Source organism: Salmo salar, chromosome 11, assembly GCF_965601325.2.
Source record: "Salmo salar chromosome 11, fSalSal1, whole genome shotgun sequence".
Lineage (NCBI taxonomy): Eukaryota > Metazoa > Chordata > Actinopteri > Salmoniformes > Salmonidae > Salmo > Salmo salar.
The window spans coordinates 120,718,455-120,860,816 of record NC_138301.1 but is presented as its reverse complement, the minus strand read 5'-3'; the positions used below and the strand labels follow the sequence as shown (position 1 = coordinate 120,860,816).

Sequence of the window (142,362 nt, the reverse complement as noted above, 5' to 3'; positions counted from 1 at the left end):
GTCATTCAGTCATTCTGCCATTCAGTCATTTAAGGCTTGCAAAAAAAAATGCAAGCCTGGCTGACGGACTGCATAGATGTTTCATTGAACTTTTTTCCCCCCCAAGGATTACTAATCAGCATTTTATCACCTTACCAGTTAACTATAAGCCCTATTGTACATGTGTAGAGTAGCTGAGAGCATTGTTGCTATTACTACAGTCTATACACTACAACACATGGACATGTTATTTAACACTAGGCAAGTCAATTAAGAACCAATTCTTATTTATAATGACGGCCTACCAAAAGACAAAAGGAGGATATGACCTGTAGGAGGATATGACCTGTAGGAGGATATGACCTATAGGAGGATATGACCTATAGGAGGATATGACCTATAGGAGGATATGACCTGTAGGAGGATATGACCTGTAGGAGGATATGACCTATAGGATGATCTGACCTATAGGAGGGTCTGACCTATAGGAGGATATGATCTATAGGAGGATATGATCTATAGGAGGATATGACCTATAGGAGGATATGACCTATAGGAGGATCTGACCTATAGGAGGATATGACCTATAGGAGGATATGACCTATAGGAGGATATGACCTGTAGGAGGATATGACCTATAGGAGGATATGACCTATAGGAGGATATGACCTATAGGAGGATATGACCTATAGGAGGATATGACCTATAGGAGGATATGACCTATAGGAGGGTCTGACCTATAGGAGGATATGACCTATAGGAGGGTATGACCTATAGGAGGGTATGACCTATAGGAGGATCTGACCTGTAGGAGGATCTGACCTGTAGGAGGATCTGACCTGTAGGAGGGTCTGACCTGTAGGAGGGTCTGACCTGTAGGAGGATATGACCTATAGGAGGATATTTTTTTAATTATTTCACCTTTATTTAACCAGGTAGGCAAGTTGAGAACAAGTTCTCATTTACAATTGCGACCTGGCCAAGATAAAGCAAAGCAGTTCGACACATACAACAACACAGAGTTACACATGGAGTAAAACAAACATATAGTCAATAATACAGTAGAAAAATAAGTCTATATACAATGTGAGCAAATTAGGTGAGATAAGGGAGGTAAAGTCAATAAATAGGCCATGGTGGCGAAGTAAATACAATATAGCAAGTAAAACACTGGAATGGTAGATTGGTAGTGGAAGAAAGTGCAAAGTAGAAATATAAATAATGGGGTGCAAAGGAGCAAAATAAATAAATACAGTAGGGGAAGATGTAGTTGTTTGGGCTAAATTATAGATGGGTTATGTACAGGTGCAGTGATCTGTAAGCTGCTCTGACAGCTGGTGCTTAAAGCTAGTGAGGGAGATAAGTGTTTCCAGTTTCAGAGATTTTTGTAGTTTGTTCCAGTCATTGGCAGCAGAGAACTGGAAGGAGAGACGGCCAATATGACCTATAGGAGGGTATGACCTATAGGAGGGTATGACCTGTAGAAGGATATGACCTGTAGAAGGATATGACCTATAGGAGGATATGACCTGTAGAAGGATATGACCTATAGGAGGATATGACCTGTAGAAGGATATGACCTATAGGAGGATATGACCTGTAGGAGGATATGACCTATAGGAGGATATGACCTGTAGGAGGATATGACCTATAGGAGGATATGACCTGTAGGAGAGTCTGATCTATAGGAGGATATGACCTATAGGAGGATATGACCTATAGGAGGATATGACCTGTAGGAGGATATGACCTATAGGAGGATATGACCTATAAGAGGATATGACCTATAGGAGGATATGACCTGTAGGAGAGTATGACCTATAGGAGAGTATGACCTATAGGAGGATATGACCTATCGATGACCACATCTTGCTTCGGGCCCCCAAGAGGCTTGGACCTGAGCGGCTCTGTGGCAGTGACTATGTATGAGGAGTTTATATTCTATAGTGAGCCAAACTTTTCACAGGCTGTAGAAACTTCCAGAAGCTACCAGAAGATGGCAGCACTCCCTAACGAAATGCACCACCCTTTAATGGTAGGGGTGTAGGTAGTTGGTAGTGTACTCATCTCCTTAAGGGTCTGTGTGTGTAGTGCACTACTTTTGACCTAGAGACTTATGGGTAGTACACTATATAGGGAATAGGGTGGCATTTGGGATGAATAATAACATGTCGTGTCTACGATCAGTAATGTTTGAGTGGTGTTCTCAGTTTTATTTATCAGACAACCCTCTTATCTGTCTTCATGGAGAGAGAAACGGGGAGACAGAAGGAGAGGTGGAGAGAAACGGGGAGAGAGAGAGAGTGAGTGGAGGTGAGAGTGTGTGGGAGACAGAGGGAGAGGTGGAGGGAGAAATGGAGAGAAACACAGAGAGAGCGAGAGGGGGTGAGAGGGAGAGGTGGAGAAAAACGGAGAGGGAGAGCGAGAGAGAGAGAGAGGGTGAGCGAGAGTGGGAGACGGAGGAAGGGGGGAGGGAGAGGTGGAGAGAGCGAGAGAGGGTGAGCGAGAGTGGGAGACAGAGGAAGGGGGGGAGGGAGAGGTGGAGAGAGCGAGAGACAGTGGGAGACAAAGAGAGAAAAGGAGGTAGATATAGGGAGAAAGGGGCAGCGAGAAAGACAGAATCCCCGTTTATACCCGGTGCTAACATGTCTTTTGTCCTGATGTTGTCTACATTCTGATTGTGCCCATATTTCCAGAAATGTGTCTGATATCCATCCACTGTGTCTGCATTGTGGACAGATTTCCTGGTCCCTTCCTTTATGCAAATTATTTCACAGCTATTCTTTCAAAATAGTATTTATTGTAAGACAAATATTGATGTAATCAGTCAATGACACCACTTGTCAATGATTTTTGAGGGCGAAATAATGATTATTTAAATGGTTTCACTGTCCAGATCGGTCTACACTTGTAAGATATCCAGACACAATGTGTTTCTAGCCCTGTTTATACCTGCCGTTAATAACCTGTTTGGGATAGGGGGCAGTATTTTCACGGCTGGATAAAAAACGTACCCGATTTAATCTGGTTACTACTCCTGCCCAGAAACTAGAATATGCATATAATTAGTAGATTTGGATAGAAAACACTCTAAAGTTTCTAAAACTGTTTGAATGGTGTCTGTGAGTATAACATAACTCATATGGCAGGCCAAAACCTGAGAAGATTCCATACAGGAAGTGCCATCTGACAATTTGTTCTCCTTCTGTGGCATCTCTATCAAAAATACAGCATCTCTGCTGTAACGTGACATTTTCTAAGGCTTCCATTGGCTCTCAGAAGGCGCCAGAAAGTGGAATGACGTCTCTACAGTCTCTGGGCGAAAAACAGCAGGAGTTTTTGTGAGTGGTCAGGCAGGGAACAATGACACTGGAGATGCGCGTCCACGAGACGACTCCATGTTTTTCTTTCAGTCTTTGAATGAATACAACGTCGCCCGGTTGGAATATTATCGCTATTTTACGAGAAAAATAGCATAAAAATTGATTTTAAACAGCGTTTGACATGCTTCGAAGTACGGTAATGGAATATTTTGACATTTTTTGTCACGAAATGCACCCTTCGGATAGTGACTTGAACGCACGAACAAAACGGAGGTATTTGAATATAACAATGAATTATTTGGAACCAAAACAACATTTGTTGTCGAAGTAGAAGTCCTGGGAGTGCATTCTGACGAAGAACAGCAAAGGTAATCCAATTTTTCTTATAGTAAATCTGAGTTTGGTGAGGGCACCCAAACTTGGTGGGTGTCAAATTAGCTAGCCATGATGGCTGGGCTATGTACTCAGAATATTGCAAAATGTGCTTTCGCCGAAAAACTATTTTAAAATCTGACACCGCGATTGCATAAAGGAGTTCTGTATCTATAATTCTTAAAATAATTGTTATGTTTTTTGTCAACGTTTATCGTGAGTAATTTAATAAATTCACCAGAAGTTTGCGGTGGGTATGCTAGTTCTGAACATCACATGGTAATGTAAAAAGCAGTTTTTTTATATAAATATGAACTTGATTGAACAAAACATGCATGTATTGTATAACATAATGTCCTAGGAATGTCATCTGATGAAGATCATCAAAGGTTAGTGCTGCATTTAGCTGTGGTTTTGGTTTTTGTGACATATATGCTTGCTTTGAAAATGGCTGTGTGATTAGTTTTGGCAGGGTACTCTCCTGACATAATCTAATATTTTTCTTTCGCTGTAAAGCCTTTTTGAAATCGGACAATGTGGTTAGATTAACGAGAGTCTTGTCTTTAAAATTGTGTAAAATAGTCATATGTTTGAGAAATTGAAGTTATAGCATTTTTTAGGTATTTGTATATCGCGCCACGCTCTACCATTGGATATTGGTGAGCGGAACGTCTGTCCCTAACAGGTTTTAACATGCGTCCTTCATCCTGATCTGGTCTGTTTGCACTTATAAGTTCTGATCACAGTGTGTCTTTTAATCATTTACCCTGTGGGCACACTTAGAATGTTGACAAGATCAGGACAAAGGCTGCATGTTAGAACCAAATATAAACAGGACTAGAGAGAGGGCGAAAAAGGCAGAGAGAGAAAGGGGGAGACGGAGGGAGAGAGAGGGGGGGAAAAAGAGAGAGAAAAGGAAAGAGAGAGAGGGAGAGAGAGAAAGAGGGGGAGATGGATGGAGAAAGGGGGAGAGAGAGAGAGGGGGAGACAGAGTGAGAAAGGGGGGAAACAGAGGGGGAGACGGACGGAGAAAGGGGGAAAGAGAGAAAGAGGGGGAGATGGAGGGAGAGAGAGATGGACGGAGAAAGTGGGAGTGTAACCAATGTGAAATAGCTAGTTAGTTAGCGGTGTGCACGCTAATAGCTGTTCAAATCGGTGACGTCACTCGCTCCGAGACCTTGAAGTAGTTGTTTCCCTTGCTCTGCAAGGGCCACGCCATTTTGTGGAGCGCTGGGTAACGATGCTTTGTGGAAGGCAGTTGTTAGTGTGTGCAGGGGGTCCGTGGTTTGAGCCCAGGTAAGGGGGCGAGGAGAGAGGAAGGAAGCAACACTGTCTTCTGTCCATCTTCTCTCCTCGCCCCCTTACTTGGGTTTGAACCAGGGACCCTCTGCACACATCAACAACTGCCTCTTACGAAGCACAGTGGAAAAACACAGTATGTTCTGAACACTCGTCGTGGTCTCAGACTGAACATTTAAAAAGCTGTAAATCAAATCAGTGATCAGTGTCTCCACGAACAGAAGAGGTTGTCTGTGTCCCAAATAGTGGATTACTTTTGACCATGGTCCATAGAGCTCTGGTCAAAACAACGGCACTATATAGGGAATAGGGTGCCATAGGGCTCTGGTCTAAAGTAGTGCAGTATATAGGGAATAGGGTGGCATAGGGCTCTGGTCTAAAGTACTGCACTACATAGGCAATAGGGTGCCATAGGGCTCTGGTCTAAAGTAGTGCACTATATAGGGAATAGGGTGCCATAGGGCTCTGGTCTAAAGTACTGCACTACATAGGGAATAGGGTGCCATAGGGCTCTGGTCTAAAGTAGTGCACTACATAGGGAATAGGGTGCCATAGGGCTCTGTCTAAAGTAGTGCACTATATAGGGAATAGGGTGCCATAGGGCTCTGGTCTAAAGTACTGCACTATATATGGAATAGGGTGCCATAGGGCTCTGTCTAAAGTAGTGCACTATATAGGGAATAGGGTGCCATTTGGGACATAGACTTGGTTCACGTTCCCCTGCTTAGACATTGCATGCATCAACCAATGGTTGCATGCCACATCACTGACTGTGTCATCAACTGATGTGTTTAGCTGTACAGGTCTGGCAGGGGTGGAGTTCCCCAGGTAGGTGTGGCCATCCTATTGGAGCAGGGGAGGTCAGGTGGTCAGATATGGCCATCCTATTGGAGCAGGGGAGGTCAGGTGGTCAGGTGTGGCCATCCTATTGGAGCAGGGGAGGTCAAGTGGTCAGGTGTGGCCATCCTATTGGAGCAGGGGAGGTCAGGTGGTCAGGTGTGGCCATCCTATTGGAGCAGGGGAGGTCAGGTGGTCAGGTGTGGCCATCCTATTGGAGCAGGGGAGGTCAGGTGGTCAGGTGTGGCCATCCTATTGGAGCAGGGGAGGTCAGGTGGGCAGGTGTGGCCATCCTATTGGAGCAGGGGAGGTCAGGTGGTCAGGTGTGGCCATCCTATTGGAGCAAGGGAGGTCAGGTGGTCAGGTATGGCCATCCTATTGGAGCAGAGGAGGTCAGGTGGTCAGGTATGGCCATCCTATTGGAGCAGAGGAGGTCAGGTGGTCAGGTATGGCCATCCTATTGGAGCAGGGGAGGTCAGGTGGTCAGGTATGGCCATCCTATTGGAGCAGGGGAGGTCAGGTGGTCAGGTATGGCCATCCTATTGGAGCAGAGGAGGTCAGGTGGTCAGGTATGGCCATCCTATTGGAGCAGAGGAGGTCAGGTGGTCAGGTATGGCCATCCTATTGGAGCAGGGGAGGTCAGGTGGTCAGGTATGGCCATCCTATTGGAGCAGGGGAGGTCAGGTGGTCAGGTATGGCCATCCTATTGGAGCAGGGGAGGTCTGATGTCAGTAAAGTAGAATTCCAAATTCAGATTGTTAATTCTAGATCTAATGCTGGATTAGATAGAAAAACTCCCCCTGCTTTTGATTAAGAATGATGAGGTCAGGGGATTAGAGGGCAAGCAAATGCTTTTATTACATTGGCCCTTGCCCAATCCTGGAATTAATCTGAATACCCAAAAATAATCCTAATCTTTCATTACATGGTGAGATTAAAGAAGGAGAAGCCTGGGTTGAATTTGCCTGTGGTGAGCGAGCACAAGCAAGCACATACACACACCTCTGAGAATCGTCTCTGGGATATTATTTAGTCACAGGGTTTAAAATGTTGCTGGGGAGATATAATGGTATCTCTGAGATAATACATTGTATGTTTACGATTGGAGTTTGCAGTAATGTTCTTTTTTTAAATGTAAGGAACAAGTGTGTTAATTGATCTCTAAATTCTTTCTTTCTGTCTCTCTCTCTCTCCAATTTTGTGAGAACAAAAAAGCATCATGGAGATTGTAGTTCTTTATGAGACCACTGACTGGCAAAGCCCCATTACATAATTCACCCCCTGAGACATGATAACTGCATTTAATTGAAAGTTAGTATTCCTGAGAGCTTGTGTTTTTAGAGTTTTGTGATTCAGCAGGGATTCAGATATCTGGTCATTGATTCAGCAGTGATTCAGATATCTGGCCATTGATTCAGCAGTGATTCAGATATCTGGTCATTGATTCAGCAGTGATTCAGATATCTGGTCATTGATTCAGCAATGATTCAGATATCTGGCCATTGATTCAGCAGTGATTCAGATATCTGGCCATTGATTCAGCAGTGATTCAGATATCTGGCCATTGATTCAGATATCTGGCCATTGATTCAGATATCTGGTCATTGATTCAGCAGTGATTCAGATATCTGGCCATTGATTCAGCGGGGCTATGTACAGTGGTTACCGGTACAGAGTCAATGTGCGGGAGCACCGGTTAGTTGAGGTAATTGAGGTAATGATGTACATGTAGGTAGAGTTATTAAAGTGACTACGCATAGATAATAACAGAGTAGAAAAGGTTGGAGCGGGGTGGCAATGTAAATAGTCTGAGTAGCCATTTGATTAGCTGTTCAAGAGTCTTATGGCTTGGGGGTGGAAGCTGTTTAGAAGCCTCTTGGACCTAGACTCGGCTCTCCGGTACCGCTTGCCGTGCAGTAGCAGAGAGAACAGTCTATGACTAGGGTGGTTGGAGTCTTTGACAATTTTTAGGGCCTTCCTCTGATACCGCCTGGTATAGAGGTCCTGGATGGCAGGAAGATTAGCGACGGTGATGTACTGGGCCGTACGCACTACCCTCTGTAGTGCTTTGCGGTCGGAGGCCGAGCAGTTGCCATACCAGGCAGTGATGCAACCAGTCAGGATACTCTCGATTGTGCAGCTGTAAAACATTTTGAGGATCTGAGGGCCCATGCCAAATCTTTTCAGTCTCCTGAGGGGGGAATAGGTTTTGTTGTGCCCTCTTCACAACTGTCTTGGTGTGCTTGGACCATGTTAGTTTGTTGGTGATGTGGACACCAAGGAACTTGCAGCTCTCAACCTGCTCCAATACAGCCCCGTCGATGAGAATGGGGGCGTGCTCGGTCCTCCTTTTCCTGTAGTCCACGATCATCTCCTTTGTCTTGATCACGTTGAGGGAGAGGTTGTTGTCCTGGCACCACACGGTCAGGTCTCTGACCTCCTCGCTATATGCTGTCTCATCATTGTCGATGATCAGGCCTACCACTGTTGTGTCATCAGCAAACTTAATGATGGTGTTGGAGCTGTGCCTGGCCGTGCAGTTATGAGTGAACAGGGAGTACAGGAGGAGACTAAGCATTCACCCCTGAGGGGCCCCCATGTTGAGGATCAGCGTGGTGGATTGTGTTGTTACCAAACCTGTCAGAAAGTCCAGGATCCAGTTGCAGAGGGAGGTGTTTAGTCCCAGGGTCCTTAGCTTATTGATGAGCTGTGAGGGCCCTATGGTGTTGAACGCTGAACAGTAGTCAATGAATAGCTTTCTCAAATAGGTGTTCCTTTTTATCCAGGTGGGAAAGGGCAGTGTGGAGGGCAATAGAGATTGCATCATCTGTGGATCTGTTGGGGCGGTATGCAAATTGAAGTGGGACTAGGGTTTCTGGGATAATGGTGTTAATGTGAGCCATGACAAGCCTTTCAAAGCGTTTCATGGTGCTACGGGTCAGTAGTCATTCCGGCAGGTTACCTTAGTGTTCTTAGGCACAGGGACTATGGTGGTCTGCTTAAAACATGTTGGTATTACAGACTCAGACAGGGAGAGGTTGAAAATGTCAGTGAAGACACTTGCTAGTTGGTCATCGCATGCTCGGAGTACACGTCCTGGTAATCCGTCTGGCCCTGTGAATGTTGACCTGTTTAAAGTTCTTACATTGGCTGCCGAGAGCGTGATCACACAGTCGTCAGGAACAGCTGATGCTCTCAAGCATGTTTCAGTGTTACTTGCCTCGAAGCGAGCATAGAAGTTATTTAGCTCGTCTGGTAGGCTCGTTTCACTGGGCAGCTCTCGGCTGTGCTTCCCTTTGTAGTCTGTAATAGTTTGCAAGCCCTGCCACATCCGACGAGCGTCAGAGCCGGTGTAGTACGATTTGATCTTAGTGCTGTATTGATGCTTTGCCTGTTTGATGGTTCGTTGGAGGGCATAGCGGGATTTCTTATAAGCTTCCGGGTTAGAGTCCCGCTCCTTGAAAGCGGTAGCTCTACCCTATAGGTCAGTGCGAATGTTGCCTGTAATCCATGGCTTCTGGTTGGGGTATGTACGTACAGTCACTGTGGGGATTACGTCCTCGATGCACTTATTAATAAAAGCCAGTGACTGATGTGGTGTACTCCTCAATGCCATCGGAAGAATCCTGGATCATATTCCAGTCTGTGCTAGCAAAACAGTCCTGTAGTTTAGCATCTGCTTCATCTGAACCCTTTTTTTTTGACCGAGTCGCTGGTACTTCCTGCTTTAGTTTTTGCTTGTAAGCAGGAATCAGGAGGATATAATTATGGTCAGATTTGCCAAATGGAGGGCGAGGGAGAGCTTTGTACGCATCTCTGTGTGTGGTGTAAAGGTGGTGTAGACTTTTTTTCCCCCTCTGGTTGCACATTTAACATGCTGGTAGAAATTAGGTAAAACTGATTTAAGTTTCCCTGCATTAAAGTCCCCGGCCACTAGGAGCTCCGCCTCTGGATGATCGTTTTCCTGTTTTGTCTTTTGGCGGTATAGAGCTCATTTAGTGTGGTTTTTGTGTCAGCAAAAGTCTGCAGTGGTATGTAGACAGCTACGCAAAATACAGATGAAAACTCTAGGTAGATAGTGTGCTCTACATTTTATCATGAGATACTCTACCTTAGGCGAGCAAAACCGCGAGACTTCCTTAGATATCGTGCACCAGCTGTAACCCGCCAGCTGTATGTTCTTCATGTCGTCGTTCAGCCACGACTCGGTGAAACATAAGATGTTACAGTTTTTATTAATGTCCCTTTGGTAAGATATACATGCTTTCAGTTTGTCACATTTATTTTCCAGCGATTGAATGTTAGCTAGCAGGACGGAAGGCAAAGGCAGATTAGCCACTGGTCGCCTGATCCTCACAAGGCACCCTGATCTTTTTTCCGCAAAATCTCTGTTTCCTTCTCCAGCGAATGACGGGGATCTTGGCCTGGTCGGGTGTCTGTTGTGTTTTTTTCCCCGTCCGACTCATTGAAGAAAAACTCTTAGTCTAATCTGAGGTGAGTAATCGGAGTTCTGATGTCCAGAAGCTGTTTTCGGTCATAAGAGACGGTAGCAGCAACATTATGTGCGAGAAAAAAAACGAACAAAAAGAGCCGACGGCAGCCCTCCACTCCATCATCATTATTGTCTAGAAGGGGCTATAGGGTTTGTTGTCTATAAGGGGCTATAGGGTTTGTTGTCTATAAGGGGCTGTAGGGTTTGTTGTCTATAAGGGGCTATAGGGTTTGTTGTCTAGAAGGGGCAGTAGGGTTTGTTGTCTATAAGGGGCTATAGGGTTTGTTGTCTATAAGGGGCTATAGGGTTTGTTGTCTATAAGGGGCTATAGGGTTTGTTGTCTATAAGGGGCTATAGGGTTTGTTGTCTAGACGGGGCTAGTTGTCTAGAAGGGGCTATAGGGTTTGTTGTCTATAAGGGGCTATAGGGTTTGTTGTCTATAAGGGGCAGTAGGGTTTGTTGTCTATAAGGGGCTATAGGGTTTGTTGTCTAGACGGGGCTATAGGGTTTGTTGTCTATAAGGGGCTATAGGGTTTGTTGTCTAGAAGGGGCTGTAGGGTTTGTTGTCTATAAGGGGCTATAGGGTTTGTTGTCTAGAAGGGGCTATAGGGTTTATTGTCTAGAAGGGGCTATAGGGTTTGTTGTCTATAAGGGGCTATAGGGTTTGTTGTCTATAAGGGGCTATAGGGTTTGTTGTCTATAAGGGGCAGTAGGGTTTGTTGTCTATAAGGGGCTATAGGGTTTGTTGTCTATAAGGGGCTATAGGGTTTGTTGTCTATAAGGGGCAGTAGGGTTTGTTGTCTATAAGGGGCTATAGGGTTTGTTGTCTATAAGGGGCTATAGGGTTTGTTGTCTATAAGGGGCTATAGGGTTTGTTGTCTATAAGGGGCTATAGGGTTTGTTGTCTATAAGGGGCAGTAGGGTTTGTTGTCTATAAGGGGCTGTAGGGTTTGTTGTCTATAAGGGGCAGTAGGGTTTGTTGTCTATAAGGGGCTATAGGGTTTGTTGTCTAGAAGGGGCTATAGGGTTTGTTGTCTATAAGGGGCTATAGGGTTTGTTGTCTATAAGGGGCTATAGGGTTTGTTGTCTAGAAGGGGCTATAGGGTTTGTTGTCTATAAGGGGCTATAGGGTTTGTTGTCTAGACGGGGCTATAGGGTTTGTTGTCTATAAGGGGCTATAGGGTTTGTTGTCTAAGGGGCTATAGGGTTTGTTGTCTATAAGGGGCTATAGGGTTTGTTGTCTATAAGGGGCTATAGGGTTTGTTGTCTAGAAGGGGCTATAGGGTTTGTTGTCTATAAGGGGCTATAGGGTTTGTTGTCTATAAGGGGCTATAGGGTTTGTTGTCTAGACGGGGCTATAGGGTTTGTTGTCTATAAGGGGCTATAGGGTTTGTTGTCTATAAGGGGCTATAGGGTTTGTTGTCTATAAGGGGCTATAGGGTTTGTTGTCTATAAGGGGCTATAGGGTTTGTTGTCTATAAGGGGCTATAGGGTTTGTTGTCTATAAGGGGCTATAGGGTTTGTTGTCTATAAGGGGCTATAGGGTTTGTTGTCTAGAAGGGGCTATAGGGTTTGTTGTCTATAAGGGGCTATAGGGTTTGTTGTCTATAAGGGGCTATAGGGTTTGTTGTCTAGACGGGGCTATAGGGTTTGTTGTCTATAAGGGGCTATAGGGTTTGTTGTCTATAAGGGGCTATAGGGTTTGTTGTCTATAAGGGGCTATAGGGTTTGTTGTCTAGAAGGGGCTATAGGGTTTGTTGTCTATAAGGGGCTATAGGGTTTGTTGTCTATAAGGGGCTATAGGGTTTGTTGTCTATAAGGGGCTATAGGGTTTGTTGTCTAGACGGGGCTATAGGGTTTGTTGTCTATAAGGGGCTATAGGGTTTGTTGTCTATAAGGGGCTATAGGGTTTGTTGTCTATAAGGGGCTATAGGGTTTGTTGTCTATAAGGGGCTATAGGGTTTGTTGTCTATAAGGGGCTATAGGGTTTGTTGTCTAGAAGGGGCTATAGGGTTTGTTGTCTAGAAGGGGCTATAGGGTTTGTTGTCTATAAGGGGCTATAGGGTTTGTTGTCTAGACGGGGCTATAGGGTTTGTTGTCTATAAGGGGCTATAGGGTTTGTTGTCTATAAGGGGCTATAGGGTTTGTTGTCTAGAAGGGGCTATAGGGTTTGTTGTCTATAAGGGGCTATAGGGTTTGTTGTCTATAAGGGGCTATAGGGTTTGTTGTCTAGAAGGGGCTATAGGGTTTGTTGTCTATAAGGGGCTATAGGGTTTGTTGTCTAGAAGGGGCAGTAAAGTTTATTGTCTAGAAGGGGCAGTAGGGTTTGTTGTCTAGAAGGGGCTATAGGGTTTGTTGTTTAGAAGGGGCTATAGGGTTTGTTGTCTATAAGGGGCTATAGGGTTTTTTGTCTAGAAGGGGCTATAGGGTTTGTTGTCTAGACGGGGCTATAGGGTTTGTTGTCTAGAAGGGGCTATAGGGTTTGTTGTCTAGAAGGGGCTTTAGGGTTTGTTGTCTATAAGGGGCTATAGGGTTTGTTGTCTAGACGGGGCTAGTTGTCTAGAAGGGGCTATAGGGTTTGTTGTCTATAAGGGGCTATAGGGTTTGTTGTCTAGAAGGGGCTATAGGGTTTGTTGTCTAGAAGGGGCTATAGGGTTTGTTGTCTAGAAGGGGCTATAGGGTTTGTTGTCTAGAAGGGGCTATAGGGTTTGTTGTCTATAAGGGGCTATAGGGTTTGTTGTCTATAAGGGGCTATAGGGTTTGTTGTCTATAAGGGGCTGTAGGGTTTGTTGTCTAGAAGGGGCTGTAGGGTTTGTTGTCTAGAAGGGGCTATAGGGTTTGTTGTCTAGAAGGGGCTATAGGGTTTGTTGTCTATGGGGCTATAGGGTTTGTTGTCTATGGGGCTATAGGGTTTGTTGTCTAGAAGGGGCTATAGGGTTTGTTGTCTAGAAGGGGCTATAGGGTTTGTTGTCTAGAAGGGGCTGTAGGGTTTGTTGTCTAGAAGGGGCTATAGGGTTTGTTGTCTAGAAGGAGCTATAGGGTTTGTTGTCTAGAAGGGGCTGTAGGGTTTGTTGTCTAGAAGGAGCTATAGGGTTTGTTGTCTAGAAGGGGCTATAGGGTTTGTTGTCTATAAGGGGCTATAGGGTTTGTTGTCTAGAAGGGGCTGTAGGGTTTGTTGTCTAGAAGGGGCTATAGGGTTTGTTGTCTAGAAGGGGCTATAGGGTTTGTTGTCTAGAAGGGGCTATAGGGTTTGTTGTCTATGGGGCTATAGGGTTTGTTGTCTAGAAGGGGCTATAGGGTTTGTTGTCTAGAAGGGTCTGTAGGGTTTGTTGTCTAGAAGGGGCTATAGGGTTTGTTGTCTAGAAGGAGCTATAGGGTTTGTTGTCTAGAAGGGGCTGTAGGGTTTGTTGTCTAGAAGGAGCTATAGGGTTTGTTGTCTAGAAGGGGCTATAGGGTTTGTTGTCTATAAGGGGCTATAGGGTTTGTTGTCTAGAAGGGGCTGTAGGGTTTGTTGTCTAGAAGGGGCTATAGGGTTTGTTGTCTAGAAGGGGCTATAGGGTTTGTTGTCTAGAAGGGGCTATAGGGTTTGTTGTCTATGGGGCTATAGGGTTTGTTGTCTAGAAGGGGCTATAGGGTTTGTTGTCTAGAAGGGGCTATAGGGTTTGTTGTCTAGAAGGGGCTGTAGGGTTTGTTGTCTAGAAGGGGCTATAGGGTTTGTTGTCTAGAAGGGGCTATAGGGTTTGTTGTCTAGAAGGGGCTGTAGGGTTTGTTGTCTAGAAGGAGCTATAGTGTTTGTTGTCTAGAAGGGGCTGTAGGGTTTGTTGTCTAGAAGGGGCTGTAGGGTTTGTTGTCTAGAAGGGGCTGTAGGGTTTAGGGTGAGCCTCTGAACTGCAGTAGAGACTTATAGACAGAGGGATAGAGATGGATAGGCGATTGTCTCTGTGTGTGTGTGTGGATTCATGATTCTCTGGCTGTCACTACACAGTTCTTAAAGCTTCAGAGTGTGTGTGTGTGTGTGTGTGTGTGTGTGTGTGTTGAGAGGGGAGGCATATTTCTCCATCTTTTAAAATGTCAAGGACAAACAAGGGATACATGTTTACAGAGTAGGATTTCCCTGTAGTTCAGTACTTTTGACCAGGGCATCAAACTTGAGAGACAGCCTTAGAGTTGAGAATTGTTTCTCTACTTACTGAGAGACAGTTTATATTTGTGGAAAAATGTTGTGTTTTATTTTGAAAAATCAGGCACAGCAGAAGGAAAATGTAACTATGTAGCCCAAGGTAGGATGGACAATAGGTTTAATTGAATGACTATTTAATCATGTTCTCATAACCAACATGTGACATTTCATTCTCAATGTCGATACAAGACAATTTATTTTGTTTCACATTTATTTATACAGGTAAGTCAAATAAGAACAAATTCTTGTTTACAATGATGACCCATCAAACACATCAACACATCAATGCACATCAATTACACTATACACATCTATATTAACATAAATTACACTATAAATATCTATATAAATATCAATTACACTATATTGCCCTACCAAGCAAAAAGGCAGTAACTGCTCATTTGGTTGGAAATTCGTCATTTTTGCTACATAAAAAAACAAAAAAGTCATTTTTTGCTACCTTAAATACATGCTTAATAATGTGGACAAGTATCCTGCCTCGTATTGTGTTTAAGAGAAAATAGGGGTCATGGTAGTAGTAACTTGATAAAGTTACTGTGAAACCCAAGGTAAATAAAAAGCTATTTTTTTCTCAGTTCTACGCTATGAGCAGTTACTGCCTTTTTTTTGCTTGGTAGGGCAGTATACATATCTATATACACATCAATTACACGAAAAAGCAAAACACAATCATATGAAACAAATATATTGCTCAGTAAAAGGCTCTCTAACATCTGCCTGAATTGCCCCTAAATCCACAAACTTTAAAGGACCTTTTGGAGAACATTCCACTTTAAAAAAAAATACTTTATTTAACTAGGGCAAGTCAGTTAAGAACAAATTCTTATTTTCAATGGCGGCCTACCAGGAAACAGTGGGTTAACTGCCTTGTTCAGGGGGCAAAACGACAGATTTTTACCTTGTCAGCTTGATCTTGCAACCTTTCGGCTGCTAGTCCAACGCTCTAACCACTAGGCTACCTGTCACCCCACAAGGTGCTAAATAACTAAAAGCAGATTTACCTAACTGGGTGTTGATTGAATGGATCTCCAGGGTTAGCCATCCCTGAGTCCTGGTCTGGTAACTGGGTGGTGATTTGAATGGATCTCCAGGGTTAGCCATCCCTGAGTCCTGGTCTGGTAACTGGGTGGTGATTTGAATGGATCTCCAGGGTTAGCCATCCCTGAGTCCTGGTCTGGTAACTGGGTGGTGATTTGAATGGATCTCCAGGGTTAGCCATCCCTGAGTCCTGGTCTGGTAACTGGGTGGTGATTTGAATGGATCTCCAGGGTTAGCCATCCCTGAGTCCGGGTCTGGTAACTTAAACGTCTGAAGGTTAACAATGAGGTAAGGTATGGCGGAAGTTTATGCAAGAGGCTCTTTATAGCCAAAAAGAGTGCAATGCATCATTCTACAAGACTTCAAGGGAGGGCCAGCCTACTTTCTGATACAAAATGCATTGACGTGTACTGAACATATCACTTGTAATAAAGCGCAATGCATTATAATAAAACTTTGTCCAAATGTCTTCAATACAGTGGCAGCAGCATTCATATAAACAATATCACCATAGTCATATAGATGACATCAACATAACCAGAATGAATGCTGACTGAATGATTTTGTTTTCTGCTTGGCCTGTTCCTATAGAAAAAGACTATTTTAGTTCTTAATTTCTTAACTAACTCATCAATATGCTTTTTGAAAGATCACTTTTCGTCAATCCAGATGCCCAGATATTTATAAGCGGGGACACGGTCAACGAGGGCACCATCCAAAGTACGTATGAATAAATCCTCAGATACATCCTTATGTGATTTGGGAAATAACAAACTTAGTTTTTACCTGCATTAAGTACTGATTTCAACTCAACAAAGGCTTTCTGCAGGACAATAAATGCAGATTGAATCTCTGACAGAGCCTGTTCAGCTGTGGTGGGAAACAGCATACACCACAGTGTCATCTGAATACAGGTGAAAGTTATTATTTATTTTACAGATAAACCATTATTATTAATGTAAACAGTGAAAAGAACTGGACCAAGAATGGATCCCTGTGGGACACCCTTTGTTATGTACAGAAAACCTGATTCAACACGATCAGTAAATTCACACTGTCCAATCCTTTATATAACATACCAACCAACTACATTACAGCGACCTGGTTCAGACCAATTGATCAAAGCCTCTGAATAAGTAAGGAGTGATCCACAGTGTTGAAGGCTTTAGACAGGTCAATAAAAAAAGGTCCGCACAGTGTTTCTTCCTCTTATCCATACAATTTAAGAACATCATTCAAAAGCAATGAAGTAGCAGAGATGGTGATATGACCTGGTCTGAAACCTTACTGGTGTACATTTAGAATAAATGTCTTAGTTAAAAAGGATCTTAGTTGAATATTTACCAAGGATTCTAAGATTTCAACTAGGCAAGAGAGTTTGTAAATGGGTCGATACTTATTTAGGTCACATGGGTCACCACCTTTGTGAAGGGGGAGTCTATGGGTGTCCATCCAGACCCTGGGGAGGGTACCAGGGGGTGTATATGGGCCTCCTTCCAGACCCTGTGGAGGCCAGCATATGGGCCTCCAGAAATAATTATAAGGTTAGATACAGTTGAAGTCGGAAGTTTACATACACTTAGGTTGGAGTCATTAAAACTCATTTTTCAACCACTCCACAAGTTTCTTGTTAACAAACTATAGTTTTGGCAAGTCGGTTAGGACATCTACTTTGTGCATGACACAAGTCATTTTTCCAACAATTGTTTACAGACAGATTATTTCACTTATAATTCACTGTATCACAATTCCAGCGGGTCAGAAGTTTACATACACTAAGTTGACTGTGCCTTTAAACAGCTTGGAAAATTCCAGAAAATTATGTCAGGCTTTAGAAGCTTCTGATAGGCTAATTGACATAATTTAAGTCAATTGGAGGTGTACCTGTGGATGTATTTCAAGGCCTACCTTCAAACTCAGTGCCTCTTTGCTTGACATCACGGGAAAATCAAAAGAAATTAGCCAAGACCATGGGACCACGCAGCCGTCATACCGCTCAGGAAGGAGACGCGTTCTGTCTCCTAGAGATGAACGTACTTTGGTGCGAAATGTGCGAAAAAATCCCAGAACAACAGCAAAGGACCTTGTGAAGATTCTGGAGGAAACAGGTACAAAAGTATCTATATCCACAGTAAAACAAGTCCTATACTGACATAACTTGAAAGGCCGCTCAGCAAGGAAGAAGCCACTGCTCCAAAACCGCCATAAAAAAGCCAGACTACAGTTTGCAACTGCACATGGGGACAAATATCGTACTTTTTGGAGAAATGTCCTCTGGTCTGATGAAACAAAAACAGAACTGTTTGGCCATAATGACCATCGTTATGTTTGGAGGGAAAAGGGGGAGGCTTGCAAGCAGAAGATCACCATCCCAACCGTGAAGCACGGGGGTGGCAGCATCATGTTGTGGGGGTGCTTTTCTGCAGGAGATACTGGTACACTTCACAAAATAGATGGCATCATGAGGCAGAAAAATTATATGGATATATTGAAGCAACATCTCAAGACATCAGTCAGGAAGTTAAAGCTTGGTTGCAAATGGGTCTTCCAAATGGACAATGACCCCAAGCATACTTCCAAAGTTGTGGCAAAATGGCTTAAGGGCAACAAAGTCAAGGTATTGGAGTGGCCATCACAAAGCCCTTACCTCACTCCAATATAAAATGTGTGGGCAGAAGTGAAAAAGCGTGTGCGAGCAAGGAGGCCTACAAACCTGACTCAGTTTCACCAGCTCTGTCAGGAGGAATGGGCCAAAATTCACCCAACTTATTGTGGGAAGCTTGTGGAAGGCTACCCGACACGTTTGACCCAAGTTAAACAATTTAAAGGCAATGCTACCAAATACAAATTGAGTGTATGTAAACTTCTGACCCACTGGGAATGTGATGAAAGAAATAAAAGCTGAAATAAATTATTCTCTTTATTATTATTCTGACATTTCACATTCTTAAAATAAAGTGGTGATCCTAACTGACCTAAGACAGAGAATCTTTACTAGGATTAAATGTCAGGAATTGTGAAAAACTGAGTTTAAATGTATTTGGCTAAGGTGTATGTAAACTTCCTACTTCAACTGTATATGTGTTAAAGATGCTGCAGTCAGAGGAGTAGAAAGCTGCAGCAAATCAGCCCCAGTGGATTGTTTTACAAATCAGCCCCAGTGGATTGTTTTACAAATCAGCCCCAGTGGATTGTTTTACAAATGAGCCCCAGTGGATTGTTTTACAAATCAGCCCCAGTGGATTGTTTTACAAATCAGCCCCAGTGGATTGTTTTACAAATTAGCCCCAGTGGATTGTTTTACAAATCAGCCCCAGTGGATTGTTTTACAAATCAGCCCCAGTGGATTGTTTTACAAATCAGCCCCAGTGGATTGTTTTACAAATTAGCCCCAGTGGATTGTTTTACAAATCAGCCCCAGTGGATTGTTTTACAAATTAGCCCCAGTGGATTGTTTTACAAATCAGCCCCAGTGGATTGTTTTACAAATTAGCCCCAGTGGATTGTTTTACAAATCAGCCCCAGTGGATTGTTTTACAAATCAGCCCCAGTGGATTGTTTTACAAATCAGCCCCAGTGGATTGTTTTACAAATCAGCCCCAGTGGATTGTTTTACAAGTAGAACGCTATTGAAATGAAAACAAAGATTCACTGATGTTTTAACTAGGCAACTAGAGGCTAGAAGAGGAGCAGACAGTCGATCGACTGATCAGGGTCAATTAAACCGCCATTTATTTCAAAATAAAAAGCCTGCAGAGATAAAATGCTGATTTTTAAAAACATTACCTATCTTATTTATCTCAGTAATTATCTGAGACAAGTCTGACAACTTGCCTAGGCAGGGAAGGAGAGGAACTTCCATTCTTCAATGCATGAAGGCCTAGATTCCAGCTCGTGTTAAGCTCACGTTATTTTCACCTTGAACTTAAAGCATGAGAATAGCATGGTATTCACCCAGTATTTATTTAAGGTGGACCTAAAATAAATGAATGTGTGGTGGAGGTGTGTCTACAAATACACCATATTCTGACCTTGACTTCATTCCCAAATAACGCCACCTTTACGTGTGAGGAAACCATGAATAACGTCTAGTAGCTCTACCGGTTCCAAGTGGAAAAAGGACTTTACTTTACTTACATTGTTTTGTGTGTGATAGAAATGACTCAGTTGAATGGAGAAGAGAATTGTAAATACACATAGAAATAGTTTTTTTTAATATTGATCCCTGGAGACGAATGGAAGCAAACTGAGTCATATCAACATGTATGTATCGCACAGTAAAATAAGATATCAAAACCTGGGTCGTTATTCAGAATTATTAATTGCGGGGCAATTAATAAATTTGCATGGATGAAATTTGGAGGCCCAAGTTATAGGCTTCTGTAGGGCTGAATCTGCCAAGTTGATGTATGCGCTTTAGAGTGTTTTCATTATATACCCGGGCTTTTTCTCAATTTTTTGTTTTACAATTTGTATCATGTTAAATATTAGCTACCATCGGGAGCCAACGTCAGTCAGTAATACCCTCATACAGTGTCTTCAGAAAGTATTCCTACCCCTTGATTTATTCCACATTTTGTTGTGTTACCTGAATTCAAAATGGATAAAATCTAAAATAATTTTACCCCATCTACACACAATACACCATAATGACAAAGTGAAAACCTGTTTTGTGAAATTTATGGAAAATGAAATACAGAAATATCTAATTTACATAAGTATTCACACTCACTCTTGAGTCGATCCACATGTAGAAGCACTTTTGACAGCGACTACAGCTGTGAGTCATTCTGGCTGTGAGTCTCTAAGAGCTTTCCACACCTGGATTGTGCAACATTTACTCATTACTCTTTTAAACATTATTCAAGCTCTGTCAAATTGGTTGTTGATCGTTGCTAGGCAACCATTTTCAGGTCTTGCCATAGATTTTCATGTAGATTTAAGTCAAAACTGTAACTCGGCTACTTGGGAACATTCACTGTCTTGTTGGTAAGCAACTCCAGTGTATATTTGGCCTTGTGTTTTAGGATATTGTCCTGCTGAAAGGTAAATTCATCTTCCAGTGTCTGGTGGAAAGCAGACTGAACCAGGTTTTCATCTAGGATTTTCCCTGTGCTTAGCTCCATTCTGTTTCTATTTTTATCCTGAAAAAGTCCCCAGTTCTTAACGATGACAAGCATACCCATAACATGATGCAGCCACCACTATGCTTGAACATATGGAGATTGGTACTCATCACTGTGTTGTATTGGATTTGCCCCAAGCATAACACTTTGTATTCAGGACAAAAAGTGAATTGCTTTGCCAAATGTTTTGCAGTTGCAAACAGAGAATGCATGTTTTGGAATATTTTTATTCTGTACAGGCTTCCTTCTTTTCACTCAGTCAATTATTTTAGTATTGTGGAGAATTTTTACTCCTGAACTTATTTAGGCATGCCATAACAAAGGGGTTGAATACTTATTGACTCAAGACATTTCAGCTTTTCATTAATATATAAACATTATTCCACTTTGACATTATGGGATATTGTGTGTAGTTCAGTGAACCACAAATCTCAAATTTAATCCATTTTAAATTCAGGCTGTAACATAACAAAAATGTGGACAAAGTCAAGGAGAAGATGCTGTAATCTGCAGTATCAATGTCCTTATCCGGAATCGAGCCATTTAGCCAAGTCTATGTGAGAACCAAAACATCCGGGCTCGTGTCCCAGATATCAAGAAGGTCCATCTTTGACATCAAACATTTCAACCTTGATATTTAACAGTCCAAGCCCTCTATGCCATTTCAAAACAGCGGTGGTATCCATATTTATGGTATTTCAAATAATACCACTGGACGAGCTTACCACAGTGGGCTACCCAATTGGGCTAACAGTAACAGAACTAACAGATTACATGAACTTAATGGTCACAACATTATTACAGACGATACCCCTTGGGAATATGGTTATCTGTAGTAGATGATAAAGCTGTAAAATAATGGGAATGGGATGGAAGAACAACCTGGGGCCCAGGGTTAGGCTGTATTTGAGTCAATGTTTTACAAGAGCCTCCTCGATGTTGGCTGAGAACTCTTGCTCGCCCTGTAAAACTGAGACCACTCCCAGAAGTTGTCAAAATTGTCAATGAACTTCAAATTCATGGAGTAACAGTAGGATTTAAGCCAGTAGTGTAGTCAGAGGAGACGACTAAAGCGATCCGAGATGTATTGTTGGTAATGAGGAAATGAGAACCTGTATGTCTGTCTTGTTTAGCCTCCAGGGGAAGCTCAGTAACCCATGACCAGATTTAGAGGAGATTGTACTTTGTGCTGAGGTGAAGTTGAAAGGACGGAGAGGGAGTGGCAAAAGGACCTTGTTTGGAGGGGCCCGGTGAAGTCAGAGGCTCAGAGCCGTAAAATGATTTGTTAATACGGGAAAGTGGTCCAAGGTAGTATCCTCAGTAGCTATAGCAGAGGAGTCCAATCTCATAGAGCATCCTGGATTATCCCCTCTGTCATTTACAATTGTTGCATCAAAGACACCATGCAGTCTGGAAGTCTCCTTAGCCAGAGTGAAACATTCTTTTAGGACTTTGTTTCTTCTCTAGTAGTTCAATGATCTGGTCTGTTGAAGCAAAAGAGCTGTTTACACTTTTCACAAAATGTATAAACCAGTCAATTCTTCTTCAGGCATTTCGTGTCTTTACTGTCCATCTCTGGGATCTGACTCCAAAACAGAGGAGTCTGACACGCTTATATTCAGGTCAGAAACAGCGGTCGCAGCTACAAGAGCCAACGGCGACGTGAGACAAGCTTTGCTGTTGACAGCCAGGTGACCTAGCTAGTCGTAGTTATCCTGCTAATGTTAGCTCCAGGAGACGGTAAAATCCTGCTAATGTTAGCTCCAGGAGACGGTAAAATCCTGCTAATGTTAGCTCCAGGAGACAGTAAAATCCTGCTAATGTTAGCTCCAGGAGACGGTAAAATCCTGCTAATGTTAGCTCCAGGAGACGGTAAAATCCTGCTAATGTTAGCTCCAGGAGACGGTAAAATCCTGCTAATGTTAGCTCCAGGAGACGGTAAAATCCTGCCAAACACGGGGTGTTAAGAACAGCACTAACACAGTGGTCCCAAAATAACACTTAAAACAAAGGTTTTAAAAGTATAAAAGTGTCTTTCGAAATATAAAACTTATAGCCAAGTGTTTTTAAAAAGTATAAAACACCCAAGCACTGTATCGCCAATCCTACTTCCTGGTTGATGAACAATACATCCTCAATGTTCATTTCCTGGTTGATGAACAATACATCCTCAATGTTCATTTCCTGGTTGATGAACAATACATCCTCAATGTTCATTTCCTGGTTGATGAACAATACATCCTCAATGTTCATTTCCTGGTTGATGAACAATACCTCCTCAATGTTCATTTCCTGGTTGATGAACAATGCATCCTCAATGTTCATTTCCTGGTTGATGAACAATGCATCCTCAATGCTCATTTCCTGGTTGATGAACAATACATCCTCAATGTTCATTTCCTGGTTGATGAACAATACATCCTCAATGTTCATTTCCTGGTTGATGAACAATACATCCTCAATGTTCATTTCCTGGTTGATGAACAATACATCCTCAATGTTCATTTCCTGGTTGATGAACAATACATCCTCAATGTTCATTTCCTGGTTGATGAACAATACATCCTCAATGTTCATTTCCTGGTTGATGAACAATACATCCTCAATGTTCATTTCCTGGTTGATGAACAATACATCCTCAATGCTTATTTGCTCTTATGTATATACACAAAAAACAAAAGAGAGAGAGAGAAACAAACAACATCCAGTCCATATATACAAACAAAAAGAAGGGGGGGGGGGTACCATCCTTCCATCCATCCTACCATTGGTCCAATAAGAGTCTGTTACAACCAGAGTTTTCCTCAGTTCACTAAAGCGTAGGCGAGGCGTCCCTACGCCATGGTCTCTTTCCTCGGGATGCGTTTGGGGTGACAGAGGACGCTGGCCAATCCAGATCGTCCTCGGGGTCGTGACCTTCGCCTGATGGTTTTGTGACAGCGCAGGGAGATACCCAGCTCCTCCATGACAGAGCTAAAAGAGACACACTGCCCACCAAGAGAACTACATTTAGCCACCGCTAATGCTAATTAGGCTACTCCGCTTTAGCATAGTCTCTAACAGACGCTAGGCTAACGGTAGCACTGAGACATATTGGAGTGATAAAATAGACACTTCTGAATGAAACACAATTGCTACGATAGGCTACATCCTCACGTAGTTACAGTGAGTAGCTAGGCGAATTGTACAAGGCTAACCATGGCTCTGGAGTCACTCATAAAGCTCAGGAATAGGGATACCCTAAGGCCTAGCGTTAGCAATGAGGCTAACAACGAACCCATGGATCTGGGCTAGCATTAGCAATAAGGCTAACAATAGCTCCAGAGAGCTGTTTCAGTATTACTAATCAGAGCATGACTCCAGGGCTGTAGGTTAGGGTTAGAAACGAATTATAATATTGATATTAGCAGTAATTGTGAGATAGAAAAAAAAATCTATCATATAACTAGTATTTTCCTTCCAAAATGCAATTACTTTTTTCTGGCCTATTGCCAGAAAAAAGTAATTGCATTTTGGAAGGAAAATAGACATAGACAGTACCTGCCGAATGAATCATAAAGTATTGGTTAATTAGTAAAAACTGTTAACAAAGAAACGCTGGAGGCTTTGGAAATTAATTGACTCAAATATTACATGACTATGGATGCATCCCAAATAGCACTCTCTTCCGTATATACTATATATATAGTCCACTTCTTTTGACCAAAACCCTATAGGCCCTAGTCAACAGGAGTTCACTATAAAGGCAATAGGATGCCATTTGAGACACAGCATATAAAATCACATTCATTTTGATCAAGATTTCCTTGTTTTTGATTGAAATTTTTCTCTGATCTGGAGGACAGAACTTCTCAGTATGATATCTATCTGCAGTACTGTTTCCTTTAAACCTCTTGTATCAACAAGGTTGTCTCACTCTCCATTTCCTCTGTTGCTTGGCATGAGCCGCCCATACTTACTTACCATAATGCTAACGGGGCTGAGGAAGAGGAGGAGGAGGAGGAGGAAGAGGAGGAGGAAGACCCAGCAGGAGATCTATGGGCGGGGTTAAACTCCATCCAACCAATCAAATGATAGCAAACACAGTGTTTAGCCTAGACAGGATATTTATGTTGTCTATATGTCTGTACTATATTACATATTATAGTTTGTGTGGCTGTAATATTGTTGACTGTATATTTGTTTTATTAAATTTGATCTTACCTTGAGGAAGAATAAGGAGGAAGCCTCGTAATTTTAAAAACTTGAACTTTAAATATTTTTTTCACAACTTTTATGCAATTACATTTGATTAGCATCACAATTTTTTAAGGAACTTACCTTATGTGATTATATTTCAACTTTATGTCACACAGTGTAATAATCCTCTACCCTGGTGTAGTTAGCCTGTTCTCTCTCTCTCTGTGTGTGTGTGTGTGTGTGTGTGTGTGTGTGTGTCTCTCTCTCTCGTTAGCCTAACCTCCTCGTTAGCCTAAAAATCTATTTTCAAGAGAGACCTGGTACCATATGTGACTCTATGTGAGTCTAACATACTGCAAGAGATGGATCTCTCCACTGTGGCTCTGTCCTGTGGGGAGTGAAGACCCTTAGTCTCTGAAAATGGTTCTCTATTCATTTAACATTTTAGTCATTTAGCAGATGCTCTTATCCAGAGCAACTTACATTTATCAGACTCTCTTATCCAGAGTCACGTGAGTGTATATTTTTTTTGTACTGGTCCACCTGTGGGAATCGGACCCACAACTCTGGCATTGCAAACTGATTCAAATAACTGACTCATCAAACTTTGATTATTTGAATCAGCTAGGGCAACAACAACAAAAAATGTGGACCCAAGATGGGGGGGGGGGAATAGAGCTGTTTTCTAAACTGGGGTTAACATGGGTGGAGAATACCCACTGTATGATGCCATTCTTACTTATTGCAGCTGCATTGAATTTATCACCAACAGATTTTGAAGCAGATCAGATTGCTATCAGTTTTTAGTCTAAATAAATAAATAATATATATATAATATATATTATATATATATATAATTTATATATATATATATTTAGCTTTGATTTGTCTAACTAAAGCCCAGTTGACACTAGGTGACATTAACCCTTTGGTTCACCCATGGTTCTAAACCAACAAAGCTGACCTCAGCAGATGGAAGCCAGAAAACTATCGGACCAGTACAAGCGGTGGTAATCATGTTGTTGCTAGCTTACCATGTCATTGCTAACTGCTAACTATGCTATTGATAACCATGTTATTGCTAACCGCTAACTATGCTATTGATAACCAGGTTATTGCTAACCGCTAACTATGCTATTGATAACCAGTTTATTGCTAACCGCTAACTATGCTACTGATAACAAGTTTATTGCTAACTGTTAACTATGCTATTGATAACCAGTTTATTGCTAACCGCTAACTATGCTATTGATAACCACTTTATTGCTTATCATGTTCTTGCTAACAGCTAATGATGCTATTGATAACCAGTTTATTGCTAACCGCTAACTATGCTACTGATAACAAGTTTATTGCTAACTGTTAACTATGCTATTGATAACCAGTTTATTGCTAACCGCTAACTATGCTACTGATAACAAGTTTATTGCTAACCGCTAACTATGCTACTGATAACAAGTTTATTGCTAACTGCTAACTATGCTATTGATAACCAGTTTATTGCTAACCGCTAACTATGCTATTGATAACCACTTTATTGCTTATCATGTTCTTGCTAACAGCTAACGATGCTATTGATAACCAGGTTATTGCTTATCATCATGTTATTGCTAACCGTTTTAGAGATCAGTCAAATGTTACTAGCCACAGATACATTGAGTTGAAACAATGTCTAAAGCCCTAAATTGATGTAAGTATGAGTTTGATAGCTGACTCTGATGCAATATATATGTTTTGCATGGTTCCTGACCGACTTCTACTAATTCATCAATAACAAAACTAATAAATAAATACATCTTGCTTTTTTCGTAGATTCTGACCAGCGTCCCAAATGGAACTCTATTCACTACATAGGGCACCTCCTTTGACCCAGGGCCCATGGGGTAGTGCACTATGTAGGGACAGTGTACCATTTGGGATGCGGCTTTTGTACACTCATTCGATTTTTTTTTTTTTTTAGCTATTAAAATGTGTATTTTGTCAATTAGTCGTCAAAACTTTGACAAACGCAAGGCAGTCTGGAGGACGAGGACCACTTCTGCCTCTCATAAACACAAGGCCTCAGTAATGCTGCTTTTACTTATTCTCCTAAAAAAAAAAAAAAAAATCAAATTGAGATTCAGTGTAAACTAGGCTTTTATAGGTGTAAAGATTTAATAAAAACACCCCTCCTCCATTGAATTGATAAGAAACAAAGAATCTGCATGGAAATACACAATAATACTACGGTTTGTTGCTAAGAAACTTACTAAGGGGCCTGAGAGAAACCGACTACAGGACTCTGGGAGAGGCAGTATGAGGTCAGAGGAGAGAGGTTACAAAAGATTGGAGGTTACAAGAGGTTGAAGGTTATCGGAAGTAGCTGGCAGCGGGGGTGGGGAGCGTAGCCGGCTGGAATACTCAAACAGGGGAACTAAAAAAAAAAAACAGGACTTGACTACAGGTCGTAGGTCACGAAGACAGTCAGACAGTTGGGCGGACGTGTGTTACAAACCTAAACTTCTAGCGGTGTGTGTGGCGGAGGCTAGCCTGGGCAGGGCTGGGGGAGGCTACTCTATGTCGTCATCGTCCCCCAGCAGCCGACCGCTCTCCAGGTCAGTGGACAGAGAGGTGGCAGAGGAGGAGGAGGCGCTGTCACGACGCTGGAACTGACGGGACTGAACCCCGTAGAAGAAACAAAAGGCCTGATGGGTTATAGGTGGGTTAGGGCAGGTATGATGGGTTATAGGTGGGTTAGGGCAGGTATGATGGGTTATAGGTGGGTTAGGGTAAGCATGATGGGTTATAGGTGGGTTAGGGTAAGCATAATGGGTTATAGGTGGGTTAGGGCAGGCATGATGGGTTATAGGTGGGTTAGGGCAGGCATGATGGGTTATAGGTGGGTTAGGGCAGGCATGATGGGTTATAGGTGGGTTAGGGCAGGCATGATGGGTTATAGGTGGGTTAGGGCAGGCATGATGGGTTATAGGTGGGTTAGGGCAGGCATGATGGGTTATAGGTGGGTTAGGGCAGGCATGATGGGTTATAGGTGGGTTAGGGCAGGCATGATGGGTTATAGGCGGGTTAGGGCAGGCATGATGGGTTATAGGTGGGTTAGGGCAGGCATGATGGGTTATAGGTGGGTTAGGGCAGGCATGATGGGTTATAGGTGGGTTAGGGTTAGGGTAAGCATGATGGGTTATAGGTGGGTTAGGGTAAGCATGATGGGTTATAGGTGGGTTATAGGTGGGTTAGGGCAGGCATGATGGGTTATAGGTGGGTTAGGGCAGGCATGATGGGTTATAGGTGGGTTAGGGTAAGCATGATGGGTTATAGGTGGGTTAGGGCAGGCATGATGGGTTATAGGTGGGTTAGGGCAGGCATGATGGGTTATAGGTGGGTTAGGGCAGGCATGATGGGTTATAGGTGGGTTAGGGCAGGCATGATGGGTTATAGGTGGGTTAGGGCAGGCATGATGGGTTATAGGTGGGTTAGGGCAGGCATGATGGGTTATAGGTGGGTTAGGGCAGGCATGATGGGTTATAGGTGGGTTGGGGTTAGGGCAGGCATGATGGGTTATAGGTGGGTTAGGGCAGGCATGATGGGTTATAGGTGGGTTAGGGTTAGGGCAGGCATGATGGGTTATAGGTGGGTTAGGGCAAGCATGATGGGTTATAGGTGGGTTAGGGTTAGGGCAGGCATGATGGGTTATAGGTGGGTTAGGGTAAGCATGATGGGTTATAGGTGGGTTAGGGTAAGCATGATGGGTTATAGGTGGGTTAGGGCAGGCATGATGGGTTATAGGTGGGTTAGGGCAGGCATGATGGGTTATAGGTGGGTTAGGGTAAGCATGATGGGTTATAGGTGGGTTAGGGCAGGTATGATGGGTTATAGGTGGGTTAGGGCAGGCATGATGGGTTATAGGTGGGTTAGGGTTAGGGCAGGCATGATGGGTTATAGGTGGGTTAGGGTTAGGGCAGGTATGATGGGTTATAGGTGGGTTAGGGCAGGTATGATGGGTTATAGGTGGGTTAGGGCAGGCATGATGGGTTATAGGTGGGTTAGGGCAGGCATGATGGGTTATAGGTGGGTTAGGGTAAGCATGATGGGTTATAGGTGGGTTAGGGTTAGGGCAGGTATGATGGGTTATAGGTGGGTTAGGGCAGGTATGATGGGTTATAGGTGGGTTAGGGCAGGCATGATGGGTTATAGGTGGGTTAGGGCAGGCATGATGGGTTATAGGTGGGTTAGGGTAAGCATGATGGGTTATAGGTGGGTTAGGGTTAGGGCAGGTATGATGGGTTATAGGTGGGTTAGGGCAGGTATGATGGGTTATAGGTGGGTTAGGGCAGGCATGATGGGTTATAGGTGGGTTAGGGCAGGCATGATGGGTTATAGGTGGGTTAGGGCAGGCATGATGGGTTATAGGTGGGTTAGGGCAGGCATGATGGGTTATAGGTGGGTTGGGGTTAGGGCAGGCATGATGGGTTATAGGTGGGTTAGGGCAGGCATGATGGGTTATAGGTGGGTTAGGGCAGGCATGATGGGTTATAGGTGGGTTAGGGTTAGGGCAGGCATGATGGGTTATAGGTGAGTTAGGGTTAGGGCAGGCATGATGGGTTATAGGTGGGTTAGGGTTAGGGCAGGCATGATGGGTTATAGGTGGGTTAGGGCAGGCATGATGGGTTATAGGTGGGTTAGGGTTAGGGCAGGCATGATGGGTTATAGGTGGGTTAGGGTAGGTATGATGGGTTATAGGTGGGTTAGGGTTAGGGTAAGCATGATGGGTTATAGGTGGGTTAGGGTTAGGGCAGGCATGATGGGTTATAGGTGGGTTAGGGCAGGCATGATGGGTTATAGGTGGGTTAGGGCAAGCATGATGGGTTGTAGGTGGGTTAGGGTTAGGGCAGGCATGATGGGTTATAGGTGGGTTAGGGCAGGCATGATGTGTTATAGGTGGGTTAGGGTTAGGGCAGGCATGATGGGTTATAGGTGGGTTAGGGTTAGGGCAGGCATGATGGGTTATAGGTGAGTTAGGGTTAGGGCAGGCATGATGGGTTATAGGTGGGTTAGGGCAAGCATGATGGGTTATAGGTGGGTTAGGGTTAGGGTAAGCATGATGGGTGATAGGTGGGTTAGGGTTAGGGTAAGCATGATGGATTATAGGTGGGTTAGGGTTAGGACAAGCATGATGGGTTATAGGTGGGTTAGGGTTAGGGTAAGCATGATGGGTTATAGGTGGGTTAGGGTTAGGGTAAGCATGATGGGTTATAGGTGGGTTAGGGTTAGGGTAAGCATGATGGGTGATAAGTGGGTTAGGGTTAGGGCAGGCATGATGGGTTATAGGTGGGTTAGGGTTAGGGTAAGCATGATGGGTGATAAGTGGGTTAGGGTTAGGGTAAGCATGATGGGTTATAGGTGGGTTAGGGTTAGGGTAAGCATGATGGGTTATAGGTGGGTTAGGGTTAGGGTAAGCATGATGGGTTATAGGTGGGTTAGGGTTAGGGTAAGCATGATGGGTTATAGGTGGGTTAGGGTTAGGGTAAGCATGATGGGTTATAGGTGGGTTAGGGTTAGGGTAAGCATGATGGGTTATAGGTGGGTTAGGGTTAGGGTAAGCATGATGGGTTATAGGTGGGTTAGGGTTAGGGTAAGCATGATGGGTTATAGGTGGGTTAGGGTTAGGGTAAGCATGATGGGTTATAGGTGGGTTAGGGTTAGGGTAAGCATGATGGGTTATAGGTGGGTTAGGGTTAGGGTAAGCATGATGGGTAATAAGTGGGTTAGGGTTAGGGTAAGCATGATGGGTTATAGGTGGGTTAGGGTTAGGGCAGGCATGATGGAAATAGAGATGGAAAACAAACAGAAATAACAAAAAGGGGAAATTAGAAAATTAGACATGCACAGTCCCTATGGGACCCTATTCCCTATATAGTGCACTACTTTTAGAATAGGGTGCCATAGGGCTCTGGTCTAAAGTAGTGCACTATATAGGGAATAGGGTGCCATATAAGATGAAGGTTTGCCAAATTCGTAAACTGAAAACAAAGTCTTGATTACTTAATAACTATGTTTGTGTTGATACTGTAATACCAGTGTCTTACAGGGTTGATGTTAAAGCAACGTTCCTCCTTATATTCAATAATGTTACCTGTTGAGAAAACATATCTGCAACAATAACAGTTGTTCGTGTATCTGATATCTTTCGAACCAAAGCACTTCTCCTCCCCTCCACCTCCTCTCCATGCTGCAGTAACACATCCAGTCCTGTTGGAGGCGCTCCTCTCTCCTCCAGATCCATAACTCAGTCAGCAGAGAAATAGTTCCTCTTCACTCACCTCCTCTATGTCAGAGTTCTTCCTGGCCTTGTAGATGAACTCTCCGATGGCTACGAACACAGACAGGACGAGTCCGGCCGCCAGGACGATGAAGATACCACCAATGTTCTCCACGCCCAACGCGCTGGCTTCTTTGTTGTCCTCCTCGGGACAACCGTTCCCTCTCCACCATTTCTCCTTCATCATGTGGAGCTTCCCTTCTTCCTGCAGCTGCAGGATGGCGATGGTCACCTTGTCTCTGTAAGGGGAGCCTGGTGTATGACAGGAGAAGAGAGAAGGAAGTTGAGAGGAGGAGATAAGGCCCTCTATTATTCTGCACAAGGTTGCAGTCTTCAAACAGACGTTTTTTCAGTTCTACATATGGAAGAAGAAGAACAACAAGAAGAAGAACAACAACAACAAGAAGAACAACAACAAGAAGAAGAACAACAACAACAACAACAAGAACAACAACAAGAAGAAGAACAACAACAAGAAGAAGAACAACAGAAAAACAACAAGAAGAAGAACAACAACAAGAAGAAGAACAACAACAACAAGAAGAAGAACAACAACAACAAGAAGAACAACAGAAAAACAACAAGAAGAAGAACAACAACAACAAGAAGAACAACAAGAAGAACAACAACAACAAGAACAACAACAAGAAGAAGAACAAGAAGAAGAACAACAACAAGAAGAACAACAACAAGAAGAAGAAGAAGAAGAAGCAAGAAGCAGACAAGAAGAAGAACAACAAGAAGAAGAACAACAAGAAGAAGAACAACAACAACAAGAAGAAGAACAACAAGAAGAACCGAAGAAGCAACAACAAGAAGAAGAAGAACAACAACAAGAAGAAGAACAACAACAAGAAGAACGAAGAACAAGAACAAGAAGAAGAACAACAAGAAGAAGAACAACAAGAAGAACAACAAGAAGAAGAACAACAAGAACAACAAGAAGAACAACAAGAAGAACAACAACAAGAAGAAGAACAACAACAAGAAGAAGAACAACAAGAAGAAGAACAACAAGAAGAAGAACAAGAAGAAGAACAACAAGAAGAAGAACAAGAAGAAGAACAACAAGAAGAAGAAGAACAAGAAGAAGAACAACAAGAAGAAGAACAACAAGAAGAAGAACAACGAAGAAGAAGAACAACAAGAAGAAGAACAAGAAGAAGAACAACAAGAAGAAGAACAACAACAAGAAGAACAACAAGAAGAAGAAGAAGAACAACAACAAGCAAAAAGAAGAACAACAAGAAGAAGAAGAACAACAACAAGAAGAAGCAACAACAACAAGAAGAACAACAAGAAGAAGAACAACAACGAAGAAGAACAAGAAGAACAACAAGAACAAGAAGAAGAAGAACAACAACAACGAAGAAGAACAACAAGAAGAAGAACAACGAAGAACAACAAGCAACAAGAAGAAGAAGAACAACAACAACAAGAAGAACAACAAGAAGAAGAACAAGAAGAAGAACAACAACAACAAGAACAAGAAGAAGAACAACAACAAGAAGAACGAACAACAAGAAGAACAACAACAACAAGAAGAAGAAGAACAACAAGAAGAAGAACAAGAAGAAGAACAACAACAAGAAGAACAACAACAAGAAGAACAACAACAACAAGAAGAACAACAACAACAAGAAGAAGAACAACAACAAGAAGAACAACAACAAGAAGAAGAAGAACAACAACAAGAAGAAGAACAAGAAGAACAACAACAAGAAGAACAACAACAACAAAAAGAAGAACAACAAGAAGAACAACAACAAGAAGAAGAACAAGAAGAAGAACAACAACAAGAAGAACAACAACAACAACAAAAAGAAGAACAACAAGAAGAACAACAACAAGAAGAAGAACAAGAAGAAGAACAACAACAAGAAGAACAACAACAAGAAGAAGAACAACAACAAGAAGAACAACAACAACAAAAAGAAGAAGAACAACAACAAGAAGAAGAACAAGAAGAAGAACAAGAAGAAGAACAACAACAAGAAGAACAACAACAAGAAGAAGAAGAACAACAACAAGAAGAAGAACAAGAAGAACAACAACAAGAACAACAACAAGAAGAAGAACAACAACAACAACAACAAGAACAACAACAAGAAGAAGAACAACAACAAGAAGAAGAACAAGAAGAAGAACAACAACAAGAACAACAACAACAAGAAGAACAACAGAAAAACAACAAGAAGAAGAACAACAACAAGAAGAAGAACAACAAGAAGAACAACAAGAAGAACAACAACAAGAAGAACAACAAGAAGAAGAACAACAACAACAAGAACAACAAGAAGAACAACAACAAGAAGAAGAACAACAAGAAGAACAACAACAAGAAGAACAACAACAACAAGAACAACAAGAAGAACAACAAGAAGAACAACAAGAAGAACAACAAGAACAAGAAGAAGAACAAGAAGAAGAAGAACAACAAGAAGAAGAACAAGAAGAAGAAGTAGAAGACGACTCTTACCTATGGGAGTGCCCACTCCGTAGCCCTTGGAGTCTATGAGTCCTCCTATCTGCGTGAGGTTACAGTTCCTCTGACTGATGTACTCTATGCTGGTAGACTCCATCAGCATAGCGTAGTCTGTGGTCAGGACCCTGGTGATCCCCTCTCTGTTGTTCTTCACCAGAGCTGTGTTCTTCCTGCTGCTCATAAACGCCCACATCTTCTCATAGGTGGAGATCTTAGATTTCTAATGGACAACAACAACAACAAGCAAGAGGACAATTACATTTGAGTGTCTAGTTTGAGAAACAGACGGCTCACAAGTCCTCAACTGGCAGCTTCATTAAATAGTTAACGCAAAACACCAGTCTCAACGTCAACAGTGAAGAGGCGACTCCGGGGATGCTGGCGTTCTAGGTAGAGTTCCTCTGTCCAGTCTCTGTGTTCTTTTGCCCATCTTAATATTTTCTTCTTATTGGCCAGTCTGAGATATGGCTTTTTCTTTGCAACTCTGCCTAGAAGGCCAGCATCCCCGGAGTCGCCTCTTCACTGTTGACGTTGAGACTGGTGTTTTGCGTTAACTATTTAATGAAGCTGCCAGTTGAGGACTTGTGAGCCGTCTGTTTCTCAAACTAGACACTCTAATGTACTTGTCCTCTTGCTCAGTTGTGCACCGGGGCCTCCCAGTCCTTTCTATTCTGGTTAGAGCCAGTTTGAGCTGTTCTGTGAAGGGAGTAGTTCACAGCGTTGTACGAGATCTTTAGTTTCTTGGCAAATTCTCACATGGAATAGCCTTCATTTCTCAGAACAAGAATAGACTGATGAGTTTCAGAAGAAAGTTCTTTGTTTCTGGCCATTTTGAGCCTGTAATCGAACCCACAAATGCTGATGCTCCAGATACTCAACTAGTCTAAAGAAGGCCAGTTTTATTGCTTCTTTAATCAGAACAGTTTTCAGCTGTGCTAACATAATTGCAAAAGGGTTTTCTAATGATTAATTAGCCTTTTAAAATTATACACTTGGATTAGCTAACACAACATGCCATTGGAACACAGGAGTGATGGTTGCTGATAATGGGCCTCTGTGCGCCTATGTAGATATTCTATTAAAAATCAACCGTTTCCAGCTACAATAGTCATTTACAACATTAACAATGTCTTCACTGTATTTCTGATCAACTTGATGTTATTTTAATGGACAACATTTTTTATGCTTTTCTTTCAAAAACAAGGACATTTCTAAGTGACCCCAAACTGTTGAACGGTAGTGTGAGTCTATACAATGTGTATAAAACATTATTACTATGTATTGTTACCTGATAAAGAAACACTGAAGTTCTTGTGCCAGAAATATTAAATGACATGAAGACACAGATCCATCTGTTGCTTCTGTTCAGTTCATCTTTAGATAATAAACATCAAGCTTGTTGTGTCTGATAGTAACTCCCTCCCTCTCTGTCTGTGTCCTTCCCTCTCTGTCTGTGTCCTTCCCTCTCTGTCTGTGTCCTTCCCTCTCTGTCTGTGTCCTTCCCTCTCGGTCTGTGTCTTTCCCTCTCGGTCTGTGTCCTTCCCTCTCGGTCTGTGTCCTTCCCTCTCGGTCTGTGTCCTTCCCTCTCGGTCTGTGTCTTTCCCTCTCTGTCTGTGTCCATCCCTCTCTGTCTGTGTCCATCCCTCTCGGTCTGTGTCCTTCCCTCTCTGTCTGTGTCCTTCCCTCTCTGTCTGTGTCCCTCCCTCTCTGTCTGTGTCCTTCCCTCTCGGTCTGTGTCCTTCCCTCTCGGTCTGTGTCCTTCCCTCTCGGTCTGTGTCCTTCCCTCTCTGTCTGTGTCCTTCCCTCTCGGTCTGTGTCCTTCCCTCTCTGTCTGGGTCCTTCCCTCTCTGTCTGGGTCCTTCCCTCTCTGTCTGTGTCCTTCCCTTTCGGTCTGTGTCCTTCCCTCTCTGTCTGTGTCCTTCCCTCTCTGTCTGTGTCCTTCCCTCTCTGTCTGTGTCCTTCCCTCTCTGTCTGTGTCCTTCCCTCTCTGTCTGTGTCCTTCCCTCTCTGTCTGTGTCCTTCCCTCTCGGTCTGTGTCCTTCCCTCTCTGTCTGTGTCCTTCCCTCTCTGTCTGTGTCCTTCCCTCTCGGTCTGTGTCCTTCCCTCTCTGTCTGTGTCCTTCCCTCTCTGTCTGTGTCTTTCCCTCTCGGTCTGTGTCCTTCCCTCTCTGTCTGGGTCCTTCCCTCTCTGTCTGTGGCCCTCCCTCTCTGTCTGTGTCCTTCCCTCTCTGTCTGTGTCCTTCCCTCTCTGTCTGTGTCCCTCCCTCTCTGTCTGTGTCCTTCCCTCTCTGTCTGTGTTCTTCCATCTCTGTCTGTGTATGTCCTGTGTTTATATCTGTGTGTGTGTGTGTGTGTTTATGTGTGTGTGTTTGTGCATCTCCCTGTGAGAGGAAACAGGACAGCTGTGTGCTAAATCTCCCGATGTTTCAAATTTGTTGTGTCCTTCCACAGCCCTGTTCCCTCCCATCCATGGAGAAGTAATCAGACGCTGCAATCTGAGGGATAAAGCCCCACCCGGATCAACCACGCTGGGCCACACAACGCACTGCCACGGGGTGGAGAGTTGGAGGAACCTCACAGGTTATCTAACACTCACACACACATTGTACAGTACAATGACGCACACAAGGCTAAGCACAATGTTTTATGGGTCTTGCTATACAGAGTGGACAAAACATTAAGAACACTTGCTCTTTCCATGACATAGACTGACCAGGTGAATCCAGGTGAAAGATATGATCCCTTATTGATGTCACTTGCTAAATCCACTTCAAAATCAGTGTAGATGAAGGGGAGGAGACGGGTTAAAGAAGGATTTTTAAGCCTTGAGACGTATGTGTGCCATTGAGGGTGAATGGGCAAGACAAAAGACTTAAGTGCCTTTAAACAGGGGTATGGTAGAAGGTGCCAGGTGCACCGGGGGGGTGCTACTCAATATTAGGAAGGTGTTCTTAATGTTTTGTATACTCACTGTATACCGGGATAAGGTTGCTAGATCGAATCCCCGAGCTGACAAGGTAAAAATCTGTCGTTCTGCCTCCTGAACAAGGCAGTTAACCCACTGTTCCCCGGTGGGCCGTCATTGTAAATAAGAATTTGTTCTTAACTGACTTGCCTAGTTAAATAAAGATGAAATAAAGGTTAAATAAAATACTAATTAAAATAACTATAATGGCTATGTTGGATGAGGACATCGTGGAATAGGTCAAAGGTACCGAACTGTGAAAAATCATGTTTTTCATCAAATTGGATGATATTTGTATGAAACCAGTTTAAAGTATGAACAATGACTGTAGCTGATACATAGCTTTGATTATAAAGCTATTAGTCCCCTCTCTCCCTGTGTCAAACACTTGGATTCAGTCCAGTACACTTATCGTATGCTGTACATTCCCTGATGGCGAACCTTCTCAGGTGACTCAAGCTTGACTCATTCTACTACAGAAGTGTATCAGTCAACTGTATTCTGTAATTAGCTACAAAAACAATAGAATTTAAAATTGTGTATTTCTGCTGTTTGTCTGATTATCCACCAGTCCATGATTAGCTCTGTTGACCATGAGAGCATTTGGCAGAGAAAAAAAAAAAAACGGGTTGAGACTCAGAATGACACGTGACTCATTGTTTACCTCGTTACCTGGCAACCACCACAATGATCTTTCAAAGAGCTGTCAGTCAAAACGACTTCATGAATATAAACTCTCCGCCCACTCAGCCTGTTCTTTCAGGCTTCCCGATAGTTAATTAAGAGAGATGAGAGAAAAGTGTTACAATTTCTTAAAAAATTGAGCATTTTAATAGCGTACAAATATTATGGGTGATGTTTTGGTTTCATTCAAATTGATATTTTTTTACTTGGGAAATAGGACGACTGTGCGGGACAGATGTTAAATATGAGAACACAGTAGGGTAGAGTTGGGTTAGGGTAGAAACTACAGAGAGATGCAGAGATGGGGCCTTTAATCTAATTTAAACATCAGCTGTCAGAGCAGCATACCGATCACTGTACCTGTACACAGCCCATCTGTAAATAGCACACCCAACTACTTCATCCCCATATTGTTTTTTTTGTTTTGTTTTTTTTGCACCCCAGTATCTCTAATTGCACATTCATCTTCTGCACATCTATCACTCCAGTGTTAATGCTAAATTGTAATTATTTCGCCACTATGGCCTATTTATTGCCTAACCTTACTACATTTGCACACACTGTACATAGATTTTTCTACTGTATTATTGACTGTAAGTTTGTTTTACTCCATGTGTAACTCTGTGTTGTTTTGTGTCGCACTGCTTTGCTTTATCTTGGTCAGGTCGCAGTTGTAAATGAAAACTTGTTCTCAACTGACCTACCTGATTAAATAAAGGTGAAATTAAATAAATAAATGTTAAAAAATCAAAAGGGATCTGGAAATATTATTGGTAAACTAACAGAAGGAGACTGATCACACAGTGTGAATTAATACACTGCTCTATGCGTGTGGTCAGTATATATCACTCTAAATCTCTGGTTAAAACTAAAGTTTCTTCATAAACAGCTAAAGAAATGTAACAAGAGGAAAAATGTCAGCCTCTCTTTCTCACCTTGGAGAAGGTCATGGTGAAGCCCTTCCTGACTACGGGTCTGTTTAGCCAGCGGAGTCTATTGGAGCGTCCACTCTCTCCACACAAACACACTTACAGCACCCCCCCCCTCCGTTACACACACACACACACACACACACACACACACACACACACACACACACACACACACACACACACACACACACACACACACACACACAACACTCACCTTGAAGAAGGTCATGGTAGACCCGTCCCTGACTGATCCGTATTCTATACGGGTCTGTTTAGCCAGGTCGTCAGCGGAGTCGATCGGAGCGTCCATCCTCTCCACGGTGAGGAAGGCAGCCAGGTTGGCCGTGTAAGAGGAGATGATGATCAGGGTGAAGAACCACCAGATACCTCCTACTATACGGGTGGAGTAGGCCTTAGGCATCAACTCTGACCCTGAGTAGAGACAGCAGGCAGGGGGGAGATGGTTATAGGTACAGAGGGAGGGAAGGAGAGGGAGAGAGGGAGGGAGGGAAGGAAAGGGAGAGAGGGAGGGAAGAGAAGGAGAGAGAGGGAGGGAAGGAAAGGGAGAGAGGGAGGGAAGAGAAGGAGAGAGAGGGAGGGAAGGAAAGGGAGAGAGGGAGGGAGGGAAGAGAAGGAGAGAGAGGGAGATGGATAGGGAGGGAAGGACAGAGAGAGAGAGGGAGGGAGATGGATAGGGAGGGAAGGACAGAGAGAGAGAGGGAGGGAAGAAGAGGGAGCGAAAGAGAGAGAGAGAGAGAGGGAAGAAGAGGGAGAGAGGGGGAGGGCGAGAGAGAGGGAGAGAGGGAGAGAGAGGGAAGAGAGAGAGAGAGGGAGAGAGAAGGAGAGAGGGAGAGAGAAGGAGAGAGAGAGGGAGAAAGAGAGAGAGAGAGAGAGAGAGAGAAAGAGAAAAGACAACAAAAGAGAGAGCGACCATATGCAGGGAAGCTAGGTACAAACACACACACACACACACAAATACCAGGGTTGTGCTCAATTCAAAATTTAATTGAGAATGCAATTTGAATGAAAGGAAATGGATTTCAATTCAATGAAATTCAAACGCCTCTTCTATTGTATTTTAGGTGTAGTCTATACAAATATACAGTACATCTTGTACATGAAAACATCAAACATGTTATTATATACATACTGCACATTGGTATCTGGAAGTGTGACCTGTCAGATTCAATAAACTCTATGACTATGGAATTCCTTTTGAATTGCACCAGAGAGGAAGCGGAAAAGAGATGCATTTGCTGGAATAGAAGTTTACTGATCAGTAGGACAGGTAAAATCCTAGCAACTTTTGAGAAAAAAAGACTTTATATTGGAGTTGTCTGGAGATGGCTATGCATATTCATGACATGAGGCTAGCAGCATAGCATCTCTCTCCATTGAATACAGGCGGTTGACTTCAACGTTCAAAGATGTATCCACCAATCCAAAGACAGGATAGGCGGGGAGCTAGACAGTCCGCCATGTCGATTTGTGGACGACTCCCATTGTTAGTGTGGAGAGGCAAGTATCTTGTCAGTATATCCATAATCTTCGATTGCACTGAATTGAATTATATTTCCTGTCACTCGAACATTACATCCTGTGGGGTGTGGCCAATTACATTTTTATTGAATGGGAGTCAATTCCAAAATTCTGAATTAAGCACAACTCACTCTCACACACTCTCTCTCACACACACACACACACACACACACACACACAGCAGCTCGTAAAAAACGTGTTGACTCTCAAACCCACTTCTATAAAGACGTGAGTTTTAATCATATACAGTGAGAGTGAGCTCCAAAAATGTTGGGACAGTGACACGATTTGAAATGATACAATGACTATGAGGTTAAAGTACAGACTGTCAGCTTTAATGTGAGGTTATTCTCATCAAAATTAAAGCACTTTTTTGTACATATATTGGGTCAAATTCTCTTATATGTGTATTATAGTAATCAAAAGTTACAGTTGAAGTCGTAAGTTGACATACACCTTAACCAAATGCATTTAAACTCAGTTTTTCACAATTCCTGACATTTCATCCTAGTAAAAATGCCCTGTCTTTGGTCAGTTAGGATCACCACTTTATTTTAAGAATGTGAAATGTCAGAATAATAGTAGAGAGAATGATTTATTTCAACTTTTATTTCTTACATCACATTCCCAGTGGGTCAGAAGTTTACATACACTCAATTAGTATTTGGTAGCACTGCTTTTAAATTGTTTAACTTGTTTCTAACATTTTGGGTAGCCTTCCACAAGCTTCCCACAATAAGTTGGGTGAATTTTGGCCCATTCCTCCTGATAGAGCTGGTGTAACTGAGTCAGGTTTGTAGGCCTCCTTGCACACGCTTTTTCAGTTCTGCTTGGGGTCATTGACCATTTGGAAGACCCATTTGTGACCAAGCTTTAACTTCCTGACTGATGTCTTGAGATGTTGCTTCAATATATCCACATAATTTTCCTGCCTCATGATGTCATCTATTTTGTGAAGTGCACCAGTCCCTCCTGCAGCAAAGCACCCCTACAACATGATGCTGCCACCCCCGTGCTTCACGGTTGGGATGGTGTTCTTCGGCTTGCAAGCCTTCCCCCCCTTTTCCTGCAAACATAACGATGGTCTTTATGGCCAAACAGTTTCATCAGACCAGAGGACATTTCTCCAAAAAGTACTATCTTTGTCCCCATGTCTAGTTGCAAACCGTAGTCTGGCTTTTTTATGGCGGTTTTGGAGCAGTGGCTTCTTCTTTGCTGAGCGGCCTTTCAGGTTATGTCGATATAGGACTCATTTTACTGTGGATATAGATACTTTTGTACCTGTTTCCTCCAGCATCTTCACAAGGTCCTTTGCTGTTGTTCTGGGATTGATTTGCACTTTTCGCACCAAAGTACGTTCATCTCTAGGAGACAGAACGTGTCTCCTTCCTGAGTGGTATGACGGCTGTGTGGTCCCATGGTGTTTATACTTGCGTACTACTGTTTCTATAGATGAACGTGGTACCTTCAGGCTTTTGGAAATTGCTCCCAAGGATGAACCAGACTTGTGGAGGTCTACAATTGTTTTTCTGAGGTCTTGGTTGATTTCTTTTGATTTTCCCATGTTGTTAAGCAAAGAGGCACTGCGTTTGAAGGTAGGCCTTGAAATACATCCACAGGTACACCTCCAATTGACTCAAATGATGTCAATTAGCCTATCAGAAGCTTCTAAAACCATGACATCATTTTCTGGAATTTTCCAAGCTGTTAAAGGCACAGTCAACTTAGTGTATGTAAACTTCTGACCCACTGGAATTGCGATACAGTGAATTATAAGTGAAATAATCTAACTGTAAACAAGTGTTGAAAAAATGACTCGTGTCATGCACAAAGTAGATGTCCTAACCGACTTGTCAAAACTATAGTTTGTTAAAACAAGACATTTGTGGAGTGGTTGAATAATGAGTTTTAATGACTCCAACCAAAGTGTATGTAAACTTCTGACTTCAACGTTTAGTATTTGGTCCCATATTCCTAGCCTGCAATGACTACATCAAGCTGGTGACTCTATAAACTGGTTGGATGCATCTGCTGTTTGTTTTGGTTGTGTTTCAGATTATTCTGTGTCCAATAGAAATTTATGGTAAATAATGTATTTTGGATAGAATATGTTTCTAAACACTTTTACACTAATGTGGACGCTAACATTATTAATGATCATGAATGAATGATGAGTAAGAACATTTGACGCACACACATCATTCCCCCAAGACATGCTAACCTCTCACCATTACAATAACAGGGGAGATTAGCATTTTATATCATACCACCAAGACATGCTAACCTCTCACCATTACAATAACAGGGGAGGTTAGCATTGTATATCATACCCCCAAGACATGCTAACCTCTCACCATTACAATAACAGGGGAGGTTAGCATTTTATATCATACCACCAAGACATGCTAACCTCTCACCATTACAATAACAGGGGAGGTTAGCATTGTATATCATACCCCCAAGACATGCTAACCTCTCACCATTACAATAACAGGGGAGGTTAGCATTTTATATCATTCCCCCAAGACATGCTAACCTCTCACCATTACAATAACAGGGGAGGTTAGCATTGTATATCATACCCCCAAGACATGCTAACCTCTCACCATTACAATAACAGGGGAGGTTAGCATTGTATATCATACCCCCCAAGACATGCTAACCTCTCACCATTACAATAACAGGGGAGGTTAGCATTTTATATCATACCCCCAAGACATGCTAACCTCTCACCATTACAATAACAGGGGAGGTTAGCATTTTATATCATTCCCCCAAGACATGCTAACCTCTCACCATTACAATAACAGGGGAGGTTAGCATTTTATATCATACCACCAAGACATGCTAACCTCTCACCATTACAATAACAGGGGAGGTTAGCATTTTATATCATAACCCCAAGACATGCTAACCTCTCACCATTACAATAACAGGGGAGGTTAGCATTTTATATCATACCACCAAGACATGCTAACCTCTCACCATTACAATAACAGGGGAGGTTAGCATTTTATATTATACCACCAAGACATGCTAACCTCTCACCATCACAATAACAGGGGAGGTTAGCATTTTATATCATACCCCCAAGACATGCTAACCTCTCACCATTACAATAACAGGGGAGGTTAGCATTTTATATCATAACCCCAAGACATGCTAACCTCTCACCATTACAATAAAAGGAGAGGTTAGCATTTTATATTATACCACCAAGACATGCTAACCTCTCACCATCACAATAACAGGGGAGGTTAGCATTTTATATCATACCCCCAAGACATGCTAACCTCTCACCATTACAATAACAGGGGAGGTTAGCATTTTATATCATAACCCCAAGACATGCTAACCTCTCACCATTAAAATAAAAGGAGAGGTTAGCATTTTTGGGGGGGGAGGGGGGGGGAGGGGTTATGATATTTGTGCATCTGTAGCATCATTATTCACAAATAAAGTGTTTAGAAACATATTCTATTCTTATTTACAATAACTGACTCCAAAATGACACAATACATGATTTACTATTCATTTCTATTGGGCACAAAATAATCTGAAACACAACCAAAACAAACAGCAGATGCATTTAACAGTTTGTAGAGTCACCAGCTTGATGTAGTCGTTGTGTGCTAGGAATATGGAACCAAATACTACACTTTTAACTACTTTAATACACATAAGTGAATTTGACCCATTACTTTTGGCCCCCTAAAATGGGGGGGGGACTATATACAAAAAGTGCTGTTCACCTGATATGGTTGAAAATACCTTCACATTAAAGCTGTCAGTCTGTACTTTAACCTCCATAGTCATTGTAATATTTCAAATCCAAAGTGCTGGAGTACAGAACCAAAAGAACAACAACAAATGTTTCATCGCCCCAATACTGTTGGAGTTTACTGTAGTCTAGTAGTGATGGAAGGTGAACTGAGGAGCTGCAAGGGGTCTGAGTGATATAGACTGAATGTCAACCACTGCACTGTGTGTGTGTGTGTGTGCGTGCGTGCGTGCGTGCGTGCGTGCGTGCGTGCGTGCGTGCGTGCGTGCGTGCGTGCGTGCGTGCGTGTGTGTGTGTGTGTGTGTGTGTGTGAGAAATAGAGAGAGAGAGGGAGAGAAATAGAGAGAGAGAGACAGAGATACTGTCTAAGAATAGTAAACAAACAATTTTGTTAGTCCCCACAAGGTCAAATGCTATTTCTAAGGGTTTAAAGTTAAGGTTAGGAGCTAGGGGTTAGGAGCTAGGGGTTAGGAGCTAGGGGTTAGGAGCTAGGGTTAGGAGCTAGGGGTTAGGAGCTAGGGGTTAGGAGCTAGGGTTTAGGAGCTAGGGTTAGGAGCTAGGGTTTTTTGGGTTAAGGTTAGGGAAAATAGGATGTTGAATGGGACTGAATTGTGTCTCCCCACAAGGTTACTTGTGTGTGTGTGTGTGTGTGTGTGTGTGTGTGTGTGTGTGTGTGTGTGTGTGTGTATGTGTGTGTGTGTGTGTGTGTGTGTGTGTGAGAGACAGAGAGAGATGAGGAGAGGAGGAGGAGAGGGACTCCGAGGGCTGTGATAGATCACATTAATATAAAGCTGTCAAAGAGGGCTGAGCAGCAACGTTTATCTCTGCTTACGGAGGTGTGTGTGTGTGTGTGTGTGTGTGTGTGTGTGTGTGTGTGTGTGTGTGTGTGTGTGTGTGTGTGTGTGTGTGTGTGTGTGTGTGTGGAGCTGAGCTGAGCAGCAACGTTTATCTCTGCTTACGGAGGTGTGTGTGTGTGTGTGTGTGTGTGTGTGTGTGTGTGTGTGTGTGTGTGTGTGTGTGTGTGTGTGTGTGTGTGTGTGTGTGTGTGTGTGTGTGTGTGTGTGTGTGTGTGTGTGTGTGTGTGGAGCTGAGCAGCAACGTTTATCTCTGCTTACGGAGGTGTGTGTGTGTGTGTGTGTGTGTGTGTGTGGAGCTGAGCAGCAACGTTTATCTCTGCTTACGGAGGTGTGTGACTTCTCTTCTACCAACCTCTCTCTGTACAACTCAGTCTATACCTCACTAGTCTAATAACAGGTGCTCTTTGTCATGTTTAGAGAATCATCAGTCTATACCTCACTAGTCTAATAACAGGTGCTCTTTATCATCTGGCTCCACTGTCTTCTAGTTAAGTCATGTGCATGTTGAAGAGACTGTGAGAATAGCAACCATAAAAACTGTAAAAAGTAGATATTGCGCAAGAGAGGTTTATCAATTCCATGACAGTTGTTTCTGTTCCATAGTGAAACCTCACACAGAGACCGAGACAGAGAGAGAGAGAATGATAGAGGTCAGGGAGACAGAGACAGATGGCAAGAGAGATAAATACACAGAGACCACAACAAAACAACAAGGGGAAAACACAACAACAAACCACAAACACAAACAAAAAAGGTTACCATGTCTCTAAAACATTACCTCAGGGTGGTTACCATGTCTCCAAAACATTACCTCAGGGTGGTTACCATGTCTCTAAACCATTACCTCAGGGTTACCATGTCTCCAGAACATTACCTCAGAGTTACCATGTCTCCAGAACATTACCTCAGGGTGGTTACCATGTCTCCAAAACATTACCTCAGGGTTACCATGTCTCCAAAACATTACCTCAGGGTTACCATGTCTCCAGAACATTACCTCAGGGTTACCATGTCTCCAGAACATTACCTCAGGGTGGTTACCATGTCTCCAAAACATTACCTCAGGGTGGTTACCATGTCTCCAGAACATTACCTCAGGGTTACCATGTCTCCAGAACATTACCTCAGGGTGGTTACCATGTCTCTAAAACATTCCCTCAGGATTACCATGTCTCTAAACCATTACCTCAGGGTTACCATGTCTCCAGAACATTACCTCAGGGTTACCATGTCTCTAAACCATCACCTCAGGGTTACCATGTCTCCAGAACATTACCTCAGGGTTACCATGTCTCTAAAACATTACCTCAGGGTTACCATGTCTCCAGAACATGACCTCAGGGTTACCATGTCTCTAAACCATTACCTCAGGGTTACAATGTCTCTAAACCATTACCTCAGGGTTACCATGTCTCTAAAACATTACCTCAGGGTTACCATGTCTCTAAAGCATTACCTCAGGGTTACCATGTCTCTAAAGCATTACCTCAGGGTGGTTACCATGTCTCTAAAACATTACCTCAGAGTTACCATGTCTCTAGAACATTACCTCAGGGTGGTTACCATGTCTCTAAAACATTACCTCAGGGTTACCATGTCTCCAGAACATTACCTCAGGGTTACCATGTCTCTAAAACATTACCTCAGGGTTACCATGTCTCCAGAGCATTACCTCAGGGTGGTTACCATGTCTCTAAAACATTACCTCAGGGTTACCATGTCTCTAAAACATTACCTCAGGGTTACCATGTCTCTAAACCATTACCTCAGGGTGGTTACCATGTCTCTAAAGCATTACCTCAGGGTGGTTACCATGTCTCTAAACCATTACCTCAGGGTTACCATGTCTCTAAAGCATTACCTCAGGGTGGTTACCATGTCTCTAAAACATTACCTCAGAGTTACCATGTCTCTAAAACATTACCTCAGGGTTACCATGTCTCTAAACCATTACCTCAGGGTTACCATGTCTCCAGAACATTACCTCAGGGTTACCATGTCTCCAGAATATTTGTACAATTCTTTAAACATTTAACCCTTTATGGAGCTTTCAGAATAAAAGTCCTGAATAGTGTATTTCAGAGAGGAGTCTGGTGGGGTTTACTGCCATGTATCCAAGGCAGAGGTACTATCACACACCATCCCACAGACCGCTAGAGGCCACCGTAAACTCCACACTTTACACTGGTACACAAAGCTAGGTGGCATACACACGGACGGACACACAGACAGAGAATCAGACATGCATACATTCACAAACACACACACACACACACCTAGCATATACTGTAAAACCTGCTAGAGCCTTGTTGAGGTTAAGGGATTGGGTTGAGGGATGAAACAGGAGGCTGTAATGGAGGTTTGAGGGATAAAGCAGGAGGCTGTAATGAAGGGATGAGGGATGAAACAGGAGGCTGTAATGGAGGGATGAAACAGGAGGCTGTAATGGAGGGTTGAGGGTTGAAACAGGAGGCTGTAATGGAGGGATGAAACAGGAGGCTGTAATGGAGGGTTGAGGGATGAAACAGGAGGCTGTAATGGAGGGTTGAGGGATGAAACAGGAGGCTGTAATGGAGGGTTGAGGGATGAAACAGGAGGCTGTAATGGAGGGTTGAGGGTTGAAACAGGAGGCTGTAATGGAGGGTTGAGGGATGAAACAGGAGGCTGTAATGGAGGGTTGAGGGATGAAACAGGAGGCTGTAATGGAGGGTTGAGGGTTGAAACAGGAGGCTGTAATGGAGGGTTGAGGGTTGAAACAGGAGGCTGTAATGGAGGGTTGAGGGATGAAACAGGAGGCTGTAATGGAGGTTTGAGGGATGAAACAGGAGGCTGTAATGGAGGGATGAGGGATGAAACAGGAGGCTGTAATGGAGGGTTGAGGGATGAAACATGAGGCTGTAATGGAGGGTTGAGGGATGAAACAGGAGGCTGTAATGGAGGGATGAAACAGGAAGCTGTAATGGAGGATTGAGGGATGAAACAGGAGGCTGTAATGGAGGGTTGAGGGATGAAACAGGAGGCTGTAATGGAGGGTTGAGGGATAAAGCAGGAGGCTGTAATGAAGGGATGAGGGATGAAACAGGAGGCTGTAATGGAGGGATGAAACAAGAAGCTGTAATGGAGGATTGAGGGATGAAACAGGAGGCTGTAATGGAGGGGTGCTACAATTCTGCATAGTGCATTTTTAATTCCTGGGATAAATAAATAGAAAAACAATACATAAAAGCACAAGTAAAACATCTTAATGGCTAATAATTATTTATAGATTTAGTTATGTTTAGATTATTTATAGATTTAGTTATATTTAGATTATTTATAGATTTAGTTATGTTTAGATTATTTATAGATTTAGTTATGTTTAGATTATTTATAGATTTAGATGTATAGATTATTTATAGATTTAGATGTATAAATTATTTATAGATTTAGATGTATAGATTTAGTTATATTTATATTTATAGATTTAGTTATGTTTAGATTATGTATTAATTTAGTTATATTTAGATTATTTATAGATTTAGTCATGTTTAGATTATTTATAGATTTAGTTATGTTTAGATTATGTATTAATTTAGTTATGTTTAGATTATGTATAGTTTTAGTTATGTTTAGATTATTTATAGTTTTAGTTATGTTTAGATTATGTATTAATTTAGTTATGTTTAGATTATTTATAGTTTTAGTTATGTTTAGATTATTTATAGATTTAGTTATGTTTAGATTATTTATAGATGTAGTTATGTTTAGATTATTTATAGATTTAGTTATGTTTAGATTATTTATAGATTTAGTTATGTTTAGATTATTTATAGTTTTATAGTTTTAGTTATGTTTAGATTATTTATAGATTTATAGATTTAGTTATGTTTAGATTATTTATAGATGTAGTTATGTTTAGATTATTTATAGATTTAGTTATGTTTAGATTATTTATAGATTTAGTTATGTTTAGATTATTTATAGATTTAGTTATGTTTAGATTATTTATAGATTTATAGATTTAGTTATGTTTAGATTATTTATAGCTTTATAGATTTAGTTATGTTTAGATTATTTATAGCTTTATAGATTTAGTTATGTTTAGATTATTTATAGATTTAGTTATGTTTAGATTATTTATAGTTTTATAGATTTAGTTATGTTTAGATTATTTATAGTTTTATAGATTTTGTTATGTTTAGATTATTTATAGATTTAGTTATGTTTAGATTATTTATAGATTTAGTTATGTTTAGATTATTTATAGATTTAGTTATGTTTAGATTATTTATAGATTTAGTTATGTTTAGATTATTTATAGATTTAGTTATGTTTAGATTATTTATAGATTTTGTTATGTTTAGATTATTTATAGATTTAGTTATGTTTAGATTATTTATAGATTTAGTTATGTTTAGATTATTTATAGATTTAGTTATGTTTAGATTATTTATAGATTTAGTTATGTTTAGATTATTTATAGATTTAGTTATGTTTAGATTATTCATTGACTAAATGATGATGTTATTCAGATGTTGGTTTGGTTGAAAGCAGGGGGGGGGGGGTGTTATATTACTATAGCTGTAGGTGTCACTGAAAGGTTACTAAAGGTCACTGAAAGGTTACTAAAGGTCACTAAAAGGTTACTAAAAGGTTAAGGCTCAGTTCAGGGTTTACAGTATCAGTAGGGTTTTTACTGTAGAAACAGGAGTTTACCGGCCCACAGTACCGACCACAGGACCGGCTCAGTGGCCCCATGACCCAGTATCTATTAACCTAGTGGTCCCAGCAGCCTCTAGGATGGGCGTTAACGTTGACCTGTAACCTAAATACCTTGCTGCATGAGAGCTCCCACTCCAAACCAGAAACTATTGAGTAAGGTGAAATTATTCTCTAGCAACTCTGACGAGGGGTTGCAGGGGTGAGGGTTGTACCACTCATAGGGAGTAAATCTTGGGGGAGGAGGGAGAGGAGAGAGGGGAGGGGGAGAGAAGGGGGAGGGAGAGGGGATAGAGGGGGAGGGAGAGGGGATAGAGGGGGAGAGAAGGGGGAGGGAGAGGAGAGAGGGGAGGGAGGGGGAGAGAAGGGGGAGGGAGAGGGGATAGAGGGGGAGAAAAGGGGGAGGGAGAGGGGAGAGAAGGGGGAGGGAGAGGGTATAGAGGGGGAGAGAAGGGGGAGGGAGAGGAGAGAGGGGAGGGAGGGGGAGAGAAGGGGGAGGGAGAGGGGATAGAGGGGGAGAAAAGGGGGAGGGAGAGGAGAGAGGGGAGGGAGGGAGGGAGGGAGGGGGAGAGAAGGGGGAGGGAGAGGGTATAGAGGGGGAGAGAAGGGGGAGGGAGAGGGGATAGAGGGGGAGGGAGAGGGGATAGAGGGGGAGGGAGAGGGGATAGAGGGGGAGAGAAGGGGGAGGGAGAGGAGAGAGGGGAGGGAGGGGGAGAGAAGGGGGAGGGAGAGGGTATAGAGGGGGAGAGAAGGGGGAGGGAGAGGAGAGAGGGGAGGGAGGGAGGGAGGGAGGGGGAGAGAAGGGGGAGGGAGAGGGCATAGAGGGGGAGAGAAGGGGGAGGGAGAGGGGATAGAGGGGGAGAGAAGGGGGAGAGAGAGAGAGAGAGAGGAGAGAGAGAGAGAGAGAGAGAGAGAGAGAGAGAGAGAGAGAGAGAGAGAGAGAGAGAGAGAGAGAAACACAGCACATAGTGAATACTGTACTTTAGTTACAATCAACAACATGAACCACAGTTAAAGACTGAACTGAAATCAATTAACAATGCTACAATTAAATCGAATAGCCTCGTTCTCCTTTTCAACAACCTCAACACATATCCGGGACCACAAAATGCTAATTAAGGACGCATCCCAAATGGCACCATATTCCCTGGCCGAGATCCCCTCTCTGCCCTGCTCAAAAGTAGTGTACTATATAGGGAATAGGGCCCTGCTCAAAAGCAGTGTGCACTATATCGTCCAAGGAATAGGATGCCATTTGGGATGCGAAACTTAATTAGCATTTTTAACAACCAAAACCAATGTCTGTTCCCCGTGGGATCTCTCCATGCCAACTGCTGGCAGCTGCCCAGACATTTTAAACACCCATCTACTGGAGGATAGGATGGATCACACAGTCCTATCTACTGGAGGATAGGATGGATCACACAGTCCTATCTCCTGGAGGATTGGATGGATCACACAGTCCTATCTACTGGAGGATAGGATGGATCACACAGTCCTATTTACTGGAGGATAGGATGGATCACACAGTCCTATCTACTGGAGGATAGGATGGATCACACAGTCCTATTTACTGGAGGATAGGATGGATCACACAGTCCTATCTACTGGAGGATAGGATGGATCACACAGTCCTATCTACTGGAGGATAGGATGGATCACACAGTCCTATCTACTGGAGGATTGGATGGATCACACAGTCCTATCTACTGGAGGATTGGATCACACAGTCCCATCTACTGGAGGATAGGATGGATCACACAGTCCTATCTACTGGAGGATTGGATGGATCACACAGTCCCATCTACTGGAGGATAGGATGGATCACACAGTCCTATTTACTGGAGGATAGGATGGATCACACAGTCCTGTCTACTGGAGGATAGGATGGATCACACAGTCCTATCTACTGGAGGATAAGGATCACACAGACCTATCTACTGGAGGATTGGATGGATCACACAGTCCTATTTACTGGAGGATTGGATGGATCACAGAGTCCCATCTACTGGAGGATAGGATGGATCACACAGTCCTATCTACTGGAGGATTGAATGGATCACACAGTCCTATCTACTGGAGGATTGGATGGATCACACAGTCCTATCTACTGGAGGATTGGATCACACAGTCCAATTTACTGGAGGATTGGATGGATCACAGAGTCCCATCTACTGGAGGATAGGATGGATCACACAGTCCTATTTACTGGAGGATTGGATGGATCACAGAGTCCCATCTACTGGAGGATAGGATGGATCACACAGTCCCATCTACTGGAGGATTGGATGGATCACACAGTCCTATCTACTGGAGGATAGGATGGATCACACAGTCCCATCTACTGGAGGATTGGATGGATCACACAGTCCTATCTACTGGAGGATTGGATGGATCACACAGTCCCATCTACTGGAGGATGGTGGATCACACAGTCCCATCTACTGGAGGATTGGATGGATCACACAGTCCTATCTACTGGAGGATTGGATGGATCACACAGTCCTATCTACTGGAGGATTGGATGGATCACACAGTCCTATCTACTGGAGGATTGGATGGATCACACAGTCCTATCTACTGGAGGATAGGATGGATCACACAGTCCTATCTACTGGAGGATAGGATGGATCACACAGTCCTATCTACTGGAGGATTGGATGGATCACACAGTCCCATCTACTGGAGGATGGTGGATCACACAGTCCCATCTACTGGAGGATTGGATGGATCACACAGTCCTATCTACTGGAGGATTGGATGGATCACACAGTCCTATCTACTGGAGGATTGGATGGATCACACAGACTGTCGGGCTGTTGAAGTCTGAAAAGCTTTGGTTTTGGGGTTGATCCCTTAACTAGCAATGACAATTGCTGAATCCCTAACTAACCCCTACATGCTAGCAGCACCCTACACCCTAAACCCTACACCCCTAAACCCTTTACCCTGACCCCTTACCTGGCGATGACAAACAGGACACAGCTCACTCCGGTGCAGGCCAGTAGAACATACATCCAGATGTCAGGAGACAGTGGGTTGAGGAAGGAGAACACTCCGGGGTTGGTGCCATTGGGTTTCCTGTACAGGATACTGATTCCCAAGGTCATGAAGGGCTTAGAGAAGTCTATCACCTTCTCTCTCACATATGTGATGGTCAGAGGGGCTACAGCGAGGTCAGCTATCTGAGAGGAGGAGGAAGGGGTGATGGTCAGAGAGGTTATAGCGAGGTCAGCTATCTGAGAGGAGGGGGAAGGGGTGATGGTCAGAGAGGTTATAGCGAGGTCAGCTATCTGAGAGGAGGAGGAAGGGGTGATGGTCAGAGAGGTTACAGCGAGGTCAGCTATCTGAGAGGAGGAGGAAGGGGTGATGGTCAGAGAGGTTACAGCGAGGTCAGCTATCTGAGAGGAGGGGGGAAGGGGTGATGGTCAGAGAGGTTACAGCGAGGTCAGCTATCTGAGAGGAGGGGGGAAGGGGTGATGGTCAGAGAGGTTACAGCGAGGGCAGCTATCTGAGAGGAAGGGGGAGGGGTGATGGTCAGAGAGGTTACAGTGAGGTCAGCTATCTGAGAGGAGGAGGAAGGGGTGATGGTCAGAGAGGTTACAGCGAGGGCAGCTATCTGAGAGGAAGGGAAAGGGGTGATGGTCAGAGAGGTTACAGCGAGGTCAGCTATCTGAGAGGAAGGGGAAGGGGTGATGGTCAGAGAGGTTACAGCGAGGTCAGCTATCTGAGAGGAGGGGGAAAGGGGTGATGGTCAGAGAGGTTATAGCGAGGTCAGCTATCTGAGAGGAAGGGGAAGGGGTGATGGTCAGAGAGGTTATAGCGAGGTCAGCTATCTGAGAGGAGGGGGGAAGGGGTGATGGTCAGAGAGGTTACAGCAGGTCAGCTATCTGAGAGGAAGGGGAAGGGGTGATGGTCAGAGAGGTTACAGCGAGGTCAGCTATCTGAGAGGAAGGGGAAGGGGTGATGGTCAGAGAGGTTATAGCGAGGGCAGCTATCTGAGAGGAAGGGGAAGGGGTGATGGTCAGAGAGGTTATAGCGAGGTCAGCTATCTGAGAGGAGGAGGAAGGGGTGATGGTCAGAGAGGTTACAGCAAGGTCAGCTATCTGAGAGGAGGGGGGAAGGGGTGATGGTCAGAGAGGTTACAGCGAGGTCAGCTATCTGAGAGGAAGGGGAAGGGGTGATGGTCAGAGAGGTTACAGCGAGGTCAGCTATCTGAGAGGAGGGGGTGACATTTATTTTAATTACATTTTAATTTCACCTCAGTTTAGGTTGGCCTTGGAATCAACTACTTCTAGATCTAAGAGTGGGTGACATCACTTCCACGATGGATTCCTCTAGAGTGATGGATTCCTCTAGAGTGATGGATTCTACTAGAGTGATGGATTCCACTAGAGTGATGGATTCTACCAGAGTGATGGATTCTACTAGAGTGATGGATTCCTCTAGAGTGATGGATTCCTCTAGAGTGATGGATTCCTCTAGAGTGATGGATTCTACTAGAGTGATGGATTCCACTAGAGTGATGGATTCTACTAGAGTGATGGATTCCACTAGAGTGATGGATTCCTCTAGAGTGATGGATTCCTCTAGAGTGATGGATTCTACCAGAGTGATGGATTCTACTAGAGTGATGGATTCCACTAGAGTGATGGATTCCACTAGAGTGATGGATTCTACCAGAGTGATGGATTCTACTAGAGTGATGGATTCCTCTAGAGTGATGGATTCTACCAGAGTGATGGATTCCACTAGAGTGATGGATTCTACCAGAGTGATGGATTCCTCTAGAGTGATGGATTCCTCTAGAGTGATGGATTCCTCTAGAGTGATGGATTCTACCAGAGTGATGGATTCTACTAGAGTGATGGATTCCACTAGAGTGATGGATTCCTCTAGAGTGATGGATTCTACTAGAGTGATACATTCCACTAGAGTGATGGATTCCACTAGAGTGATACATTCCACTAGAGTGATGGATTCCACTAGAGTGATGGATTCCTCTAGAGTGATGGATTCTACTAGAGTGATGGATTCTACTAGAGTGATGTATTCTTCTAGAGTGATGGATTCCTCTAGTGATGGATTCCTCTAGAGTGATGGATTCCTCTAGTGATGGATTCCTCTAGAGTGATGGATTCCACTAGAGTGATGGATTCTACCAGAGTGATGGATTGTACTAGAGTGATGGATTCCTCTAGAGTGATGGACTCCACTAGAACGATGGATTCCTCTAGAGCGATGGATTCCACTAGAGTGATGGATTCCACTAGAGTGATGGATTCTACTAGAGTGATGGATTCTACTAGAGCGATGGATTGTACTAGAGTGATGGATTCTACTAGAGTGATGGATTCTACTAGAGTGATGTATTCTTCTAGAGTGATGGATTCCTCTAGTGATGGATTCCTCTAGAGCGATGGATTCCACTAGAGTGATGGATTCTACCAGAGTGATGGATTGTACTAGAGTGATGGATTCCTCTAGAGTGATGGACTCCACTAGACGATGGATTCCTCTAGAGTGATGGATTCCACTAGAGTGATGGATTCCACTAGAACGATGGATTCCTCTAGAGCGATGGATTCCTCTAGAGTGATGGATTCAACTAGAGTGATGGATTCCACTAGAGCGATGATTCTACTAGAGTGATGGATTCCTCTAGAGTGATGGATTCCTCTAGAGTGATGGATTCCACTAGAGTGATGGATTCTACCAGAGTGATGGATTCCTCTAGAGTGATGGATTCCTCTAGAGTGATGGATTCCACTAGAGTGATGGATTCCTCTAGAGTGATGGATTCCACTAGAGTGATGGATTCCACTAGAGTGATGGATTCCACTAGAGTGATGGATTCCACTAGAGTGATGGATTCCACCAGAGCGATGGATTCCTCTAGAGTGATGGATTCCACTAGAGTGATGGATTCAACTAGAGCGATGATTCTACAGCTAACTAACTAGTCATTCATTCCACATGGGCCACACTGGTACAGCATGAATAAGCTCATCGACAACTCACGTGGTCGATGAGCTCTCGGACCATGCCGTTCCATTCCCCCTTATCGTTTTGTGCACCATACTTCCCATCAGACACCAGTTTGACCTCGTAGGTGAACCCCAGGATGTTGGACAGCTCCTTCAGCAGGTCAAGGCAGTAACCCTCAAACCGGTCGTTGCCAGACAGCTCCTTGTCTGACTTCTTAAACATCACATAAGGGTTTTCCTGTAATGAATAATGGCAGCATAGACACTTTTTTTTAAAACAATATTGTTTTTGTAATATCGGCCCCTTTCACCAGTATAGTAATAAAGGTCATCCTTCCTTATTATTTCCTCTACTCTTCCTCCCCTCCTCTCTTCCCTCCCTTCCTCCCCTCTTCCCCCTCTCCCCTCTCTTCCTCCCCCCCTCCTCTCTTCCCTCTCTTCCTCCCCTCTCCCCTCTCTTCCCGCTCTCCTCTTCCCCTTCCGTCTTCCCCCTCTTGCCCCTCCTCTCCCCCTCCCCCTCCCCTCTTCCCTCGCTTCCCCTCCTCCTCCTCCCCTCTTCCCTCGCTTCCCCTCCCCTCCCCTCCCCCCTCTCTTCCCCCTTTCCTCTTCCTCCTCCCCTCTTCCCCCTCTCCTCCCTCGCCCTATTCCCTCTTCTCCCTCCCCTATTCCCTCTCTCCTTCACTCTACCCCCTCTCATCCCCTCTTCTCCCTCTCCCCCCTCTTCCTCCTCTCCTCCCCTCTCCCGCCTCTTCCCCCTCTCCTCTCCTCCCCTCCCCCGCCCTTATTCCCTCTCTCCTCCGCTCTTGCCCCTCTCCTCCCCATCTTCTCTGCCCTCTTCCACCTCTGCCCTCTCTCCTCTTCCTCCTCTCCTCTTCCTCCTCTCCCCCCCTCTCCTCCCCCCTCCTCCCCTCTTCCCCTCTCACCAATATAGTAGTAACGATCAGAGTCCTGTTGGCCATAGAGTCAGTCACGTTGTTGGTTTTATCCCTGCTGGTCTCTGTAAGGTTCAAACCTGTGTAGGAGTTCCACACCGCAATCTGAATAAAAAACATGAAGTAAGAATGTAAGACTCACACTCAGGAAAGGACGTGTCTGCATCCCATCCTATTCCCTATATAGTGCACTACTTTAGACCAGAGCCCTATGGCACCCTATTCCCTATATATAGTGCACTACTTTAGACCAGAGCCCTATGGCTCCCTATTCCATATATAGTGCACTACTTTAGACCAGAGCCGTATGGCACCCTATTCCCTATATAGTGCACTACTTTAGACCAGAGCCGTATGGCACCCTATTCCCATATATAGTGCACTACTTTAGACCAGAGCCGTATGGCACCCTATTCCCTATATAGTGCACTACTTTAGACCAGAGCCCTATGGCACCCTATTCCCTATATATAGTGCACTACTTTAGACCAGAGCCCTATGGCTCCCTATTCCCTATATATAGTGCACTACTTTAGACCAGAGCCCTATGGCACCCTATTCCCTATATAGTGCACTACTTTAGACCAGAGCCGTATGGCACCCTATTCCCTATATAGTGCACTACTTTAGACCAGAGCCGTATGGCACCCTATTCCCTATATAGTGCACTACTTTAGACCAGAGCCGTATGGCACCCTATTCCCTATATAGTGCACTACTTTAGACCAGAGCACTATGGCACCCTATTCCCTATATAGTGCACTACTTTAGACCAGGGTTCATAGGGAATAGGGTGCCATTGGGGACTCAAATAGACCCACGTAGGTTAACCAATTACCAATATCCTATTGGGTTACACCCCAGAGTCCAACTCAAAGCAGCATGGGAAGGGAAGGTCACAAGTAATAAAGGAGAGTCGATCAGATAAGACATTAAAAGGGACGGTTTCCCCGGACACAGATTAACCCTACAGTCCTGGAATAAAAAATGATTTGTGATGGAGATTCTCCATGGTCTAGATTAGAGGTGGGCAACTCCAGTCCTCGAGGACCTGATTGATGTCCTACTTGTTCTCCATCTCTAGCAAACACAGCTGATTAATCAAACTGCATTCTAAACTGAAGATCATGATTATTGGTTATCTATGAACATTTGAACATCTTGGCCCATGTTCTGTTATAATCTCCACCCCGGCACAGCCAGAAGAGAACTGGCCACCCCTCATAGCCTGGTTCCTCTCTAGGTTTCTTCCTAGGTTCTGGCCTTTCTAGGGAGTTTTTCCTAGCCACCGTGCTTCTACACTTGCATTGCTTGCTGTTTGGGGTTTTAGGCTGGGTTTCTGTACAGCACTTTGAGATATCAGCTGATGTAAGAAGGGCTTTATAACAACAAAAATAATAATGTTTTGATTTTATTTGATTATTGGAGTCAGGTGTGTTAGCTGGGGCAAAACTGACACCAGTCAGACCCCTTGAGGACTGGAGTTGTCCACCCCTGGTCTAGGACTAGAACTTAATCTGTATCCTAGCTGCTACTCCCATAATGTTAAACAGTTAGATGTAAGAAGTCCTATAGAGCATAGTTACATAGATTCAGCTCAACTCTCAGCAATAGAGAGATTTAGATGAATCATTGAGCCAGCCAGCCAGCCAGCCAGCCAGCCAGCCAGCCAGCCAGACAGACAGACAGACAGACAGACAGACAGACAGACAGACAGACAGACAGACAGACAGACAGACAGACAGACAGACAGACAGACAGACAGACAGACAGACAGACAGACAGACAGACAGACAGACAGACCAGTGTTAACTACATATATATGCCCTCTCCACTCTGTTGGTGTGAATGACAAACAGATTGATAGCGTGAGTATAATCCACAATAATCCAGATTAACAGTTTCCATATTAACTAACAGTTTCCATATTAACTAACAGTTTCCATATTAACTAACAGTTACCATATTAACTAACAGTTACAATAAACAGTTTCCATATTAACTAACAGTTTCCATATTAACTAACAGTTACCATATTAAAGTTTCCATATTAACTAACAGTTTCCATATTAACTAACAGTTTCCATATTAACTAACAGTTACCATATTAACTAACAGTTTCCATATTAACTAACAGTTTCCATATTAACTAACAGTTACAATAACAGTTACCCTATTAACTAACAGTTACCATATTAACTAACAGTTACCATATTAACTAACAGTTTCCATATTAACTAACAGTCTCCATATTAACTAACAGTTACCATATTAACTAACAGTTACAATAACAGTTACCATATTAACTAACAGTTTCCATCTTAACTAACAGTTTCCATATTAACTAACAGTTTCCATATTAACTAACAGTTTCCATATTAACTAACAGTTACCATATTAACTAACAGTTTCCATATTAACTAACAGTTTCCATATTAACTAACAGTTTCCATATTAACTAACAGTCTCCATATTAACTAACAGTTTCCATATTAACTAACAGTCTCCATATTAACTAACAGTTTCCATATTAACTAACAGTTTCCATATTAACTAACAGTTTCCATATTAACTAACAGTTACAATAACAGTTTCCATATTAACTAACAGTTTCCATATTAACTAACAGTTACCATATTAACTAACAGTTTCCATATTAACTAACAGTTACCATATTAACTAACAGTTTCCATATTAACTAACAGTTACCATATTAACTAACAGTTACAATAACAATTACCATATTAACTAACAGTTACCATATTAACTAACAGTTACAATAACAGTTACCATATTAACTAACAGTTACCATATTAACTAACAGTTACCATAACAGTTACCATATTAACTAACAGTTACCATATTAACTAACAGTTACCATAACAGTTACCATATTAACTAACAGTTACCATATTAACTAACAGTTACAATAACAGTTTCCATATTAACTAACAGTTTCCATATTAACTAACAGTTTCCATATTAACTAACAGTTTCCATATTAACTAACAGTTACCATATTAACTAACCGTTTCCATATTAACTAACAGTCTCCATATTAACTAACAGTTACCATATTAACTAACAGTTTCCATATTAACTAACAGTTTCCATATTAACTAACAGTCTCCATATTAACTAACAGTTACCATATTAACTAACAGTTACCATATTAACTAACAGTTACAATAACAGTTACCATATTAACTAACAGTTACCATATTAACTAACAGTTTCCATATTAACTAACAGTTACAATAACAGTTTCCATATTAACTAACAGTTTCCATATTAACTAACAGTTTCCATATTAACTAACAGTTACCATATTAACTAACAGTTTCCATATTAACTAACAGTTACCATATTAACTAACAGTTACAATAACAATTACCATATTAACTAACAGTTACCATATTAACTAACAGTTTCCATATTAACTAACAGTTTCCATATTAACTAACAGTTACCATATTAACTAACAGTTTCCATATTAACTAACAGTTACAATAACAGTTACCCTATTAACTAACAGTTACCATATTAACTAACAGTTACCATATTAACTAACAGTTACCATATTAACTAACAGTTTCCATATTAACTAACAGTTACCATATTAACTAACAGTTACCATATTAACTAACAGTTGCAATAACAGTTACCATATTAACTAACAGTTACCATATTAACTAACAGTTACCATATTAACTAACAGTTACAATAACAGTTTCCATATTAACTAACAGTTACCATATTAACTAACAGTTTCCATATTAACTAACAGTTTCCATATTAACTAACAGTTACCATATTAACTAACAGTTTCCATATTAACTAACAGTTACAATAACAGTTACCCTATTAACTAACAGTTACCATATTAACTAACAGTTACCATATTAACTAACAGTTACCATATTAACTAACAGTTTCCATATTAACTAACAGTTACCATATTAACTAACAGTTACCATATTAACTAACAGTTGCAATAACAGTTACCATATTAACTAACAGTTACCATATTAACTAACAGTTACCATATTAACTAACAGTTACAATAACAGTTACCATATTAACTAACAGTTACCATATTAACTAACAGTTACCATATTAACTAACAGTTGCAATAACAGTTACCATATTAACTAACAGTTTCCATATTAACTAACAGTTACCATATTAACTAACAGTTACAATAACAGTTTCCATATTAACTAACAGTTTCCATATTAACTAACGGTTACCATATTAACTAACAGTTACAATAACAATTACCATATTAACTAACAGTTACCATATTAACTAACCATTTCCATATTAACTAACAGTTACAATAACAGTTTCCATATTAACTAACAGTTACCATATTAACTAACAGTTACAATAACAGTTTCCATATTAACTAACAGTTACAATAACAGTTTCCATATTAACTAACAGTTTCCATATTAACTAACAGTTTCCATATTAACTAACAGTTACAATAACAGTTTCCATATTAACTAACAGTTTCCATATTAACTAACAGTTACCATATTAACTAACAGTTTCCATATTAACTAACAGTTTCCATATTAACCAACAGTTTCCATATTAACTAACAGTTTCCATATTAACTAACCGTTTCCATATTAACTAACCGTTTCCATATTAACTAACAGTTTCCATATTAACTAACAGTTACCATATTAACTAACAGTTTCCATATTAACTAACAGTTACCATATTAACTAACAGTTTCCATATTAACTAACAGTTACAATAACAGTTTCCATATTAACTAACAGTTTCCATATTAACTAACCGTTTCCATATTAACTAACAGTTACAATAACAGTTTCCATATTAACTAACAGTTTCCATATTAACTAACAGTTACCATATTAACTAACAGTTTCCATATTAACTAACAGTTTCCATATTAACTAACAGTTACCATATTAACTAACAGTTTCCATATTAACTAACAGTTTCCATATTAACTAACAGTTTCCATATTAACTAACAGTTACCATATTAACTAACAGTTTCCATATTAACTAACCGTTTCCATATTAACTAACAGTTTCCATATTAACTAACAGTTTCCATATTAACTAACAGTTACCATATTAACTAACAGTTTCCATATTAACTAACAGTTACCATATTAACTAACAGTTTCCATATTAACTAACAGTTACAATAACAGTTTCCATATTAACTAACAGTTTCCATATTAACTAACAGTTTCCATATTAACAGTTTCGATGTTAACTCCACTAATCTGACAGAGTGGATGTTGAGTGAATTTATTAGACAAATGGTTTAAACAAAGATAGTCTAGTTTCTGCCACAATAGTGACTCAAAGTAATCCAACAAAACCAGACTGTGGTTGGTTGTACTAAAATCTGTGTTTCTCCTCAGAAACACATTGTGTCGTCTCCAACATGTCGCTTTAGGAAATGTTGTTCTTTAGCTAAACGGGGTGTCGTTGTTTAATAAATGTTAAACAAAAAGAAAAAAGATAACAGATATTACCTTTGAATGCACCAATTTGTAAGTCGCTCTGGATAAGAGCGTCTGCTAAATGACGTAAATGTAAATGTAACCCTTTTATCGGCTGTAAGGGTCAGAGGGGTCCTAGGGGGGTCGTAGAGGGGGGTCGTAGAGGGTCAGAGGGGGTGGTCGTAGAGAGGGGTCGTAGAGGGTCAGAGGGGGGGTCGTAGAGGGTCAGGGGGGGGTCGTAGAGGGTCAGAGAGGGGGTCATAGAGGGTCAGAGGGGGGGTCGTAGAGGGTCAGAGTGGGGTTGTAGAGGGTCAGAGTGGGGTCGTAGAGGGTCAGAGAGGGGTTGTAGATGGTCAGAGAGGGGGTCATAGAGGGGGGTTGTAGAGGGTCAGAGAGGGGGTCGTAGAGGTCCAGAAGGGGTCGTAGAGGTCCAGAGGGGGGTTGTAGAGGGTCAGAGTGGGGTTGTAGAGGGTCAGAGTGGGGTCAGAGAGGGTCAGAGAGGGGGTCGTAGAGGGGGGTTGTAGAGGGTCAGAGAGGGGGTCGTAGAGGGTCAGAGAGGGGGGTCGTAGAGGGGGATTGTAGAGGGTCAGAGAGGGGGTCGTAAAGGGTCAGAGAGGGGGGTCGTAGAGGTCCAGAGGGGGGTCGTAGATGGTCAGAGAGGGGGTCGTAGAGGGTCAGAGAGGGGGTCGTAGAGGTCCAGAAGGGGTCGTAGATGGTCAGAGAGGGGGTCGTAGAGGGTCAGAGAGGGGGTCGTAGAGGTCCAGAAGGGGTCGTAGATGGTCAGAGAGGGGGGTCGTAGATGGTCAGAGAGGGGGGTCGTAGAGGGTCAGAGAGGGGGGTCATAGAGGGTCAGAAGGGGTCGTAGAGGTCCAGAGGGGGTCGTAGAGGTCCAGAAGGGGTCCTAGAGGTCCAGAAGGGGTCGTAGAGGTCCAGAGGGGGGTCGTAGAGGTCCAGAGGGGGGTCGCAGAGGGTCAGAGTGGGTCATAGAGGTCCAGAGGGGGGTTGTAGAGGTCCAGAGGGGGGTCGTAGAGGGTCAGAGGGGGGTCGTAGAGGGTCAGAGGGGGGTCGTAGAGGTCCAGAGGGTCGTAGAGGTCCAGAGGGGGGTTGTAGAGGTCCAGAGGGGGGTCGTAGAGGGTCAGAGGGGGGTCGTAGAGGTCATTGTGTAAGACAACCCCTTCTTTCTATAGACTGATTCCATCCAGGTGCTTTTCTGAAGGATGGACTGACTGTCTATTAGATGAAGAAATCACACTCTGAAAGACATCAACTTCGTCCCAAAACACCATTTGAATTTATCTCCCCCCTCAGAGCTGCTCAACAATAATAAATGGCCGCCCTAAAAAAAGATCTCTCTCTCAGCACCATAACATAACCATCACACACCCAGCGGCGCCTTATGTACAGCCTGTCATACTGTATAAAGAGGAAGAGAGCGACAAAGGGAGATGGAGAGAGAGATAGGGAGAGATAGAGATGGGAGAGAGAGAGAGATGGGAGAGAGATGCGGGAGAGAGAGAGATGTGGGAGAGAGAGAGAGAGAGCGAGATGGGGAGAGAGAGAGAGATGGGGAGAGAGAGAGAGAGAGATGGGGAGAGAGAGAGAGAGAGATGGGGAGAGAGAGAGAAAGATGGAGAGAGAGAGAGATGGGTGGAGAGAGAGATGCGGGAGAGAGAGAGATGGGGGAGAGAGATGAGAGAGAGATGGGGAGAGAGAGAGATGGGGGAGAGAGAGAGATGGGGAGAGAAAGAGAGGGAGAGATGGGGAGAGAGAGATGCGGGAGAGAGAGAGAGATGGGGGAGAGAGATGTGGGAGAGAGAGAGAGATGTGGGAGAGAGAGAGAGAGATGGGAGGAGAGAGAGATGGGGGGAGAGAGAGAGATGTGGGAGAGAGAGAGAGAGATGTGGGAGAGAGAGAGAGATGGGGGAGAGAGAGAGATGGGGAGAGAAAGAGAGGGAGAGATGGGGAGAGAGAGATGCGGGAGAGAGAGAGAGATGGGGGAGAGAGATGTGGGAGAGAGAGAGAGAGATGGGAGGAGAGAGAGATGGGGGGAGAGAGAGAGAGATGTGGGAGAGAGAGAGAGAGATGTGGGAGAGAGAGAGAGATGGGGGGGAGAGAGAGAGAGATGTGGGAGAGAGAGAGAGAGATGTGGGAGAGAGAGAGAGATGGGGGGGAGAGAGAATAGGACCAAAGTACGTGTAGGTCAACATCGACATCAAGTTGTGGTAGAGGGAATTCCACTGGTAGTTTTAAAATAACTAGGAAACAGACCAACATTAAGGTATAGAGGACTGTCAGGTGGGAGTAGGGTAATATTTGGGGGCTGATCTTTAGTAGAGTAAAGAGGAGGTATATCACAAGGTTACATACTTATAGGGGGGAGTTGTGGGCACAAACCTTGCTCCACCTTTTAGTGAGGCGACTGGAGCCTTCAACAAAGCCCTTATGAGAAGAGAGGCAGAGAGGAGAAAACAGGCAGTTAACCAGTAGAGACATACTCTCCTTGACGCTCATCTGTACACTGGGGAGCATCTGCTGCCTCCATCAATACGTTTACATGATGGTCATTGATGAGACCCACTGATGAGCCCACACACACACACACACACACACATCCCACCTCAACAATTACTCTCTATGGAACGGTAAAGCTCTGGACAAGGAAAGCCTGGTTGTTATTGGCAGGGCACGTGCGCACCCACCCGACCAACCCACCCCCTGGTCTGTACTCACCCTTGCTGTGCCATCTTCCTTCAGACTGATGATGTCCAAGTCAAAGTCTCTCCTCAGACCATCTGTCTTATTAAGGACTATATGACCTGTCAGACCGTCCCACTGGGCCTGCGGAGGAGAGGAGAGAGGGAGTTGAGAGCGGGAGAGAGATAGAGGTGGAGAGAGAGAGAGGGACAGAGATAGGGGAGAAAGAGAGAGAAAGAGAGAGAGGAGGGGGGGGGGTTTGAGAGAAAAGAGAGAACAATGTCATCCTTCTGTGTATCTGAGCCAACTTTCTCCCTGTACAGGTGCAGGGTTAGGGGAGAGGGAGTCTAATTGACGCTTTGAAAGCCAACTTTCGACTCTGTACAGGTGCAAGGTTGGGGGAGATGAAGTCTAATTGAAGTTGCCAAACTATAACAGTGCCTGACATTCTCCTGTAGAATTCTCTGATACAGAGCAGAATTCAGGATTCCTTCAATAAGACAAACGCTCCAGGTCCTGAGGCAGTAAATCATCTCCAAACCATCACGCTACCACCACTATGCTGGACCGTTGGTATGAGGTTCTTACTGTGGAATGTTTTTCTGTTGTTGTAGTTTTGGAACCTATCTCGTTCAAAAAGTTTTGAATCATCTCCTCAAATAGTCTTGATGATCATCCAGGTTGCAACTTTTTTTGGACGACATTGGTCCCATTATGTCTGGTGGAAACCTAACAGTTTTCTCACAGCCATTAAACTCCATAGCTGTTGCTTAAAAAAGATACCTATACAATGTCTGATTTGTTATTGTTAACTAATCGCTGACCTTCTTCATGAGGCTTTTCAAAAATATATATATTTTTTAAAGCTCCCTGGTCTTTGTAGTTGAATATGTGTTTGAAATGTAAATGATTGAATTGGACCTTACAGATGTACGTATGGGGGACAGGGAAAGTAATAAAAAAATAATTAATTCATACAGTGGAGTGAGTCACTGTGTGTGTTACTACATGATTCCATATGTGTTATTTTATCGTTTTGATGTCTTCACTTTTATTCTACAATGTAGGAAAGATAAAGAAAAACCCTTGAATGAGTAGGTGTGTCCAAACTTCTTCTTAAAAAAAAAAGAGAGGCTTTTGGAGGGCTGGACACATACTATCTATCCCCAACCCACCTATCCACTCGTTCCTCCTCTCTCTACGTTCCAGGCAAATCATCACAAGTGGATTTAAGACTTAAAAGATCAGAGCGCTCCTCGTGCATCAAAGGACTCATTTCTGTTAGTATGCAGGCAGGCAGGGAATAGATTTTATTTTTTTACCCATAAATCCATATTTCTTGGGGGGGTTGAGATGGTAAACTGTTGAGATGGGAGAAGAAACGTAGAATAAAGTAGTTCCTCTTGGCTCGGTCTCAGGCACTTTAGAACGTAGCCTTTAGAGGTGTTTCTGTATTTTAAAATTAACATCTCAAAAGAAAAAGCTTAACAGCACTACAAAGTAGAAATGTGATTCATATTTGGGCCAAGGTTTAGGACTCTCATCTTTGAATAAGCTCACGAAGGTGACAGGGTTTGTATCTTTGTTGTAACCTTGTGAACCCTAATGATTTTTCTATGAATGTTCATGACACACCTAAAGCCTGATTCACACCAATGGGCTAACTGTATACAATTTGGGTTATTTGGAAACCCATTGCTGGGTAAATATTGGACAGAACATATGCTTTTGACAGAACCAAATGGGTTGCGTGTATAACATGGGATTAATTTAACCATCAGTTCGGTTAATTTAACCATCATGCTGGGTTAACTTGTTATGGATAGGGGGCAGTATTTTCACGGCCGGATAAAAAACGTACCCGATTTAATCTGGTTATTACTCCTGCCCAGAAACTAGAATATGCATATAATTAGTAGCTTTGGATAGAAAACACTCCAAAATTTCTAAAACTGTTTGAATGGTGTCTGTGAGTATAACAGAACTCAAATGGCAGGCCAAAACCTGAGAAGATTCTGTACAGGAAGTACCCTGTCTGACCATTACTTGGCCTTCTTTGTCATCTCTATCCAAAACAGAGGATCTCTGCTGTAACGTGACACTTTCTAAGGCTCCCATAGGCTCTCAGAAGGCGCCAGAACGTTGACTGATGACTCTGCAGTTACTGGCTAAAAAACAGTAGCGCATTTGGTAAGTGGTCGATCTGAGAACAATGAGACGTGAAGAGTCCATTTTACTTTTTCAGTCTTTGAACGAAAACAACGACTCCCGGTCTGAATATTATCGCTATTTTATGAGAAAAATCGCATTAAAAATTGATTTTAAACAGCGTTTGACATGCTTCGAAGTACGGTAATGGAATATTTTGAATTTTTTTGTCACTATACGCGTCCGCGCGTCACCCTTCGTTACCCTTCGGATAGTGTCTTGAACGCACGAACAAAACGGCGCTATTTGGATATATCTATGAATTATTTGGAACCAAACCAACATTTGTTGTTGAAGTAGAAGTCCTGGGAGTGCATTCTGACGAAGAACAGCAAAGGTAATCCAATTTTTCTTATAGTAAATCTGAGTTTGGTGAGTACCAAACTTGGTGGGTGTCAAATTAGCTAGCCCGTGATGGCAAGCTATCTACTCAGAATATTGCAAAATGTGCTTTCACCGAAAAGCTATTTTAAAATCGGACACCGCGATTGCATAAAGGAGTTCTGTATCTATAATTCTTAAAATAATTGTTATGTTTTTTGTGAACGTTTATCGTGAGTAATTTAGTAAATTCACCGGAAGTGTTCGGTGGGAATGCTAGTTCTGAACGTCACATGCTAATGTAAAAAGCTGTTTTTTGATATAAATATGTACTTGATTGAACAAAACATGCATGTATTGTATAACATAATGTCCTAGGAGTGTCATCTGATGAAGATCATCAAAGGTTAGTGCTGCATTTAGCTGTGGTTTTGGTTTTTGTGACATTATATGCTAGCTTGAAAAATGGGTGTCTGATTATTTCTGGCTGGGTACTCTGCTGACATAATCTAATGTTTTGCTTTCGTTGTAAAGCCTTTTTGAAATCGGACAGTGTGGTTAGATAAAGAGAGTCTTGTCTTTAAAATGGTGTAAAATAGTAATATGTTTGAAAAAATGGAAGTTTTCGGATTTTCGAGGAGTTTGTATTTCGCGCCATGCCCTATCATTGGATATTGGAGTGGTGTTCCGCTAGCGGAACGTCTAGATGTAAGTTAACCTAGCATCTAATCTAATCCTTAGGTTATTTTCAGGAGGCGTGATTTATTAGGGGGCGTGGCTTTCAGATAGATCATATTGGCCACCCGTGATCGTAAATGTCCTTCCTGTTCATCATATTAAGTTTACATACTTTTTTGGGGTGCTTTTATTTTGCATTTTAGAAAATGTATATGATTTATTACAAATTATAATAAATTGGACCACTTTATTACATAATAAGTTATACAATGACACAAACGCATGGACACACACACATTAGGTTTTAAAACAGCATAGACGTCAAGGTGTTTAGACCACTCAGTCAGCGGGAGAAGAGTTTGATATGAACTTTCCCTTGTTGGAGAAAAACTATGATAACAAACTCAATCATGCAACATATTAGCAGACACTTTTTATCCAAAGCGACTTACAGTCATGCGTGCAAATATTTCCCGGGAATCGAACCCACTATCCTGGCGTCGCAAACGCTCTACCAACTGAGCTAACTTTTTTAAAACAATTTTTTACATCATGTCTACGCCATCATTTCCTATGACCGAAAACAGCTTCCGGACGTCAGAACAGCGATCGCTAACTTCAAAAAGTCGACAGCTCCGGACGTCAGAACAGCGATCGCTAACTTCAATGTTCTGCTTAGTCCGGACCAGGCCCTAATCCCCAGGACTCGAAGGAGGAAGCGGCAGCGAAAGAAAGGCAGGTGAGAGGCGGCATCCTGACGAGTCTACGTCGGCAAGGAAATAGACCGCCATTGCACTCTGTTCTATTGGCAAACGTGTAGTCACAGGAGAACGTCACTGGAGAACAAACAGGATGAGCTCCGTTGACGGTGGGCCTCAGGATCTTGTCACGGTATCTTTGTGCATTCAAATTGCCATCGATAAAATGCAATTGTGTTCATTGCCCATAGCTTATGCCTGCCCATACCATAACTTCACCGCCACCATGGGGAACTCTGTTCACAACGTTGACATTAGCAAACCGCTCGCCCACACGACACCATACATGTCTGCCATCTGCCCGGTACAGTTGAAACCGGGATTCATAAGTGAAGAACATTATCCCTATCAAGTTGATTACAATGCCGAAGTGCAGTCAGTCGAGACCCTGTTATCTTATATTTATTAAGGATCAAGGCAGCAGCTACTCTTCCTGGGGTTTATTATGGATCCCCGTTAGTTCCTGTCAAGGCAGCAGCTACTCTTCCTGGGGTTTATTATGGATCCCCGTTAGTTCCTGTCAAGGCAGCAGCTACTCTTCCTGGGGTTTATTATAGATCCCCATTAGTTCCTGCCAAGGCAGCAGCTACTCTTCCTGGGGTTTATTATGGATCCCCGTTAGTTCCTGCCAAGGCAGCAGCTACTCTTCCTGGGGTTTATTATGTATCCCCGTTAGTTCCTGCCAAGGCAGCAGCTACTCTTCCTGGGGTTTATTATGGATCCCCGTTAGTTCCTGCCAAGGCAGCAGCTACTCTTCCTGGGGTTTATTATGGATCCCCATTAGTTCCTGCCAAGGCAGCAGCTACTCTTCCTGGGGTTTATTATGGATCCCCATTAGTTCCTGCCAAGGCAGCAGCTACTCTTCCTGGGGTTTATTATGGATCCCCGTTAGTTCCTGCCAAGGCAGCAGCTACTCTTCCTGGGGTTTATTATGTATCCCCGTTAGTTCCTGCCAAGGCAGCAGCTACTCTTCCTGGGGTTTATTATGGATCCCCGTTAGTTCCTGCCAAGGCAGCAGCTACTCTTCCTGGGGTTTATTATGGATCCCCATTAGTTCCTGCCAAGGCAGCAGCTACTCTTCCTGGGGTTTATTATGGATCCCCATTAGTTCCTGCCAAGGCAGCAGCTACTCTTCCTGGGGTTTATTATGGATCCCCATTAGTTCCTGCCAAGGCAGCAGCTACTCTTCCTGGGGTCCAGCAACATTAAGGCAGTTATTACAGTTTAAAATATTACATGACACTACATTTCATACCCAATACATTTAGTGTGTTCCCTCAGACCACTACTCCACTATCACATATCTACAATATAACATCCATGTGTGTCTGTGCCTGTGTGTGTGTGTGTGTGTGTGTGTGTGTGTGTGTGTGTGTGTGTGTGTGTGTGTGTGTGTGTGTGTGTGTGTGTGTGTGTGTGTGTGTGTGTGTGTGTGTGTGTGTGTGTGTGTGTCTCTTCACAGTCCCCGCTGTTCCATAAGGTGTATTTTATCTGTTTTTTGAATCTCATTCTCCTGCTGCATCAGTTACTTGATGTGGAATAGAGTTCCATGTAGTCATGGCTCTATGTAGTACTGTGCGCCTCCCATAGTCTGTTCTGGACTTGGGGACAGTGAAGAGACCTCTGATGTCATGTCTTGTGGGGTATGCATGGGTGTCTGAGCTGTGTGCCAGTAGTTTAAACAGACACCTCGGTGCCTTCAGCTTGTCAACACTTCTTACAAAAATAAGTAGCGATGAAGTCAATCTCTCCTCCACTTTGAGCCAGGAGAGATTGACATGCATATCATTAATGTTAGCTGTCTGTGTACATTTAAGGGCCAGCCGTGCTGCCCTGTTCTGAGCCAATTGTAATTTTCCGAGGTCCCTCTTTGTGGCACCTGACCACACAACTGAACAGGGCAGCACGGCTGGCCCTTAAAAGTACACAGAGAGCCCCGAAGCTGTCGCTAGAGAACATGTGACATTAATTAGCCTATTGCGGGCCCTCAAGAGGACATACAGCTGTTTTTTTTAAATGACGTTTCCACTGGAATCATCAGATCATGATATTTTGCTCTTTCATAATGAAGCCTAGTGAAAAAAATTACTGAGAAATGGTGAGTTATGACAATCAGAAATCAGGCATTGCCAAATGGGCATGTTCCTACTTTTTCATGCAGTAGACCAGGTAGGCCTACTTTCTGTGTGTGGTCTGCCTCAGCGTTATCAGGAGTATAGCAGGTAGGCCTACTTTCTGTGTGTGGTCTGCCTCAGCGTTATCAGGAGTAGACCAGGTAGGCCTACTTTCTGTGTGTGGTCTGCCTCAGCGTTATCAGGAGTAGACCAGGTAGGTCTACTTTCTGTGTGTGGTCTGCCTCAGCGTTATCAGGAGTAGACCAGGTAGGCCTACTTCTGTGTGTGGTCTGCCTCAGCGTTATCAGGACAGAGAAACCAGACATACTCGTTTGCTCACATGGAGCACTCCAAACAAAAAAAGACCAATTAATTATTTTTTGTTTGTTTGTTGACAAAAACTCATAATGGTTATGAAATCAAATGTTTACTAACCTCTTTGAAGAGGTTCATGAAGCGCGGTCCAAAGCGCCAGGGTTTGTGTCGGTGACACTGCAGGGAGCTGACAGTCATCTGAGTGGCTCGCTGCGACGCCACGGCAACCATGAACACCGCGTCATACATCAACGCTGCCTCCGTCTGGAACCAGGAACACATGGTTAAAGGAGAGAGGTTAAAACACTACATTCATTATGTAGGAACACACGGAGGAGAGAGGTTATAACACTACATTCATTATGTAGGAACACACGGAGGAGAGAGGTTATAACACTACATTCATTATGTAGGAACACACGGAGGAGAGAGGTTAAAACACTACATTCATTATGTAGGAACACACGGAGGAGAGAGGTTATAACACTACATTCATTATGTAGGAACACACGGAGGAGAGAGGTTATAACACTACATTCATTATGTAGGAACACACGGAGGAGAGAGGTTATAACACTACATTCATTATGTAGGAACACACGGAGGAGAGAGGTTATAACACTACATTCATTATGTAGGAACACACGGAGGAGAGAGGTTAAAACACTACATTCATTATGTAGGAACACACGGAGGAGAGAGGTTAAAACACTACATTCATTATGTAGGAACACACGGAGGAGAGAGGTTATAACACTACATTCATTATGTAGGAACACACGGAGGAGAGAGGTTATAACACTACATTCATTATGTAGGAACACACGGAGGAGAGAGGTTATAACACTACATTCATTATGTAGGAACACACGGAGGAGAGAGGTTATAACACTACATTCATTATGTAGGAACACACGGAGGAGAGAGGTTATAACACTACATTCATTATGTAGGAACACACGGAGGAGAGAGGTTATAACACTACATTCATTATGTAGGAACACACGGAGGAGAGAGGTTATAACACTACATTCATTATGTAGGAACACACGGAGGAGAGAGGTTAAAACACTACATTCATTATGTAGGAACACACGGAGGAGAGAGGTTAAAACACTACATTCATTATGTAGGAACACACGGAGGAGAGAGGTTATAACACTACATTCATTATGTAGGAACACACGGAGGAGAGAGGTTATAACACTACATTCATTATGTAGGAACACACGGAGGAGAGAGGTTATAACACTACATTCATTATGTAGGAACACACGGAGGAGAGAGGTTATAACACTACATTCATTATGTAGGAACACACGGAGGAGAGAGGTTAAAACACTACATTCATTATGTAGGAACACACGGAGGAGAGAGGTTATAACACTACATTCATTATGTAGGAACACACGGAGGAGAGAGGTTATAACACTACATTCATTATGTAGGAACACACGGAGGAGAGAGGTTATAACACTACATTCATTATGTAGGAACACACGGAGGAGAGAGGTTATAACACTACATTCATTATGTAGGAACACACGGAGGAGAGAGGTTATAACACTACATTCATTATGTAGGAACACACGGAGGAGAGAGGTTAAAACACTACATTCATTATGTAGGAACACACGGAGGAGAGAGGTTATAACACTACATTCATTATGTAGGAACACACGGAGGAGAGAGGTTATAACACTACATTCATTATGTAGGAACACACGGAGGAGAGAGGTTAAAACACTACATTCATTATGTAGGAACACACGGAGGAGAGAGGTTATAACACTACATTCATTATGTAGGAACACACGGAGGAGAGAGGTTAAAACACTACATTCATTATGTAGGAACACACGGAGGAGAGAGGTTATAACACTACATTCATTATGTAGGAACACACGGAGGAGAGAGGTTATAACACTACATTGATTATGTAGGAACACACGGAGGAGAGAGGTTATAACACTACATTCATTATGTAGGAACACACGGAGGAGAGAGGTTATAACACTACATTCATTATGTAGGAACACACGGAGGAGAGAGGTTATAACACTACATTCATTATGTAGGAACACACGGTTAAAGGAGAGAGGTTAAAACACTACATTCATTATGTAGGAACACACGGAGGAGAGAGGTTAAAACACTACATTCATTATGTAGGAACACACGGAGGAGAGAGGTTATAACACTACATTCATTATGTAGGAACACACGGAGGAGAGAGGTTAAAACACTACATTCATTATGTAGGAACACACGGAGGAGAGAGGTTATAACACTACATTCATTATGTAGGAACACACGGAGGAGAGAGGTTATAACACTACATTCATTATGTAGGAACACACGGAGGAGAGAGGTTATAACACTACATTCATTATGTAGGAACACACGGAGGAGAGAGGTTATAACACTACATTCATTATGTAGGAACACACGGAGGAGAGAGTTTAAAACACTACATTCATTAGGTAGGAACACACGGAGGAGAGAGGTTATAACACTACATTCATTATGTAGGAACACACGGAGGAGAGAGGTTAAAACACTACATTCATTATGTAGGAACACACAGAGGAGAGAGGTTATAACACTACATTCATTATGTAGGAACACACGGAGGAGAGAGGTTAAAACACTACATTCATTATGTAGGAACACACGGAGGAGAGAGGTTATAACACTACATTCATTATGTAGGAACACACGGAGGAGAGAGGTTATAACACTACATTCAGAGAGGTTAGTTAGGGTTAGTTACATTAATCATTTAGGTTAGTTAGGGTTACAGAACATTCATTATTTAGGTTAGTTAGGGTTAGTTACATTCATTATTTAGGTTAGTTAGGGTTAGTTACATTAATCATTTAGGTTAGTTAGGGTTAGTTTCATTCATTATTTAGGTTAGTTAGGGTTAGTTACATTAATCATTTAGGTTAGTTAGGGTTACAGAACATTCATTATTTAGGTTAGTTAGGGTTAGTTACATTAATCATTTAGGTTAGTTAGGGTTACAGTACATTAATCATTTAGGTTAGTTAGGGTTACAGTACATTAATCATTTAGGTTAGTTAGGGTTAGTTACATTCATTATTTAGGTTAGTTAGGGTTAGTTACATTCATTATTTAGGTTAGTTAGGGTTAGTTACATTCATTATTTAGGTTAGTTAGGGTTAGTTACATTAATTAATTAGGTTAGTTAGGGTTAAAACAGTACATTAATTATTTAGGTTAGTTAGGGTTAGTTTCATTAATCATTTAGGTTAGTTAGGGGCTTTGGCATCTGTTACATTAAATCACAGATAACATTTTTCAAAATCCAAACGTGTGTGTATGTGTGTGCGTGTGTTTGCATGTGTGAGTTCGTACGTGCATGCTTACATACGTTCATTTGTGTGTGTGTATGTGTGTGTGTGTGTGTGTGTGTGTGTGTGTGTGTGTGTATGTGTGTGTGTGTATATGTATGTGTGTGTGTGTGTGTGTGTGTGTGTGTGTGTGTGTGTGTGTGTGTGTGTGTGTGTGTGTGTGTGTGTGTGTGTGTGTGTGTATTCTAACCGTCATAACTCCATCCATTAATCCACTCTCCTGTTTAGGTGGAGCCTGAAGCCTCTCCAGAGACCACTTCTCCATGGTGGAAGCTACATACGGGTCGTCTATATTCAACAGCCTGAAACCTGTCATATTCACGCCACTGTAGCGGTATGGCTCCAGGTCTAACGCAAACAGATCCTAGAGAGGGACGGTTGGGGAGGGAGAGGGGGAGAGCAGGGGAGAGCAGGGAGAGGGGGAGAGGGGGAGAGCAGGGAGAGAGAGAGGGAGAGGGGGAGAGCACGGGAGAGGGGGAGAGGGACGGTTGGGGAGGGAGAGGGGGAGAGCAGGGGAGAGCAGGGAGAGGGGGAGAGGGGGAGAGCAGGGAGAGAGAGAGGGAGAGGGGGAGAGCACGGGAGAGGGGGAGAGGGACGGGTGGGGGGAGAGGGGGAGAGCAGGGAGAGGGGGAGAGCACGGGAGAGGGGGAGAGCAGGGGAGAGAGAGGGAGAGGGGGAGAGCACGGGAGAGGGGGAGAGGGACGGGTGGGGGGAGAGGGGGAGAGCAGGGGAGAGAGAGGGAAAGGGGGAGAGCAGGGAGAGGGGGAGAGCAGAGGAGAGACGGAGAGGGACGGGCAGAGGAGAGACGGAGAGGGACGGATGGGGAGAGACGGAGAGGGACGGATGGAGAGAGACAGGTAGAGGAGAGACGGAGAGGGACGGGCAGAGGAGAGACGGAGAGGGACGGATAGGGAGAGAGAGGGAGAGGGAGACGGGGAGAGCAGGGGAGAGAGAGGGAGACGGGGAGAGCAGGGGAGAGAGAGGGAGACGGGGAGAGCAGGGGAGAGAGAGGGGGAGGGAAAGGGAGATTAAGAATAAAGAGATGATCTGAATGGAAGACGCTGTGTCTGAACACCTATATGTTATTCACATTTATATTCTGTTTTTTTTTTTAACATTTATAAAAGTGCACATTCAGAGCTTCATAATAATAATAATATGTAACATTTGCAATTTAATCTAAAGAAACGTAGTCATGCACGCATACAAATGGTATATAATGTACTTTAACTGGAGATGGTATGCTGCTTTGAACGTTGATAGAAAGTTTGACGAGTGATTCAGGAATTCAGAGCTCACCAATGTAGTGAAGAAGAAATGATGGTATTCTGTCATCATTCCCATCGACGAGAGCTGTGAAGGAAAGAAGACCTAGACAGTAGTAAACAGTTCTCAATAGACTCCCACTAGACAGTTCTCAATAGACTCCCACTGGACAGTTCTCAATAGACTCCCACTAGACAGTTCTCAATAGACTCCCACTAGACAGTTCTCAACAGACTCCCACTGGACAGTTCTCAATAGACTCCCACTGGACAGTTCTCAATAGACTCCCACCGGACAGTTCTCAATAGACTCCCACCGGACAGTTCTCAATAGACTCCCACTGGGTGGCTCTCAATAGACTCCCACTGGGTGGCTCTCAATAGACTCCCACCGGACAGTTCTCAATAGACTCCCACCGGACAGTTCTCAATAGACTCCCACTAGACAGTTCTCAATAGACTCCCACTGGGTGGCTCTTCTCATTATAAAACATCAATACGTTTTTAGGAAACTGCATGAAAACCAAAAAGGCATTTAGCTTCACATATCCAGTGGCGGTTCTAGACCATTTCAACTGGCGGGGCCAAGCTGGGGCCAGTTGTACTGTTAGAGGGGCCAGTTACATTAGACGTTATTGTTGTCATATCGTTTTCTTCACTGCATTAGCAGGTAAAAGACCATGTTCATAATCAACATCGTTGCCACTGTCTAATAACGGATGTAAAAAAAGAACCATAGCAAAAATCAGTTATGTAAAAATGATTTCATACTCCACATTTAGGGGGGCCACAAGGGGGTCCAAAATTGTTGTCACAGGGGCACTGGCCCCCCCTGGCCCCACTCCAGAACCGCCCCTGCACATATCTCCCCTCTGGTGCCCAGTGTGTGTGTGTGTGTGTGTGTGTGTGTGTGTGTGTGTGTGGTGTGTGTGTGTGTGTGTGTGTGTGTGTGTGTGTGTGTGTGTGTGTGTGTGTGTGTGTGTGTGTGTGTGTGTGTGTGTGTGTGTGTCCAATGTGTAGGGATAGCAGCACAATATCGTTAAATATCCACAGAGGAATGCATAATTATTCCCATTAACCATTTCCATAATTACATGACACAACTACATAGTACAACTTAAAGTTTATTCTACTCCCCCTGTAACGTGTAGTGTGTGGTATAATGTACTAAACTGTATCAAATCAAATTTTATTGGTCACATACACATATTTAGCAGATGTTATTGTGGGAGTAGTGAAATGCTTGTGTTCTTAGCTCCAACAGTGCAGTAGCATCTAACAATTCACAACAATACACACAAATCTAAAAGTAAAAGAATGGAATTAAGAATATATATATATTAGGACGAGCCATGTCGGAGTGGGATTGACTAAAATACAGTAGAATAGAATACAGTATTTACATATGAGTTGAGTAAAGCAGTATGTAAACATTATTATAGTGACCAGTGTTCCATTATTAAAGTGACCAGTGTTCCGTTATTAAAGTGACCAGTGTTCCATTATTAAAGTGACCAGTGTTCCATTATTAAAGTGACCAGTGTTCCATTATTAAAGTAACCAGTGTTCCATTATTAAAGTGACCAGTGTTCTATTCTTAAACTGACCAGTGTTCCATAATTAAAGTGACCAGTGTTCCGTTATTAAAGTGACCAGTGTTCCATTATTAAAGTGACCAGTGTTCTATTCTTAAACTGACCAGTGTTCCATTATTAAAGTGACCAGTGTTCCATTAGTAAAGTGACCAGTGTTCCATTAGAAAAGTGACCGGTGTTCCATTATTAAAGTGACCAGTGTTCCATTATTAAAGTGACCAGTGTTCCATTATTAAAGTGACCAGTGTTCCATTATTAAAGTGACCAGTGTTCCATTATTAAACTGACAGGTGTTCTGCCCCTCCCAAAAGATAGAATTTGTAGATAATTGGCCCTCTTTCTGGGACTCACCCACAAACAGGACTAAGCCTGGCCTGTTGAGGAGTGACGGACTCCATCCTAGCTGGAGGGGTGCTCTCATCTTATCTACGAACATAGACAGGGCTCTAACTCCTCTAGCTCCACAATGAAATAGGGTGCAGGCCAGGCAGCAGGCTGTTAGCCAGCCTGCCAGCTTAGTGGAATCTGCCACTAGCACAGTCAGCGTAGTCAGCTCAGCTTTCCCCATTGAGACCGTGTCTGTGCCTCGATCTAGGTTGGGAAAAATTAAAAATGGCGGTGTTCGCTTTAGCAATCTCACCAGTATAAAGACCTCCTCCATTCCTGCCATTATTGAAAGACATTGTGATACCTCACATCTCAAAATTGGGTTACTTAATGTTAGATCCCTCACTTCCAAGGCAGTTATAGTCAATGAACTAATCACTGATCATAATCTTGATGTGATTGGCCTGACTGAAACATGGCTTAAGCCTGATGAATTTACTGTGTTAAATGAGGCCTCACCCCCTGGTTACACTAGTAACCATACCCCCCGTGCATCCGACAAAGGCGGAGGTGTTGCTAACATTTACGATAGCAAATTTCAATTTACCAAAAAAAAAACAATGACATTTTCGTCTTTTGAGCTTCTAGTCATGAAATCTATGCAGCCTACTCAATCACTTTTTATAGCCACTGTTTACAGGCCTCCTGGGCCATATGCAGTGTTCCTCACTGAGTTCTCTGAATTCCTATCGGATCTTGTAGTCATCGCAGATAATATTCAAATTTTTGGTGACTTTAACATTCACATGGAAAAGTCCACAGACCCACTCCAAAAGGCTTTCGGAGCCATCATCGACTCAGTGGGTTTTGTCCAACATGTCTCTGGACCTACTCACTGCCACAGTCATACTCTGGACCTAGTTTTGTCCCATGGAATAAATGTTGTGGATCTTAATGTTTTTCCTCATAATCCTGGATTATCGGACCACCATTTTATTGCGTTTGCAATTGCAACAAATAATCTGCTCAGACCCCAACCAAGGAGCATTAAAAGTCGTGCTATAAATTCTCAGACAACCCAAAGAATCCTTGATGCCCTTCCAGACTCCCTCTGCCTACCCAAGGACGTCAGAGGACAAAAATCAGTTAACCACCTAACCGAGGAACTCAATTTAACCTTGCGCAATACCCTAGATGCAGTTGCACCCCTAAAAATTAAAAACATCTGTCATAAGAAACTAGCTCCCTGGTATACAGAAAATACACGAGCTCTGAAGCAAGCTTCCAGAAAATTGGAACAGAAATGGCGCCACACCAAACTGGAAGTCTTCTGACTAGCTTGGAAAGACAGTACCGTGCAGTATCGAAGAGCCCTCACTGCTGCTCGATCATCCTATTTTTCCAACTTAATTGAGGAAAATAAGAACAATCCGAAATTTATTTTTGATACTGTCGCAAAGCTAACTAAAAAGCAGCATTCGCAAATGGAGGATGGCTTTCACTTCAGCAGTAATACATTTATGAACTTCTTTGAGGAAAAGATCATGATCATTAGAAAGCAAATTACGGACTCCTCTTTAAATCTGGGTATTCCTCCAAAGCTCCATTGTCCTGAGTCTACACAACTCTGCCAGGACCTAGGATCAAGGGAGATACTAAAGTGTTTTAGTACTATATCTCTTGACACAATGATGAAAATAATCATGGCCTCCAAATCCTCAAGCTGCATCCTGGACCCTATTCCAACTAAACTACTGAAAGAGCTGCTTCCTGTGCTTGGCCCTCCTATGTTGAACATAATAAACGGCTCTCTATCCACCGGATGTGTACCAAGCTCACTAAAAGTGGCAGTAATAAAGCCTCTCTTAAAAAAGCCGAATCTTGATCCAGAAATTATAAAAAACTATCGGCCTATATCGAATCTTCCATTCCTCTCAAAACATTTTGAAAAAGCTGTTGCACAGCAACTCACTGCCTTCCTGAAGACAAACAATGTATACGAAACGCTTCAGTCTGGTTTTAGACCCCATCATAGCACTGAGACTGCACTTGTGAAGGTGGTAAATGACCTTTTAATGACATCAGACCGAGGCTCTGCATCTGTCCTCGTGCTCCTAGATCTTAGTGCCGCTTTTGATACCATCGATCACCACATTCTTTTGGAGAGATTGGAAACCCAAATTGGTCTACATGGACAAGTTCTGGCCTGGTTTAGATCTTATCTGTTGGAAAGATATCAGTTTGTCTCTGTGAATGGTTTGTCCACTGACAAATCAATTGTAAATTCCGGTGTTCCTCAAGGTTCTGTTCTAGGACCACTATTGTTTTCACTATATATTTTACCTCTTGGGGATGTCATTCGAAAACATAATGTTAGATTTCACTGCTATGCGGACGACACACAGCTGTACATTTCAATGAAACATGGTGAAGCCCCAAAATTGCCCTCGCTAGAAGCCTGTGTTTCAGACATAAAGAAGTGGATGGCTGCAAACTTTCTACTTTTAAACTCGGACAAAACAGAGATGCTTGTTCTAGGTCCCAAGAAACAAAGAGATCTTCTGTTGAATCTGACAATTAATCTGGATGGTTGTACAGTCGTCTCAAATAAAACTGTGAAGGACCTCGGCGTTACTCTGGACCCTGATCTCTCTTTTGAAGAACATATCAAGACTGTTTCAAGGACAGCTTTTTTCCATCTACGTAACATTGCAAAAATCAGAAACTTTCTGTCCAAAAATGACGCAGAAAAATTAATCCATGCTTTTGTTACTTCTAGGCTGGACTACTGCAATGCTCTACTTTCCGGCTACCCGGATAAAGCACTAAATAAACTTCAGTTAGTGCTAAATACGGCTGCTAGAATCCTGACTAGAACCAAAAAATTTGATCATATTACTCCAGTGCTAGCCTCCCTACACTGGCTTCCTGTTAAGGCAAGGGCTGATTTCAAGGTTTTACTGCTAACCTACAAAGCATTACATACGCTTGCTCCTACCTATTTTTCCGATTTGGTCCTGCCGTACATACCTACACCTACGCTACGGTCACAAGACGCAGGCCTCCTAATTGTCCCTAGAATTTCTAAGCAAACGGCTGGAGGTAGGGCTTTCTCCTATAGAGCTCCATTTTTATGGAATGGTCTGCCTACCCATGTGAGAGACACAGACTCAGTCTCAACCTTTAAGTCTTTACTGAAGACTCATCTCTTCAGTAGGTCCTATGATTAAGTATAGTCTGGCCCAGGAGTGTGAAGGTGAATGGAAAGGCTGGAGCAACAAACCGCCCTTGCTGTCTCTGCCTTGCCGGTTCCCCTCTCTCCACTGGGATTCTCTGCCTCTAACCCTATTACAGGGGCTGAGTCACTGGCGTACTGGTGTTCTTCCATGCCGTCCATGGGAGGGGTGCATCACTTGAGTGGGCTGAGTCACTGACGTGGTCTTCCTGTCTGGGTTGGCGCCCCCCCCCCCCCTTGGGTTGTGCCGTGGTGGAGATCTTTGTGGGCTATACTCGGCCTTGTCTTAGGACGGTAAGTTGGTGGTTGGAGACATCCCTCTAGTGGTGTGGGGGCTGTGCTTTGGCAAAGTGGGTGGGGTTATATCCTGCCTGTTTGGCCCTGTCCGGGGGTTTCATCGGATGGGGCCACAGCGTCTCCTGACCCCTCCTGTCTCAGCCTCCAGTATTTATGCTGCAGTAGTTTACGTGTCGGGGGGCTAGGGTCAGTCTGTTACATCTGGAGTATTTCTCTTGTCTTATCCGGTGTCCTGTGTGAATTTAATTCTCTCTTTCTCTCTTTATTTCTTTCTTTCTCTCGGAGGACCTGAGCCATAGGACCATGCCTCAGGACTACCTGGCATGATGACTCCTTGCTGTCCCCAGTCCACCTGGCCATGCTGCTGCTCCAGTTTCAACTGTTCTGCCTGCGGCTATGGAACCCTGACCTGTTCACCGGACGTGCTTGTTGCACCCTCGACAACTACTATGATTCTTATTATTTGACCATGCTGGTCATTTATGAACATTTAACATCTTGACCATGTTCTGTTATAATATCCACCCGGCACAGCCAGAAGAGGACTGGCCACCCCTCATAGCCTGGTTCCTCTCTAGGTTTCTTCCTAGGTTTTTGGCCTTTCTAGGGAGTTTTTCCTAGGGAGTTTTTCCTAGACACCGTGCTTCTTTCACATGCATTGCTTGCTGTTTGGGGTTTTAGGCTGGGTTTCTGTACAGCACTTTGAGATATCAGCTGATGTACGAAGGGCTATATAAATAAATTTGATTTGATTTGATTTGTTCCATTATTAAAGTGACCAGTGTTCCATAATTAAAGTGACCAGTGTTCCATAATTAAAGTGACCAGTGTTCCATTATTAAAGTAACCAGTGTTCCATTATTAAAGTAACCAGTGTTCCATTATTAAAGTAACCAGTGTTCCATTATTAAGGTGACCAGTGTTCCATTATTAAAGTAACCAGTGTTCCATTATTAAAGTGGCCAGTGTTCCATAATTAAAGTGACCAGTGTTCCGTTATTAAAGTGACCAGTGTTCCATTATTAAACTGACCAGTGTTCCATTATTAAACTGACCAGTGTTCCATTATTAAAGTGACTAGTGATTCCATGTCTATGTATACAGGGCAGCAGCCTCTAAGGTGCAGAGTTGAGTAACCGGGTGGTAGCCGGCAAGTGATGGCTATTTAACAGTCTGATGGCCTTGAGATAGAAGCTGTTTTTCAGTCTCTCGGTCCAGGTTCAGACCCAGGGCCCGAGCTTAATGATGAGCTTGGAGGGTACTAAGGTGTTGAAGGCTGAGCTATAGTCAATAAACAGCATTCTTACATACAGTTGAAGTTGGAAGTTTACATACACCTTAGTCAAATACATTTAAACTCAGTTTTCACAATTCCTGACATTTAATCCTCGTAAAAAATCCCTGCCTTAGATCAGTTAGGTTCACCACTTTATTTTAAGAATGTGAAATGTCAGAATAATAGTAGAGAGAATGATTTATTTCAGCTTTTATTTCTTTCATCACATTCCCAGTGGGTCAGAAGTTAACATACCCTCAAATAGTATTTGGTAGCATTGCCTTTACATTTTGGGTAGCCTTCCACAAGCTTCCCACAATAAGTTGGGTGAATTTTGGCCCATTCCTCCTGACAGAACTGGTGTAACTGAGTCAGGTTTGTAGGCCAAATGTTCTATAGGATTGAGGTCAGGGCCACTCTAATACCTTGACTTTGTTGTCCTTAAGCCATTTTGCCAAAACTTTGGAAGTATGCTTGGGGTCATTGTCCATTTGGAAGACCCATTTGCGACCAAGCTTTAACTTCCTGATGTCTTGAGATGTTGCTTCAATATATCCACATAATTTTCCTGCCTCATGATGCCATCTATTTTGTGAAGTGCACCAGTCCATCCTGCAGAAAAGCACCACCACAACATGATGGTGCCACCCCCATGCTTCACGGTTGGGATGGTGTTCTTCGGCATCCAAGCCTCCCCCTTTTTCCTCCAAACATAACGATGGTCATTATGGCCAAACAGATCTATTTTTGTTTCATCAGACCAGAGGACATTTCTCCAACGATCTTTGTCCCCATGTGCAGTTGCAAACCGTAGTCTGTCTTTTTTATGGCGGTTTTGGAGCAGTGGCTTCTTCCTTGCTGAGCGGCCTTTCAGGTTTTGCCGATATAGGACTCGTTTTACCATGGATATAGATACTTTTGTACCTGTTTCGTCCAACATCTTCACAAGGTCCTTTGCTGTTGTTCTGGGATTGATTTGCACTTTTCGCACCAAAGTACGTTCATCTCTAGGAGACAGAACGCGTCTCCTTCCTGAGCGGTATGACGGCTGCATGGTCCCTTGGTGTTTATACTTGCAAACTCTTGTTTGTACAGATGAACGTGGTACCTTCAGGCGTTTGGAAATTGCTCCCAAGGATGAACCAGACTTGTGGAAGTCTACAATTTTTTGGCTGAGGTCTTGGCTGATTTATTTTGATTTTCCCATGATGTCAAGGAAAGAGGCACTGAGTTTGAAGGTAGGCCTTGAAATACATCCACAGCTACACCTCCAATTGACTCACATGATGTCAATTAGCCTATCAGAAGCTTCTAAAGCCATTACATAATTTTCTGGAATTTTCCAAGCTGTTTAAAGGCACAGTCAACTTAGTGTATGTAAACTTCTGACCCACTGGAATTGTGATACAGTGAATTATAAGTGAAATAATCTGTCTGTAAACAATTAATGGAAAAGTAATGCACAAAGTAGATGTTATAACCGACTTGCCAAAACTATAGTTTGTTAACAAGAAATTTATGGAGTGGTTGAAAAACGAGTTTTAATGACTCCACCCTAAGTGTATGTAAACTTCCGACTTCAACAGTAGGTATTCCTCTTGTCCAGATGGGATAGGGCAGTGTGCAGTGTGATGGCGATTGCATCGTCTGTGGATCTATTGGAGCGTTATGCAAATTGAAGTCGGTCTAGGGTGGCAGGTAAGGTAGAGGTGATATGATCCCTGACTAGCCTCTCATGTCACTTCATGATGACAGAAGTGAGTGCTACGGGGCGATAGTTATTTAGTTCAGTTACCTTTGCATTCTTGGGTACAGGAACAATGGTGAAGCAAGAGGAGACAGCAGACTGGGATAGGGAGAGATTGAATATGTCTGTAAACACTCAAGCAAGCTGGTCAGCGCATGCTCTGAGGATGCGGCTAGGGATGCCGTCTGGGCCAGCATCCTTGCAAGGGTTAACACGTTTAAATGTCTTACTCACGTCGGCCACGGAGGAGGAGAGAGCAGGCCACGTCGGTGGCACTGTGTTATCCTCAAAGCGGTTGAAGAAGGTGTTTAGCTTGTCCGGGAGCATGACGTCGTTGTCCGCGACGTGGCTGGTTTCCCCTTTGTAATCCGTGATTGTCTGTAGACCCTGCCACATATGTATTGTTTCTGAGCCGTTAAATTGCGATTCCACTTTGTCTCTGTACTGTACTGACGTTTTGCCTGTTTGATTGCCTTACGGAGGGAATAACTACACTGTTTGTATTCGACCATATTCCCAGTCACTTTGTTATAGTTAAATGCAGTGGTTCGCGCTTTCAGATTTGCGTGAATGATTTGATTTGATTTGCGGTTTCTGATTTGGGTAGGTTTTAATTGTCAAGGTAGGAACAACATCTGCTATACACTTCCTGATGAACTAAGTATCCATGTCAGTGTATACGTCAATGTTATTCTCAGAGGCTACCCGGAACATATCCCAGTCCGCGTGATCAAAACAATCTTGAAGCATGGATTCCGATTGGTCAGACCAGCGTTGAACAGTCCATACCATGTGTGCTTCTTGTTTGAGTTTCTGCCTATAGGAAGGGATGAGCAAAACGGAGTCATGATCTAATTTGCCGAAGGGAGGGCGGGGGAGGGCCTTGTTGGCATCCTGGAAGTTGGAGTACTACAGTCAATGTGTTGATAGAACTTCGGTAGTGAATTCCTCAAATTTGCTTTGCTAAAATCCCCACCTACAACAAATGCAGCCTCAGGATATATGGTTTCCAGTTTACACGAAGTCCAGTGTAGTTCCTTGTGGACTGTCGTGGTATCGACTTGAGTGGGAATATACACGGCTATGACAATAACCAAAGAGAATTCTCTTGGGAAGTAATACAGTCGGCATTTGATTGTGAGGTATTCTAGGTTGGGTGAACAAAAGGACTTGAATTTCTGTATGTTATCACAATCACACCATGAGTAGTTAATCATGAAACATACACCACCACCTTTCTACTTCCCAGAGAGTTCTTCATTCCTGTCTGCGCGATGTACTGAGAACCCACCTGGCTGTATGGACGAGGACAATATATCCCTAGAGAGCCATGATTCCGTGAAACAGAGTATGTTACAGTCCCTCACGTCTCTCTGGAAAGAGACCCTCGCCCTGAGCTCGTGTACTTTATTGTCCAGGGACTGAACATTATCGAGTAATATACTCAGAAGCGGTGGATGGTGTGCACGCCTCCTGAGTCGGCCTAGAAGTCCACTCCGAATACCTCTTCCACGTCAGCGGAGTCTTGGAGCAGCCTCTGGGATAAGTTAAATTGCCCTGGGGGGTACGAACAAATTATCCAATTCGGTAAAGTCATATTCCTGGTTGAAATGCTGGTGAGTTACCGCCGCTGATATCCAAAAGTTATTTCTGGCTGTCTGTAATAACACAAAAAACTTTCAGGCCTAATAATGTAAGAAATAACACATGCAATGTTGCATGCAAAGTTGCTTAGGAGCTAGAAGCAGAGCTGCCATGTCTGTTGACACCATCTTGTAGTGTATGGTATAATGTACTGAACTGTAGTTCTCTAAAGAGTGTTGGGAAGAGTGGAATCCTCTTATGCTTAGCTAGATTCCAACTACACAACCAGAATCAGCCTGTGCATCAGAGTATGTTTTGAGAACTACAACCAGAATCAGCCTGTGTAGCAGAGTACGTTTGGAGAACTACAAGTAGAATCAGCCTGTGCAACAGAGTACATTTTGTCCCTGAACCTCACTGGGCACAAAGCCTTCTGAGCCCAAAGATAAGTTTGCACTCACAAAGCAGTGTTAGCTATCCCTCTGCAAAGCTGCATTTGCTATCCCTCTGCAAAGCCGCGTTAGCTATCCCTCTGCAAAGCCGCGTTAGCTATCACTCCGCAAAGCCGCGTTAGCTATCACTCCGCAAAGCAGCGTTAGCTATCGCTCCGCAAAGCCGTGTTAGCTATCACTCCGCAAAGCCGCGTTAGCTATTCCTCTGCAAAGCCGCGTCAGCTATTCCTCCGCAAAGCTGCATTAGCTATCCCTCCGCAAAGCCGCGTTAGCTATCCCCCCGCAAAGCCGCGTTAGCTATCCCCCCGCAAAGCCGTGTTAGCTATCCCTCCGCAAAGCTGCGTTAGCTATCACTCCGCAAAGCACTCCACAAAGCTGCGTTAGCTATCACTCCACAAAGCCGCGTTAGCTATCACTCCACAAAAGCCATGGTCCTGTTAGGTTTAGGTTAGGTTTAGGGTCAGGGTTAGAGTTAGGGTCAGGGTTAGAGTTACGGTCAGAGTTGTTAGAGTTACGGTCAGGGTTAAGGGTGGTACCTGTTTGAGTATCTCTGCAGAGGTCCGGTAGGAGCAGTCAAACAAGATATAGAACTCTTTGTCTTTCTTCATCTCCTTCAGAAGAGGTCTGGCGTCAATCTCTCCAGGTGGAAGCTGCCGTATCCTGATCTTCAGGTTCAACTTAGACGGAGCCTTGATCAACTCCTGCATCCGCATCAGACCTGGAACACAACATGTCATACAATATAGTATGGTTAGACCTAGTAGTTCTATACCGGAGAACTCTAAACAGTATCCCTGCCTGAGGATGTACCCAGCTGAGGCTCCATGGTTGCACCCAGCTGGGTATCCCTGTTTGCACCCAGCTGGGTATCCCTGTTTGCACCCAGCTGAGGTTCCATGGTTGTATCCACTACCCAGCTGAGGTTCCCTGTTTGCACCCAGCTGAGGTTCCATGGTTGCACCCAGCTGAGGTTCCATGGTTGCACCCAGCTGAGGTTCCATGGTTGCACCCACTACCCAGCTGAGGTTCCATGGTTGCACCCAGCTGGGTATCCCTGTTTGCACCCAGCTGGGTATCCCTGTTTGCACCCAGCTGAGGTTCCATGGTTGCACCCACTACCCAGCTGAGGTTCCATGGTTGCACCCAGCTGAGGTTCCATGGTTGCACCCAGCTGAGGTTCCATGGTTGCACCCAGCTGAGGTTCCATGGTTGCACCCACTACCCAGCTGAGGTTCCATGGTTGCACCCAGCTGAGGTTCCATTGTTGTACCCAGCTGAGGTTCCATGGTTGCACCCAGCTGAGGTTCCATGGTTGTACCCAGCTGAGGTTCCATGGTTGCACCTAGCTGAGGTTCCATGGTTGTACCCAGCTGAGGTTCCATGGTTGTACCCAGCTGAGGTTCCATGGTTGCACCTAGCTGAGGTTCCATGGTTGTACCCAGCTGAGGTTCCATGGTTGCACCTAGCTGAGGTTCCATGGTTGCACCCAGCTGAGGTTCCATGGTTGCACCCAGCTGAGGTTCCATGGTTGCACCCAGCTGAGGTTCCATGGTTGCACCTAGCTGAGGTTCCATGGTTGTACCCAGCTGAGGTTCCATGGTTGCACCCAGCTGAGGTTCCATGGTTGCACCTAGCTGAGGTTCCATGGTTGTACCCAGCTGAGGTTCCATGGTTGCACCCAGCTGAGGTTCCATGGTTGCACCCAGCTGAGGTTCCATGGTTGCACCCAGCTGAGGTTCCATGGTTGCACCTAGCTGAGGTTCCATGGTTGTACCCAGCTGAGGTTCCATGGTTGCACCCAGCTGAGGTTCCATATTTATATTTTACCCAGGTATTGTTTGTGTCTACATCCCAAATGGCACCCTATTCCCTTTATAGTGCACTACTTTAGACCAGAGCCCTATGGCACCCTATTCCCTATATGGTGCACTACTTTAGACCAGAGCCCTATGGCACCCTATCCCCTATATAGTGCACTACTGTTGACCAGGGACCATAATGCATTGTACTATATGTAGGGAATAGGGTGCCATTTGGGGATGCAACCATTGTGTCTGAATTAAACTTCCCTACATTCAATAAGAACAATGACCACAGATTAATCTTGAGGAATGTTCTTTGTCTCGATCTCTCTCTCTCTGTCTCTCACTTTGTCTCGGTCTCTCTCTCTCGGTCTCTCTCTCTCGGTCTCGGTCTATTTCTCAATTCAATTAATTTCAAAAGGGCTTCATTGGCATGGGAAACATATGTTAACATCACCAAAGCAAGTGAAATAGATAATAAACAAAAGTTAAATAAACTATAACAAATGAACAGTAAACATTACACACAAAAGTTCCAAAGGAATAGAGACATTTCAAATGTCATATTATGTCTATTTACAGTGTTGTAATGATGTACAAATGGTTAAAGTACAAAAGGGAAACTAAATAAACATAAATATGGGTTGTATTTACAATGGTGTTTGTTCTTCACTGGTTGCTCTTTTCTTGTGGCAACAGGTCACAAATCTTGCTGCTGTGATGGCACACTGTGGTATTTCACCAAGTAGATATGGGAGTTTATAAAAATGTGATTTGTTTTTGAATTGGGTCTGTCTAATCTGAGGGAAATATGTGTCTCTAATATGGTCATACATTTGGCAGGAGGTTAGGAAGTGCAGCTCAGTTTCCACATCATTTTGTGGGCAGTGTGCACATAGCCTGTCTTCTCTTGAGAGCCAGGTCTGCCTACGGCGACCTTTCTCAATAGCAAGGTTATGCTCACCGAGTCTGTACATAGTCAAGGATTTTGTTAATTTGGGATCAGTCACAGTGGTCAGGTATTCTGCCACTGTGTAGTCTCTGTTTAGGGCCAAATAGCATTCTAGTCTGCTCTGTTTTTTTGTTAATGCTTTCCAACGTGTCAAGTAATTATCTTTTTGCTTTCTCATGATTATGTTGGGTCTCTCTGTGTGTGTGTGTGTGTGTGTGTGTGTGTGTGTGTGTGTGTGTGTGTGTGTGTGTGTGTGTGTGTGTGTGTGTGTGTGTGTGTGTGTGTGTGTGTGTGTGTGTGTGTGTGTGTGTGTGTGTGTGTGTGTGTGTGTGTGTGTGTGTGTGTGTGTCTCACCAGACCAAAGTCGTGGCACCCATGTTGGCTCAGACTAGAGAACCAAGTGAAAATCTGTTGGACGCCACTTAGAGAACAGATGGTAGAGGCTGGGTGACCTCTGGTACTGACGCACACTCGCGCACACAACAAGCCCCTCATATAAAATGATGCGCCACAGAATTAACAGTTATTTATACAGTACATATGTAACCGATGTGAAATGGGGTGTCAGTTGTTGATGTGTGCAAGGGTCCCTGGTTCGAGCCCAGGTTGGGGCGAAGAGAGGGACGGAACCTACACTGTTACACATATCTCAATGGGATAAACACTGAATGAATAGTTATTTATACAGTAGATACGTACATAAACTCAGCAAAAAAAGAAATGTCCCTTTTTCAGGACCGTGTCTTTCAAAGATAATTCGTAAAAATCCAAATAACTTCACAGATCTTCATTGTAAAGGGTTTAAACACTGTTTCCCATGTTTGTTCAATGAACCATAAACAATTAATGAACATGCACCTGTGGAACGGTCGTTAAGACACTAACAGCTTACAGACGGTAGGCAATTAAGGTCACAGTTATGAAAACTTTGGACACTAAAGAGGCCTTTCTACTGACTCTGAAAAACACCAAAAGAAAGATGCCCAGGGTCCCTGCTCATCTGCGTGAACGTGCCTGAGGCATGCTGCAAGGAGGCATGAGGACTGCAGATGTGGCCACGGCAATAAATTGCAATGTCCGTACTGTGAGACGCCTAAGACAGTGCTACAGGGAGACAGGACGGACAGCTGATCGTCCTCGCAGTGGCAGACCACGTGTAACAACACCTGCACAGGATCGGTACATCTGAACATCACACCTGCGGGACAGGTACAGGATGGCAACAACAACTGCCTGAGTTACACCAGGAACGCACAATCCCTCCATCAGTGCCCAGACTGTCCGCGATAGGCTGAGAGAGGCTGGACTGAGGGCTTGTAGGTCTGTTGTAAGGCAGGTCCTCACCAGATATCACCGGCAACAACGTCGCCTATGGGCACAAACCCACCGTCGTTGGTCCAGGCAGGACTGGCAAAAAGTGCTCTTCACTGACGAGTCGCGGTTTTGTCTCACCAGGGGTGATGGTCGGATTCGCGTTTATCGATGAAGGAATGAGCGTTACACCGAGGCCTGTACTCTGGAGCAGGATTGATTTGGAGGTGGAGGGTCCGTCATGGTCTGGGGCGGTGTGTCGCAGCATCATCGGACTGAGCTTGTTGTCATTGCAGGCAATCTCAACGCTGTGCGTTACAGGGAAGACATCCTCCTCCCTCTTGCAGGCTCATCCTGACATGACGCTCCAGCATGACAATGCCACCAGCCATACTGCTCGTTCTGTGCATGATTTCCTGCAAGACAGGAATGTCAGTGTTCTGCCATGGCCAGCGAAGAGCCCGGATCTCAATCCCATTGAGCACGTCTGGGACCTGTTGGATCGGAGGGTGAGGGCTAGGGCCATTCCCCCCAGAAATGTCCAGGAACTTGCAGGTGCTTTGGGTGGAAGAGTGAGGTAACATCTCACAGCAAGAACTGGCAAATCTGGTGCAGCCCATAAGGAGGAGATGCACTGCAGTACTTAATGCAGCTGGTGGCCACACCAGATACTGACTGTTACTTTTGATTTTGACCCCCCCTTTGTTCAGGGACACATTATTCAATTTCTGTTAGTCACATGTCTGTGGAACTTGTTCAGTTTATGTCTCAGTTGTTGAATCTTATGTTCATACAAATATTTACAAATGTTAAGTTTGCTGAAAATAAACTCAGTTGACAGTGAGAGGACGTTTATTTTTTTGCTGAGTTTATACAGACAGACAGACAGACAGACAGACAGACAGACAGACAGACAGACAGACAGACAGACAGACAGACAGACAGACAGACAGACAGACAGACAGACAGACAGACAGACTCCTACAGTATATATACACAGTACCAGTCAAAAGTTTGGACACACCTACTCATTCAAGGGTTTTTCTTTATTTTCTACATTGTAGAATAATAGTGAAGACATCAAAACTATGAAATAACACATATGGAATCATGTAGTAAACAAACAAAAAAAGTGTTAAACAAATCAATAACTAATTTAGATTCTTCAGAGTAGCCACCCTTTGCATTGATGACATTTCTCCCTTACCAAGATAATCCATCCACCTGACAGGTGTGACATATCAAGAAGCTGATTAAACAGCATGATCATTACACAGATGTACCTTGTGCTGGGGACAATAAAAGGCCACTCTAAAATGTGCAGTTTTGTCACACAACACAATGCCACAATAGTCTCAAGTTTTGAGAGAGGGTGCAATTGGCATTGACTGCAGGAAACAGACAGGCATTGACTGTCAAACAGAGCTGCTGCCAGAGAATTTAATGTAAATTTCTCTACCATAAGCCACCTCCAATGTCATTTTAGAGAATTTGACAGTGCGTCCAACTGGCCTCACAACCACAGAACAACGTGTAACCAGGCCAGCCCAGAACCTCCACATCAGCCTTCTTCCCCTGTGGGATCGTCTGAAACCAGCCACCTGGACAGCTGATGAAACTGAGGAGTATTTCTGTCTGTAATAAAACCCTTTTGTGGGGAATTTTTTTTCTTCGATTGGCTAGGCATTGCTCCCAAGTGGGTGGGAGAATCACTCACTCAATCACTCACTCACTGACTCACTGACAGACTGAAAGGGTGTTATAACCAAGGAGGACTTGAAGCATCTGGTGTGATCCTCATTTCAAAGTTATTTTAAATGTTTTACTCCATTGTCAAGACATGATTCTGGTTGTCTACCTGTTTCGATGCATTACATATGTTGGTTTAGGTTAACTTGTTCATATTATGGAGAGAAGTCTCTCTACCTACAGATTGACCCCCCCCCCCCCCCCCAATAAATAATACAGAAGAATAAACATCATCATCCATCCACCAATGACATTTATGCTACCAGACCCCATCACCCCTGGGTTACACAGAGAGCACAGTGTGTGTGTGTGTGTGTGTGTGTGTGTGTGTGTGTGTGTGTGTGTGTGTGTGTGTGTGTGTGTGTGTGTGTGTGTGTGTGTGTGTGTGTGTGTGTGTGTGTGTGTGTGTATGTATGTGTGTGTGTGTGTGTGTGTGTGTGTGTCACGTCCTGACCAGCAGATGGAGCTGGTGTAGTAGTTTGGGGGTCAGGACGTGGCAGTCTGGTGTGTGTCTTGTGACTCCTGATCAGGAACAGCTGGGAATCGTTGTTCCTGATTGGGAGTCACATATGTAGGAGTTGTTTGTCACTGGGGTTTGTGGGTAATTGTTTCTTGTTTAGTGTGTTTGCACCTGACAGGACTGTTGGCTGTCAGTTTCCTTGTTTTGTTTGTTTGTTATAGTGTTCTTTCTAATTAAATTGAAAGATGAATACTAACTCCGCTGCATTTTGGTCCATTCCTGAAGACAGCCCTTACTGTGTGTGTGTGTGTGTGTGTTCCTACCTGTGCTATCCTCGTAGACCACCGTTAGGCTCTTCCACTTGAAGAAGGTCACTATGTCCAGTATGGCTCTGGAGATGGCAGTGTATTCTGGGTAGAGATTGATGTAAAACGTGTCTCTGTTGTCCACTGATGGGTGTTTCCAGCGCGTCTGGATGTGGGGTACCTTAGAACAATACAATGAAAACATTTTTTTTTATTTACATTTATTCTAATTTCTATTTCCTTTCCCCTACCTCATAATGTTGTAAACATAACGTATAGCAAGATGTTGGTTGGGACAGTCAGTAACAATCAAAAATATCAGTATAATAAGTACATCTGTAAAAACATCAGTATAATAAGTATATGAATGTAAAAACATCAGTATAATAAGTATACGAATGTAAAAACATCAGTATAATAAGTATACAAATGTAAAAACATCAGTATAATAAGTACATCTGTAAAAACATCAGTATAATAAGTATATGAATGTAAAAACATCAGTATAATAAGTATATGAATGTTAAAACATCAGTATAATAAGTATATGAATGTAAAAACATCAGTATAATAAGTACATCTGTAAAAACAACAGTATAATAAGTACATCTGTAAAAACATCAGTATAATAAGTACATCTGTAAAAACATCAGTATAATAAGTATATGAATGTAAAAACATCAGTATAATAAGTATACGAATGTAAAAACATCAGTATAATAAGTACATCTGTAAAAACATCAGTATAATAAGTATATGAATGTAAAAACATCAGTATAATAAGTATACGAATGTAAAAACATCAGTATAATAAGTATACAAATGTAAAAATATCAGTATAATAAGTACATCTGTAAAAACATCAGTATAATAAGTATATGAATGTAAAAACATCAGTATAATAAGTATATGAATGTAAAAACATCAGTATAATAAGTACATCTGTAAAAACAACAGTATAATAAGTACATCTGTAAAAACATCAGTATAATAGGTACATCTGTAAAAACATCAGTATAATAAGTACATCTGTAAAAACATCAGTATAATAAGTACATCTGTAAAAACATCAGTATAATAAGTATATGAATGTAAAAACATCAGTATAATAAGTATACATCTGTAAAAACATTAGTATAATAAGTATACATCTGTAAAAACATCAGTATAATAAGTACATGAATGTAAAAACAACAGTATAATAAGTATACAAATGTAAAAACATCATATTCTCTCCTCTCCTTTATTATCTGATGGTTTGCTATGTTGTCATGTCGTCTTGTCATGTTGTCACCTTATGTCGTCATGTTATGTCATGTTATGTTATGTCATGTTATTGTGTCATGTCATGTTGTCATGTCGTTGTCATGTTATGACGTTGTCATGTTATTGTGTCATGTTATGTCATGTCATGTCATCTATTGTCATCATGTTGTCATGTATGTTATGTAGTCATGTTATGCTTGCATGTTGTCATGTTATTGTGTCATGTCATGGTATGGTGTCATGTTATGGTGTCATAGTGTCATGTCATGGTGTCATGTCATGGTGTCATAGTGTCATGTCATGGTGTCATGTCATGGTGTCATGGTGTCATGTTATGGTGTCATGTCATGGTGTCATGTTATGGTGTCATGGTGTCATGTCATGGTGTCATGTAATGGTGTCATGTAATGGTGTCATGTCATGGTGTCATGTTATGGTGTCATGGTGTCATGTCATGGTGTCATGGTGTCATGTCTTGGTGTCATGGTGTCATGTCATGGTATGGTGTCCTGTTACGGTGTCATGGTGTCATGTCATGGTGTCATGTCATGGTGTCATGTCATGGTGTCATGTAATGGTGTCATGTCATGGTGTCATGTTATGGTGTCATGTAATGGTGTCATGTTATGGTGTCATGTCATGGTGTCATGGTGTCATGTTATGGTGTCATGTCATGGTGTCATGTTATGGTGTCATGGTGTCATGTCATGGTGTCATGCCATGGTGTCATGTTATGGTGTCATGTAATGGTGTCATGTAATGGTGTCATGGTGTCATGTTATGGTGTCATGTCATGTGTCATGGTGTCATGTTATGGTGTCATGTCATGGTGTCATGTTGTGTCATGTCATGGTGTCATGTTATGGTGTCATGTTATGGTGTCATGGTGTCATGTCATGGTGTCATGTCATGGTGTCATGTTATGGTGTCATGTTATGGTGTCATGGGGTCATGGGTCATGTCATGGTGTCATGTCATGGTGTCATGTTATGGTGTCATGTAATGGTGTCATGGTGTCATGTTATGGTGTCATGTAATGGTGTCATGTTATGGTGTCATGGGTCATGTCATGGTGTCATGTCATGGTGTCATGTTATGGTGTCATGTTATGGTGTCATGTTATGGTCATGGGGTCATGTCATGGTGTCATGTCATGGTGTCATGTTATGGTGTCATGTAATGGTGTCATGGTGTCATGTTATGGTGTCATGTCATGGTGTCATGTTATGGTGTCATGGGGTCATGTTATGGTGTCATGTCAGGTGTCATGTCATGGTGTCATGTCATGGTGTCTATGGTGTCATGTCATGGTGTCATGTTATGGTGTCATGTCATGGTGTCATGTTATGGTGTCATGGTGTCATGTCATGGTGTCATGTCATGGTGTCATGTTATGGTGTCATGTAATAGTGTCATGGTGTCATGTGTGTATGGTGTCATGTCATGGTGTCATGGGTCATGGTGTCATGTCATGGTGTCATGTTATGGTGTCATGTTATGGTGTCATGGTGTGGTGTCATGGTGTCATGTCATGGTGTCATGTTATGGTGTCATGTTATGGTGTCATGGGGTCATGGTGTCATGTTATGGTGTCATGTCATGGTGTTATGGTGTCATGTCATGTTGTCATGTTATGGTGTCATGTTATGTGTCATGCCATCCTATGTTACAGTGTGATATTGTCTAACTTCATCTAATGGTGTGTTATGTCATGTTATGGTGTCATGTTATGGTGTCATGTTATGGTGTCATGTTATGGTGTCATGGTGATGTTCTCTCACCTCCAGGGCGTTACAGATGGACTGGACAGTATTGTGATGTAATGTGATGTTCTCTCACCTCCAGGGCGTTACAGATGGACTGGACAGCACTGACTGAGGAGCTGTGGGACGGACCAAACACTGCAGATACACCCAGAGCCAACTGGTCACACACTGGGGAGAGGTGAGGGGAGGAAGAGAGAAGAGGGGGAGGTGAGAGGAGGAGAGGAGAATGAAGAGAGGAGGAGGCGGGATGAGGGGATGAGAGGAGAGGGGAGGAAGAGAGAAGAGGCGGAGGGGAGAGGAGGAGAATGAGGAGAGGAGGAGGCGGGATGAGGGGATGAGAGGAGAGGGGAGGAAGAGAGAAGAGGCGGAGGGGAGAGGAGGAGAATGAAGAGAGGAGGAGGCGGGATGAGGGGATGAGAGGAGAGGGGAGGAAGAGAGAAGAGGCGGAGGGGGAGAGGAGGAGAATGAGGAAAGGGGGAGGGGAGGAGAGGTGAGGGGGTGAGGGGAGGAGGATGAGGGGAGGAGTGGGGTGAGGGGATGAGAGGAGTGGGGTGAGGGGAGGAGAGAGGAGAGGAGAGGGGGGATGAAAAAGAAGGAGGAAAGTGAAAAAAAAGAGAAAATAAAGACAAAGCAGTGGTGATTTTGGGTGCATTTAGAATTGGCAATATTAATCTGATGTTAAACTATTCCATCGCCCCAGGTGGTACCTCTCCTGGAGGCCTCGAAGCTGTCGAAGAGGTTGATTCTCTGGATGTCGTAGGTCAGAGTGGTGTTGGGCATTAAGGTCCGGTTCCTGTTAATGTTGCTCACTGCAAACTTAAAGGCCAACTCCTCTACACTCACCAACTCACTCTCACGAGTCTCAAAGATACCACCTGGAGGGAGGAAATGAAGGAGAGGGGGAGAGAGAGGGAGAGAGGGGAGAGTGTGAGAGAGGGGGAGAGAGGAGAGAGAGGGGAGAGAGGGAGAGGAGAGAGGGGAGAGAGGGGGAGAGAGGGAGAGAGGGGAGAGAGGGGGAGAGAGGGGAGAGAGGGAGAGAGGGGGAGAGAGGAGAGAGAGGGGAGAGAGGGGAGAGAGGGGAGAGAGGGGGAGAGAGGGAGAGAGGGGGAGAGAGGGAGAGAGGGGGAGAGAGGAGAGAGAGGGGAGAGAGGGGGAGAGAGGGGAGAGAGGGGGAGAGAGGGGAGAGACGGGGAGAGAGGGAGAGAGGGGGGAGAGAGGGGGGAGAGAGGGGGGAGAGGGAGAGGGGGAGAGAGGGGAGAGGGGGAGAGAGGGGGAGAGGGGGAGAGAGGGGGAGAGAGGGGAGAGAGAGGGAGAGGGGGAGAGAGGGGAGAGGGGAGAGAGAGGGGGGAGAGGGAGAGGGGGAGAGAGGGGAGAGGGGGAGAGAGGGGGAGAGAGGGGGGGAGAGGGGGGAGAGAGGGGGAGAGAGGGGAGAGAGGGGAACATGGCGGTAGAGGGAAAAAGAGAGATAGTGAACTAGTTCACTCGTAATAAATAAATACATACAAAACAAAGCCATCACTTGAGTTAGAGATTTAAAAAATGAATAACAGAGAGAAGACAAGAAGAAAGAAGAAGGTAAAGAGAGAAAAACAAACTGATGAGAAGGAACGAAGAAATGACCAGGGGATGGAGAAAGTTAATTATGCAATGAAGCCAGAAAGCAATTATTTCGTTATTTGTGAAAAACAAGTTGGAAACAAAACATGCAGGGTATCGCCTTATCTAACGAATAATGGCTTATGTAAAATACATGGCTCTGTCCCAAATTATTCACAATAGTGCACTACCTTCGACCAGAGCCCTATGGGAAAAGTAGTGCACTACCTTCGACCAGAGCCCTATGGGAAAAGTAGTGCACTACCTTCGACCAGAGCCCTATGGGAAAAGTAGTGCACTACCTTCGACCAGAGCCCTATGGGAAAAGTAGTGCACTACCTTCGACCAGAGCCCTATGGGAAAGTAGTGCACTACCTTCAACCAGAGCCCTATGGGAAAAGTAGTGCACTACCTTCGACCAGAGCCCTATGGGAAAAGTAGTGCACTACCTTCGACCAGAGCCCTATGGGAAAAGTAGTGCACTACCTTCGACCAGAGCCCTATGGGAAAAGTAGTGCACTACCTTCAACCAGAGCCCTATGGGAAAAGTAGTGCATAACCTAGGGAATAGGGTGCTTTTTGGGGATACAGATTTGGTTTATGTAAAATGCATGGCTTTGTGCAATGGGTGATTCTTTTTCCATGTTATTATGAATGGTTAGATTCAACAGCAAGCCTGACCCAGTCACAGGAGAAGAAAAAAAATACATTGAGAATGGAATGAGATCACTACTTTATCTACAATACATTATCAAAGCACATTTAACAACCATGATTTAATACAGTGCAACCTTATTCTATCATGTTCCTTAGAAACGGATCCACCTCTATTCACTATATAGAGCATTACTTTACTTTGACCAGGGCCCTATGGAGGGAGAGAGAGGGGGATGGAGGGAGGAAGATATGGAGGGAGAGATGGCTGGGGGAGAGATAGAGGGAGGAAGAGCTGGAGAGAGGGAGAGAGAAGAAGGAAGGAAGGAAGGAAGGAAGGAAGGAAGGAAGGAAGGAAGGAAGGAAGGAAGGAAGGAAGGAAGGAAGGAAGGAAGGAAGGAAGGAAGAGATGGAGGGAGGGAGGGAGGGAGGGATGAGGGAGGAAGGAAGGGAGAGATGAAGGGAGGGAGAGAGGGATGAGGGAGGAAGGAAGGGAGAGATGAAGGGAGGGAGAGAGGGATGAGGGAGGAAGGAAGGGAGAGATGAAGGGAGGGAGAGAGGAAGGGATGGAGAGGGAGATGGAGGGAGGATGGAGGGAGGAAGAGAGAGGGAGGGAGGGAGGGAGGGAGGGAGGGAGGGAGGGAGGGAGGGAGGGAGGGAAGGAAGGAAGGAAGTTAGGAAGGAAGGAAGGAAGGAAGGAAGGAAGGAAGGAAGGAAGGAAGGAAGGAAGGAAGGAAGGAAGGAAGGAAGGAAGGAAGGAAGGGATGGAGGGAGGGAGGGAGGGAGGGACGATGGAGGAAGGAAGGGAGAGATGAAGGGAGGGAGAGAGGGAGGGAGGGAGGGAAGGAGAAAGACATTGAGGGAGAGGTGGAAGGAGGGAGGGAGAGAGAGATGGAAGGAGGGAGAGATGGAAGGAGGGAGGGAGGGACAGATGGAGGCAGGGAAGGAGGGAGAGATGGAAGGAGGGAGGGAGGGAGAGATGGAGGGAAGGAGAGATGGAAGGAGGGAGAGATGGAGAGATGGATAGAATAAAGAGATTTAGCTATAGGCAGGGGTGGGAGAGATGGAGGGAGAGAGAGATGGAAGCAGGGAGAGATGGAGGCAGGGAGAGAGGGAGGCAGGGAGAGATGGTGGGAGGGAGAGATGGAGGGAGGGAGATGAGGGAGGAAGGGAGGAAGGGAGAGGGAGCGAGAGATGGAGGGAGGGAGGGAGAGATAGAACGTTGGAGGGAGGGATGGATGGGGTGCCATAGAGAGATTTAGTTGTAGCCAGGGGTGGGACAGAGAGATAAAGACAGAGGGAGAGATGAAGAGAAAATAAAAGGCAAGAAAGAGCTGAGCTCTCAGGCCAACCCACCCTGTAGACATGTTCAACTAGAGGGAAAGACAGAGTATCACAACCACCTCACGCTGGTTCAGTGCCTACAGTATCACACTCAGATGGAAAATATTACACTGAACTAAACGCAACAATTTCAAAGATTTTACAGTTCATATAAGGAAATCAGCCAATTGAAATGAATTCATTAGGCTCTATAATCTATGGATTTCACAGGCCTGGGAAAAGAGATATGCATCTGTTGGTCACAGATACAATCCATGGGTGTTTTTCAATATGCACACTACCATTCTCCACACACTCACTCACACTCGTTCTCTGAGGACGAGAGCGTGGAGGACGAGAGTGTGGAGGACGCATAAAACATTACATTAGAGAAGCACTCGCACTCCCTGTACTGCGCTAACCCTACTGCACTCCCTCTACTGCGCTAACCCTACTGCACTTCCTGTACTGCGCTAACCCCACTGCACTCCCTCTACTGCGCTAACCCTACTGCACTCCCTCTACTGCGCTAACCCTACTGCACTTCCTGTACTGCGCTAACCCTACTGCACTTCCTGTACTGCGCTAACCCTACTGCACTCCCTCTACTGCGCTAACCCTACTGCACTTCCTGTACTGCGCTAACCTACTGCACTCCCTCTACTGCGCTAATGCGCTACTGCACTTCCTGTACTGCGCTAAACCCTACTGCACTCCCTGTACTGCGCTAACCCTACTGCACTCCCTCTACTGCGCTAACGCTACTGCACTTCATGTACTGCGCTAACCCTACTGCACTTCCTGTACTGCGCTAACCCTACTGCACTTCCTGTACTGCGCTAACCCTACTGCACTCCCTATACTGCGCTAACCCTACTGTACTTCCTGTACTGCGCTAACCCTACTGCACTCCCTGTACTGCGCTAACCCTACTGCACTCCCTCTACTGCGCTAACGCTACTGCACTTCCTGTACTGCGCTAACCCTACTGCACTTCCTGTACTGCGCTAACCCTACTGCACTTCCTGTACTGCGCTAACCCTACTGCACTCCCTATACTGCGCTAACCCTACTGTACTTCCTGTACTGCGCTAACCCTACTGCACTCCCTGTACTGCGCTAAACCCTACTGCGCTAACCCTACTGCACTCCCTGTACTGCGCTAACCCTACTGCGCTAACCCTACTGCACTCCCTGTACTGCGCTAACCCTACTGCACTCCCTGTACTGCGCTAACGCTACTGCACTCCCTGTACTGCGCTAACCCTACTGCACTCCCTGTACTGCGCTAACGCTACTGCACTTCCTGTACTGCGCTAACCATACTGCACTTCCTGTACTGCGCTAACCCTACTGCACTCCCTCTACTGCGCTAACCCTACTGCACTTCCTGTACTGCGCTAACCCTACTGCACTCCCTCTACTGCGCTAAACCCTACTGCACTTCCTGTACTGCGCTAACCCTACTGCGCTAACCCTACTGCACTTCCTGTACTGCACTAACCCTACTGCACTCCCTCTACTGCGCTAACTCTACTGTACTTCCTGTACTGCGCTAACCCTACTGCACTCCCTCTACTGCGCTAAACCCTACTGCACTTCCTGTACTGCGCTAACCCTACTGCACTCCCTCTACTGCGCTAACCCTACTGCACTTCAAGTACTGCGCTAACCCTACTGCACTCCCTCTACTGCGCTAACCCTACTGCGCTAACCCTACTGCACTTCAAGTACTGCGCTAACCCTGCTGCACTCCCTCTACTGTGCTAACCCTACTGCGCTAACTCTACTGCACTCCCTCTACTGCGCTAACCCTACTGCACTCCCTGTACTGCGCTAACCATACTGCACTTCCTGTACTGCGCTAACCCTACTGCACTCCCTCTACTGCGCTAACCCTACTGCGCTAACCCTACTGCACTCCCTCTACTGCGCTAACCCTACTGCACTTCCTGTACTGCGCTAACCCTACTGCACTTCCTGTACTGCGCTAACCCTACTGCACTTCCTGTACTGCGCTAACCCTACTGCACACCCTGTACTGCACTAACCCTACTGCACTCCCCCCTCCCTACTGCACTCCCCCCTCCCTACTGCACTCCCCCCTCCCTACTGCACTCCCCCCCCTCCCTACTGCACTCCCCCCTCCCTACTGCACGTCCCTCCTCCCTACTGCACTCCCCCCTCCCTACTGCCGCCCCCCTCCCTACTGCACTCTCCCCTCCCTACTGCACTCCCCCTACCTACTGCACTCCCCCCTCCCTACTGCACTCCCCCCTCCCTACTGCACTCCCCCCTCCCTACTGCACTCCCCCTCCCTACTGCACTTCCCCCCCTCCCTACCACTCCCCCCTCCCTACTGCACTCCCCCCCTCTCTACTGCACTCCCCCCTCCCTACTGCCGCCCCCCACCCTACTGCACTCCCCCCTACCTACCACTCCCCCCCCCCCCTACTGCACTTCCCCCTACACTGCACCCTATTCACTACACACAGTTGATAATTATATTAATTGAAATGCTAAATCCTTTGCACATGAACGGCCGGTCATTCTAAAATAATTGCAATGTGTATATATTTACGCCTGTATGTCGTTGTTGTCTTCTCTGTTGGAATCGCCGGTCCGTCTGCTGGAGAGTCAATTCATCAGAGACTCTCTGGTTAACTTCCCCAGAAGTCACAATGTCTTTCCTGGTTGTAGCTTTCTCAGCGGCTCTGGACAGTGTCTGTTGTAATGGATACGTCAGGCGTACAGATGGTCGTTGTATAGAATAGATGCATCCTCTGTTGTCGGGTATTCTCGTACTAGACTTACGTAATTTCCAGCTGCAGACTAGTAATTCTACGTCTAGGATTTTCTCTTATTCTGTAGTGATCGATAGTCTCAGAGTTTAACAATTTCCAGCCGTGTAGCCAAAACTACACGCTGTCTGGTCTCCTGGGCCATCTGGAGATGTAGTTCTTAACCATTTCACCATGTAGCGTCAGCTCCTATGTTTTCTAGTCTTCTTAATGTACATTTCGTCAGGAGTGGGTTTTATACACTTCTGAGGAAAGGGCAGTTCCATGACGCTGACTTAACGTCTATGCTCACGTGGGCGTGGCCACTGATTTGGTTAACTTTATATGAAAAACCCATATTTTCTCATTTAGAAGGTTAACATCACATTACATATTTTCACAAATAGTTTCATGTTTAATCACATGCGTTTCAAAATATTTAGATTTAACAGTACAAAAAAAGAAGAAAAAATGCATGAAATGAAATGTATGAAATGTCTGCATTCACTACTGTAAGTCGCTCTGGATAAGAGCATCTGCTAAATGACTAAAATGTAAATTTAAACCCCATAATTAAGTGTACAAAACCAAAGACACAGTAATGAGGGTTACCTGTCCTTCATGAGACCACCAAATAAAACACACTCGTCATGACTGTCCCTTAAGTGTCCACGGACTACTCCCACATTCTCAAAAATAGAAATATTGTTTAATTTAATCAAATTTTTGATGTCCAAGTGTCTCTCTGTGTTCCACAATTTACATTCCAATCTCAAACACTACAGAGCATAGAGGCAGTGTATTTTATGACCGCCATAAAAACAGTCAACTTCCCGCTCTCCCCTCTCTATGAGAGAGAGCTGTATAGCGGACCCACTGTAACCTGGGGCAACAGCTCTGGTGGACATTCCTGCAGTCAGCATGCCAATTGCACGCTCCGTCAAAACTTTTTGACATCTGTGGCATTGTGTTGTGTGACAAAACTGCAGATTTTAGAGTGGCCCTTTTTATTGTCCCCAGAACAAGGTGCACCTGTGTAATGGTCATGCTGTTTAATCAGCTTCTTGATATGCCACACCTGTCAGGTGGATGGATTATCTTGGAAAAGGAGAAATGCTTACAAACAGAGATGTAAAAATATTTGTGCACAAAAATTTAGAGAAATAAGCTTTTTTTTGCATATGGAACATTTCTGGGATCTTTTTTTCAGCTCATAAAACATGGGACAAACACTTTACATGTTGTGTTTATATTTTTGTTCTGATACAGAGTGAGGGGAGAGATGGAGGGAGAGAGGAAGAGATGGGGAGCGAGAGAGGAAGATAGAAAGAGAGGAGGACAAGAGGGAGAGACCCTGTGACCTTCATATCCCTCAACCCCAAAATAAGAACAGACGTGTCAGCTGTCTTGTACAAGAGAAACAGTTGAACATACAAATGGAGAGAGAGAGAGAGACAGAGAGAGGAGAGAGAGAGAGAGACAGAGAGAGAGAAACAGAGAGAGAGAGAGAGAGAGGAGAGAGAGAGAGAGAGACAGAGAGAGAGAAACAGAGAGAGAGAGAGAGAGAGAGAGAGAGAGAGAGAGAAAGAGAGAGAGAGGGCACATCAGGCTAAAGGAGAGATAATTGAATTGAGTGCACCAGTTTTTTGCCCCACATGAGACCATCAATTTCACTCCCTCTCTCTCTGTCTCTATCTCTGTCTGTCTGTCTCCTTTCTTATGAAGCTGAAGAGAACAAAATTAGATCTGGCATCTGCTAGTCAAACCCTAACCTGTCTTTGGAACGTTCCAAAACCCATTCCACACCAGACACACACAGGGAGACCTCGACGTTCCAAACCCATTCCACACCAGACTGACACACAGGGAGACCGACGTTCCAAACCCATTCCACACCAGACTGACACACAGGGAGACCTCGACGTTCCAAACCCATTCCACACCAGACTGACACACAGGGGGATCTCGACGTTCCAAACCCATTCCACACCAGACTGACACACAGGGAGACCTCGACGTTCCAAACCCATTCCACACCAGACTGACACACAGGGAGACCTCGACGTTCCAAACCCATTCCACACCAGACTGACACACAGGGAGACCTCGACGTTCCAAACCCATTCCACACCAGACTGACACACAGGGAGACCTCGACGTTCCAAACCCATTCCACACCAGACTGACACACAGGGAGACCTCGACGTTCCAAACCCATTCCACACCAGACTGACACACAGGGAGACCTCGACGTTCCAAACCCATTCCACACCAGACTGACACACAGGGAGACCTCGACGTTCCAAACCCATTCCACACCAGACTGACACACAGGGAGACCTCGACGTTCCAAACCCATTCCACACCAGACTGACACACAGGGGGACCTCGACGTTCCAAACCCATTCCACACCAGACTGACACACAGGGAGACCTCGACGTTCCAAACCCATTCCACACCAGACACACACAGGGGGACCTCGACGTTCCAAACCCATTCCACACCAGACCGACACAGGGATCTTAACGATAATTGTTGTAATATGTACTTTGCTGAATCACTGTCTCTCTCTCGTTTTACACAACAAAAATGTATACGCATACACCGAAAAGGCTTTTTATAAATTACACACACAAAAGATACACCATGACATTTCAAATTATTAATTTAATAAAAACACACTTTTCAGTGTAGTTTTTAATGACGTACACCCCATAAAAAGACCGGCAGCCAATCGGTGGCCTTCACGTGTAGCTTGTTGTTTATGTTGGCCAATCAAAGTGGCAAAGAGGATCAACGTGTAGCACGTGGAGGGAGAGTTCACTAACGCAATGCAAGATGGAATAAAATTACCGGAATTTAATGAGGATTAGACTACAATGAGTCACCAACAGGAAGGCTATTGTTTTATCTGAATGGGGAGAAAGTGCATCACGTAGCCTCAGGAATTAGCTATATATACTATAGCTGGCTAGCTAGCTTCTCTATTGTTATATGGGATGATAAATGACATTGTGGTTGCTACAAGTTAGCTAACCTTGGCTATAGCTGAGTTCTGGATCCTGCGTCTGCTCGCTCCCATCTCACTGGCCCCTCAGCAGCTGCAGTAATAGAATGCCAGCCTCTCGCGCAGCAATGCTTAGGTTTAAAAATAAAATAAAAAATTCATGATACTATATATTAGCATTTCTCAAACTCTGTCCTTGGGACGTCAAGGGGTGGACATTTTGGGGTTTTCCCCACCAGCACTACACAGCTGATTCAAATAAGCATAGCTTGATGATTAGTTGATTACCCCTTAAGGGCCCAATTTTGGGAAACTGTCTGTCTGTCTGTCTGTCTGTCTGTCTGTCTGTCTGTCTGTCTGTCTGTCTGTCTGTCTTTACACAACACTTTACATTCAGGACAAACATGTCATTTCTTTGTAGTATTACTTTAGTCCCATATTGCAAACAGGATGCATGTTTTGGAATATTTTTATTCTGTACAGGTTTCCTTCTGTTATGTTAGTATTGTGGTGTAACTACAATATGATCCATCCATCCTCTGTTATCTACTATCATAGTCATTAAACTCTAAACGGTTTTAACCTCTAAAAGTTTAAAGGGAGTAGCAGATCAATGTGGAGCTATATACAGGAAGTACCAGATCAATGTGGAGCTATATACAGGAAGTACCAGATCAATGTGGAGCTATATACAGGAAGTACCAGATCAATGTGGAGCTATATACAGGAAGTACCAGTACCAAATCAATGTGGAGCTATATGCAGGAAGTACCAGATCAATGTGGAGCTATATACAGGAAGTACCAGATCAATGTGGAGCTATATACAGGAAGTACCAGATCAATGTGGAGCTATATACAGGAAGTACCAGATCAATGTGGAGCTATATACAGGGAGTACCAGATCAATGTGGACCTATATACAGGAAGTACCAGATCAATGTGGAGCTATATACAGGAAGTACCAGATCAATGTGGAGCTATATACAGGAAGTACCAGATCAATGTGGAGCTATATACAGGAAAGTACCAGATCAATGTGGAGCTATATACAGGTAGTACCAGTACCAGATCAATGTGGAGCTATATACAGGAAGTACCAGATCAATGTGGAGCTATATACAGGAAGTACCAGATCAATGTGGAGCTATATACAGGAAAGTACCAGATCAATGTGGAGCTATATACAGGAAGTACCAGATCAATGTGGAGCTATATACAGGTAGTACCAGTACCAGATCAATGTGGAGCTATATACAGGAAGTACCAGATCAATGTGGAGCTATATACAGGGAGTACCAGTACCAGATCAATGTGGAGCTATATACAGGAAGTACCAGATCAATGTGGAGCTATATACAGGAAAGTACCAGATCAATGTGGAGCTATATACAGGAAGTACCAGATCAATGTGGAGCTATATACAGGAAGTACCAGATCAATGTGGAGCTATATACAGGAAGTACCAGATCAATGTGGAGCTATATACAGGAAGTACCAGATCAATGTGGAGCTATATACAGGAAGTACCAGATCAATGTGGAGCTATATACAGGGAGTACCAGATCAATGTGGAGCTATATACAGGAAGTACCAGATCAATGTGGAGCTATATACAGGAAGTACCAGATCAATGTGGAGCTATATACAGGAAAGTACCAGATCAATGTGGAGCTATATACAGGAAGTACCAGATCAATATGGAGCTATATACAGGGAGTACCAGATCAATGTGCAGCTATATACAGGAAGTACCAGATCAATGTGCAGAGGTACATGGTATTTCAGGTAGATATGTACATGAAGGCAGGGTAAAGTGACTAGGCATCAGGATAGATAATAATAAGGAATTTGAGGTAGATATGTACATGAAGGCAGGGTAAAGTGACTAGGCATCAGGATAGATTACAATAAGGTATTTCAGGTAGATATGTACATGAAGGCAGGGTAAAGTGACTAGGCATCAGGATAGATAATAATAAGGTATTTGAGGTAGATATGTACATGAAGGCAGGGTAAAGTGACTAGGCATCAGGATAGATAATAATAAGGTATTAGAGGTAGATATGTACATGAAGGCAGGGTAAAGTGACTAGGCATCAGGATAGATAATAATAAGGTATTTGAGGTAGATATGTACATGAAGGCAGGGTAAAGTGACTAGGCATCAGGATAGATAATAAGAAGAAAAAAATCAAGAACAGAGTAGCAGCGGGAAATTATGAGTGTAAAAGTAGAACGATTTGACTGTTCTAGAATGTTCCTCAGTGTTCTAGAATGCTCCCCAATCACACTGTTGTAGAATGCTCCTAAGACTCTTCTAGAAATGTTCCTCAATAACTGTTCTAGAATTTTCGTCAATCAGACTTCTAGAATTTTCTACTATCAGACTATTCTAGAATGTTCCAGAATCAGACGCCATTCGGTCTCAGAGGTGAAAATGATTTTACACTGTGATTCACTCTCAACAGGAGCGTACTTCTGAAACTCGGTGACATCTATTAACCACGCTCTGTCTCTACATTCTCCCAAACAAGTCTCCAAGCCATCTGTGTCTGGGGAGAATCACCCATTTATTCACTGTGAAATGCATTCAATTTCAGAGGCACCTATTACCTGTCCCATCCAATCAACAATCACCTCTTAACCCTCTCATTCTGTTCTAATCTACAATGGATTGGTGGATGCATGGGTTTGAGGGAGTTTCCACCATTTCTTAAACCAGTGATTTCCTTTTAAACAAGCACACTTTTGGGATATCTGCTTTCTCCATAGAGATGGAAAGAGGTCGCAATCTTATATCCATTCAATTATGGCCTCTGTGAGCACATGGGCAGCGCCATTGAGGCCATCTCCATTCTGAAGTAGTTAATTATCTTCTTCATGATTGGCTGTTGGAGTCATGTCCAACCGGGTCATCACCAGGAATCAGCCAATGAAATTGGAAGTCCCACCTAGGGCTGTTGCGATGACCGTATTATCACCACACCGGTGGTCACGAGTCATGAAGGCAGCCAAATTACAGTGCTTTAAGACCTTAACCATTGTGCCAGTGCCGAAGCAGTCCACCGCATCAAGCCTGAATGACTTCCAACCTGTTGCATTCACCCCCACGATCATGAAGTGTTTCGAAAGACTGGTTTTGGCCTACTTTAAGTCCTGCCTCCCTCCAACACTGGATCACCACCAGTTTGCCTACCGACCGAACAGGTCTACAGAGGACGCCATCTCCACAGCTTTACAATGCCGTTCATAGACTTTAGCTCAGCATTCAATACGGTCCTTCCCTCTAGGCTGGTCACCAAACTCCATGACCAAGTGATCAGCCTCTCTCTCTCTGTAACTGGACTTTGGACTTCCTAACCAACAGACCCCAGTCTATCAGGTTTAGACAACTTCACCTCCTCAACCCTGAACCTGAACACCGGTGTGCCACAGGGCTGCGTGCTGAGCCCCCTCCTGTACTCCCTCTTCACCTACGACTGCGTTCCTGTACACGGTTCCAACACCATCGTCAAGTTCGCAGACGACACCACGGTGGTAGGTCTGATCAGTGACAATGACGAGTCAGCCTACAGGGAGGAGGTCAAGCACCTGGCTGCGTGGTGCTCTGACATCAATGCAAATGTAATGGAAAATCTAATCAAACACCTTATGAGAGCCCATGAGCTCATGTTGCGCAACATTTATATCGGCTATGCAATTGCTGATGGCCTCTATTAAAAAGAGGAGGATTCCATCAGCTTTCTATAGGCTTATTATATTTATTTAGCAACTTTCCTAATATTGCTTCTCTTTACAGCAGGATTATAGCAAACCTGGCTGGCCTGAAAAAGAACCACGGGCAAAACGTCCTCCAATCGCTATTTAAGAGCATAGATGACATGTATTTTTTTCCCCGCTGCCCCTGTCTCAACAGGTGCATGATAATGGTCCATTCTAAATCAAATCAAATTTGACACATATATTATTTAGTATATGTAAAGACAAGATGAAATCAAGGATCGTCTGATAGGTGACAATATTAGCCTATCACTGGTGAATTATATATTATCACTTGTGAATGATGCCCAGCATAAGGCAAGAAACAATGCATACTTTCTTTCAAATCATATTTGGAGCCTAGCCCATATGTTTTGATAAGATATGTATCACAACTAAAGTGACCAAATAATAATTAAAATGAAGCACATTAATCTGCTTTCCAACCGGTGTATGGCCGAACTGGCATACAGTTTGGGGAAGATCATTTTCACCATAAAAATGCACCTTTATTATAAAAGCATTACACAAGCATAATCACAGTCTACTGCCGTGTGTGAATTGCTGCGCTTATAATGTGAAGAAATAGCCTAATAGTTTATCAACATTTTAAGCTAAACGTTCTGATCTGTTGCACCAGCCTCATTGCATAAAAACATTTTTTTTTTATGCTAGTGGTTGAATTAATTTAGGATCTATCGCATCCTATAACTGTCCCAGACTATGTTTGGAATATTTGTTTCTCACACAGAATAAGTCAACTTTTGTACTATGGGGATAGTATATTGACATAGGCTAGTGATTTTGCTATTCGTTAGGCTACTACTTTTACCACTTTTAGTCTTGAAATGTTTGGTTGTTTAGTACACTACTCACTCTGTTTAGCACATGGCCTCACATGTGAATCCTTAAAGAGATGGGTGGGACTAAGGGTTTAGAGGGTGTGAACGATACTGAATGTGGTGTAGACAAAGAAGAGCTCTCCAGTAGTTGTACCAAAACATTTAAAAAAGGACAATTTTCTCAAAAGTGAGGTTAGAAGTTTATCAACTTTCAAAGCAGTATTGACTTTTCCCACTTGTTCCTCAACTGTAGCGTCTGATATACCATTTTCTAGCTCTGAGTCTCTACTTTTAAATAGACACTAATCTTCATCACCTAGTGTCATCCCTGCATTGGGAATCTATTCTAATCTAGGGCAGGATGGTTTTTAGCACCTCGCCATGGGCTGGCTATGACAGGAGTGTTATGTGTGATATTTGCCCTTCTCCCTCCTTCCTGTCTTCAATGCATCCATCTCTCTCACTGATTGATAAAGTGGTGTCATAGCAGACTGAGGTGTGTGTGTGTGTGTGTGTGTGTGTGTGTGTGTGTGTGTGTGTGTGTGTGTGTGTGTGTGTGTGTTCAGTAGTTTTGCTCTAAAAAAAATAAAAATAACGAAGGGCAATCAATAATCTATTAGCCGTATGTGTGTGTGTGTGTGTGTTCTTTACACAGTACAGAAGGTTCGATCTAATGTCTGTGAAACGAGTGATCTCTTATCAATCGCTTCAAGGAGATAGAGACAGAGAGAGAGAAAGAAAAAGAGAGTCAAATCTTATAATAGCCTATACAGCACATCAATATGTTTCAGTCAGCTTACTAAATAGATTAATGCAGGTGCGCAACTGTCACTGGGGACGTGGGACATGTCCCCCCCCCCCCCTCTAGTTTTATAATTGGAATATTGATACGAAACAGGGCAACGATGTGCTTTAGGACCATGCGGACGCCTCCATGCGGTTGGGTAGGCTGTTTGGAGTATTTATCCAACTGGATTAAAAATATTTAAAAAAATACAATAAATGGTGTGTCCCCCCCCTACTTCTAAAACCAAAGTTGCGCCCCTGGATTAATGCACATTCAAAGCAAATTAACTGTGTGTGTGTGTGTGTGTGTGTGTGTGTGTGTGTGTGTGTGTGTGTGTGTGTGTGTGTGTGTGTGTGTGTGTGTGTGTGGTGTGTGTGTGTGTGTGTGTGTGTGTCAGTGTGTGCGTGTGTGTGTGTGTCAGTGTGTGCGTGTGTGTGTGTGTGTGTCAGTGTGTGCGTGTGGTAAGAATGAACAACTTTTGGCTGCATGCGTAAAAGGTTACTACAAGCTTAACTCTAGTTGCATGCGTACATGCACGTGAGTGGACTGGGATTTTTGGAATAGGGGACATGATACATGATATTCTTGCCGGTCCCACTCCCATTCACAATAAGATAGCAACGGTTTTAATTTTTTAATTTTTTATTTTTTTTGGTCTTTTCATTTTGTGAAAACAAGTAAGAGTCACCTTCCCTTGCTAGTAGCAGCTAGCTGGCAGCCTGGCTAGCTGGCTTTAGCCTGGATAAAAACATAGCAAGCTAGCTAGCCTTTTTTAGCTTCCTGCATAAATAATCAGATTTATAAGAAGAAAAAAATATGCCCTGGCAAATATTGTTATAATTTGCCGGTGTAACATAAAACATCCTCCCGGTTTGATATCCTGCTTGTGTATTCATTCCCATAGCTACTAAAAAAAATAGATCATGTTTTGGTCATGAATTGAATAAAAACACACGGCTAACTGGTTGGCTACAGTAGGTTCTACCATTTCACAATAGCCTGTAATCACTAGTTATTACTGCTAAAACAAAATGCCTTTTCAGGGGGGAATCTTGTTGTTTGGTTTTACTGTTTGAACAGTCCCTGAGATTATCTTTGTTCATCAATGCAAAATAGGCTATTTTGATGAATAGCCTAAATAGGCTATAGCCTAGCATATTACAAGGAGCAGCCCCCTTTTGTGATGAGAAACGGCATTGCAACACTCCGCTTAGAGCTGGTAGCTTAAACTGCATGGGGAAAAAGTTCAACACCAGCGTTAATTGACTCTGGGAGATTTGGCAGCTATACAGTCATCCCGCCTGTTAACAAAAACCTGTGCAAGGCAAGGATTTCTGTTTCTGGCTTCCAGTCCAATCTCTCTTTCTTCTAGGGATGAGTGGAGGGGGGAGGGGGGAGTCTAATCAGGCCTTTCGTTGTAAAGAAGCTTAACGGGACGGAACGCCGATCATTAAAAACCGCCCGTGTGATTTAGCCAACCCGGAGGCGCATGCCCACAGGAGGTCAACAGACAGACGCAGGAGAACAATCGGCGTCGCGGCAGGGGGCCACCGGATCCCGCAGTCTAGGCTACCTGTTAACTCACCGTGAAGAAACCTTACCGTTGGAGGTCAGGAGCCAAAACTAGGAGCCATTTGGCAGAGACGTGTGATGTAAAGAGCAGAATCACCCACCAAAACGGTCAATCCTCCATGAAGGATAGAGGCTGCGTCGTTTATTCCTTAGGGTGGAATTACGTAAAGAAGGTCAGACCGTAATATTCAAGCTGAGATAATATTATCACGACCTATTGTTATTGGGGTCAAAGGTTATTGGATCTTTCCACAATGACCCTAAAAAAAATAAACACCCAAGCCTACTAGTATGTGCAGATTATGAAGACACTTCTCTGTAAACAAGAGCATTCATTCCTTCATTGAGGGTTTTCTCTATCTAATATCCATCCACAGGTAACTGTATCCACATAGCTCTCTCTCCTCATCCCATTCTACAGTGTGTTTGAGTTTCACAAACATAGAAAAGTTTCCAGAAGGTTAGCGATGCATTAATGTTGTAGAAAACCCATACAGTAGCCAAGGCCAAACTTTTGACTGGTACTATCTATCTATCTATCTATCTATCTATCTATCTATCTATCTATCTATCTATCTATCTATCTATCTATCTATCTATCTATCTATCTATCTATCTATCTATCTATCTATCTATCTATCTATCTATCTATCTATCTATCTATCTATCTATCTATCTATCTATCTATCTATCTATCTATCTATCTATCTATCTATCTATCTATCTACACTACCGTTAAAAAGTTTGGGGTCACTTATAAATGTCCTTGTTTTTTAAAGATTTTTGTTTTTTTTTGGCCATTAAAATAACATTAAATTGATCAGAAATACAGTGTAGACATTGTTTAATGTTGTAAATGACTATTGTAGCTGGAAACGGCAGATTTTTAATGGAATAACTACATAGGCGTACAGAGGCCCATTATCAGCAACCATCACTCCTGTGTTCCAATGGCATGTTGTGTTAGCTAATCCAAGTTTATCATTTTAAAAGGCTAATTGATCATTAGAAAACCCTTTTGCAATTATGTTAGCACAGCTGAAAACTGTTCTGATTAAAGAAGCAATAAAACTGGCCTTCTTTAGACTAGTGGAATATCTGGAGCATCAGCATTTGTGGGTTCGATTACAGGCTCAAAATGGCCAGAAACAAAGAACTTTCTTCTGAAACTCGTCAGTCTATTCTTGTTCTGAGAAATGAAGGCTATTCCATGTGAGAATTTGCCAAGAAACTGAAGATCTCATACAACGCTGTGTATTACTTCCTTCACAGAACAGCGCAAACTGGCTCTAACCAGAGTATAAAGATGAGTGGGAGGCCCCGGTGCACAACTGAGCAAGAGGACAAGTACATTAGAGTGCCTAGTTTGAGAGACAGACACCTCACAAGTGCTCAACTGGCAGCTTCATTATTAAAACTTACACGCAAAACACCAATCTCAACGTCAACAGTGAAGAGGCGACTCTGGGATGCTGGCCTTCTAGGCATAGTTCCTCTGTCCAGTGTCTGTGTTCTTTAGCCCATCTTAAATCTTTTTATTGGCCAGTCTGAGATGTGGCTTTTTCTTTGCAACTCTGCCTAGAAGGCCAGCATCTCCGGAGTCGCCTCTTCACCGTGGATGTCTCCATAGACAAACATTGGTAGTAGAATGGCTCGTATTGAAGAGCTCAGTGACGTTCAACGTGGCACCCTCATAGGATGCCACCTTTCCAGCAAGTCAATTCGTAAAATGTCTGCCCTGCTAGAGCTGTCAACTGTAAGTGCTGTTATTGTGAAGTGGAAACGTCTAGGAGCAACAACGGCTCAGCCAGCGAAGTGGTAGGCTACACAAGCTCACCGAACGGGACCCGCCGAGTGTTGAAGTTTGTACAAATTGTCTGTCCTCGGGTTGCAACACTCACTACCGAGTTCCAAACTGCCTTTGGAAGCAATGTCAGTAAAATACGGGTTCGTCGGGAGAGCTTCATGAAATGTGTTTCCATGGCCGAGCAGCCACACACAAGCCTAAGATCACCATGCTCAATGCCGAGCATCGGCTGAAGTGGTGTAAAGCTCGCTGGAAACGTGTTCTCTGGAGTGGTGAATCACGCTTCACCATCTGGCAGTCCGAGGGTCGAATCTGGGTTTGGCGGATACCAGGAGAACGCTACCTGCCCCAATGCAGAGTGCCAACTGTAAAATTTGGTGGAGGAGGAATAATGGTCTGGGGTTGTTTTCCCTTAGTTCCAGTGAAGGGAAATCTTAATGCTACAACATACAATGACATTCTAGATGATTATGTGCTTCCAACTTTGTAGCAACAGTTTTGAGGAAGGCCTTTAACTATTTCAGCATACCAATGCCCCCGCGCACAAAAGCGAGGTCCATACAGAAATGAGCCCTGACCTCAACCCCATCGAACACCTTTGGGATGAATTGGAACGAATGGTTTGTTCTATATCTTTAATCAAATTACACAACTGTGGCATTAAAATGTTTAATGGTATTTTTCATCAGTTGTTTTATCTCGTCTCATCTAGTCTCATCCTTATCTCGTCTCATCCTTATCTAGTCTCATCCTTATCTAGTCTCATCCTTATCTCGTCTCATCCTCATCTAGTCTCATCCTTATCTCGTCTCATCCTTATCTAGTCTCATCCTTATCTCGTCTCATCCTCATCTAGTCTCATCCTTATCTCGTCTCATCCTTATCTCGTCTCATCCTTATCTCGTCTCATCCTCATCTAGTCTCATCCTTATCTAGTCTCATCCTTATCTAGTCTCATCTAATCTCATCCTTATCTAGTCTCATCCTTATCTAGTCTCATCCTTATCTAGTCTCATCTAGTCTCATCCTTACCTAGTCTCATCCTTATCTAGTCTCATCCTTATCTAGTCTCATCTAATCTCATCCTTATCTAGTCTCATCCTTATCTAGTCTCATCCTTATCTAGTCTCATCCTTATCTAGTCTCATCCTTATCTAGTCTCATCTAGTCTCATCCTTACCTAGTCTCATCCTTATCTAGTCTCATCCTTATCTAGTCTCATCCTTATCTAGTCTCATCCTTATCTAGTCTCATCTAGTCTCATCCTTATATAGTCTCATCCTTACCTAGTCTCATCCTTTTCTAGTCTCATCTAGTCTCATCTAATGTCATTACCACAACACTCTGTCATTAGCATCACGGTACATATTTTCAGGCAATGGTGTATTAAATTACAATTGATATTGATGATTTTTTTTCCCATATGTGAATGTTATATGCTTGTTCTTAAGATAATATTTTACATTATTTTAGGAATTAAGATTTTGATGTGGTAAATACATGTTTCTGATTATCATCAAGGCATATATGGACATTTAGACAATGATGAATACATATAATTAAGACAACTTTACAAAAATCAAATGAATGTGAAATCTTATATAAAATAATCTTAGGCACAATTTCTGTCATTTCTTTTTCAACTAAAAATATCACATTTTATGGTGGTAATGACATTCCCCCTCATGTGTTTGTGGAAACCAATAAAAATCTTTATATTGTTAAATAGTGGCCTCAGCCACTATTAGAGCTTGTTTCCAGACAGAGTGAAGAAAATATTCGGATAGAAAAATCATTTTCAAGAGGTTTCATTTTCCAAAACATTTAACATACAAAAGTGCCCGTATTTGCAAAATCAACCAAATACAGCGCAGTCGGAAATTATTCAGACCCCTTCCCTTTTTCCACATTTTGTTACGTTACAGCCTTATTCTAAAATGTATTAAATAAAAAAAATTAAATCCTCATCAATCAATACACATGTCATTATGGGGTATTGTGTGTAGATGGGTAAGAATACATATTTTTCATCCATTTTGAATTCAGGCTGTAGCACAACAAAATGTGGAATAAGTCAAGGGGTATGAATACTTTCTGACTTTTTCCACATTTAGTTACGTTACAGCCTTATTCTAAAATGTATTTTTTTTAATCCTTAACAATCTATACACAATACCCCATAATGACATCACAATACCCCATAATGACATCACAATACCCCATAATGACATCACAATACCCCATAATGACATCACAATACCTCATAAGGACATCACAATACCCCATAATGACAAACCGAAATGTTAGCAAATTTATTACAAATAAAAAACTGAAATACCTTATTTACTTAAATATTCAGACCCTTTGCTATGAGACTCAAAATTGAGCTCAGGTGCATCATGTTTCCATTGATCATCATTGAGATGTTTCTACAACTTCATTGGAGTACACCTGTGGTAAATTAAATAGACTGGACATGATTTGGAAAGGCACACACCTGTCTATATAAGGTCCCACAGTTGACAGTGCATGTCAGAGCAAAAAGCAAGCCATGAGGTCGAAGGAATTGTCCTTAGAGCGCTTAGACAGGGTTTTGTCAAGGCACAGATATGGGGAAGGGTACCAAAACATTTCTGCAGCATTGAAGGTCCCCAAGAACACAGGGGCCTCTATTATTCTTAAATGAAAGAAGTTTGGAACCAACAAGACTCTTCCTAGAGCTGACCGCCTGGCAAAACTGAGCAATCGGGGGAGAAGGGCCTTGGTCAGGAAGGTGACGAAGTGCCCGATGTTCACTTTGACAGAGCTCCAGAGTTCCTCTGTGGAGATGGGAGAACGTTCCAGAAGGACAACCATCTCTGCAGCACTCCACTAATCAGGCCTTTTTGGTAGAGGGCCAGAAGGAAGCCACTCCTCAGTAAAAGGCACATGACAACCCGCTTGGAGTTTGCCAAAAGACACCTAAAGGACTCAGACCATGAGAAACAAGATTCTCTGGTCTGATGAAACCAAGATTGAATTCTTTGGCCTGAATGCCAAGCGTCACGTCTGGAGGAAACCTGGCACCATCCCTACGGTGAAGCATGGTGGTGGCAACATCATGCTGTAGGGATGTTTTTCAGCGGCAGGGTCTGGGAGACTAGTCAGGATCGAGGGAAAGATGAAAAGAGAAAAGTACGGAGAGATTCTTGATGAAAACCTGCTCCAGAGTGCTCCGGACCTCAGACTGGGACGAAGGTTCACCTTCCAACAGGACAACAAACCTAAGCAGACAGCCAAGACAACGCAGGAGTGGCTTCGGGACAAGTCTCTGAATGTCCTTGAGTGGCCCATCCAGAGCCCAGACTTGAACCTGATCGAACATCTCTGGAGAGACCTGAAAATAGCTGTGCAGCGATGCTCCCCATCCAAACTGACAGAGCTTGAGAGGATCTGCAGAGATGAATGGGAGAAACTCCCTAAATACAGGTGTACCAAGCTTGTAGCATCATACCCAAGAAGACTCGAGGCTGTAATCGCTGCCAAAGGTGCTTCAACAAAGTAGTGAGTAAAGGGTCTGAATACTTATGTAAATGTAATATTTCAGTTCAATTTTTATAAATTAGCAAACATTTCTCAAAACCTGTTTTTGCTTTGTCATTATGAGGTATCGTGTGCAGATTAATGAGAAGTTTATTTTTTTAATACATTTTAGAATATGGCTGTAATAAAGAATACTTTCTGAATGCACTGTGTGTGCATGTTTGGTGAAGGGAGAGAGAAATATATATATTTCAAAATGGTCTGAGAAGAATAACATTGGCAATTGAGGCATAGCCTATATGCAGTGTAAATGTATTGGGACTATAGCCTACTACACAAACCTCCTTAACACAGAACTGTTATTAATTGGGTTAATGTTACAAAGTCATGTTAGAAAAACATCTGAGCTGTAGATCTCGGTTTGTGTTTGGACTCAGAAAGTGATCTTGGCTCAGTCAGAAAAGGTTGGTGACCAATGGACTATACCAACCATAGAAGTGGATACTAGGCTAGTGGACAGATACTACTATTGCAGATAGTTAAAATTAGGTATATAAAACCAAATATTATATAGCCTATTAAGTATTAGGCTATGCCGCCCATTGCATTTACCTATTCTGAGTACTTGCTGTGAACTCCGGCTGAACTGCACCGTGAAGAGTACCAGCCAGGTAAACAGGCTCTTCCTCCTCTCCATAGTCCCGTAATGCAACTTTACGTTAATCATACCGATACCGACAGAGTGAAATAACCCGTAGTATGATCCATGCAGAGAATAATCCAGAGAACAGTCCCCATCGCCTCGAAGATTTCAGGCATTCCTCGGAGGACAAATAGATGCTCTCCCAACTATGGTTCCTCTCTGTCTCTCTCTCTCTCTCTCTCCTGCCTCTCTCTCTCTCTCTCCGTTTGTTTGCGCTCTCGGTTTCCACTAGTTACCACAGCTACAAAGTCAAAATGGGCTATTTCGTAAAAATGTATGAAAACAAACATGAGCTTTTTGGTCTTAATTTAGTGTTAGGCATAAGGTTTGCAGTGTGGTTAGATTTAAAATCACATTTGAAGAAGATAAATTGTAGACATGTTCGCTGGTTTATGACTTTATGGCTGTGGTAACTAGTGACGATCCTCTCTCGCTTGCTCAACTCGGCTACGCACATCTCAAATCAATTTACGTTCACGTGGTTATTCCATTATTCCAAACTGAGCGTTTACTTTGCCATCCAAAATGTAATTGGTTAAATGTAATCTCTCTCTCTCTCCCTTCACCAAACATGAAAGCAATTGTTTGAGGATGAGGACAGTTTGATGAAAAAGCTTTACATAAAGGTTAAACCCCAGGCAAGCCAGTGATTAAACAGTCAGCATATAAAAAGTTCCAATGCAAACCTTTTTATCTCAATATCAAATAATTTATCGTTATTACTGTGATTGTTTTTAAATTAAAAATGGTAAAGAAAGAACCCCCCCCCCCCCCCACAAATAGCTTCGTAGCAAAGAGCAACTCTCTCTGGGAGTGGTCTGAGTGGGGAGGGGAAAACGGAACTAACTGTTATTGGCAGAGAGGTTGGAACTCTTTTTCTTATTGGTCTATTATGGTGATGTCACCAGGCAGACCAAAACTCCACCCCATCAAAACAGGCTGAAATGTTGGTCTTTTCAAACAGCTCTTACACTAAAAAGGGCATGATCACAATTGCATTGTTTTATTCCAACCTCATAGTGTGGAAATATATATAAAACACGGGAAATCACGTTTTTTGACTAGACTGGGCCTTCTTAAAGGATCCGCCCATTTTTTAAAAATTTTCGCCTAAAATGACATATCCAAATCTAACTGTCTGTAGCTCAGGACCTGAAGCAAGGTTGTGCATATTCTTGATACCATTTCAAAGGAAACACTTTGAAGTTTGAGGAAATGTGAAATTAATGTAGGAGAATATAACACATTAGATGTGGTAAAAGATAATACAAAGAAAAAACATATATATATATTTTTTTACCATTATCTTTGAAATGCAAGAGAAAGGCCATCATGTATTATTCCAGCCCAGGCCCTAATTTAGATGGCAGCAGTGTATGTGCAAAGTTGTAGACTGATCAAATGAACCATTGCATTTATGTTAATTGTTTTTGTATCAAGACTGCCCAAATGTGCTTAATTGGTTTAATAATACATTTTTAAGTTCATAATTGAGCACTCTCCTCAAACAATAGCATGGCCTTTTTTTCGCTGTAATAGCTACTGTAAATCGGACAGTGCAATTAGAGCTACAAAATATATATCATACACTGCATTTGAGGAACATTGGGAAAGTAATTCTGCTTTGAAAGTTGCTCAACTTGTAAACTCACTTTTTGAGAAAATCACCTTTGAATGTTTTGGTATCTAGTGAAGAGCTATTTTTTTGTCTACACCACATTCAGCATTGTTCACACCTTTCCCCCTAAGCTTTAGCCCCACCTATCTCGTTTCGCTCTCTGACCGCACACTTGACACTCTGGCCGATGATTTGTTTACCTCTGGATAGCATGAAAACAGCCTAACCAGCTCTGCTGGCAACAATTTCATTACGCTTTTTTTGCATGCGTTTACTGACACCGGCCATATTCAACGGGTGTTGTACACACGTCACATAACATTAGCTAATGAGCCAGCCAGTCAACGTTAGCTAGTCAAACAATGAACAGCGCCAACAATTGCAATGCCACAGTGCTGGGAGCTAACCAACCATGTTCAATGTTAGCTAGCTAACATTAGGCTTTAACTAGAACAGCAAACGGCTCTGGGAAACAAATAATAACGTCAGCTAGGGAGCCAGCCAGCTAATGTTAGCTAGCTAGCTAACAGTACACTTTACCTTAAGACATATAGCTAGCTAGGTAAACAATGTACCTAGCTAGCTAAACAAAGTGTAAGTTCACACACGTCACATAACGTTAGCTAACGAGCCAGCCAGCTAACGTTAGCTAGCTAGCTAACAGTGCACTTTAGCTTGAAATGAAACCACTTTCTGTCAAAATTAGAAAACTTGTAACATCTGAAAATGTAGCTAGCTAACACCAGACTATCTTACCTGTATACATCATTGTGCATGATGGACACGTCTCCCTGTCAGGAATGCCATGCCACGGTTTCCCTTAGTTTGAAGATGTAATCCGGAGACAGGTGTTTTCTCCATCTCTTTAGCTATCATACTTTAAACCTGTTAGGGCTAGGGGGCAGTATTTGCACGGCTGGATAAAAAAATGTACCCGATTTAATCTGGTTACTAATCCTACCCAGTAACTAGAATATGCATATACTTATTATATATGCATAGAAAACACCCTAAAGTTTCTAAAACTGTTTGAATGGTGTCTGTGAGTATAACAGAACTCATTTGGCAGGCAAAACCCTGAGACATTTTCTGACAGGAAGTGGATACCTGATGTGTTGTATTACCTTTAAACCTATGCCATTGAAAAACACAGGGGCTGAGGAATATTTTGGCACTTCCTATTGCTTCCACTAGATGTCACCAGCCTTTACAAAGTGTTTTGAGTCTTCTGGAGGGAGATCTGACCGAACAAGAGCCATGGAACGATGATGGCCCATTAGACACCTGGCGCGCGAGTTCATGTTGGATACCCTCGTTCCAATACGTTATAAAAGAGAATGCATTCGTCCACCTTGAATATTATTCATGTTCTGGTTAAAAAAGGCCCTAATGATTTATGCTATACAACGTTTGACATGTTTGAACGAACGTAAATATATTTTTCCCCCTCGTTCATGAAGTGAAGTCCGGCGGGCTTAGATCATGTGCTAACAAGACGGAGATTTTTGGACATAAATGATGAGCTTTTTTGAACAAAACTACATTCGTTATGGACCTGTGATACCTGGAAGTGACATCTGATGAAGAGAATCAAAGGTAATGGATTATTTACATAGTATTTTCGATTTTAGATCTCCCCAACATGACGGCTAGTCTGTATCGCAACGACTATTTTTCTGGGCGCAGTGCTCAGATTATTGCAAAGTGTGATTTCCCAGTAAGGTTATTTTTAAATCTGGCAAGTTGATTGCGTTCAAGAGATGTAAATCTATAATTCTTTAAATGACAATATAATATTTTACCAATGTTTTCTAATTTTAATTATTTAATTTGTGGTGCTGACTTGACTGCCGGTTATTGGAGGGAAACGATTTCCTCAACATCAATGCCATAGTAAAACGCTGTTTTTGGATATAAATATGAACTTGATAGAACTAAAAATGCATGCATTGTCTAACATAATGTCCTAGGAGTGTCATCTGATGGAGATTGTAAAAGGTTAGTGCATCATTTTAGCTGGTTTTATGGTTTTGGTGACCCTGTCTTTGAATTGACAAAACATTACACACAACTCTTGTAAATGTACTGTCCTAACATAGTCTAAATTTATGCATAGTCTAAATCGTAAAACGTGGTTAGATTAAGGAGATGTTTATCTTTCAAAGGGTGTAAAATAGTTGTATGTTTGAAAAATTTGAATTTTGACATTTATTTGGATTCAAATTTGCCGCTCTTGAAATGCACCTGCTGTTGATGGAGTGCACCACGGGTGGGACGCTAGCGTCCCACCTAGCCCATAGAGGCTAATTCCACTGATTTAAAAACTTGATCCTCCAGAAAGTGGAGAGACACACTTATGCAGCTCCACTACACAATACATTTTTTAAAAAGCAGCGTTCGACAGGATTACCAACACAGACTAACGACATTCTATGGCAGACCCCCCTAAACTCCTCTCTCGGCATGTCCAGCCCGCCTCAGCCAATCAAGGCTAGTGGGAAGGTTGCCAACTTTTTCTGTGGCTTAACCAACAAGGCTCGTAATTTATCAATTTTATTGGTATTTACAGATGGCATACCATATTTGTTATTAAGGCACATGAAAGTTCACATGTTCAAGAAGGCATTTCTGCCCAAAAAAAAACTAATTTAATTTAAAAAAATTACGTTCTCCTGTGAAGTCGTGACTTGCGACATACGCCTAGTTTGCTTAATCGGGTCACATATGTTTATATCCTGGGAAATGTTCTTGTTACTTACAACCTTATGCTAATCACATTAGCCTACGTTAACTCAACCGTCCCACGGGGGACCCACCGATCCTGTTAGAGTCTACGTTCATCATTAGAACCATCCTAGGAGCTTTCTGCATGGCGGATGTGACTTCGATGGCGTAGGAGAAGGAATGGTGGAAGCGGATACCAACTTTGAATATGACGGCGCTAGCAAAGACGAGCGTCTAATGAAGAAGTGCGTTCAGGTCGCTTGAACATTTGTTACTTTGCGGAACGGGGTTGTACTGAATGACACGTTTCTCCAAAACCCTCTTTGGAAGCCTACTGCACAACTACTTCACAGTTTGAAGTAGGAGTGCGGTTTGAGGATAAGAAGATATACCTGAGAGATTCGTTTGATCTTGCCAAAATGGTGAAGAAAGTGTTCGGTACCGTGGAAACCAAAAGGTGGAATTTTGTAGTTTTTTTTGTGTGTCGAACAAGAGGATCAGGCGTTGCTCCCTCCTATCAGTGTTTCAGTGGGACTACTTCCTGTTATCAGTGTTTCAGTAGGACTACTCCCTCCTATCAGTGTTTCAGTGGGACTACTCCCTCCTATCAGTGTTTCAGTAGGACTACTCCCTCCTATCAGTGTTTCAGTAGGACTACTCCCTCCTATCAGTGTTTCAGTGGGACTACTTCCTGTTATCAGTGTTTCAGTAGGACTACTCCCTCCTATCAGTGTTTCAGTGGGACTACTTCCTGTTATCAGTGTTTCAGTAGGACTACTCCCTCCTATCAGTGTTTCAGTGGGACTACTCCCTCCTATCAGTGTTTCAGTAGGACTACTCCCTCCTATCAGTGTTTCAGTAGGACTACTCCCTCCTATCAGTGTTTCAGTGGGACTACTTCCTGTTATCAGTGTTTCAGTAGGACTACTCCCTCCTATCAGTGTTTCAGTAGGACTACTCCCTCCTATCAGTGTTTCAGTAGGACTACTCCCTCCTATCAGTGTTTCAGTGGGACTACTTCCTGTTATCAGTGTTTCAGTAGGACTACTCCCTCCTATCAGTGTTTCAGTAGGACTACTCCCTCCTATCAGTGTTTCAGTAGGACTACTCCCTCCTATCAGTGTTTCAGTGGGACTACTTCCTCCTATCAGTGTTTCAGTAGGACTAATCCCTCCTATCAGTGTTTCAGTGGGACTACTCCCTCTTATCAGTGTTTCAGTGGGACTACTCCCTCCTATCAGTGTTTCAGTAGGACTACTCCCTCCTATCAGTGTTTCAGTGGGACTACTCCCTCCTATCAGTGTTTCAGTAGGACTACTCCCTCCTATCAGTGTTTCAGTGGGACTACTCCCTCCTATCAGTGTTTCAGTAGGACTACTCCCTCCTATCAGTGTTTCAGTAGGACTACTCCCTCCTATCAGTGTTTCAGTGGGACTACTCCCTCCTATCAGTGTTTCAGTGGGACTACTCCCTCCTATCAGTGTTTCAGTGGGACTACTTCCTGTTATCAGTGTTTCAGTGGGACTACTCCCTCCTATCAGTGTTTCAGTGGGACTACTCCCTCCTATCAGTGTTTCAGTGGGACTACTTCCTGTTATCAGTGTTTCAGTGGGACTACTCCCTCCTATCAGTGTTTCAGTGGGACTACTCCCTCCTATCAGTGTTTCAGTAGGACTACTCCCTCCTATCAGTGTTTCAGTAGGACTACTCCCTCCTATCAGTGTTTCAGTAGGTCTACTCCCTCCTATCAGTGTTTCAGTGGGACTACTCCCTCCTATCAGTGTTTCAGTAGGTCTACTCCCTCCTATCAGTGTTTCAGTAGGACTACTCCCTCCTATCAGTGTTTCAGTAGGACTACTCCCTCCTATCAGTGTTTCAGTGGGACTACTCCCTCCTATCAGTGTTTCAGTGGGACTACTCCCTCCTATCAGTGTTTCAGTGGGACTACTCCCTCCTATCAGTGTTTCAGTAGGACTACTCCCTCCTATCAATGTTTCAGTGGGACTACTCCCTCCTATCAGTGTTTCAGTGGGACTACTCCCTCCTATCAGTGTTTCAGTGGGACTACTCCCTCCTATCAGTGTTTCAGTAGGACTACTCCCTCCTATCAGTGTTTCAGTAGGACTACTCCCTCCTATCAGTGTTTCAGTAGGACTACTCCCTCCTATCAGTGTTTCAGTAGGACTACTCCCTCCTATCAGTGTTTCAGTGGGACTACTCCCTCCTATCAGTGTTTCAGTAGGATTACTCCCTCCTATCAGTGTTTCAGTGGGACTACTCCCTCCTATCAGTGTTTCAGTAGGACTACTCCCTCCTATCAGTGTTTCAGTAGGACTACTCCCTCCTATCAGTGTTTCAGTAGGACTACTCCCTCTTATCAGTGTTTCAGTAGGACTACTCCCTCCTATCAGTGTTTCAGTGGGACAACTCCCTCCTATCAGTGTTTCAGTAGGACTACTCCCTCCTATCAGTGTTTCAGTAGGACTACTCCCTCCTATCAGTGTTTCAGTAGGACTACTCCCTCCTATCAGTGTTTCAGTGGGACTACTCCCTCCTATCAGTGTTTCAGTAGGACTACTCCCTCCTATCAGTGTTTCAGTAGGACTACTCCCTCATATCATGTTTCAGTAGGACTACTCCCTCCTATCAGTGTTTCAGTAGGACTACTCCCTCATATCAATGTTTCAGTAGGACTACTCCCTCCTATCAGTGTTTCAGTAGGACTACTCCCTCCTATCAGTGTTTCAGTAGGTCTACTCCCTCCTATCAGTGTTTCAGTGGGACTACTCCCTCCTATCAGTGTTTCAGTAGGTCTACTCCCTCCTATCAGTGTTTCAGTAGGACTACTCCCTCCTATCAGTGTTTCAGTAGGACTACTCCCTCCTATCAGTGTTTCAGTGGGACTACTCCCTCCTATCAGTGTTTCAGTGGGACTACTCCCTCCTATCAGTGTTTCAGTGGGACTACTCCCTCCTGTCAGTGTTTCAGTAGGACTACTCCCTCCTATCAATGTTTCAGTGGGACTACTCCCTCCTATCAGTGTTTCAGTGGGACTACTCCCTCCTATCAGTGTTTCAGTGGGACTACTCCCTCCTATCAGTGTTTCAGTAGGACTACTCCCTCCTATCAGTGTTTCAGTAGGACTACTCCCTCCTATCAGTGTTTCAGTAGGACTACTCCCTCCTATCAGTGTTTCAGTAGGACTACTCCCTCCTATCAGTGTTTCAGTGGGACTACTCCCTCCTATCAGTGTTTCAGTAGGATTACTCCCTCCTATCAGTGTTTCAGTGGGACTACTCCCTCCTATCAGTGTTTCAGTAGGACTACTCCCTCCTATCAGTGTTTCAGTAGGACTACTCCCTCCTATCAGTGTTTCAGTAGGACTACTCCCTCCTATCAGTGTTTCAGTGGGACTACTCCCTCCTATCAGTGTTTCAGTAGGACTACTCCCTCCTATCAGTGTTTCAGTGGGACTACTTCCTGTTATCAGTGTTTCAGTAGGACTACTCCCTCCTATCAGTGTTTCAGTGGGACTACTCCCTCCTATCAGTGTTTCAGTAGGACTACTCCCTCCTATCAGTGTTTCAGTAGGACTACTCCCTCCTATCAGTGTTTCAGTGGGACTACTTCCTGTTATCAGTGTTTCAGTAGGACTACTCCCTCCTATCAGTGTTTCAGTGGGACTACTTCCTGTTATCAGTGTTTCAGTAGGACTACTCCCTCCTATCAGTGTTTCAGTGGGACTACTCCCTCCTATCAGTGTTTCAGTGGGACTACTCCCTCCTATCAGTGTTTCAGTGGGACTACTCCCTCCTATCAGTGTTTCAGTAGGACTACTCCCTCCTATCAGTGTTTCAGTGGGACTACTCCCTCCTATCAGTGTTTCAGTGGGACTACTCCCTCCTATCAGTGTTTCAGTGGGACTACTCCCTCCTATCAGTGTTTCAGTAGGACTACTCCCTCCTATCAGTGTTTCAGTAGGACTACTCCCTCCTATCAGTGTTTCAGTAGGACTACTCCCTCCTATCAGTGTTTCAGTGGGACTACTCCCTCCTATCAGTGTTTCAGTAGGACTACTCCCTCCTATCAGTGTTTCAGTAGGACTACTCCCTCCTATCAGTGTTTCAGTAGGACTACTCCCTCCTATCAGTGTTTCAGTAGGACTACTCCCTCCTATCAGTGTTTCAGTAGGACTACTCCCTCTTATCAGTGTTTCAGTAGGACTACTCCCTCCTATCAGTGTTTCAGTGAGGACTACTCCCTCCTATCAGTGTTTCAGTAGGACTACTCCCTCCTATCAGTGTTTCAGTAGGACTACTCCCTCCTATCAGTGTTTCAGTAGGACTACTCCCTCCTATCAGTGTTTCAGTGGGACTACTCCCTCCTATCAGTGTTTCAGTAGGACTACTCCCTCCTATCAGTGTTTCAGTAGGACTACTCCCTCATATCAATGTTTCAGTAGGACTACTCCCTCCTATCAGTGTTTCAGTAGGACTACTCCCTCATATCAATGTTTCAGTAGGACTACTCCCTCCTATCAGTGTTTCAGTAGGACTACTCCCTCCTATCAGTGTTTCAGTAGGTCTACTCCCTCCTATCAGTGTTTCAGTGGGACTACTCCCTCCTATCAGTGTTTCAGTAGGTCTACTCCCTCCTATCAGTGTTTCAGTAGGACTACTCCCTCCTATCAGTGTTTCAGTAGGACTACTCCCTCCTATCAGTGTTTCAGTGGGACTACTCCCTCCTATCAGTGTTTCAGTGGGACTACTCCCTCCTATCAGTGTTTCAGTGGGACTACTCCCTCCTGTCAGTGTTTCAGTAGGACTACTCCCTCCTATCAGTGTTTCAGTGGGACTACTCCCTCCTATCAGTGTTTCAGTGGGACTACTCCCTCCTATCAGTGTTTCAGTAGGACTACTCCCTCCTATCAGTGTTTCAGTGGGACTACTCCCTCCTATCAGTGTTTCAGTAGGACTACTCCCTCCTATCAGTGTTTCAGTGGGACTACTCCCTCCTATCAGTGTTTCAGTAGGACTACTCCCTCCTATCAGTGTTTCAGTGGGACTACTCCCTCCTATCAGTGTTTCAGTAGGACTACTCCCTCCTATCAGTGTTTCAGTGGGACTACTCCCTCCTATCAGTGTTTCAGTGGGACTACTCCCTCCTATCAGTGTTTCAGTAGGACTACTCCCTCCTATCAGTGTTTCAGTAGGACTACTCCCTCCTATCAGTGTTTCAGTAGGACTACTCCCTCCTATCAGTGTTTCAGTGGGACTACTCCCTCCTATCAGTGTTTCAGTAGGACTACTCCCTCCTATCAGTGTTTCAGTGGGACTACTCCCTCCTATCAGTGTTTCAGTAGGACTACTCCCTCCTATCAGTGTTTCAGTGGGACTACTCCCTCCTATCAGTGTTTCAGTGGGACTACTCCCTCCTATCAGTGTTTCAGTAGGACTACTCCCTCCTATCAGTGTTTCAGTAGGACTACTCCCTCCTATCAGTGTTTCAGTAGGACTACTCCCTCCTATCAGTGTTTCAGTGGGACTACTCCCTCCTATCAGTGTTTCAGTAGGACTACTCCCTCCTATCAGTGTTTCAGTAGGACTACTCCCTCCTATCAGTGTTTCAGTAGGACTACTCCCTCCTATCAGTGTTTCAGTAGGACTACTCCCTCCTATCAGTGTTTCAGTAGGACTACTCCCTCCTATCAGTGTTTCAGTAGGACTACTCCCTCCTATCAGTGTTTCAGTGGGACTACTCCCTCCTATCAGTGTTTCAGTAGGACTACTCCCTCCTATCAGTGTTTCAGTAGGACTACTCCCTCCTATCAGTGTTTCAGTAGGACTACTCCCTCCTATCAGTGTTTCAGTAGGACTACTCCCTCCTATCAGTGTTTCAGTGGGACTACTCCCTCCTATCAGTGTTTCAGTAGGACTACTCCCTCCTATCAGTGTTTCAGTAGGACTACTCCCTCCTATCAGTGTTTCAGTAGGACTACTCCCTCCTATCAGTGTTTCAGTAGGACTACTCCCTCCTATCAGTGTTTCAGTAGGACTACTCCCTCCTATCAGTGTTTCAGTAGGACTACTCCCTCCTATCAGTGTTTCAGTAGGACTACTCCCTCCTATCAGTGTCAGTTATCAATGTTTCAGTAGGACTACTCCCTCCTATCAGTGTTTCAGTAGGACTACTCCCTCCTATCAGTGTTTCAGTAGGACTACTCCCTCTATATCAGTGTTTCAGTAGGGACTACTCCCTCCTATCAGTGTTTCAGTAGGACTACTCCCTCCTATCAGTGTTTCAGTAGGACTACTCCCTCCTATCAGTGTTTCAGTAGGACTACTCCCTCCTATCAGTGTTTCAGTGGGACTACTCCCTCCTATCAGTGTTTCAGTGGGACTACTCCCTCCTATCAGTGTTTCAGTGGGACTACTCCCTCCTATCAGTGTTTCAGTAGGACTACTCCCTCCTATCAATGTTTCAGTGGGACTACTCCCTCCTATCAGTGTTTCAGTGGGACTACTCCCTCCTATCAGTGTTTCAGTGGGACTACTCCCTCCTATCAGTGTTTCAGTAGGACTACTCCCTCCTATCAGTGTTTCAGTAGGACTACTCCCTCCTATCAGTGTTTCAGTAGGACTACTCCCTCCTATCAGTGTTTCAGTAGGACTACTCCCTCCTATCAGTGTTTCAGTGGGACTACTCCCTCCTATCAGTGTTTCAGTAGGGACTACTCCCTCCTATCAGTGTTTCAGTAGGACTACTCCCTCCTATCAGTGTTTCAGTAGGACTACTCCCTCCTATCAGTGTTTCAGTAGGACTACTCCCTCTTATCAGTGTTTCAGTAGGACTACTCCCTCCTATCAGTGTTTCAGTGGGACTACTCCCTCCTATCAGTGTTTCAGTAGGACTACTCCCTCCTATCAGTGTTTCAGTAGGACTACTCCCTCCTATCAGTGTTTCAGTAGGACTACTCCCTCCTATCAGTGTTTCAGTGGGACTACTCCCTCCTATCAGTGTTTCAGTAGGACTACTCCCTCCTATCAGTGTTTCAGTAGGACTACTCCCTCATATCAATGTTTCAGTAGGACTACTCCCTCCTATCAGTGTTTCAGTAGGACTACTCTCTCATATCAATGTTTCAGTAGGACTACTCCCTCCTATCAGTGTTTCAGTAGGACTACTCCCTCCTATCAGTGTTTCAGTAGGACTACTCCCTCCTATCAGTGTTTCAGTGGGACTACTCCCTCCTATCAGTGTTTCAGTAGGACTACTCCCTCCTATCAATGTTTCAGTGGGACTACTCCCTCCTATCAGTGTTTCAGTGGGACTACTCCCTCCTATCAGTGTTTCAGTAGGACTACTCCCTCCTATCAGTGTTTCAGTAGGACTACTCCCTCCTATCAGTGTTTCAGTAGGACTACTCCCTCCTATCAGTGTTTCAGTGGGACTACTCCCTCCTATCAGTGTTTCAGTGGGATTACTCCCTCCTATCAGTGTTTCAGTGGGACTACTCCCTCCTATCAGTGTTTCAGTAGGACTACTCCCTCCTATCAGTGTTTCAGTAGGACTACTCCCTCCTATCAGTGTTTCAGTAGGACTACTCCCTCTTATCAGTGTTTCAGTAGGACTACTCCCTCCTATCAGTGTTTCAGTGGGACTACTCCCTCCTATCAGTGTTTCAGTAGGACTACTCCCTCCTATCAGTGTTTCAGTAGGACTACTCCCTCCTATCAGTGTTTCAGTAGGACTACTCCCTCCTATCAGTGTTTCAGTGGGACTACTCCCTCCTATCAGTGTTTCAGTAGGACTACTCCCTCCTATCAGTGTTTCAGTAGGACTACTCCCTCATATCAATGTTTCAGTAGGACTACTCCCTCCTATCAGTGTTTCAGTAGGACTACTCCCTCATATCAATGTTTCAGTAGGACTACTCCCTCCTATCAGTGTTTCAGTAGGACTACTCCCTCCTATCAGTGTTTCAGTAGGACTACTCCCTCATATCAGTGTTTCAGTGGGACTACTCCCTCCTATCAATGTTTCAGTAGGACTACTCCCTCATATCAGTGTTTCAGTAGGACTACTCCCTCATATCAGTGTTTCAGTAGGACTACTCCCTCTTATCAATGTTTCAGTAGGACTACTCCCTGTTATCAATGTTTCAGTAGGACTACTCCCTGTTATCAATGTTTCAGTAGGACTACTCCCTCATATCAGTGTTTCAGTAGGACTACTCCCTCATATCAGTGTTTCAGTAGGACTACTCCCTCATATCAGTGTTTCAGTAGGACTACTCCCTCTTATCAATGTTTCAGTAGGACTACTCCCTGTTATCAATGTTTCAGTAGGACTACTCCCTCTTATCAATGTTTCAGTAGGACTACTCCCTCTTATCAATGTTTCAGTAGGACTACTCCCTCATATCAATGTTTCAGTAGGACTACTCCCTCCTATCAGTGTTTCAGTAGGACTACTCCCTCATATCAATGTTTCAGTAGGACTACTCCCTCCTATCAGTGTTTCAGTAGGACTACTCCCTCCTATCAGTGTTTCAGTAGGACTACTCCCTCCTATCAGTGTTTCAGTAGGACTACTCCCTCATATCAGTGTTTCAGTGGGACTACTCCCTCCTATCAATGTTTCAGTAGGACTACTCCCTCATATCAGTGTTTCAGTAGGACTACTCCCTCATATCAGTGTTTCAGTAGGACTACTCCCTCTTATCAATGTTTCAGTAGGACTACTCCCTGTTATCAATGTTTCAGTAGGACTACTCCCTGTTATCAAAGTTTCAGTAGGACTACTCCCTCATATCAGTGTTTCAGTAGGACTACTCCCTCATATCAGTGTTTCAGTAGGACTACTCCCTCATATCAGTGTTTCAGTAGGACTACTCCCTCTTATCAATGTTTCAGTAGGACTACTCCCTGTTATCAATGTTTCAGTAGGACTACTCCCTCTTATCAATGTTTCAGTAGGACTACTCCCTCCTATCAGTGTTTCAGTAGGACTACTCCCTCATATCAATGTTTCAGTAGGACTACTCCCTCCTATCAGTGTTTCAGTAGGACTACTCCCTCATATCAATGTTTCAGTAGGACTACTCCCTCCTATCAGTGTTTCAGTAGGCTACTCCCTCCTATCAGTGTTTCAGTAGGACTACTCCCTCCTATCAGTGTTTCAGTAGGACTACTCCCTCATATCAGTGTTTCAGTGGGACTACTCCCTCCTATCAATGTTTCAGTAGGACTACTCCCTCATATCAGTGTTTCAGTAGGACTACTCCCTCATATCAGTGTTTCAGTAGGACTACTCCCTCTTATCAATGTTTCAGTAGGACTACTCCCTGTTATCAATGTTTCAGCAGGACTACTCCCTGTTATCAATGTTTCAGTAGGACTACTCCCTCATATCAGTGTTTCAGTAGGACTACTCCCTCATATCAGTGTTTCAGTAGGACTACTCCCTCATATCAGTGTTTCAGTAGGACTACTCCCTCTTATCAATGTTTCAGTAGGACTACTCCCTGTTATCAATGTTTCAGTAGGACTACTCCCTCTTATCAATGTTTCAGTAGGACTACTCCCTCCTATCAGTGTTTCAGTAGGACTACTCCCTGTTATCAATGTTTCAGTAGGACTACTCCCTCTTATCAATGTTTCAGTAGGACTACTCCCTCATATCAATGTTTCAGTAGGACTACTCCCTCCTATCAGTGTTTCATTAGGACTACTCCCTCATATCAATGTTTCAGTAGGACTACTCCCTCCTATCAGTGTTTCAGTAGGACTACTCCCTCCTATCAGTGTTTCAGTAGGACTACTCCCTCCTATCAGTGTTTCAGTAGGACTACTCCCTCCTATCAGTGTTTCAGTAGGACTACTCCCTCATATCAGTGTGTCAGTGGGACTACTCCCTCCTATCAATGTTTCAGTAGGACTACTCCCTCATATCAGTGTTTCAGTAGGACTACTCCCTCATATCAGTGTTTCAGTAGGACTACTCCCTCTTATCAATGTTTCAGTAGGACTACTCCCTGTTATCAATGTTTCAGTAGGACTACTCCCTGTTATCAAAGTTTCAGTAGGACTACTCCCTCATATCAGTGTTTCAGTAGGACTACTCCCTCATATCAGTGTTTCAGTAGGACTACTCCCTCATATCAGTGTTTCAGTAGGACTACTCCCTCTTATCAATGTTTCAGTAGGACTACTCCCTGTTATCAATGTTTCAGTAGGACTACTCCCTCTTATCAATGTTTCAGTAGGACTACTCCCTCCTATCAGTGTTTCAGTAGGACTACTCCCTCATATCAATGTTTCAGTAGGACTACTCCCTCCTATCAGTGTTTCAGTAGGACTACTCCCTCATATCAATGTTTCAGTAGGACTACTCCCTCCTATCAGTGTTTCAGTAGGCTACTCCCTCCTATCAGTGTTTCAGTAGGACTACTCCCTCCTATCAGTGTTTCAGTAGGACTACTCCCTCATATCAGTGTTTCAGTGGGACTACTCCCTCCTATCAATGTTTCAGTAGGACTACTCCCTCATATCAGTGTTTCAGTAGGACTACTCCCTCATATCAGTGTTTCAGTAGGACTACTCCCTCTTATCAATGTTTCAGTAGGACTACTCCCTGTTATCAATGTTTCAGCAGGACTACTCCCTGTTATCAATGTTTCAGTAGGACTACTCCCTCATATCAGTGTTTCAGTAGGACTACTCCCTCATATCAGTGTTTCAGTAGGACTACTCCCTCATATCAGTGTTTCAGTAGGACTACTCCCTCTTATCAATGTTTCAGTAGGACTACTCCCTGTTATCAATGTTTCAGTAGGACTACTCCCTCCTATCAGTGTTTCAGTAGGACTACTCCCTGTTATCAATGTTTCAGTAGGACTACTCCCTCTTATCAATGTTTCAGTAGGACTACTCCCTCATATCAATGTTTCAGTAGGACTACTCCCTCCTATCAGTGTTTCATTAGGACTACTCCCTCATATCAATGTTTCAGTAGGACTACTCCCTCCTATCAGTGTTTCAGTAGGACTACTCCCTCCTATCAGTGTTTCAGTAGTACTACTCCCTCCTATCAGTGTTTCAGTAGGACTACTCCCTCATATCAGTGTTTCAGTGGGACTACTCCCTCCTATCAATGTTTCAGTAGGACTACTCCCTCATATCAGTGTTTCAGTAGGACTACTCCCTCATATCAGTGTTTCAGTAGGACTACTCCCTCTTATCAATGTTTCAGTAGGACTACTCCCTGTTATCAATGTTTCAGTAGGACTACTCCCTGTTATCAATGTTTCAGTAGGACTACTCCCTCATATCAGTGTTTCAGTAGGACTACTCCCTCATATCAGTGTTTCAGTAGGACTACTCCCTCATATCAGTGTTTCAGTAGGACTACTCCCTCTTATCAATGTTTCAGTAGGACTACTCCCTGTTATCAATGTTTCAGTAGGACTACTCCCTCTTATCAATGTTTCAGTAGGACTACTCCCTCCTATCAGTGTTTCAGTAGGACTACTCCCTGTTATCAATGTTTCAGTAGGACTACTCCCTCTTATCAATGTTTCAGTAGGACTACTCCCTCTTATCAATGTTTCAGTAGGACTACTCCCTCTTATCAATGTTTCAGTAGGACTACTCCCTCCTATCAGTGTTTCAGTAGGACTACTCCCTCTTATCAATGTTTCAGTAGGACTACTCCCTCCTATCAATGTTTCAGTGGGACTACTCCCTCCTATCAATGTTTCAGTAGGACTACTCCCTCCTATCAGTGTTTCAGTAGGACTACTCCCTCATATCAATGTTTCAGTAGGACTACTCCCTCCTATCAATGTTTCAGTAGGACTACTCCCTCCTATCAATGTTTCAGTAGGACTACTCCCTCATATCAGTGTTTCAGTAGGACTACTCCCTCATATCAATGTTTCAGTAGGACTACTCCCTCCTATCAATGTTTCAGTAGGACTACTCCCTGTTATCAATGTTTCAGTAGGACTACTCCCTCTTATCAATGTTTCAGTAGGACTACTCCCTCCTATCAGTGTTTCAGTAGGACTACTCCCTCATATCAATGTTTCAGTAGGACTACTCCCTCCTATCAGTGTTTCAGTAGGACTACTCCCTCATATCAATGTTTCAGTAGGACTACTCCCTCCTATCAGTGTTTCAGTAGGACTACTCCCTCCTATCAGTGTTTCAGTAGGACTACTCCCTCCTATCAGTGTTTCAGTAGGACTACTCCCTCATATCAGTGTTTCAGTGGGACTACTCCCTCCTATCAATGTTTCAGTAGGACTACTCCCTCATATCAGTGTTTCAGTAGGACTACTCCCTCATATCAGTGTTTCAGTAGGACTACTCCCTGTTATCAATGTTTCAGCAGGACTACTCCCTGTTATCAATGTTTCAGTAGGACTACTCCCTCATATCAGTGTTTCAGTAGGACTACTCCCTCATATCAGTGTTTCAGTAGGACTACTCCCTCATATCAGTGTTTCAGTAGGACTACTCCCTCTTATCAATGTTTCAGTAGGACTACTCCCTGTTATCAATGTTTCAGTAGGACTACTCCCTCTTATCAATGTTTCAGTAGGACTACTCCCTCCTATCAGTGTTTCAGTAGGACTACTCCCTGTTATCAATGTTTCAGTAGGACTACTCCCTCTTATCAATGTTTCAGTAGGACTACTCCCTCATATCAATGTTTCAGTAGGACTACTCCCTCCTATCAGTGTTTCAGTAGGACTACTCCCTCATATCAATGTTTCAGTAGGACTACTCCCTCCTATCAGTGTTTCAGTAGGACTACTCCCTCCTATCAGTGTTTCAGTAGGACTACTCCCTCCTATCAGTGTTTCAGTAGGACTACTCCCTCATATCAGTGTTTCAGTGGGACTACTCCCTCCTATCAATGTTTCAGTAGGACTACTCCCTCATATCAGTGTTTCAGTAGGACTACTCCCTCATATCAGTGTTTCAGTAGGACTACTCCCTCTTATCAATGTTTCAGTAGGACTACTCCCTGTTATCAATGTTTCAGTAGGACTACTCCCTGTTATCAATGTTTCAGTAGGACTACTCCCTCATATCAGTGTTTCAGTAGGACTACTCCCTCATATCAGTGTTTCAGTAGGACTACTCCCTCATATCAGTGTTTCAGTAGGACTACTCCCTCTTATCAATGTTTCAGTAGGACTACTCCCTGTTATCAATGTTTCAGTAGGACTACTCCCTCTTATCAATGTTTCAGTAGGACTACTCCCTCCTATCAGTGTTTCAGTAGGACTACTCCCTGTTATCAATGTTTCAGTAGGACTACTCCCTCTTATCAATGTTTCAGTAGGACTACTCCCTCTTATCAATGTTTCAGTAGGACTACTCCCTCTTATCAATGTTTCAGTAGGACTACTCCCTCCTATCAGTGTTTCAGTAGGACTACTCCCTCTTATCAATGTTTCAGTAGGACTACTCCCTCCTATCAATGTTTCAGTGGGACTACTCCCTCCTATCAATGTTTCAGTAGGACTACTCCCTCCTATCAGTGTTTCAGTAGGACTACTCCCTCATATCAATGTTTCAGTAGGACTACTCCCTCCTATCAATGTTTCAGTAGGACTACTCCCTCCTATCAATGTTTCAGTAGGACTACTCCCTCATATCAGTGTTTCAGTAGGACTACTCCCTCATATCAATGTTTCAGTAGGACTACTCCCTCCTATCAATGTTTCAGTAGGACTACTCCCTGTTATCAATGTTTCAGTAGGACTACTCCCTGTTATCAAAGTTTCAGTAGGACTACTCCCTCATATCAGTGTTTCAGTAGGACTACTCCCTCATATCAGTGTTTCAGTAGGACTACTCCCTCTTATCAATGTTTCAGTAGGACTACTCCCTGTTATCAATGTTTCAGTAGGACTACTCCCTCTTATCAATGTTTCAGTAGGACTACTCCCTCCTATCAGTGTTTCAGTAGGACTACTCCCTCATATCAATGTTTCAGTAGGACTACTCCCTCCTATCAGTGTTTCAGTAGGACTACTCCCTCCTATCAGTGTTTCAGTAGGACTACTCCCTCCTATCAGTGTTTCAGTAGGACTACTCCCTCATATCAGTGTTTCAGTGGGACTACTCCCTCCTATCAATGTTTCAGTAGGACTACTCCCTCATATCAGTGTTTCAGTAGGACTACTCCCTCATATCAGTGTTTCAGTAGGACTACTCCCTCTTATCAATGTTTCAGTAGGACTACTCCCTGTTATCAATGTTTCAGCAGGACTACTCCCTGTTATCAATGTTTCAGTAGGACTACTCCCTCATATCAGTGTTTCAGTAGGACTACTCCCTCATATCAGTGTTTCAGTAGGACTACTCCCTCATATCAGTGTTTCAGTAGGACTACTCCCTCATATCAGTGTTTCAGTGGGACTACTCCCTCCTATCAATGTTTCAGTAGGACTACTCCCTCATATCAGTGTTTCAGTAGGACTACTCCCTCCTATCAATGTTTCAGCAGGACTACTCCCTGTTATCAATGTTTCAGTAGGACTACTCCCTCATATCAGTGTTTCAGTAGGACTACTCCCTCATATCAGTGTTTCAGTAGGACTACTCCCTCATATCAGTGTTTCAGTAGGACTACTCCCTCTTATCAATGTTTCAGTAGGACTACTCCCTGTTATCAATGTTTCAGTAGGACTACTCCCTCTTATCAATGTTTCAGTAGGACTACTCCCTCCTATCAGTGTTTCAGTAGGACTACTCCCTGTTATCAATGTTTCAGTAGGACTACTCCCTCTTATCAATGTTTCAGTAGGACTACTCCCTCTTATCAATGTTTCAGTAGGACTACTCCCTCTTATCAATGTTTCAGTAGGACTACTCCCTCCTATCAGTGTTTCAGTAGGACTACTCCCTCTTATCAATGTTTCAGTAGGACTACTCCCTCCTATCAATGTTTCAGTGGGACTACTCCCTCCTATCAATGTTTCAGTAGGACTACTCCCTCCTATCAGTGTTTCAGTAGGACTACTCCCTCATATCAATGTTTCAGTAGGACTACTCCCTCCTATCAATGTTTCAGTAGGACTACTCCCTCCTATCAATGTTTCAGTAGGACTACTCCCTCATATCAGTGTTTCAGTAGGACTACTCCCTCATATCAATGTTTCAGTAGGACTACTCCCTCCTATCAATGTTTCAGTAGGACTACTCCCTGTTATCAATGTTTCAGTAGGACTACTCCCTGTTATCAAAGTTTCAGTAGGACTACTCCCTCATATCAGTGTTTCAGTAGGACTACTCCCTCATATCAGTGTTTCAGTAGGACTACTCCCTCTTATCAATGTTTCAGTAGGACTACTCCCTGTTATCAATGTTTCAGTAGGACTACTCCCTCTTATCAATGTTTCAGTAGGACTACTCCCTCCTATCAGTGTTTCAGTAGGACTACTCCCTCTTATCAATGTTTCAGTAGGACTACTCCCTCCTATCAATGTTTCAGTGGGACTACTCCCTCCTATCAATGTTTCAGTAGGACTACTCCCTCCTATCAGTGTTTCAGTAGGACTACTCCCTCATATCAATGTTTCAGTAGGACTACTCCCTCCTATCAATGTTTCAGTAGGACTACTCCCTCCTATCAATGTTTCAGTAGGACTACTCCCTCATATCAGTGTTTCAGTAGGACTACTCCCTCATATCAATGTTTCAGTAGGACTACTCCCTCCTATCAATGTTTCAGTAGGACTACTCCCTGTTATCAATGTTTCAGTAGGACTACTCCCTGTTATCAAAGTTTCAGTAGGACTACTCCCTCATATCAGTGTTTCAGTAGGACTACTCCCTCATATCAGTGTTTCAGTAGGACTACTCCCTCTTATCAATGTTTCAGTAGGACTACTCCCTGTTATCAATGTTTCAGTAGGACTACTCCCTCTTATCAATGTTTCAGTAGGACTACTCCCTCCTATCAGTGTTTCAGTAGGACTACTCCCTCATATCAATGTTTCAGTAGGACTACTCCCTCCTATCAGTGTTTCAGTAGGACTACTCCCTCCTATCAGTGTTTCAGTAGGACTACTCCCTCCTATCAGTGTTTCAGTAGGACTACTCCCTCATATCAGTGTTTCAGTGGGACTACTCCCTCCTATCAATGTTTCAGTAGGACTACTCCCTCATATCAGTGTTTCAGTAGGACTACTCCCTCATATCAGTGTTTCAGTAGGACTACTCCCTCTTATCAATGTTTCAGTAGGACTACTCCCTGTTATCAATGTTTCAGCAGGACTACTCCCTGTTATCAATGTTTCAGTAGGACTACTCCCTCATATCAGTGTTTCAGTAGGACTACTCCCTCATATCAGTGTTTCAGTAGGACTACTCCCTCATATCAGTGTTTCAGTAGGACTACTCCCTCATATCAGTGTTTCAGTGGGACTACTCCCTCCTATCAATGTTTCAGTAGGACTACTCCCTCATATCAGTGTTTCAGTAGGACTACTCCCTCCTATCAATGTTTCAGCAGGACTACTCCCTGTTATCAATGTTTCAGTAGGACTACTCCCTCATATCAGTGTTTCAGTAGGACTACTCCCTCATATCAGTGTTTCAGTAGGACTACTCCCTCATATCAGTGTTTCAGTAGGACTACTCCCTCTTATCAATGTTTCAGTAGGACTACTCCCTGTTATCAATGTTTCAGTAGGACTACTCCCTCTTATCAATGTTTCAGTAGGACTACTCCCTCCTATCAGTGTTTCAGTAGGACTACTCCCTGTTATCAATGTTTCAGTAGGACTACTCCCTCTTATCAATGTTTCAGTAGGACTACTCCCTCATATCAATGTTTCAGTAGGACTACTCCCTCCTATCAGTGTTTCATTAGGACTACTCCCTCATATCAATGTTTCAGTAGGACTACTCCCTCCTATCAGTGTTTCAGTAGGACTACTCCCTCCTATCAGTGTTTCAGTAGGACTACTCCCTCCTATCAGTGTTTCAGTAGGACTACTCCCTCATATCAGTGTTTCAGTGGGACTACTCCCTCCTATCAATGTTTCAGTAGGACTACTCCCTCATATCAGTGTTTCAGTAGGACTACTCCCTCATATCAGTGTTTCAGTAGGACTACTCCCTCTTATCAATGTTTCAGTAGGACTACTCCCTGTTATCAATGTTTCAGTAGGACTACTCCCTGTTATCAAAGTTTCAGTAGGACTACTCCCTCATATCAGTGTTTCAGTAGGACTACTCCCTCATATCAGTGTTTCAGTAGGACTACTCCCTCATATCAGTGTTTCAGTAGGACTACTCCCTCTTATCAATGTTTCAGTAGGACTACTCCCTGTTATCAATGTTTCAGTAGGACTACTCCCTCTTATCAATGTTTCAGTAGGACTACTCCCTCCTATCAGTGTTTCAGTAGGACTACTCCCTCATATCAATGTTTCAGTAGGACTACTCCCTCCTATCAGTGTTTCAGTAGGACTACTCCCTCATATCAATGTTTCAGTAGGACTACTCCCTCCTATCAGTGTTTCAGTAGGCTACTCCCTCCTATCAGTGTTTCAGTAGGACTACTCCCTCCTATCAGTGTTTCAGTAGGACTACTCCCTCATATCAGTGTTTCAGTGGGACTACTCCCTCCTATCAATGTTTCAGTAGGACTACTCCCTCATATCAGTGTTTCAGTAGGACTACTCCCTCATATCAGTGTTTCAGTAGGACTACTCCCTCTTATCAATGTTTCAGTAGGACTACTCCCTGTTATCAATGTTTCAGCAGGACTACTCCCTGTTATCAATGTTTCAGTAGGACTACTCCCTCATATCAGTGTTTCAGTAGGACTACTCCCTCATATCAGTGTTTCAGTAGGACTACTCCCTCATAGCAGTGTTTCAGTAGGACTACTCCCTCTTATCAATGTTTCAGTAGGACTACTCCCTGTTATCAATGTTTCAGTAGGACTACTCCCTCTTATCAATGTTTCAGTAGGACTACTCCCTCCTATCAGTGTTTCAGTAGGACTACTCCCTGTTATCAATGTTTCAGTAGGACTACTCCCTCTTATCAATGTTTCAGTAGGACTACTCCCTCATATCAATGTTTCAGTAGGACTACTCCCTCCTATCAGTGTTTCATTAGGACTACTCCCTCATATCAATGTTTCAGTAGGACTACTCCCTCCTATCAGTGTTTCAGTAGGACTACTCCCTCCTATCAGTGTTTCAGTAGGACTACTCCCTCCTATCAGTGTTTCAGTAGGACTACTCCCTCCTATCAGTGTTTCAGTAGGACTACTCCCTCATATCAGTGTTTCAGTGGGACTACTCCCTCCTATCAATGTTTCAGTAGGACTACTCCCTCATATCAGTGTTTCAGTAGGACTACTCCCTCATATCAGTGTTTCAGTAGGACTACTCCCTCTTATCAATGTTTCAGTAGGACTACTCCCTGTTATCAATGTTTCAGTAGGACTACTCCCTGTTATCAATGTTTCAGTAGGACTACTCCCTCATATCAGTGTTTCAGTAGGACTACTCCCTCATATCAGTGTTTCAGTAGGACTACTCCCTCATATCAGTGTTTCAGTAGGACTACTCCCTCTTATCAATGTTTCAGTAGGACTACTCCCTGTTATCAATGTTTCAGTAGGACTACTCCCTCTTATCAATGTTTCAGTAGGACTACTCCCTCCTATCAGTGTTTCAGTAGGACTACTCCCTGTTATCAATGTTTCAGTAGGACTACTCCCTCTTATCAATGTTTCAGTAGGACTACTCCCTCTTATCAATGTTTCAGTAGGACTACTCCCTCTTATCAATGTTTCAGTAGGACTACTCCCTCCTATCAGTGTTTCAGTAGGACTACTCCCTCTTATCAATGTTTCAGTAGGACTACTCCCTCCTATCAATGTTTCAGTGGGACTACTCCCTCCTATCAATGTTTCAGTAGGACTACTCCCTCCTATCAGTGTTTCAGTAGGACTACTCCCTCATATCAATGTTTCAGTAGGACTACTCCCTCCTATCAATGTTTCAGTAGGACTACTCCCTCCTATCAATGTTTCAGTAGGACTACTCCCTCATATCAGTGTTTCAGTAGGACTACTCCCTCATATCAATGTTTCAGTAGGACTACTCCCTCCTATCAATGTTTCAGTAGGACTACTCCCTGTTATCAATGTTTCAGTAGGACTACTCCCTCTTATCAATGTTTCAGTAGGACTACTCCCTCCTATCAGTGTTTCAGTAGGACTACTCCCTCATATCAATGTTTCAGTAGCACTACTCCCTCCTATCAGTGTTTCAGTAGGACTACTCCCTCATATCAATGTTTCAGTAGGACTACTCCCTCCTATCAGTGTTTCAGTAGGACTACTCCCTCCTATCAGTGTTTCAGTAGGACTACTCCCTCCTATCAGTGTTTCAGTAGGACTACTCCCTCATATCAGTGTTTCAGTGGGACTACTCCCTCCTATCAATGTTTCAGTAGGACTACTCCCTCATATCAGTGTTTCAGTAGGACTACTCCCTCATATCAGTGTTTCAGTAGGACTACTCCCTCTTATCAATGTTTCAGTAGGACTACTCCCTGTTATCAATGTTTCAGCAGGACTACTCCCTGTTATCAATGTTTCAGTAGGACTACTCCCTCTTATCAATGTTTCAGTAGGACTACTCCCTCATATCAATGTTTCAGTAGGACTACTCCCTCCTATCAGTGTTTCATTAGGACTACTCCCTCATATCAATGTTTCAGTAGGACTACTCCCTCCTATCAGTGTTTCAGTAGGACTACTCCCTCCTATCAGTGTTTCAGTAGGACTACTCCCTCCTATCAGTGTTTCAGTAGGACTACTCCCTCCTATCAGTGTTTCAGTAGGACTACTCCCTCCTATCAGTGTTTCAGTAGGACTACTCCCTCATATCAGTGTTTCAGTGGGACTACTCCCTCCTATCAATGTTTCAGTAGGACTACTCCCTCATATCAGTGTTTCAGTAGGACTACTCCCTCATATCAGTGTTTCAGTAGGACTACTCCCTCTTATCAATGTTTCAGTAGGACTACTCCCTGTTATCAATGTTTCAGTAGGACTACTCCCTCATATCAGTGTTTCAGTAGGACTACTCCCTCATATCAGTGTTTCAGTAGGACTACTCCCTCATATCAGTGTTTCAGTAGGACTACTCCCTCTTATCAATGTTTCAGTAGGACTACTCCCTGTTATCAATGTTTCAGTAGGACTACTCCCTCTTATCAATGTTTCAGTAGGACTACTCCCT

At 43.4% G+C, this 142,362-nt stretch overlaps 1 protein-coding gene across 1 annotated transcript; it reads right to left on the bottom strand.

The window, feature by feature from the left end:
* Window positions 1–26,809: 26,809 nt before the first annotated feature.
* On the bottom strand, window positions 26,810–117,879 carry grik1a (glutamate receptor, ionotropic, kainate 1a). The gene is made up of 18 exons (XM_045690248.2): window positions 117,634–117,879; window positions 96,077–96,244; window positions 95,443–95,537; window positions 92,356–92,518; window positions 86,295–86,476; window positions 75,280–75,333; window positions 74,171–74,344; window positions 70,724–70,867; window positions 64,246–64,353; window positions 63,910–63,954; window positions 56,013–56,126; window positions 55,124–55,327; window positions 52,064–52,287; window positions 49,217–49,335; window positions 38,442–38,659; window positions 33,642–33,867; window positions 31,164–31,414; window positions 26,810–27,530 (listed from the first exon to the last, which is right to left on the bottom strand). Exons 1-18 carry the CDS (start codon window positions 117,746–117,748, stop codon window positions 27,396–27,398), a joined length of 2,739 nt encoding a protein of 912 aa, XP_045546204.1. The 5' UTR covers window positions 117,749–117,879; the 3' UTR covers window positions 26,810–27,395.
* Window positions 117,880–142,362: the final 24,483 nt, after the last annotated feature.

What these genes read in the sequence shown, in the direction of transcription:
- grik1a (XM_045690248.2), bottom strand. Translation starts at nt 117,748, where the DNA reads ATGATTAACGTAAAGTTGCATTACGGGACTATGGAGAGGAGGAAGAGC. An exon ending in CTTCGAGGCCTCCAGGAGAG is followed by an intron (nt 95,538 to 96,076) that starts GTACCACCTGGG and finishes ACCTCTCCCCAG; the next exon opens with TGTGTGACCAGTTGGCTCTG. An exon ending in GGTCTACGAGGATAGCACAG is followed by an intron (nt 86,477 to 92,355) that starts GTAGGAACACAC and finishes GTTGTGTTCCAG; the next exon opens with GTCTGATGCGGATGCAGGAG.